The sequence below is a fragment of the Medicago sativa genome, chromosome 1 (assembly GCF_051527215.1).
Source record: "Medicago sativa cultivar Bolivia chromosome 1, Bolivia_mono, whole genome shotgun sequence".
Taxonomy (NCBI): Eukaryota; Viridiplantae; Streptophyta; class Magnoliopsida; order Fabales; family Fabaceae; genus Medicago; species Medicago sativa.
In genome coordinates this window covers 79,086,987-79,231,165 of record NC_140749.1, presented here as the reverse complement: position 1 = coordinate 79,231,165, position 144,179 = coordinate 79,086,987, and the positions used below count along the sequence as shown (strand labels likewise).

Sequence of the window (144,179 nt, the reverse complement as noted above, 5' to 3'; positions counted from 1 at the left end):
CAATCTCGTTAAAATTTCATTCTTTAATATCAACTATAAAATATATGATAATAAAACATTACATTACACGATTATACAAGCAATATAATAATACAATATAATTGGTCTTCAAAAAAAACAATATAATTGATACACATGGTTCAATATAATAATTAGAAAAAATGATTTTTTTTCTTTCCGAAAATAAAGATTGAACAATTCAACGAAATTTATTCAAAAAAAATTCAGTTTAATATCAACTATAAAATATATGATAATAAAACATTACATTACACGATTATACAAACAATATAATAATACAATAAAATTGGTCTTCCAAAAAAAAAACAATATAATTGATACACATGATTCAATCAATATAATAATACAATAAAATTGGTCTTCAAAAAAAAAAAAAACAATATAATTGATACACATGGTTCAATATAATATATGATAAAAAAACATTACATTACATGATTATACAAACAATATAATAATACAATATAATTGGTCTTCCCGATTATACAAACAATATAATAATACAATATAATTGGTCTTCCAAAAAAACAATATAATTGATACACATGGTTCAATATAATAATTAGAAAAAATTAATTAGAAAAGTTAATACACAAAGTTACAATAATGCAAATGCTTGAGAATAAAACAATCTTAGAGTGCCACATGTCGTGACTTGAAAGAAATTCTAAAACATTAAAATATAGTGACACGTGTCAAGAAGAGAAGAGAAGAAAAATGGAATAGGTCCTAAATTTATATAATATAGATATAGATTTTCGGTGATTACTGTGATCAATTTTTGCTCATAGATAACACTAAATTTTTTTAGGCGATTAATATAACTCAAGTTTTTTTCCTACATTTCTTTCACAATAAATTTTCAACTATTGAATAAATTATATAACTAATTTTAATCACTAAATTTATTGTTTTTTTAAAGCCTACACAAATCAATAACTTTAATCACAATAATCGAGTAATAAAATGAATCAGTTTACTGTACCAAAAAAAAACAAAAAATTATTGATAAAAAAAAGAACTATAAAAACTAAAAACAAATGGAATCAAACTACCTTATTGTCCATTAGAACCATTTCCAAGGAGTAAGGAAGTTGATCCTTTTTCATGTCCCTCACAAACCATAGGCGAACGACTCGAACCCTGATATTCCAGTTTTCTTTCGAAGGGGATATATCAGAAATCAAGTCGATCTTTGGTGCCATTTCAGCTTAACAAACTAATACGAAAATCACGCAAAGAAAAAGAGAGGAATATGAAAGACAACTACAAAACAGAAGTTGTGGTGTGAAGAATGTGTTGGCCAAAAGGTCTAATTTATAATAGCTTTTAGAGGACAATTACGTAAAACAACAACATGTAACTTAACCAATCAAATCATATCTTAGCTATTAAGTAAAATATAATTTTTTTTACACGATTTGCATATGAAAAAAACTAAATAGGACTATGAATTTTACGGCATTTGATCTGTTTAATTATTATTTTAAATGCAAAAGTAAATAGGACTTAAATAGGACTAATTATTTTACGGCATGTACTAAATGTCTTAATATTTTTTTTTAAGGAGCGTAATCAACTTTTTTAATCAGCCAATGGTTTAAGGTTTATTTTAGCACATGTTTAAATTTATATCTCAGTCATTAAGTAATACATAATTTTTTTTTGTTAAGGAGCATATATAATTAACCTTTTCAATCAGCCCATAATTAACGTTTTTTTTAGGGAAGGTTTAAGTTTTTTTTAGGGAAGGTTTATTTTTCTTTTGTTAAGGAGCATATATAATTAACCTTTTCAATCAGCCCAATGGTTTAACGTTTTTTTTAAGGTTTAACGTTTATAAGGAAGGTTTACTATAAAATATCTGTTATAATTGCTTATAAAAATATCCTGCCTCCCTTTGATCCTGAAATTTGTTGATTTGTTATGTTTGGAGTTATACTTATTATTGAACATTATTTCATTCATTTATCACCAATGATACGTTTTTAACTCCAATTAAATACATCCAATTCCTATTTTTTATTTTGGTTTAAGGATTATTTTTTTAGGGAAGGTTTAACGTTTATTTTAGCAAGTCCATCAAATACAATTAACTGAAATCAATTCTGATTTTTTTTTTGTCCTGAAACAAAATATCCGATTTTTTTTCTTTCCCAAAATAAAGATTGAATAATTCTTACTATGTTACTATACAATATATATTTTGAAAATAGAATCAAAAGAATATAAACTTAAATTATATAAAAAATTAATGGTTACTACCAAATCTAATTAAATTATTTTAAAAAGTTTCACTTTTATCAAATCATATTTTTTTTGACAAATCAAATCATATTTTTATTATTTGACATATATCAATTATTTGATCTCTTTGATATTTAAATATCTGAATTCAAATATTTTAATTTAAATATCTGAATTCAAATATTTTAATTTAAATCGTATTACTTGTTTTATTTTAATATCCGAATTCAAATATTTTAATTTAAATTATCTGATTATTCAATAATAAAAAAAGCATATTTTATTAAAGTTTGTATTTTTTGAATACGAAATGTTTGATTTCTAATTTAATTTCAAATATTAGAATTTGAAATTGTAAAACTTCCTTTTATACATAAACATTAAATACAAATTTGTGAGGATGAATGTGGTGAGAGTATTTTGTGAGGATGAATGTGGTGAGAGCATTTGTAAAAAGAAGAGAATGAGAATGCCACTTGTCATAAGAATAAGAGAAGGGCTATGGAATCGGCCGTAAATTTATATTATATAGATTATAAATACAAAAAGCAAGATACAATATACTCCCTTAAAACCAGATTCATCAAACCAAATCTTTATTAAGTTTAAAATATAAAATACATTGATCTGGTTTTTTAATACTTAATACTCCCTCCGTCCCGGAATAACTGACCCATTTTCTAAAAAAAAGTGTCCCAAAATAACTGACCCATTTCAATTTTCAATACAACTTTCATCATTCCCAATACAATATAACACTAAATAATACTACTTTTATCATTCCTAATACAATATATTCCACTTTCCCCTTCATTTATACACTTTTCTTAATCTGTGTGAAAAACCAAAGTAGGTCAATTATACCGGGACGGAGGGAGTATTGTTTAATACATCTGGAATAGCTCTTAGGGGATTGTCCAAGTTCATGTCCTTTGCTTCCATACCATTTTCAAGCTTCCAATCAAAGTTGTCTTAAGAGTATAATTGAAAGGAGAAAAAATCAATCCAAAACGATTTACTTTTATTATATATGGTACAGAATAGATTCCATTGAACAAAATATTTTTTTTTAAAACATCACATTAAGATATTTAAGTATATCAACACAACAGAAAAATATGTAATTAGAGAAACAATGAAATTTTATTCGTTAAGCCATACATATTTTACATCCCCATACTCAAACAACAAACTAAATAGACTTAGAGGAAATTAAATCACGAAAGATAAATGCACCCCTTAAGGTAGAAGGTGTTACACAAAGAGATTATTCAACAAGGTTAATAACTTAATATACTTTGTTTAGGGCAACTGGAATAGCTCTTAGTTGTTTGTCCAAGTTCATGTCCTTTGGTTCCATATTATTTTCAAGTTTCCAATCAAAGGAGTTGATCAATGATCCCAACATCAAATGCAACATCCTAACAGCAAGTGGTGAGCCAGGACATATACGTCTTCCACTACCGAACGGTGTAAGCTTAAAATGACGACCTTTGACATCAATTTCAGAACCCAAAAATCTTTCTGGTGAAAACAAATGAGCATCATCCCATATGTCTGTTCTACCAATAGCCCATTCATTGATCAGAACTTGTGCACCTTTTGGAATTGTGTAACCTGCTATTTCCACATCTACCCTTGCTTTCCTAGGAAGCAACATTGGAGCTGGAGGGTGTAAACGTAAACTCTCTTTAATCACTGCATTCAAGTATGGAAGCCTATCAATATCTGATTCCTCAATTGGTTTGCCTAATCCAATGGTTTCCTCTAGTTCTTTCTTTGCTTTTGACATAACCTCCGGATGGCGTACTACTTCACTCATTGCCCTTTCTAATCCATATGCCGATGTTTCCGTTCCCGCCACAAGCAGATCCTATTAAAATTACAATAGTCACATGTTAAGTAAAATTATCAAGTATGATTGCACAAATATAGAGAATTTTTTTTTGAAAATGACGTGTGAAATTCTTGCACGTTTAATTGGTAGAATGTATTGTTCTCAACAAAAAGTTAATTAAAGAGAGAGAGAGAGATAGGAAAGAACATACAAGTATTAGATGTTTAATCTGCCTTTTATCCATCTTTTGGCTATCTTCTTTGGAAATGTCCAACAAGGTGTCCAGCATGTCATTTTTTGAGACATATTGTTCACTTTGTCTCATCTTCATTCGTTTGTCAATTATGATATCCAAAGCATAGAACACTTTTGAAACATAAAGAGTAGTGTGTCTTCTAATGCCTTGTGGGTCAAAAATCTTCAACACTGGGAAATGATCAGCAATGTTTGGTGTTCCAACAGCACTTAATAGAGTTGACACTATATTTTTATATTCATCATCTAAATTCTCAACAAAATCTTGAGACACAAAAGTGTATGACAAAAAATTAATGCAAGCCTTGAAAGCAGCTCTTCCAACATCAACAGCTTCAGCGGTTTTGCTACTTTTATGCATATCATTGAGAAGATCTTTGAGTTTCATACGTCTAAGTTCTTGACTTCCATCAAGAGTCTTGGTAGAGAATAAATTATTATGACATATTTTCCTAAGATGTTGCCAAAGAGGTGAAAATGGGAGGAAAACTAAGCTAAAATTGTTGTGATTGTGAGTTGTAGTGTTATCAGGAACGGATCTATCAGTGAACAATGAATCATTAGTAAAAAGAATCTCTTTGGCCATATGTGATGATGAGATGATTATGGTAGTTTCTGTGCATAACTTAATGCGCATAATAGGACCATAGACCTTAGCAAATTTTGCAAGTGTTTGTTGTGGCTTGTTGTACAATTCAACAACATGTGACATGATAGTGAAAAAAGAAGGTCCTGGTGGAAGCTTGTAGTTCGATTTTTTGTTTCTTGCATGTAGTAAACCAATGAAGAACATGACAATGCATGTCAACAAAAGGAGCATAACACTACCAACATAATCCATATCTGAAATCATCGGAGGAACAAGTTCTTTATTAATTTGATACATGCAGCATTAACATATATAAAGGTGGAGGAAATATTGATTATAAAGCTTGAAATAATAATTAAGAAAGAATAGATAATTAAAAATAGGACTTACTTATGTACTAAAAGTGAACCAAAGATATCAAGACTTCTTTAAAAGACTCCTTGTTCTTGCCACTTACTTTCTTGTTCACCCCATTTTATAGGAGGATGAAGTTTAATTATGCTCCTTTCATTCAAATAAAAAAAATACATCAATGAAAGTGAAAAACGTGTGCATAAAATATCAAAAAGAACAACACAATATTAAATGGATTTTTGTTGAATATAAATCTTATTGTAATTATTAAGTACTTTTCGTATCTTTTTACAATGACAAGTGTAGTGACAAGAAGCATCTTGGGTTCTTCCCTTCCAAACTAGGTGTTATGTTGCACTAGTCTGAACAGATATTAAAAATAGAGCATAAGGGGTTGTCACGTGACAGATCAACATACACGTTGCTGTGTACTAACATGAATCAAATCATATTATATATAGAGTTAGAGTTTGGTCATGTACGTATAAACAAACAACAGAGTGAAACTGGGCATGCCCATGTGAGATTCCAATTTGGATGATTATACTTTTCAAAAAATTAGATAATGTATTAAATTTATTTATTTTGCATTTTTTTTATAAAAATATTTTGCTGAGATCTTGACAAAAAAGAAATGTATGTTGAGATAATGAATTTAAACCTGCAATATGTGTATTTAAGGTATATCTTATCTTTACATGACAAGACCAAACCAACGAAGTTATTAATTTTGTACATTGATGTTCTAAAATTACTCTTTCATTTTATTTTTAAGTTAAACAATGATATCAAAAGGGTATGTCTCTTTATAGAATAAAAAAAGAGTATGTCCTACATAGTTTGCAATAATTCTGGACTATTATTTTGAAATCTTATTTTTTATATTGGTACAAGTTTGACTCTTTGAATCCTCCTAACAACCGTTTATATTCAAAATTTAAGTTTAATGAGTATATATACAATTTGTCAAAAAAAGAAAGTTTAATGAGTATATATACTATGTAAATTAATTTCACACTAATTCTTATTTTTTATATTGGTACAAGTTTGACTCTTTGAATCCTTCTAACAACCGTTTATAGTCAAAATTTAAGTTTAATGAGTATATATATACAATTTGTCAAAAAAAGAAAGTTTAATGAGTGATGTAAATTAATTTCACACTAATATTTGATAGAAACACTCTATTTGTATGTACCAAACAAACATTTTATCTGCTTTGTGACATATTATTCATTTTAAAATCCATTTATCAAATGAGTGATGTAGCAAAATAGTTATATTTTTTTTTATATTGAATGTTTAATTTTACACTAAAATCCATTTATCTATCTATCTATATAAAAAAGTATGTAAATAAAAAACTATGTAAAATAAAATAAATAAAGTATATGTGAGTACCAACCATAGATTGGTTCAATTGTTAAGGGATTTGAGCACCTTAAAAATATGGTTAGAGGTTTGATTCCTAAATGTGTATGAAAAAATCTGATTGAGAAGGGAGTTTATCTTGTGTGCCTCATAGATTCTCCAATGGAGATTAGTCACTTTAAATGACGGTAAAAATTTTGTATCAATACCATGATAAAAAATATACGAGTTTACCTAATAAGTAATATTTAAAACATACATAATCAAATTTTGTACTCTTACATGAGACAATACAAAATATAATATAAATATTGTCTTTATCCAAAAGATCAAACTTTTGAGATGTGAATAGGAGAATATTTGGATATATAAACAATAAAGGAATGACATTGGAGGGTTCACATTTACGGTCATGTATATAAACAAATGAAAAGTAGGGATGACATGTTATCTAACTACCATTTGCATTACCTATTCTCATAGGTGTCATGCTTATTAGTATCCAAAATGAACAAAGTGATTAACCAAGTGTCTTATTAAACCGTATACTCAATGAATAAAGTTTTTTTTTTGAACAAACTCAATGAATAAAGTTAAAATACAATAATGATTAACTTAATATAAACCCCAAGTGTCTTAGTATCCAAACAAGAATGAATAAGTGATGTTCCACCGGTTGGAGTAGAGTTAAAATAATATTTGAAATTCATAGATTTTCTCTGTAACAACTATTTTATATACAGAATGAATAATATTTTTCCATTGTTTTTAATATACCAATGATATATTTTGCAAAAAATAAATAATGATATATATATATATATATATATATATATTTATTCCATGTTGTTTTTTTATATATTTATAAGTAACGAAATGACAAATATTTGTCCTGTATTTTATTTTACATTTAGATGTGAAAAATATTATTCCGGTGTTTATTTTTATTTGTTTATATCTATTACTGATAAAAGTTTGTTCCGTATTTTTATATTTAGGTTATGAACAAATTAATGAAAAAGATGATATTAAAAATAAAAAGATCGAAACAGTTCTTCATATTAAGTTTTAAAAAGAACGCATTAAAAGGAAAAAAATACAATCTAACTAATTAATTAGGGTCTATTTGTTGCCTCGTGTATGAATATGTACGCTCAAACAACATTGTTTATTGACTCATTTCTAGAAAAATAAGTTGAAAACATTGAATTGTGAAATATATGTGTACCATGTTTCCTTTTAACATTTATCAGTAAAAAAATGTTTTTCCCATGTTTCAAAACTTATATTTACAAACTACTTCATTTGTTTCATTTGGTATTAACATGTTTCCTTCTCCCTTTCTTTCAGTCATATTATATTTGTTTACATTGTTTAAAAAAGAACATAACCGATGGTAACCGCAAGAGACAATATAATAAAAAAATGAAAAAGTTAAAATAAAAATCTTTAACGAATGCAAAATGAGATATAAAGAAAAGGAAAGAAGCATATATGAAATATATGGGTGAATGAATGATTTGAAATAATGGGAAAAAAGAAAGAAGTAGATGAAGGTGGATAATAAAAGATGATTGTTGCTTTGGAAGGAGGGTAGAAAAGATGAGATTATGATATGTTTTAGAAATCTAGGTAGTTGAAGAAGCATATCTGAAAAATATGGGTGAATGAATGATTTCGAAATAATGAATGAGAGAAACTGAGAAAAAGTGACAACTGTTTAAAAATGAGTGTTGATAAATGAACACCCTTTATTTGCAAACCCCTATTGACACCACCCACTTGGCCTTTTCTGTGTGTCTCACCAAGAAAAAGATTAACAAAAAACCAGTGAAACCAGTCTCCTCTCTTCCTCGCCGCTAGTCTTCACTCATCGACACCCTTTAATCACCTCTGCCTTTTTTCCTCAGTCTTTGCTGCTCCCTCCTCCTCGTATGCACTGTATCGACGCCCCTCTCTCCTCCACCTTCTCTATTTCTATCTGACCACTCTCCGTCACTCCTCTCGCCGAATCAAGATTAACAAAAAAGAATATGTTCCATAATGATGGTATACATTGGAACCCAAATTTGAACTTCAAAATATTATTAAACCAATTAAGATACAAACTAGCCCTGCAAAAATAAAATAAACTAAGACACAAAGCTGAAATAAATTAATGGCGGTGCCCTAAAATCTTGGTAGTCAAGATATGCAACTAATAAGCTGTGGAAAGCCTATCTCTTCCTATGCGGTTCTATATTTAATATATTTTCTTAGCTTAATTAATTCTTACACTATATAATATGATACGTCTTTTTGGGAGTTTGTCATTCGTCTTGAATCTTGATTGATACCTAGTGCTTTAGAAATGTAATTTCTTACATTATTAGCTCTCATTACTCTTTCTATTTTCTGATGATAGTATTTCCAATGCCATTAATTTATATTGTTACAATGTAGTACATGTAATTAATTAAGCCTAACCTTGTGATATATTATGTGTAGAATGTACTACTATAGATGTTTGAATTATTATTTTTTTGTGAAAGTCATGCTCTCGCTATCAAGAGTATCATTTTGTTTCTTGCTTTTTGAATAGAATTCTTTGATTTGCTGTTAAAAAAAATATTCAATAGTATCAAGCATTTCCTATTAACTAATGCAACACAATAACAGATTCTGTCCTCTTAGTGCTAACACATTTTTTATTTTCCCTGTTTATCTCAGACATGGATTCTGCTACCAGTGCACTTCTCTTTTTGCTGACATGCATTGTCACGTACTTTTTTGGTTCCAAATTACATGCAAGAATCAGAAAACAAAATTACAAGCTTCCACCAGTTCTGGTGGTTATGCTATCCCTTGAATATAATATTTAGTCTCCTATAACTAGTGGAACAAGTTCATTAGTCCATTTTGGACAACGGGAGCTGGGTTTATTATGTTATTTATGTTTAAATGTAGGAGGCACTTGTGAACTTTCTGACTGACCCACTAGATAGAAGATCGACACTTCGGCCTGCGGATGTTATGGTGTACAGATGGGTTGGAGGAAAACATGCATGTGTGGACTTGACTGGGGTTTCACCACTTGTGGGTTTAGGGGTCGCGGCTTTTACGGTAGGACAGACAGCCCTAAAAGCTGCGTCAAGCAAAGTGGCCAAACATGAGAAAGCGTGTTCTGACAATCAACATGTTTTTATACCATTTGCTTTTGACACTTTCGACTTCCTAGCATCAAAGGGTTGACCTTCTACATAGAGTCCAAAGGGTTATGTATAGGAATGTTATGTCTCCTAAGTACATGAATGTTGTGTTTACGAGGATTGATTTTGCCATCCAAAAAGGTCTGGCAGCGCAGCTTGTTCCCCGCTTGTCTCCTATTCATGGGTAAGTAATATTGATACTGTAAATGGAATTTGGTCTTTTATTTTGATCAAACTGTAATTTTAGTCTCCCATTTTCCCTTGTGCAATTTTGGTATTCTATTTTACAAATTTTTATCAACTCATATTTTTGATTATCCAATTTGACGACATGATAATACATTGTTTTTTTAATTTATTATCACATTATTAAATTAGATGATCAAAATTATTAGTTGGTAATTTTTTTAAAAATGGGAATCAAAATTTAAGTAATTGAAAATGGAGGACGAAAATAAAGATACCAAAACTGCCATTAAGTCTTTGATTTAACATTTCCAAGTATCTACAATAATCATAGTGTTTTTCAGCAATGCAGATTTACAACATAAGATTTAGACGACGAGTTTTTCAAAAATAATTTACAATGAAAATGTAACATAAGTCAATTATTGATTAATTTGACCAAGAATTGTGGAGCCCCCTTTAATTTCTTAGTGCCTTAAGTTATATTTTGTATTTATGAAAAAGTCATTCTGAATGTTATATTACTTTTTTTTTTTTACGACTTATGAATGTTATGTTATTATATTGATGATTAACGGTATATTAACTTTTTATTTTTTTTCTTCAAAAAAAGATATTGATTTAGTCTTCCGTTTTGGCCCATCAAAACTAAAATAATGCTAGTTGCTGTAAAAACGCTAAGCTAGTTTTGTCGTTGCTTACCATCTATAACCAAACCATACTGTAGTTTGATTTATGGTACGTGTACGAGTCATCATATAAACTGAAAATGAAAGTCTGCCCTATATAGATACGCCATCTATCATTCTCATTCTAATTAATTGCTTACTCTAGAACTCTATCATATTTTGAACTGCATCTTGATTTCAATAACCTAATTTTCAACTCTTATTTGAACACTCTAACCTTTACTTTATTTCAAGTGGACTTGAATTATAACTGGTTAGGTATTATTACGATTCATCCGTCATGAGTTACACATCATCTTCTACAATTTGGATCTTTGAGTGGTTTCTCAAAAACTATCCATTCATATCTTCACATGATTTGGCTAGCTTGTGTCTCGGTAATTTGACGTGAAAGAAATGATCGAGTTTTCCAGCCAAAGGGGATACTATTCAACATCTTTTATGAACAGGTCCATTTTTTATTTTTGAGGGATTTGAATGTTTGCATACGGCTAGGGGTGTATTGATTTTTTTGGCAGCATTGCTATTTAGTGCGAGGTGTTTTTTTTTTTTGTCGAACTAACGAATGCTGACGTGCATCAAATTAAATGGATGTAATTTACGGTTTTGGTGGAATAAAACCATTGTGGTTGTATATAAGTTGGTCAACATAATAGGCCACGTCCATCGTCATTTTTCGTTTCGCACCAACAAGCATTAATCTTTTTTTGGTGTACACTTCCGAAAATAGGCTGTCTGGATAGTACATTCCATTGCTGCTACCCTATGAATTATGCAGAGTAAACCATCAGTTTAATCTTGAAATTATTTTTTTTTTTGAAAAGAATCTTGAAATTAATTATCACATTAACTTCAACTGAGTCCCCAAAATATATATGTAAATATATTAAGTAGTCTTTAAAATATTTAAAATCTATTAACATTGTTTCTTTTATTAAAATGTTAGAACTAAATTGACAAATTTTTATACACGTTAGAGATTAAGTTGAAGAGTTTAATATAGATTAGAGACTAAATATAGAACAAGATAATAAATTAGAGACTAAATTGACAATTTATTCGAATTATATAAGTTGTTTGTACTTGGTTGACCTTGTATGCCTATTTTGCTTCTTAAAAAAATTCTAGTGGGAATTATGTTTTTTTTTACCATAACTTCTAGTGGCAACTAGCAAATTATATTAGTAGTAGTTACTTGATTGGAAGTTATATATGTAGTAGTCGTTGCACGGCGTGAATAACTTTTGTTCTTGACCCAACTATTTTAGAGGAAGGAGTTTCACTAATTGGTAAACAATGGTGGTGGACATATTAGATTAGTGTTATAATAAATAATAAATACTATATATTTGTAAAACCTAAAAAATATAGTGGAAACACATGCCCATACACAATCTATATATCTCATCATCGTAACAAGTCAAATGGCATTTGAAAATAAACACAAATGAAAACTAATAACTTGAAGTTCTGAAAAATAAATTGAAGAAACTACAAAATGAAACTCTAAAAAGTTAAAAGAAAACAATTAAGTACTCAAACTAGGAAATTTGATTATACCAATTATTTACAACATTTTTTAGTACATCTCCATATAAACTTGAAAGTTGAAACTTGAAAGGGTACAAGACATTCAAACCGACTCAACTATAATATAAAATTATAAGACTAAATGGTCACTTTGGTTCCTGACTCTGCACCTCGCTGTCACAAAGGTCCTGACTCAGGATTAAAGACAAAGTAGTCTCTGAATGTGTACTTCCGTTATCACTTTAGTCCCTGGCGTTAAATAATTATGTTAACTGGTGACATGGCAAAGATTTTATGCTGACAAGGAGTATGAGGTGTCACAAAGACTAAAGTGAAAGTAGAAAATTGTCACTTTGGTCCCTGAACCGAAAATCAATATCCCTGAACCGAAAATCAATATCCCCAAACTCGTCCCAATGAAGTGTTGCTCTTCGACAATAACTGGGTCATCTTCCTCAATGAAGTTGTTCTGTGGTTGCTTGTAAGTGTTTACTGTTAGGGGACCTTAGTGACAGTAAGTGTTTACTGCCAGGGACTTAACTGATGGTAAGTATGCACAGTCAGAAACCTAACAACAAGTCTCCCGCAACCACTGATTCATCAAACCAAATCTTTATTAAATTTAAGGTATATAATACATTGATCTGGTTGTTTAATACATCTGGAAATAGCTCTTAGGGGATTGTCCAAGTTCATGTCCTTTGCTTCCATACCATTTTCAAGCTTCCAATCAAAGTTGTCTTAATTTTACTATATATAGTATAGAATAGATTCCGTTGAACACAATATTTTTTTTAAAACATGACATTAAGATATTTAAGTATATCAACACAACAGAAAAATAAATGAATAGACAAACAATGAAATTTTCAATTTCTTAAGCCAACCATATTTTACATCCCCATACAAAGGCTTGAAAACTCTGGGAGGCACTTAAGCCGACTCAAACAACGAACTAAATAGACTTAGAGCAAATTAAATCACGAAAGATAAATGCACCCCTTAAGGTAGAAGGTGTTACACAGAGATTATTCAACAAGGTTAATAACTTAATATACTTTGTTTAGGGCAACTGGAATAGCTCTTAGTTGTTTGTCCAAGTTCATGTCCTTTGGTTCCATACCATTTTCAAGTTTCCAATCAAAGGAGTTGATCAATGATCCCAACATCAAATGCAACATCCTGACAGCAAGTGGTGAGCCAGGACATATACGTCTTCCACTTCCGAACGGTGTAAGCTTAAAATGTCGACCTTTGACATCAATTTCAGAACCCAAAAATCTTTCTGGTGAAAACAAATGAGCATCATCCCATATGTCTGTTCTACCAATAGCCCATTCATTGATCAGAACTTGTGCACCTTTTGGAATTGTGTAACCTGCTATTTCCACATCTACCCTTGCTTTCCTAGGAAGCAACATTGGAGCTGGAGGGTGTAAACGTAAACTCTCTTTTATCACTGCATTCAAGTATGGAAGCCTATCAATATCTGATTCCTCAATTGCTTTGCCTAATCCAATGGTTTCCTCTAGTTCTTTCTTTGCTTTTGACATAACCTCTGGATGGCGTACTACTTCGCTCATTGCCCTTTCTAATCCATATGCCGATGTCTCCGTTCCCGCCACAAGAAGATCCTATTAAAAATACAACAATGACATGTTAAGTAAAGATCTCATGCGAGCAATTATTGTGTGGACACATTATATATTTGGTCACACACATCATAAAAATACATATTCTTAAATTATTATATATTTGGTCCAAAAGACGTGTCCAAATATATGTGTCCATATAAAATTATTCATCTTGTGTATCATTGCACAAATATAAGGAAAAAAATGTTGAAAAATATATGCGAAATTGTGATATGTTTCGTTAGGGAAATGTATTTTTCTTTATAAAAAAATAGTTAAGAGAGATGAAAGAACATACAAGTAGTACTCCCTCCGTCTTTTTTTATAAGCAAAAAACACTAATTCACACTTATTAAGAAAACCAATACTTAGTGATTTGATGTATAATTTTTTGTGTTCTCCTTGAAATAAGTTTCATGGAAAGATGTAAAAATAATTCTCATTGGTTAAAAATTATGGAGAAAATAAAAAGAGAAACAAATTGAATGCAACATGCATTTAATTTTATATTGGAAAAGATGATTTGTTTGAAAAAACACAATAATAACATAAAAGTTGGTGTTTTTTGCTTATATTTTGATACAAAGAAAATGAGATTTTTTTGCTTATATTTTAGGACGGAGGGAGTAGATGCTTAATCTGTCTTTTATCCATCTTTTGGTTATCTTCCTTGGAAATGTCCAACAAGGTGTCTAGCATGTCATTTTTTGAGACATATTGTTCACTTTGTCTCATTTTCATTCGTTGGTCAATTATGATATCCAAAGCATAGAACACTTTTGAAACATAAAGAGTAGTGTGTCTTCTAATGCCTTGTGGGTCAAAAATCTTCAACACTGGGAAATGATCAGCAATGTTTGGTGTTCCAACAGCACTTAATAGAGTTGACACTATATTTTTATATTCATCATCTAAATTCTCAACAAAATCTTGAGACACAAAAGTATATGACAGAAAATTAATGCAAGCCTTGAAAGCAGCTCTTCCAACATCGACAGCTTCACCGGTTAAGCTGCTTTTATGCATATCATTGAGAAGATCTTTTAATTTCATACGTCTAAGTTCTTGACTTCCATCAAGAGTCTTGGTAGAGAATAAATTATTATGACATATTTTCCTAAGATGTTGCCAAAGAGGTGAAAATGGGAGGAAAACTAAGCTAAAATTGTTGTGATTGTGAGTAGTTGTGTTATCAGGAACAGATCTATCAGTGAACAATGAATCATTAGTAAAAAGAATCTCTTTGGCCATATGTGATGATGAGATGATTATGGTAGTTTCTGTGCATAACTTAATACGCATAATAGGACCATATAACTTAGCAAGTTTTGCAAGTGTTTGTTGTGGCTTGTTGTACAATTCAACAACATGTGACATGATGGTGAAAAAGGATGGTCCTGGTGGAAGCTTGTAGTTTGATTTTCTGCTTCTTGCATGCAATGAACCAATGAAGAATGTGACAATGCATGTCACCAAAAAGAGCATAGCACTAGTCATATAATCCATATCTGTAATCAATTGAGGAACAAGGTCTATATTAATTTCATATATGGCCAGCATTACTAATTAACATATATTAAGGCAGGGGAAATATTGATTAAAGCTTGAAATAATCAGAAAGCGTAACTAATTATAAAAATGACTTACTTAAGTAATAAAAGTGAACCAAAGAATTTAAGACTTCTTCGAAGGATTTCTTGGCTTCTTGCTACTTACTTTCTTGGTTACCCCAATTTAAAGGAGGATATGAAGGTTAATTATGTCAATTTGAAACAAAAAAAATACTACTTTGTTGTCCTTAAAAAAAAATTGTGTCAACCTTTCGGGGCTCAAAGGAAGGAGGTTTTGTAATGTGAAGTTTGGGTAGTAGGTAAGTCTAGCTAAGAATTGTTCTACGTAGAAATCAATTGTTATTGGGAAAGCTCTCCACTTCTTCACATTTAAATGTGTGAGCTATTTGACAAAAAAAAAATGATTTCAAGAATTATAAAGTATGTAATTAGTGTTTTATAAATCTATCCTTAACTTTCTTTAAAAAAAATAAATTCCTACCATTTTATGTAGAAAAAAAACTAAACCCTAGAACTTGTCTTCTTATTATAATTATTAACTACTTTTCTTATTACATTATTAAAAGGATCTTGCACTAGTCTGAACAAGTATTTTTTTTATTACATTATTAAAAGCAAGTATTTTTTTTATTACATTATTAAAAGGAGTAGTATTAAGAATAAAGTATAAGGTGGTGCACTATGTGATGTCACGTAAGAAGAAATGGGAAGCACTTGGGTGACATATAATGTCACCGTGACATTAAATCTGGGCCACACAACACACATTGCCACACATCATTTGGGCCACACAACACATACAACACATCTGGGCAACACAACACAACACCTTTGTGTGACCCATATTTAATGTCACGGTGACATTATGTCACCCAAGTATTTTCCAAGAAGAAATATACGCGTTGCTGTGTTCTGGCATAAATTCTACTTGCATAAACAGTCAAATGTATGGTCGTGTAAACAAACAAATGAATTTGTCTTCACAGAAAAGATCAATTTGTCAAAAAATATAAAAATGAAAGAGGAAAAATACTTGAGTGGTCACAAAATTTTGATTACAAGATGTTTAATTTTTTATTTTTATTTTATTGTCATTTGTTAGTTATTTGTATATTTGTTAGTTATTCACAACAAGTATCGAACTGTAGATCTCCTTCATAAACTCTTTGATCGTCCCAATCTTTATCCAATTACTATTTTTATTGTTGGGGTCAAAATTGCTACTTTTATTGTTGGAGGGACAAAATTGCAAGTTTTTAAAAGTTAGAGGGTCAAAAGTGCATTTACTTTAATTTTTTTCTCTTTCGATTTTTTATTTTATTTTTGTGATTATACTTAAATCCATAATCTTATCAAGAGGTGAAAAAAACGACAACTGTGGAATCTCAACTTTTTGGTGTTTTCGTTTTTTTATTTAAATTTGTTAGGGTTTATCATGCGTGGAATTTGACAAAGAGATCTCTAAAATTAATGTAGCAACTGATTGGACATCCGTTTACTTATTTGGTGTCTTTACTGTTACATCCACGTGCAATTAACGCTTTTTATGGGAGGAGTTCAAATAAAAATGGAAAATCTCATGATGTGTCCTCTCACATGAATGAATATTTGGATTTTCCCCCTCAATTTTAAATCTGTTTTTCTTCTCCTTTACAGCCGCCAACTTCTATAAATCCCCCCTCGCTTCATCTGTTTCTCACATCCTTCTCATCCTTATCTGACTCATAAAATCGCTTCTTAAAGTTTTATTTTTTCAAAAACTCATTTGCAATGGTGAAAGGTGCTAACGATAATGACAGCTTCGATCTACTCTCTGATGTTGTTCCTGGTAGGGAATCTTGGAGGTTCATTGTTCGTGTTGTTCGTTTGTGGGAGGTCCCAGCCTTTCTTCATCCAGAACAGATAAACTCTGTTGAAATGGTTTTGGTTGACAGGAAGGTATGAATTACTTTCACTTTGATTCAAGTTCTTTTTCATTCGTCGTGAAATCTTATATGTCTTTCGTTAAACTTTTTGAAGGGTTGCAAGATTCATGCCACGGTTAGAAAACAACTGCTCTATCTCTTTCAGAAGAAGCTGGTTGAGGGAGAGGTGTATGAGCTGTCTTATTTTTTTGTCGCTCCCAGCACTGGTCATTACAGGACAACTTCTCATACCTACAAGTTGTTTTTCCAAATGAAGACCAAGGTCAATGCTGCTGATGAACCCTTGCTTCCCAGGTTTGGATTGGCCCTGACCAACATTACTGAGGTTAACCGCCAGACTGTGGACAATGATTTTCTGATTGGTATGTGGTTAGAGATCAGTTGTTTGTTTTAATTATATTGTTTTGGTTTTTTCATTTTCTTATTGATTTTTTTTTCAGATGTCATTGGGTTGATGACTGGAATATCAGATGAAAAGGAATACATCAAGGATGGGAAAATTACAAAGATGATCTTGCTTCAGTTGACCGATCGTAGGTAGGTTTTTTTGTTTCATTATGCAAATTATATGAAGGCTCTTTGTATTTTGTAATATTTGGAGTTTAATGCTGAGTTTTATTTTATTTTTTTATTTTTTTTTGTAAGTGGGAAATGTGAGATGGCTCTCTTTGGTGATTATGTGGATCACTTGAAACAGCTCATGGCCAAGACTGAGGGAGGCTTGCCCGTGTTGGTGGTGCAATTCGCAAAAGTGAAGATCTTCAGAGGTTGTTTGCATTTTCTAATTTCATAATTTTGTAATTTTTTGGACATTAGTTTCTACATTTTGCTAATGAATGAGTATAATTTCATCAATTGGCAGATAAAAATTTAATTGTAGTCACTTGCATTTGCTGGTTTTTTAATTCTTTTTTGCCTTGAATTTAATATTTTATCTAGGGTGAAAATGATGGATTTTATCATGCTGAAATGGATAAGTTAAAGGGGCTCAGGATGTTGTTCAAGATTCAGGCAATTGTTGGAGAAAATGCCGCGTATGATGGTTCTTTTAGGGTGAGAAGGGTTTGTATGGATGAGGCTATCATTGAGTTGTTTCTTTCTGATGCTGAGATATACTCTCCCACTAAGGTGATCTTGATTCAACATATTCTGGCAGTCTTTATGATTTATAATTGTATGTTTATAACCATTATTGGTTGTTTTTTTAGGGGGCGACCCTTTCACCCTCTGATGCTGCAGAATCTGGAGAGATAGTTGGCTCTGATGAGGCTTCCCAGGATGCTGATTTCAATTCCAATCCAATTCCCACCCCTGATTTGAATGATTCAGAGACTCCAGAGTTTACTCCTTCCACTCAATATGCCAAGAGGAGTCTGATGAAAGATTTTAATGAGGTTTCTGGCAAGAGGTTAAGGAAAACTACCAAGTATGCCAGAGCTGTCAAGGATTGAAGTTTGGTGTCTGTGTTTGTGTGTTGATCTTTATTGTTGTTGTTTGGTCTTCCTACTGTTTCTTCATTCCCTAATTTCATCTCATGGAATTACTTCTGTGATGATTTTTTGTAATGTACTGTATTGGATAACTTTATCAGAATGTTGGTTAATTCCCTAAAGTGGTCGCAGCAGATTTGTGCTGTATTGCTGTAGTTTGCTGCTGAACCTTCTAATGTATGCATTTTGGGCCTATGTTGCACCCAGAAATCAAATAATATTGGTTGTTAATTAACTGTCTATTATTTATCTGAATTTTTATCCTTTTATTTGAGTTATTTATATCCATCATTATTGCTAGCAACTATAGACCAAAGTTTTCTCAGGCACTGGTGTTCCATCATTATCTCTAGCAACATACACCCAATAATCATCAAAGGGACCAAACCACTAATGGAATTTCATTTCATACAGGATTGCTTTAGTTTGTTGTTTGTTTTGTATTCAATCCATCTCTAAAAGCCTAAATAAAAGGGACCTCATAGATTAAAGTTCAAATCCATCTCTTGCTCATCTACCTTGAGATTCCACTAGATGCAATATTAATTGAATTGATGTTATCGTGTGTAATACAGTTTGTAATAAAAAGTTTGTAATATTAATGTTGCCAGATTAATATATTACTATATCCCATTGTCATTTTCTTTTGTTGGATTTAATTTTTCATTTGTTTGATAGAGAACGTGGTTGCCATACAAGTTCATTGTACCAGTTGTTTCTCTCTCAAACAGTTTTCTTTTTTTTAAAATTTTATGGCATTTATTTGCATGGAAAAATAATATGGAATTAATTTTTGTTTTGAAGGGAAGAGTGTCCATTTTTATTGTTTTGGATTCATAGCTATTGCTATAAGATATGCACGTTATCATTTACATCATTGTCAATGGAAACTATTTCAAATTCTTTTCTATTTTATTCATTGTTTCATTGACATTATGAAAATGACAAAAAGTTGCATTTCAACTATTGAGGTTGTCCTTTTGTCAAAAAAAAACTATTGAGGTTGTCCTTGGAAGCTATTTGCTTTTCTACCTCAAATTAATTTTTGTTTGTCTTGGTATTCATTTCCCTATAGTCATGTCCATTTTTCTTGCTTTGACTAACTCGGCTGAATTTGGTATACATCACATTTAATTTTCTTGCGTTTAGTTTTGAGGAAACGGATGGTCATTCCATAATATATTTATCTATAAAAAAAATAGTTTGCTTACTATATATTAATGATTATAGTATTATTTTATGATTTGAATTTGATTGTATGAATATAATGTTGTCATAGAAGATATTTATCTATTTGTTATAAATAGATTTGGCACATTTTTTTGTTTAATTTTTTTTAATATAATGGTCGTGGAGTTTATCCATATAATCAATAATATTTTTTTGTTGCTTTTTTTTATGTAGATTTATTATTTATTATTTATATTTATATTTATATTTATATTTATTTTAGTACTCAATCCTTAATTGTCAATGTTCTGTCACATCATTGTTTGTAACTCTATTCACTTCAATCTCACTTACTATTAGAGGAAACTTCTCATTTATTTTTAGTATGAATTTCTGTTCATTGTCTTCAAAATACTGTTTACCAACGTGCTATCACATATTCTAAACTTTTTGGTTATTGTTTTGATTTAAATTAAAATTAAAATATTGGAGATCATATAAATGTGACTTATTGGTATTTGCCGAGGTGGATGAGTACACAAGATAATATGCAATAAATACTTAATTATATATCAATGTAATGTATTTGCATAAATAAATTTAATGTTAAATTTTTATTTTCCAGATGGACACTTTTTCATCCCATGCATTGATTAATTCACGTCTATATAGATTAGTGGTGCACATATGTTTTATGTCTTTCTCTCATTGATTAACTCGGTGATTATATTGATTACATTTGACCAATGTCATTTCCATATGAAAAACAAATTCTTTTCACGTCACAAAGTTTAGAAGGTACACCCTCCGGTCACTATTATAAGCAAAAATTCATTTTTTAGGTTCATTCAATAAATGATGTATGTAGTCTATATGAAGACCACATACATCATTTATTGAATGTATCTAAAAAGTGGATTTTTGCTTATAATAGTGACCGGAGGGTGTAGTTCGTTTGAGTTACCTATTGTGCTTAGTCACTCTCCTGATCGTTCTCATAATAATGAAGAGTCGCTTGGTGTTCTTGATATTCCAAAAACTGGTCTATTGCCGTCGAATTGTAATGAGAATATTAGAGTTGTCAATGATGACATTTTTACCTGGGAGTCCATGGTTGAAGATTCTTCCAATCTTCTTTTAAATACTTTGGCGAGTCAATCTTCTATGTACAATATATACCCTCATGCCACATTGATTGTTTACGGCATATTATTAGTAATCTGTGCTTCAATGGTTTATTTACCTTAATTATGTCTCTTAATTTTTTTTTAATAGGTTTTTCCAAAAGGGATTGCTGTTGAGTTGCATAAACGCAAGAGGGAGGACATTATTCTGATGGATCTTGACACAATGGAGGAGTATAGATGTGACATATCTATAGCAATTGGTGGTGAAGGAGACATGTCCATAGACTCCGGTTGGCAAGAGCTTCTTGCGGCCACTTCTATTGAAGGATATAATAAAATTCTGTTCACTCTTGACTTTGTCTTTGATAGATTGTTTGTTGAGTTAGTTAACTCAATAAAATAAGTTTTAGGTTAGTTTGTGTTTAACGTCTTTATGCTTCAACCAAATGGGTAATGGATTGAAGTGTTGTAGTGCTATGTACCTGCTTTGGAACTCATAGTAATTGTATTTGAATAATGCTTTGATAGTGGGCATGGTATTTAAAAAATATATTAAGTATGGTATGCATTGTTATTGTAATGTAATATTGTAATATCCTAATATCTTAATGATTAAACCCCACCTGCGTTTTGGATATATTAGGTAACCTCAATTTGTTTGATTTTTTTTTATTTTTTTGTTTATAAGTATCATAATTGAGATCAAACTTTATATATATATATATATATATATATATATATATATATATATATATATATATATATATATATATATATAAAAGACAAAAGTTTACTATTATTCAACATGAACAAATATATCAACGTGTTGTCACCTCGGACTTTATTTCTTACTAGGTTGTCTTCCCTTTTTTCCTCATGCCACCCACATGTTTTCGGAAACATTTTTACACTATTATAGAATTGATGGGAAGATTGAATGGGAGGATTGAATTGAATAAATTAAAGCCAAAATATACATTTTTTTTTTCTATATATATGTGGATAGTTTGATGAGTATGCACACAACTTAAGTTCCTGCGCCAATGCTCATGGAGAATTACTGGACTTACCTTGAACAACAGCCATTTGGTGGTTTTACTACTCTTTTTCTTGGTAGCAAGGTCGGTGTTTTTTGCACTTTATAATTTGCACTTAATAATTATTCGTTTTGCTTTATGTTATCTTATCCATTTAAAACTTTGGTTTAGGAATTTGGTGAGGTCAATCCTAAGTTTTTTGAAGATCACAAGGATCATCTTGGTGAAGAATGGACAATAATGAACTATTCAGATAAAACCCACAAGGTTGCCTTTAACAAGGATTGCATTCATCCTCTCCTTACTCGTGGATGGAAAGAAATGGGTGATGTATTTGGTTTTCATGTGAACGAGGAGGTTATACTTTTTTACTATGGTGATAATCTTTTTGGGATATATCATAGCAAGAAACTTGAAAACCCTGACCAGATTCCAACTTATCATAGCCGAGGCATGCGTGTTGGGCGCACAATGCACTTTTATCTTCAGCTGAATGCATTGAGTGCCGTTAGTTCTCACTTGGTTGGTACATTTGTTTTTTTTTTTTTTGTTGATTTACATTTCAAGGTATTAATCTATTCTGATATCTTTTCATTTTGTTTTCTTTATTCAGATGATACATAGGGAATTCGAGGACTTTGTTAGGGCATGCTCATTCCGCAATTTGACTCTTTGCTGTGACAATGGTGCCAAAAAGACATTTGAATTGTTTTACGTGGATGCACCTTCCAGGAAAACTGCACTTGGAATGGGTTGGAAGGAATTTTGTGATGCTAATGGGTTCAAGGTTCGTGACATTCTCTGTTTCAAGTTTGAGATTGATAACCCCAAAAGAAGGGCTCATGTTTTTAAAGTTCGGATGTGAACCAGATGTCTCATGTCTCTCATGCCAAAAGTTAATGTAGTATGTACTTGCCTGATTGTTTGTTTAGAAGATTGTGTTCACAGCTTGCATTTGTATTGACCGTTTTTAATTATATGTTGCCTTTTGTATTGTTTTCAGTGTTGATTATATATATGTATGTTTTGGAATTTATATCGTTTTTGTGTGTGTTTTTATAATTTTGTTTTTGCTATTTATATAAAGTGTTGTTGTTTAGTTCCGTAAGAGTTATATTCCTTTTGCCGTATTTTCATCCTTGGTGCTATATTCCTGCTTGCAAGTTAGCTTTATTGCACAAGATGACTAAATCCTATTTTGTGGGTCACACTACATTTAATTCAAATTATCCAACCGTAACAGTAACGTTAACCTTAACTGTAAGTTAAATAGTAACGACAACGGTAACTTAAACAGTGACGGTAACGGTAACATCAACGGTAACTGTACGGACACATTACAAAATTTAATCTATAAATACTCAACCTTCAATCATAATTTTTATATTATACTCGGAATATTTTTCAATATGTCCAAAATGGCGAAATGTTTTCTTATATTCATCACTCTACTGGTTGTGTTTCTCGTGGTTATCTCTATTATTAACATTGAAGAGTTAGGTATGGTTTACCTTGGATTAATTGTGTTTAATGTATTTCCATTGTTGGCTTTGGCTTGGGCTATTACCTTTTGTTCAGGCAGACGAAGGGACAGGGATTAAATTGCTCTCGTGTACCTTTTTTATAATTAATTATGTAGTTTTTGTTGTTTTTGTCATTGTCGTAACGTGATTGTAACATAAGGAAGGTGCACTTGGATTTGGCTTTAATTTGTTTTCATTTCCATTGTATTTCCTCCTCTCCCTGCATGTATTTAAATGTATTGTGTATTTAAAGTTTTGTGATGCATATTAGTATTATAATTTGTAATAAATGGGATGTATAAGAAAGAGCTCATGCTAATCCTTGCACTCCATCTATATGTTTGCTGGGCAACTTCACCTGATATCAGCTATGGAGGGTCATTGGAAACTCCTCAACGAACAGCCGTGCTGAGCCTTTGGATCCTGGACTTCTGTTTGTGTTGTACCTCTACTTTCTTTATGTATTCTGTGGACATGTTATAAATATGTTGTTGTTTTGTTTTAATATTCGTCATTTTTTTGCCCTTTTTTACTTTATCTTATCCTGAAGTTTTTAATTATTTAAATCCTTCAACTCAACACTGCCAAAAAATAAAAAATATTTGAACTCATGGCCTAAGTTTATGTTGTTGTCTGCTAATTTCTTATTTTGGCAACAACATTTTCCATCGATAATCATTTTTGCTAATCAAGGAGAAATCCACCCGTGCGTCCGCACGGGTTGAATACTAGTCTTGCATACAAACTCCTAAAACGACGTAAGAATTTATCATGAAAGAGTGCATTAGGCATGCATGCCATCTGATGGGATATTCGGATTGACTACTATGCAAATATATATATTGTTCATTAAGTACATTTTGATGATGTTAAACACATATTAAAAGTGTATTAATTTTTGGTTTTGGTGGTAGTTTTGGGTGTTTGCCTAGTAGTGGTTGTTGGGGGTGCTTTGGTGTGCTTTTTGGGGTGGTTGTTGTTTTTGTTTTTGAATGTTGTCTGTGCCTGAGTTTTTCCTCTCCTTGTATTCGTTCGATTCTTGCACCCCTTAAAAAAAGATGGATATTGCGAGTTCGAATGCGCGATCTGATATATCAAATGTCGCTAGGGCTTTTTAATTATCTTTTAAAAACACTCTTTCAATAAATTTTAGTTAAACAATTTTGTCAATTTTTTTTTTAGTTAAACAATGATGATACTAAAACCTACGTAGTCAAATAATTAGAGATAGTTTTTTTAAAAAAAAAATAATGAATGCAACTACTAGGAATTTGTTGAAAGTCTTATATTTTAGAGACTATTTTTTTTAATAGTATATAAGCCACATTTTTATAAATAGAAAATACACAAGCAACCTTTAAAAAAAATAGTTTTTAAAAAAATAGAAAAAATAGTCTCTAAAAAAAAATACACAAGCAACCTTTAAAAGTCTTATTCCTACGTAGTTGCAATAATTCTATTTTTTTTAAAAGGTAGTTGCAGTAATTCTAGTTTCTAGACATTTATACATTTATATTCTGGTTATAAAGACTTAGTTTATGTTTTCAACATGTTATTTATCGTTGTTTGAAGAAAAAAAAAGTATAATAAATAGGGGTGTGTAGGTAAAGAAATAATTAATGTAGTTGGAAATAGCAAATTAGTATAATTGTTGATGTCATGTCAGCTAGTGTCCTGCTGGTGGACCACTCTAAGACTAAACTTTACCTTATTACAAATCAGTCCTCATACAAAATATTTATTTTGTAGAAGGGGATTTCTCGAACCTAAATTATTCATTTTTTTCTTCATCTTCATTTGCATAAGGGGGTTTCTCTAACCTAAATTATTCATTTCGTTCGTGTTCCTCTTCTATTCCTATTCATATGTAGAACGAAAAATCTCTTTTGACTCATACATGTTCGTTTGCATTTTTCATCTATTCATATTCAACAGGGACAAAGAAAGGGATTTGATTAAGCGGATGAATTTTTGAGAGAAATGGTTTTAGGATACGAGAATGTGAATTTTGGAGAAGATAAATTTTGATTAAGCAAGACGGTATGGTTGGTGTTGGAGCAAATGAGTTTTGGAGAAAAAGGGATGAACAAAATCGATCTAGAAAAAAAAGATGATATGGATAATGAAAGTTGGAAAGTTTTACCCAATTTTGATGGATAAGATTTATGGTTTACAAAATAATGTAATAATAAAAATGTTTAATTTTGATTTAATCAGGAACTCAATTGCAATAAGTAAAGATACAATGACACACACACACACACACACACACATCTTATGATCAAACGTGCAATACACCATATAATCTGACGTGGCATGAGATTAGATACACAAATACTTTATGATTGGTCAGAGGGTTAACTTAATCAGAAAGTCATTCTCATCACTTCACCATAAAATTTTCCATTTTTTAATGGTAGTTGCAATAACTCTTGTTTCTAGACATTTATATTTCCGTGTGTTTTTCCGCTTAAAAAAAAAAAAAAAACTCCTTGTGCTCTTCCACACAACTGGTTATATACAAAACCGTGAATTTAATGAACATATATATTTTTTTACTGTAAATTTAATGAGAATATGTAAATTGGTTTTACATCAGAGGTGTTCGCGATGCGGTTTGGTTCGGTTTTGAGACTAAAAGTCATCTGAACCGCAAGATAAATAAGTATGCGCTTTGGTTTGGTTCGGTTGACTTTTAAAATAAAATTCAAACCAAACCAAACCAAACCAATGCGGTTTGGACCACGTAGACCAAATTAAAACATGGACAAAAAGTAATCATATTTTGTAAGAAATACAAAAGACTAAAATTTTAATCATTCTCCAAGAGTTCAAGTAGCACATAAATACATTTATGATAGAAAAAGCAAAGAAGAAACTTAACTAGAGAAAAAAAAAATGTCATTTTATTTAAGTTTTCATTGAATTTCTATGAGTATTGGTCTAAATGATATATATTTAATTAGTGTTTTTCTTATATTGCGGTTTGGTTTGGTTGGTAAAATCTAAACCGCAAACCGAACCAAACCAAACCATGAAGTTGAGTAAAAAATGATTCGAATACATCCGAACCAAATGCGGTTTTTTGCGGTTTCAGTTTGAATTGGTTCGATTTACAGTTTTTCTTCTGGATTGGTTCGATTTTGAACACCCCTATTTTACACTATATTATTTAATCGAATTTTATGATGTGCTAGTTCAGTGATTAGAGTTTATTCTTATAACTATGGGTGGACTCAAACTTTTTGGTATCTGCATGCAGGGGTTGAGATTTAATAACAAAAACTTGACTAAAATATATAAAGTTTTTTATGAAGAAAATAAAAAACATCATGTACATATATGATACATTTTCAAATATAGGTACTGTTAGATTCGAAAATATTTCAAACTCGACAGATCAATGTTGGAGTTGTGCTTAATCATTAAGAGGATTCTTAGTTGATAAGTTCAAAGTAACAAACAAGTAATTATGGATTGGAGGAGAAACATATGAATTTTCAGTTAACGGGGGCAAAATTATATATCACAAATATTTGTGTAAAATTTGTATCAGCATATGAACAATAAATTGATGACAACATTTTCATTATGGAAAGAACTCAAAATTATAAAATTATACCATTGTATACCTAACATATTGAACTTATCTCCATAGGCAAAAGTTATGGTGCATAAGGAGATTCTTATGCACCGTGCATAATTGCTTTCTACACCCAACATAATTGCTTTCTACACCCTAAGTAAGTCCACTATAAAATCTATTTATTTGTGGGCCTAATAAAGCTCCATTTATAATTTTTTTCTTAACAATTTATTTATGCAAAATAACTTATTCGAAATAGTTTATTTATGCAAAACAACTTATTAGAATGATTTTTTAAAAACCGCTTATTCAAAACAACTTATTTATGTAAAACAGCTTATTCCGATCTCATTTTAAAAAACAACTTATTAAAAATAACTTATTTATGCAAAACAGCTTATTCGAAACAACTTATTAGGATCACTTTTTTTAAAACCGCTTATTCAAAACAGCTTATTTATGCAAAACAACTTATTTGTGCAAAAGAACTTATTCAAAACAGCTTATTTATACAAAACAGCTTATTCCGATTTCATTTTAAAAAACAACTTATTCAAAACAACTTATTTATGCAAAACAACATATTTATGCAAAACAACTTATTCAAAACAGCTTATTTATGCAAAACAACTTATTCGAAACAACTTATCTATACAAAATAGCTTATTTGTGCAAAACAGCTTATTCAAAACAACTTATTTATACAAAACAACTTATTTGTGCAAAACAGCTTATTCAAAACAGCTTATTTATACAAAACAGCTTATTCAAAACAACTTATTTATACAAAATAGCTTATTTGTGCAAAACAGCTTATTCAAAACAGCTTATTTATACAAAACAACTTATTCCGATTTCATTTTAAAAAACAACTTATTCAAAACAACTTATTTATGCAAAACAACATATTTATTCAAAACAACTTATTCAAAACAACTTATTTATGCAAAACAACATATTTATGCAAAACAACTTATTCAAAACAGTTTATTTATGCAAAACAGCTTATTCGAAACAGCTTATTTATACAAAATAGCTTATTTGTGCAAAACAACTTATTCAAAACAACTTATTTATACAAAACAACTTATTTATACAAAACAACTTATTCCGATTTCATTTTAAAAAACAACTTATTCAAAACAACTTATTTATGCAAAACAACATATTTATGCAAAACAACTTATTCAAAACATCTTATTTATGCAAAACAGCTTATTCGAAACAACTTATTTATACAAAATAGCTTATTTGCGCAAAACAACTTATTTAAAACAACTTATTTATACAAAACAGCTTATTTGTGCAAAACAACTTATTTATACAAAACAGCTTATTCAGATTTCATTTTAAAAAACAACTTATTCAAAACAACTTATTTATGCAAAACAACATATTTATGCAAAACAACGTAATCAAAACAGTTTATTTATGCAAAACAGCTTATTCGAAACAACTTATTTATACAAAATAGCTTATTTGTGCAAAACAGCTTATTCAAAACAACTTATTTATACAAAACAGCTTATTTATACAAAACAACTTATTCAAAACAGCTTATTTATACAAAACAGTTTATTCAAAACAACTTATTTATACAAAACAACTTATTTGTGCAAAACAGCTTATTCAAAACAGCTTATTTATACAAAACAACTTATTCCGATTTCATTTTAAAAAACAACTTATTCAAAACAATTTATTTATGCAAAACAACATATTTATGCAAAACAACTTATTCAAAACAGCTTATTTATGCAAAACAGCTTATTCGAAACAACTTATTTATACAAATTAGCTTATTTGTGCAAAACAACTTATACCAAAATAGCTTATTTATACAAAACAGCTTATTTGTGCAAAACGGCTTATTTATACAAAACAACTTATTCCGATTTCATTTTAAAAAACAACTTATTCAAAACAACTTATTTATGCAAAATAACATATTTATGCAAAACAACTTATTCAAAACAGCTTATTTATGCAAAACAGCTTATTCGAAACAACTTATTTATACAAAATAGCTTATTTGTGCAAAACAACTTATTCAAAACAACTTATTTATACAAAACAGGTTATTTATGCAAAACAGCTTATTTATACAAAACAGCTTATTCCGATTTCATTTTAAAAAACAACTTATTCAAAACAACTTATTTATGCAAAACAACTTATTTATGTAAAACAGCTTATTCCGATCTCATTTTAAAAAACAACTTATTAAAAATAACTTATTTATGCAAAACAGCTTATTCGAAACAACTTATTAGGATCACTTTTTTTAAAACCGCTTATTCAAAACAGCTTATTTATGCAAAACAACTTATTTGTGCAAAAGAACTTATTCAAAACAGCTTATTTATACAAAACAGCTTATTCCGATTTCATTTTAAAAAACAACTTATTCAAAACAACTTATTTATGCAAAACAACATATTTATGCAAAACAACTTATTCAAAACAGCTTATTTATGCAAAACAACTTATTCGAAACAACTTATCTATACAAAATAGCTTATTTGTGCAAAACAGCTTATTCAAAACAACTTATTTATACAAAACAACTTATTTGTGCAAAACAGCTTATTCAAAACAGCTTATTTATACAAAACAGCTTATTCAAAACAACTTATTTATACAAAACAGATTATTTATGCAAAACAGCTTATTTATACAAAACAGCTTATTCCGATTTCATTTTAAAAAACAACTTATTCAAAACAACTTATTTATGCAAAACAACTTATTTATGCAAAACAACGTAATCAAAACAGTTTATTTATGCAAAACAGCTTATTCGAAACAACTTATTTATACAAAATAGCTTATTTGTGCAAAACAGCTTATTCAAAACAACTTATTTATACAAAACAGCTTATTTATACAAAACAACTTATTCAAAACAGCTTATTTATACAAAACAGTTTATTCAAAACAACTTATTTATACAAACCAACTTATTTGTGCAAAACAGCTTATTCAAAACAGCTTATTTATACAAAACAACTTATTCCGATTTCATTTTAAAAAACAACTTATTCAAAACAATTTATTTATGCAAAACAACTTATTCAAAACAGCTTATTTATGCAAAACAGCTTATTCGAAACAACTTATTTATACAAATTAGCTTATTTGTGCAAAACAACTTATACCAAAATAGCTTATTTATACAAAACAGCTTATTTGTGCAAAACGGCTTATTTATACAAAACAACTTATTCCGATTTCATTTTAAAAAACAACTTATTCAAAACAACTTATTTATGCAAAATAACATATTTATGCAAAACAACTTATTCAAAACAGCTTATTTATGCAAAACAGCTTATTCGAAACAATTTATTTATACAAAATAGCTTATTTGTGCAAAACAACTTATTCAAAACAACTTATTTATACAAAACAGGTTATTTATGCAAAACAGCTTATTTATACAAAACAGCTTATTCCGATTTCATTTTAAAAAACAACTTATTCAAAACAACTTATTTATGCAAAACAACTTATTTATGTAAAACAGCTTATTCCGATCTCATTTTAAAAAACAACTTATTAAAAATAACTTATTTATGCAAAACAGCTTATTCGAAACAACTTATTAGGATCACTTTTTTTAAAACCGCTTATTCAAAACAGCTTATTTATGCAAAACAACTTATTTGTGCAAAAGAACTTATTCAAAACAGCTTATTTATACAAAACAACTTATTCCGATTTCATTTTAAAAAACAACTTATTCAAAACAACTTATTTATGCAAAATAACATATTTATGCAAAACAACTTATTCAAAACAGCTTATTTATGCAAAACAGCTTATTCGAAACAACTTATTTATACAAAATAGCTTATTTGTGCAAAACAACTTATTCAAAACAACTTATTTATACAAAACAGGTTATTTATGCAAAACAGCTTATTTATACAAAACAGCTTATTCCGATTTCATTTTAAAAAACAACTTATTCAAAACAACTTATTTATGCAAAACAACTTATTTATGTAAAACAGCTTATTCCGATCTCATTTTAAAAAACAACTTATTAAAAATAACTTATTTATGCAAAACAGCTTATTCGAAACAACTTATTAGGATCACTTTTTTTAAAACCGCTTATTCAAAACAGCTTATTTATGCAAAACAACTTATTTGTGCAAAAGAACTTATTCAAAACAGCTTATTTATACAAAACAGCTTATTCCGATTTCATTTTAAAAAACAACTTATTCAAAACAACTTATTTATGCAAAACAACATATTTATGCAAAACAACTTATTCAAAACAGCTTATTTATGCAAAACAACTTATTCGAAACAACTTATCTATACAAAATAGCTTATTTGTGCAAAACAGCTTATTCAAAACAACTTATTTATACAAAACAACTTATTTGTGCAAAACAGCTTATTCAAAACAGCTTATTTATACAAAACAGCTTATTCAAAACAACTTATTTATACAAAACAGATTATTTATGCAAAACAGCTTATTTATACAAAACAGCTTATTCCGATTTCATTTTAAAAAACAACTTATTCAAAACAACTTATTTATGCAAAACAACTTATTTATGCAAAACAACGTAATCAAAACAGTTTATTTATGCAAAACAGCTTATTCGAAACAACTTATTTATACAAAATAGCTTATTTGTGCAAAACAGCTTATTCAAAACAACTTATTTATACAAAACAGCTTATTTATACAAAACAACTTATTCAAAACAGCTTATTTATACAAAACAGTTTATTCAAAACAACTTATTTATACAAACCAACTTATTTGTGCAAAACAGCTTATTCAAAACAGCTTATTTATACAAAACAACTTATTCCGATTTCATTTTAAAAAACAACTTATTCAAAACAATTTATTTATGCAAAACAACATATTTATGCAAAACAACTTATTCAAAACAGCTTATTTATGCAAAACAGCTTATTCGAAACAACTTATTTATACAAATTAGCTTATTTGTGCAAAACAACTTATACCAAAATAGCTTATTTATACAAAACAGCTTATTTGTGCAAAACGGCTTATTTATACAAAACAACTTATTCCGATTTCATTTTAAAATACAACTTATTCAAAACAACTTATTTATGCAAAAGAACATATTTATGCAAAACAACTTATTCAAAACAGCTTATTTATGCAAAACAGCTTATTCGAAACAACTTATTTATACAAAATAGCTTATTTGTGCAAAACAACTTATTCAAAACAACTTATTTATACAAAACAGGTTATTTATGCAAAACAGCTTATTTATACAAAACAGCTTATTCCGATTTCATTTTAAAAAACAACTTATTCAAAACAACTTATTTATGCAAAACAACTTATTTATGTAAAACAGCTTATTCCGATCTCATTTTAAAAAACAACTTATTAAAAATAACTTATTTATGCAAAACAGCTTATTCGAAACAACTTATTAGGATCACTTTTTTTAAAACAGCTTATTTATGCAAAACAACTTATTTGTGCAAAAGAACTTATTCAAAACAGCTTATTTATACAAAACAGCTTATTCCGATTTCATTTTAAAAAACAACTTATTCAAAACAACGTATTTATGCAAAACAACATATTTATGCAAAACAACTTATTCAAAACAGCTTATTTATGCAAAACAACTTATTCGAAACAACTTATCTATACAAAATAGCTTATTTGTGCAAAACAGCTTATTCAAAACAACTTATTTATACAAAACAACTTATTTGTGCAAAACAGCTTATTCAAAACAGCTTATTTATACAAAACAGCTTATTCAAAACAACTTATTTATACAAAACAGGTTATTTATGCAAAACAGCTTATTTATACAAAACAGCTTATTCCGATTTCATTTTAAAAAACAACTTATTCAAAACAACTTATTTATGCAAAACAACTTATTTATGTAAAACAGCTTATTCCGATCTCATTTTAAAAAACAACTTATTAAAAATAACTTATTTATGCAAAACAGCTTATTCGAAACAACTTATTAGGATCACTTTTTTTAAAACCGCTTATTCAAAACAGCTTATTTATGCAAAACAACTTATTTGTGCAAAAGAACTTATTCAAAACAGCTTATTTATACAAAACAGCTTATTCCGATTTCATTTTAAAAAACAACTTATTCAAAACAACTTATTTATGCAAAACAACATATTTATGCAAAACAACTTATTCAAAACAGCTTATTTATGCAAAACAACTTATTCGAAACAACTTATCTATACAAAATAGCTTATTTGTGCAAAACAGCTTATTCAAAACAACTTATTTATACAAAACAACTTATTTGTGCAAAGAAGCTTATTCAAAACAGCTTATTTATACAAAACAGCTTATTCAAAACAACTTATTTATACAAAACAGGTTATTTATGCAAAACAGCTTATTTATACAAAACAGCTTATTCCGATTTCATTTTAAAAAACAACTTATTCAAAACAACTTATTTATGCAAAACAACTTATTTATGTAAAACAGCTTATTCCGATCTCATTTTAAAAAACAACTTATTAAAAATAACTTATTTATGCAAAACAGCTTATTCGAAACAACTTATTAGGATCACTTTTTTTAAAACCGCTTATTCAAAACAGCTTATTTATGCAAAACAACTTATTTGTGCAAAAGAACTTATTCAAAACAGCTTATTTATACAAAACAGCTTATTCCGATTTCATTTTAAAAAACAACTTATTCAAAACAACTTATTTATGCAAAACAACATATTTATGCAAAACAACTTATTCAAAACAGCTTATTTATGCAAAACAACTTATTCGAAACAACTTATCTATACAAAATAGCTTATTTGTGCAAAACAGCTTATTCAAAACAACTTATTTATACAAAACAACTTATTTGTGCAAAACAGCTTATTCAAAACAGCTTATTTATACAAAACAGCTTATTCAAAACAACTTATTTATACAAAATAGCTTATTTGTGCAAAACAGCTTATTCAAAACAGCTTATTTATACAAAACAACTTATTCCGATTTCATTTTAAAAAACAACTTATTCAAAACAACTTATTTATGCAAAACAACATATTTATTCAAAACAACTTATTCAAAACAACTTATTTATGCAAAACAACATATTTATGCAAAACAACTTATTCAAAACAGTTTATTTATGCAAAACAGCTTATTCGAAACAGCTTATTTATACAAAATAGCTTATTTGTGCAAAACAACTTATTCAAAACAACTTATTTATACAAAACAACTTATTTATACAAAACAACTTATTCCGATTTCATTTTAAAAAACAACTTATTCAAAACAACTTATTTATGCAAAACAACATATTTATGCAAAACAACTTATTCAAAACATCTTATTTATGCAAAACAGCTTATTCGAAACAACTTATTTATACAAAATAGCTTATTTGCGCAAAACAACTTATTTAAAATAACTTATTTATACAAAACAGCTTATTTGTGCAAAACAACTTATTTATACAAAACAGCTTATTCAGATTTCATTTTAAAAAACAACTTATTCAAAACAACTTATTTATGCAAAACAACATATTTATGCAAAACAACGTAATCAAAACAGTTTATTTATGCAAAACAGCTTATTCGAAACAACTTATTTATACAAAATAGCTTATTTGTGCAAAACAGCTTATTCAAAACAACTTATTTATACAAAACAGCTTATTTATACAAAACAACTTATTCAAAACAGCTTATTTATACAAAACAGTTTATTCAAAACAACTTATTTATACAAAACAACTTATTTGTGCAAAACAGCTTATTCAAAACAGCTTATTTATACAAAACAACTTATTCCGATTTCATTTTAAAAAACAACTTATTCAAAACAATTTATTTATGCAAAACAACATATTTATGCAAAACAACTTATTCAAAACAGCTTATTTATGCAAAACAGCTTATTCGAAACAACTTATTTATACAAATTAGCTTATTTGTGCAAAACAACTTATACCAAAATAGCTTATTTATACAAAACAGCTTATTTGTGCAAAACGGCTTATTTATACAAAACAACTTATTCCGATTTCATTTTAAAAAACAACTTATTCAAAACAACTTATTTATGCAAAATAACATATTTATGCAAAACAACTTATTGAAAACAGCTTATTTATGCAAAACAGCTTATTCGAAACAACTTATTTATACAAAATAGCTTATTTGTGCAAAACAACTTATTCAAAACAACTTATTTATACAAAACAGGTTATTTATGCAAAACAGCTTATTTATACAAAACAGCTTATTCCGATTTCATTTTAAAAAACAACTTATTCAAAACAACTTATTTATGCAAAACAACTTATTTATGTAAAACAGCTTATTCCGATCTCATTTTAAAAAAGAACTTATTAAAAATAACTTATTTATGCAAAACAGCTTATTCGAAACAACTTATTAGGATCACTTTTTTTAAAACCGCTTATTCAAAACAGCTTATTTATGCAAAACAACTTATTTGTGCAAAAGAACTTATTCAAAACAGCTTATTTATACAAAACAGCTTATTCCGATTTCATTTTAAAAAACAACTTATTCAAAACAACTTATTTATGCAAAACAACATATTTATGCAAAACAACTTATTCAAAACAGCTTATTTATGCAAAACAACTTATTCGAAACAACTTATCTATACAAAATAGCTTATTTGTGCAAAACAGCTTATTCAAAACAACTTATTTATACAAAACAACTTATTTGTACAAAACAGCTTATTCAAAACAGCTTATTTCTACAAAACAGCTTATTCAAAACAACTTATTTATACAAAACAGATTATTTATGCAAAACAGCTTATTTATACAAAACAGCTTATTCCGATTTCATTTTAAAAAACAACTTATTCAAAACAACTTATTTATGCAAAACAACATATTTATGCAAAACAACGTAATCAAAACAGTTTATTTATGCAAAACAGCTTATTCGAAACAACTTATTTATACAAAATAGCTTATTTGTGCAAAACAGCTTATTCAAAACAACTTATTTATACAAAACAGCTTATTTATACAAAACAACTTATTCAAAACAGCTTATTTATACAAAACAGTTTATTCAAAACAACTTATTTATACAAAACAACTTATTTGTGCAAAACAGCTTATTCAAAACAGCTTATTTATACAAAACAACTTATTCCGATTTCATTTTAAAAAACAACTTATTCAAAACAATTTATTTATGCAAAACAACATATTTATGCAAAACAACTTATTCAAAACAGCTTATTTATGCAAAACAGCTTATTCGAAACAACTTATTTATACAAATTAGCTTATTTGTGCAAAACAACTTATACCAAAATAGCTTATTTATACAAAACAGCTTATTTGTGCAAAACGGCTTATTTATACAAAACAACTTATTCCGATTTCATTTTAAAAAACAACTTATTCAAAACAACTTATTTATGCAAAATAACATATTTATGCAAAACAACTTATTCAAAACAGCTTATTTATGCAAAACAGCTTATTCGAAACAACTTATTTATACAAAATAGCTTATTTGTGCAAAACAACTTATTCAAAACAACTTATTTATACAAAACAGGTTATTTATGCAAAACAGCTTATTTATACAAAACAGCTTATTCCGATTTCATTTTAAAAAACAACTTATTCAAAACAACTTATTTATGCAAAACAACTTATTTATGTAAAACAGCTTATTCCGATCTCATTTTAAAAAAGAACTTATTAAAAATAACTTATTTATGCAAAACAGCTTATTCGAAACAACTTATTAGGATCACTTTTTTTAAAACCGCTTATTCAAAACAGCTTATTTATGCAAAACAACTTATTTGTGCAAAAGAACTTATTCAAAACAGCTTATTTATACAAAACAGCTTATTCCGATTTCATTTTAAAAAACAACTTATTCAAAACAACTTATTTATGCAAAACAACATATTTATGCAAAACAACTTATTCAAAACAGCTTATTTATGCAAAACAACTTATTCGAAACAACTTATCTATACAAAATAGCTTATTTGTGCAAAACAGCTTATTCAAAACAACTTATTTATACAAAACAACTTATTTGTGCAAAACAGCTTATTCAAAACAGCTTATTTATACAAAACAGCTTATTCAAAACAACTTATTTATACAAAACAGATTATTTATGCAAAACAGCTTATTTATACAAAACAGCTTATTCCGATTTCATTTTAAAAAACAACTTATTCAAAACAACTTATTTATGCAAAACAACTTATTTATGCAAAACAACGTAATCAAAACAGTTTATTTATGCAAAACAGCTTATTCGAAACAACTTATTTATACAAAATAGCTTATTTGTGCAAAACAGCTTATTCAAAACAACTTATTTATACAAAACAGCTTATTTATACAAAACAACTTATTCAAAACAGCTTATTTATACAAAACAGTTTATTCAAAACAACTTATTTATACAAACCAACTTATTTGTGCAAAACAGCTTATTCAAAACAGCTTATTTATACAAAACAACTTATTCCGATTTCATTTTAAAAAACAACTTATTCAAAACAATTTATTTATGCAAAACAACATATTTATGCAAAACAACTTATTCAAAACCGCTTATTTATGCAAAACAGCTTATTCGAAACAACTTATTTATACAAATTAGCTTATTTGTGCAAAACAACTTATACCAAAATAGCTTATTTATACAAAACAGCTTATTTGTGCAAAACGGCTTATTTATACAAAACAACTTATTCCGATTTCATTTTAAAAAACAACTTATTCAAAACAACTTATTTATGCAAAATAACATATTTATGCAAAACAACTTATTCAAAACAGCTTATTTATGCAAAACAGCTTATTCGAAACAACTTATTTATACAAAATAGCTTATTTGTGCAAAACAACTTATTCAAAACAACTTATTTATACAAAACAGGTTATTTATGCAAAACAGCTTATTTATACAAAACAGCTTATTCCGATTTCATTTTAAAAAACAACTTATTCAAAACAACTTATTTATGCAAAACAACTTATTTATGTAAAACAGCTTATTCCGATCTCATTTTAAAAAACAACTTATTAAAAATAACTTATTTATGCAAAACAGCTTATTCGAAACAACTTATTAGGATCACTTTTTTTAAAACAGCTTATTTATGCAAAACAACTTATTTGTGCAAAAGAACTTATTCAAAACAGCTTATTTATACAAAACAGCTTATTCCGATTTCATTTTAAAAAACAACTTATTCAAAACAACTTATTTATGCAAAACAACATATTTATGCAAAACAACTTATTCAAAACAGCTTATTTATGCAAAACAACTTATTCGAAACAACTTATCTATACAAAATAGCTTATTTGTGCAAAACAGCTTATTCAAAACAACTTATTTATACAAAACAACTTATTTGTGCAAAACAGCTTATTCAAAACAGCTTATTTATACAAAACAGCTTATTCAAAACAACTTATTTATACAAAACAGATTATTTATGCAAAACAGCTTATTTATACAAAACAGCTTATTCCGATTTCATTTTAAAAAACAACTTATTCAAAACAACTTATTTATGCAAAACAACTTATTTATGTAAAACAGCTTATTCCGATCTCATTTTAAAAAACAACTTATTAAAAATAACTTATTTATGCAAAACAGCTTATTCGAAACAACTTATTAGGATCACTTTTTTTAAAACCGCTTATTCAAAACAGCTTATTTATGCAAAACAACTTATTTGTGCAAAAGAACTTATTCAAAACAGCTTATTTATACAAAACAGCTTATTCCGATTTCATTTTAAAAAACAACTTATTCAAAACAACTTATTTATGCAAAACAACATATTTATGCAAAACAACTTATTCAAAACAGCTTATTTATGCAAAACAACTTATTCGAAACAACTTATCTATACAAAATAGCTTATTTGTGCAAAACAGCTTATTCAAAACAACTTATTTATACAAAACAACTTATTTGTGCAAAGAAGCTTATTCAAAACAGCTTATTTATACAAAACAGCTTATTCAAAACAACTTATTTATACAAAACAGGTTATTTATGCAAAACAGCTTATTTATACAAAACAGCTTATTCCGATTTCATTTTAAAAAACAACTTATTCAAAACAACTTATTTATGCAAAACAACTTATTTATGTAAAACAGCTTATTCCGATCTCATTTTAAAAAACAACTTATTAAAAATAACTTATTTATGCAAAACAGCTTATTCGAAACAACTTATTAGGATCACTTTTTTTAAAACCGCTTATTCAAAACAGCTTATTTATGCAAAACAACTTATTTGTGCAAAAGAACTTATTCAAAACAGCTTATTTATACAAAACAGCTTATTCCGATTTCATTTTAAAAACAACTTATTCAAAACAACTTATTTATGCAAAACAACATATTTATGCAAAACAACTTATTCAAAACAGCTTATTTATGCAAAACAACTTATTCGAAACAACTTATCTATACAAAATAGCTTATTTGTGCAAAACAGCTTATTCAAAACAACTTATTTATACAAAACAACTTATTTGTGCAAAACAGCTTATTCAAAACAGCTTATTCAAAACAACTTATTTATACAAAATAGCTTATTTGTGCAAAACAGCTTATTCAAAACAGCTTATTTATACAAAACAACTTATTCCGATTTCATTTTAAAAAACAACTTATTCAAAACAACTTATTTATGCAAAACAACATATTTATTCAAAACAACTTATTCAAAACAACTTATTTATGCAAAACAACATATTTATGCAAAACAACTTATTCAAAACAGTTTATTTATGCAAAACAGCTTATTCGAAACAGCTTATTTATACAAAATAGCTTATTTGTGCAAAACAACTTATTCAAAACAACTTATTTATACAAAACAACTTATTTATACAAAACAACTTATTCCGATTTCATTTTAAAAAACAACTTATTCAAAACAACTTATTTATGCAAAACAACATATTTATGCAAAACAACTTATTCAAAACATCTTATTTATGCAAAACAGCTTATTCGAAACAACTTATTTATACAAAATAGCTTATTTGCGCAAAACAACTTATTTAAAATAACTTATTTATACAAAACAGCTTATTTGTGCAAAACAACTTATTTATACAAAACAGCTTATTCAGATTTCATTTTAAAAAACAACTTATTCAAAACAACTTATTTATGCAAAACAACATATTTATGCAAAACAACGTAATCAAAACAGTTTATTTATGCAAAACAGCTTATTCGAAACAACTTATTTATACAAAATAGCTTATTTGTGCAAAACAGCTTATTCAAAACATCTTATTTATACAAAACAGCTTATTTATACAAAACAACTTATTCAAAACAGCTTATTTATACAAAACAGTTTATTCAAAACAACTTATTTATACAAAACAACTTATTTGTGCAAAACAGCTTATTCAAAACAGCTTATTTATACAAAACAACTTATTCCGATTTCATTTTAAAAAACAACTTATTCAAAACAATTTATTTATGCAAAACAACATATTTATGCAAAACAACTTATTCAAAACAGCTTATTTATGCAAAACAGCTTATTCGAAACAACTTATTTATACAAATTAGCTTATTTGTGCAAAACAACTTATACCAAAATAGCTTATTTATACAAAACAGCTTATTTGTGCAAAACGGCTTATTTATACAAAACAACTTATTCCGATTTTATTTTAAAAAACAACTTATTCAAAACAACTTATTTATGCAAAATAACATATTTATGCAAAACAACTTATTCAAAACAGCTTATTTATGCAAAACAGCTTATTCGAAACAACTTATTTATACAAAATAGCTTATTTGTGCAAAACAACTTATTCAAAACAACTTATTTATACAAAACAGGTTATTTATGCAAAACAGCTTATTTATACAAAACAGCTTATTCTGATTTCATTTTAAAAAACAACTTATTCAAAACAACTTATTTATGCAAAACAACTTATTTATGTAAAACAGCTTATTCCGATTTCATTTTAAAAAACAACTTATTAAAAATAACTTATTTATGCAAAACAGCTTATTCGAAACAACTTATTAGGATCACTTTTTTTAAAACCGCTTATTCAAAACAGCTTATTTATGCAAAACAACTTATTTGTGCAAAAGAACTTATTCAAAACAGCTTATTTATACAAAACAGCTTATTCCGATTTCATTTTAAAAAACAACTTATTCAAAACAACTTATTTATGCAAAACAACTTATTTATGCAAAACAGCTTATTCAAAACAGCTTATTTATACAAAACAGCTTATTCCGATTTCATTTTAAAAAACAACTTATTCAAAACAATTTATTTATGCAAAACAACTTATTTATGCAAAACAGCTTATTCAAAACAGCTTATTTATACAAAACAACTTATTCCGATTTCATTTTAAAAAACAACTTATTCAAAACAATTTATTTATGCAAAACAACATATTTATGCAAAACAGCTTATTTATGCAAAACAACTTATTCGAAACAACTTATTTATACAAAATAGCTTATTTATGCAAAACAACGTATTCAAAACAGTTTATTTATGCAAAACAGCTTATTCGAAACAACTTATTTATACAAAACAACTTATTTGTGCAAAACAGCTTATTCAAAACAGCTTATTTATACAAAACAGCTTATTCAAAACAACTTATTTATACAAAATAGCTTATTTGTGCAAAACAGCTTATTCAAAACAGCTTATTTATACAAAACAACTTATTCCGATTTCATTTTAAAAAACAACTTATTCAAAACAACTTATTTATGCAAAACAACATATTTATTCAAAACAACTTATTCAAAACAACTTATTTATGCAAAACAACATATTTATGCAAAACAACTTATTCAAAACAGTTTATTTATGCAAAACAGCTTATTCGAAACAGCTTATTTATACAAAATAGCTTATTTGTGCAAAACAACTTATTCAAAACAACTTATTTATACAAAACAACTTATTTATACAAAACAACTTATTCCGATTTCATTTTAAAAAACAACTTATTCAAAACAACTTATTTATGCAAAACAACATATTTATGCAAAACAACTTATTCAAAACATCTTATTTATGCAAAACAGCTTATTCGAAACAACTTATTTATACAAAATAGCTTGTTTGCGCAAAACAACTTATTTAAAATAACTTATTTATACAAAACAGCTTATTTGTGCAAAACAACTTATTTATACAAAACAGCTTATTCAGATTTCATTTTAAAAAACAACTTATTCAAAACAACTTATTTATGCAAAACAACATATTTATGCAAAATAACGTAATCAAAACAGTTTATTTATGCAAAACAGCTTATTCGAAACAACTTATATATACAAAATAGCTTATTTGTGCAAAACAGCTTATTCAAAACAACTTATTTATACAAAACAGCTTATTTATACAAAACAACTTATTCAAAACAGCTTATTTATACAAAACAGTTTATTCAAAACAATTTATTTATACAAAACAACTTATTTGTGCAAAACAGCTTATTCAAAACAGCTTATTTATACAAAACAACTTATTCCGATTTCATTTTAAAAAACAACTTATTCAAAACAATTTATTTATGCAAAACAACATATTTATGCAAAACAACTTATTCAAAACAGCTTATTTATGCAAAACAGCTTATTCGAATCAACTTATTTATACAAATTAGCTTATTTGTGCAAAACAACTTATACCAAAATAGCTTATTTATACAAAACAGCTTATTTGTGCAAAACGGCTTATTTATACAAAACAACTTATTCCGATTTCATTTTAAAAAACAACTTATTCAAAACAACTTATTTATGCAAAATAACATATTTATGCAAAACAACTTATTCAAAACAGCTTATTTATGCAAAACAGCTTATTCGAAACAACTTATTTATACAAAATAGCTTATTTGTGCAAAACAACTTATTCAAAACAACTTATTTATACAAAACAGGTTATTTATGCAAAACAGCTTATTTATACAAAACAGCTTATTCCGATTTCATTTTAAAAAACAACTTATTCAAAACAACTTATTTATGCAAAACAACATATTTATGCAAAACAACTTATTCAAAACAGTTTATTTATACAAAACAGCTTATTCGAAAAACTTATTTATACAAAATAGCTTATTTGTGCAAAACAGCTTATTCAAAACAACTTATTTATACAAAACAACTTATTTGTGCAAAACAACTATTTTGCACAAAATAAGCTGTTTTGAATAAGATTTTTATGAGTTAGAGAGAGAAATGAGTATGGATTATGAATTTCTTTACTGGAACGTTGTTTAACATGTTATACACTGAAATTATTACTGAAACCATAATTATGGATTAATGGTTTTGATAATCATGTATGTGAAACCAAGATAATTGTGTAATGGTTTTTAATGAAATTATTATTGTTAGATGGTTTTGAATAATGATTAAGATGTTATACACTGAAATTATTACTGAAACCATAATTATGGTTTAATGGTTTTGATAGTCTTCTATGAGAAACCAAAATAATTGTCTAATGGTTTTGCTATGGCTATGGTTTCTGTGAGTTGGTTTCAAAACCATTTTGAAACCATAATTATGGTTTAATGGTTTTGATAATCATGTATGTGAAACCAAGATAATTGTGTAATGGTTTTTAATGAAATTATTACTGTTAGATGGTTTTGAATAATGATTAAGATGTTATACACTGAAATTATTACTGAAACCATAATTATGGTTTAATGGTTTTGATAGTCTTCTATGAGAAACCAAAATAATTGTCTAATGGTTTTGCTATGACTATGTGTTATACCCTAATTTTGGACCTAAAAACACTTGTTCAATTCTTCTTTTCTTGCATTTTAAGTCATTTGAACTGTCTCTGATCAATTGCATCTTTCTCTGCATTTTATTTCAATATTGTTTGCAAAATTCACATGAAAGGGTATTTTAGTCATTTCCTGCATTCAATTCATTTTAATCCTTGAAAATTGTTTGAGTCTTTTAAATTGGTTCGAGTCCCTGTTTCAATCTCATGTCAAAATTCATTTCAAAAAATATCAGTTGAGTCATTTTCTAGTTAGTTTAGCCCCTAGGGGCATTTTAGTCATTTCCCATGTTAAAATTTCTTTCAGTCTTTGAAAGATTGTTTGAGTCTTTTCAAATAGTTTGAATAAGTCTTCATTTCAATTCTATGTCAAAATCCATTTTTAAAATTGCATTTGAGGTCATTTTGAGTCAGTTTTGCCCCTAGGGGCATTTTAGTCTTTTCATGTGTTAAAGCCTTGTTTAAATTCTAAAAATTGTCTCTGAGTCTTGTATAAGTGCTTGCTTCAAATCCCTGTTAAAAATCCATTTTAAAATTTGTATCTGAGTCATTTTTAGTCGTTTTTAGCCCTAGGGGCATTTTGGTCATTTCACACGAAATTTCGGCAGAGAGAGGTTACTTTAAAGTACCTCATTTAGGCCATTGGTTCGTTTTAGTCCGTTTTGTCAATTTTAATCGTTTCACTTTACGTTTATTTCCAAATTACGTTTTTACCAATTTTATTATTAATTACTTTTTAAGTCCTTTTTTTTAGTTTAATTGCAGATTAGTCCATGTGTGTCCAAGTCATCTGTGTTGTACACGTGTCAGTCTTTTACTGGTCCAGAAAGTTTGTTAAGGGTCCTAGTCCACATGGCAGCTCCTGATTGGCCCAGCACTTACACTTGTCACTATAAAATCCAGTCATCACAGACCCAGTCAACACACTTTTTCATTTTCCACTTTCCCCATTTAGCTTCTGCCACATCACCACCTCTAACAGCTTTCTCTCTCTCTTTTTTTTCCTCTCCACCGTAACCATACTAAACCACCACCACAACCAATTTCTCCGACCACCGCATCTCCGCCGCAACAAACCACTCTAACCTCCCACAAAAACTTCCTCCACCACTCAAAATCACCGTACATCATCACCCTTTCCACCAATTCGCCACCAAAAACGCAACAGAGTCACAATGCATCAACTCTGAATTCACGCACAACACCAATCAACACAACGGAACCGAATCCATAGCGTTTGGTGGTGGCGTTTTCAGAGGAAGAAGAGGAGCAACCGAACTGGGAGGTACATCAACGGATCCAGAAACGGAACAAAGGAAAGCAAACCAGAAACAGGATTCTGCAACTACAACCACTGAAGACGATTTGAAGCTCTCCGCCGCTGCTTCTTCGATCTATAACCTCCGGTAACGTTTCTGTACGAGTTAGTCCTTGCTTTCTGAGTTCGTTTTGAATTTCGATTTGTGATAAAGAAAGTGTAGATCTATTTCGTTCCGTTAAGTTTTTGAGGAAACAGCTTTCGTATTCGAAAAGAGGAAGAAACGAGCGTTTCGGATCTAAGTTTTGTTTCGAAAAAGAGGTAAAAAAAATTCCGGCCACCGCGTCGGAGACGTCGGTTGGCCGGAGAAGATGACCGGAAAGCTAGTTTCTTCGTCGGAAAAGGAGACCTAATTGCAGACTCTCTCTCTCTAAAACATCTTAGAGAGAGAGTCGTTTTAGTGTGTTATGAGTTTTTCATTCGTATGTTGCTTATATGCTATGCTCTGATCCTATGCGCGCGTGCCTTTGTTTCATACTGTGTTCCCTCATGTTTTGGCCGTTGGATACGTTGATGTGCCACGTGTACACACATGACCTGATCTGTTTATCTGCTTGGGCCTTTCCTTGCAGATTCTGTGATTTTCCTTTTTTTTGCTATTCTACGCGCTACTCTTTGCTATTTGCACTCTTTCATGCTCAAAAACTTTGTTAAAAATTCCAATTAATTTTTCATGTGTCTTTAACTAGTTTCTTGACTTTCTTGTGATGCTGTTATGTGTTGAATTTGGATAAAAAATAAATAACATTTTTTTCAATTGTTTATTACATTTGTTAAATCTTGTGAAATTTTATGTGTTTTTGTGTTTAAAAATTCTCTAAAAATTCTAAAAATTTTCATACACATTTCTTGATAATTTTGTGGTGTTCTTGTGATAATTTTGCATAACAAAAATTGGTAAAAAATAATGTGGTTAATTTTCTTACTATTTTGTGATATTTTGTGCTAAAAATTGGTGAAAATTTGCTTGATTCCAATTCCAATCCTTGATAAATGTTTGTGGTTCATGATGGATGATTTTGTGAGGTTTTTACTACTGTTTGAATGTGTTTTTTACTGGACATGTGCATGTGATGATTGGTTGCTTGCTTGGCAAGTTTTTGTTTTGTGAATAAATGGTGCAAATAGGTCTAAATTCACATAAAAAAATGCAAGGTTTACAATGACACTTGGATCCTCATTTTAAAACCTGGATTTTTATGCCTTGAAAGTATGTTGAATTGTGAGGATCATAGGTCATACTCAAGCCTTGCATTGGTGATGAGATTTTAGGCCTATTTCACATTGTTTTTGCTTGTTTTTTATGTTAATTTTCATTACTTTTGTTATGATAGCTTTGACTTGCTTTCTATCTTGTGCTACTAACCATTTGTTCATTGTCTCATACATCATGAGCATTCCCATATCTCATCTCTTTCTCCCCTTTAATTTCTTGCACTTTAAGTTTCAATTTCATGCAAAGATTAGAATGTAAAGATTTAGGAGTTTTTGTAATGTTTTACTTTTATGCAATTTTAATTTCTTGGCAAAGAGGCCATAGAATGTATCTAGGGTATGATGTAAAGGACAATGGACTCTAATAATGTACACCGACACAAGCACCGACACATGCACACACATCACTTTAGATATAGCTAGAATATGCATGTTTAGATGTATGTCTAGGATTGTATGTTTAGATGAATGTTTAGGCTTTATACTTAGAAAAATCAATTTTCCAAAAAATGTGAACAACATCACCCAAAATATTTTCTAAATAAACCTTGGGATCAGAATCCCATTGTATTTTCCTTTTTCATTTTCTTAATCAAATTTCAATAAACTTTAATCATACTTTGACTTGTTTTTGCAAATAGCTAATCAAACCTCACTCTTTTCTTAAATTCTCATGCCTTCAAGGCCTCTCAATCTCCATTCCTCAAAACTCCAATTTTCAAACTTAAAATCAACCAACAAAAACAAAAACATTTTTGAAGAGAACTACGGTGGATTTGATCCCTTAAACGGGTACGTAGGCAAGGAACAAAATTCCTTCAATTCAATTAAAATAAAAATCCAAAAACATTCTTCTCCCTCCAATTTTTCACTTAGAAACTCTTAGGCTTAATAAACACTTTCAAATAGCATTTAAAAATAAAGCGCGCGCGTAGAAATTAAAGACGGTTCCTATAGGATACTATAGTCGTTATGGGTGCCTAACACCTTCCCGTAGCGAAAACAACTCCCGGACCTCGATTCTCAAGGGTTTTGCTTATTTTTTCCCTTCCCAAGAAAAAATGAGATATCACCGGTTAAAAGGTTCAAACGTAATCAATGTTTGACACCCGAAAACCAAGATAAAACAGCTGGCGACTTCACTGGGGAGATTCGAGAGTTACGCCTAGTCTTTATTTCCACGCTTGCGCTTGTATTTTTACTTGCTTCTTTTACTTGCTTTCCTATGTGAATAAATGTTTAATTTCTTGCAAACGTGTGGGGTGAGAATATCAAAAGTCCTGTACCCGGGCTGAGTGAACTTAGGATTTAGGAGGGATATAATCGACAATTCATTCCGGGGGTTGCCTCGTGTTTTGGATTATGCGATCAATCCCACATAGTTGAGGCATTTTAGGGGTGATGTTGTCGGCGCGTGTTGTCGCGTTTAGGCACTTTACTTCTAATTGTTCTATGACGCTATGAACCGTAGATAACCAAACCCATCCATGGCCATTTTCTAGGACGTAGTGCGGAGGCTAAACCGAGTGTTGTCTCGAGTTTTAGTCGTCACGCGATACTACACTCAAGTTAGACCTTCTTACGGATAATCGTGGAGCGAGTGTTGTCTCGTGACACCATGATATACGTCAGAGAGGTTGCAACTTGGGAACCTTTTTAGAACCCGGTTACTATTTCCTAAAGCCCTAGGTTCACCGGACACCGTGTCCACCCATGATTCCTCGACTTTGAACTTCAACCCACCATGTTTTCTCCGAACTTGAACATAATCATGCATTCATGCATACATGCATACATGCATAAACTTTTCCATGCATTGTTATCGAAGGGCTTAGACAAGTTGAATTTGTAAACATTGTAGGGATGAAGATGACTAAGTCCTACAAGTTCAAGGAGGTGGATTTGGCTAGTTTGAGAGATTTGGCACTCAAGATTGAGGATCCGACTGGTTTCCGACGTCGTTACGGGGCTTTACTTTCTATTCTCCAGACTAAAGTGGATGAGAAGCTTGTGCACACTCTAGTGCAATTCTATGATCGGGGGTATCGGTGCTTCACTTTCCCAGACTTTCAGTTGGTGCCTACTCTAGAGGCTTATTCTTCCTTGATGGATTTATCTATTGCTAAGGGGATACCTTTCTCAGGACCGGAAAATCCTCCTACTCCATTGGTTATTGCTAAAGATCTCTATCTCAGGACCACCGATGTCTCCAAGAATCTTATCACTAAGGCACGCATCCGAGGGTTCACTTCAGAGTATCTTCTTGGGAAAGCCAACCTCAATACTACTTGTCAGGACACTCTTGAGGCTATTCTTGCACTTCTCATCTATGGGCTTATTCTCTTTCCGAATCTTGATGGCTTCGTGGACATGAATGCTATTATGATCTTCCACTCCAAGAATCCAGTTCCTACTTTGCTAGCTGACACATACCATGCTATTCACGATCGTTCCGACAAAGGTCGTGGATACATTCTTTGTTGTGTGCCTCTCCTCTATAGGTGGTTTATTTCGCACCTTCCGCAGTCTTTCCACGACAATCCGAGGAATTGGTCTATTTCACAGAGGATTATGGCTCTCACTCCTAATGAAGTGGTTTGGCTCACTCCCGCTTCAAGAGTTAAGGAAATCATCTTTGGCGGTGGGAAGTTTCTTAATGTACCTCTTCTTGGCACCCGGGGTGGAATCAACTACAACCCGGAGCTTGCTTTGCGACAATTTGGTTTCCCGATGAAAGATAAACCCATCAATCTTGCTACGGCTCCTTACTTCTTTCACTACTCCAATGCTCCCACCGGAATTAGAGAAGATTTCATGCAAGCTTGGACTAAGCTTCGGAAGAAGGAGGTGAAGCATATGGGTGTAAGGTCCGGGGTTGCTCACGAGGCCTATACACAGTGGGTGATAAACCAAGCTGAGGAGATTGGTATGCCTTACCCTCCTATGAGATATGTGTCTGCATCTATTCCTACCATGCTGTTGCCTCTACTCCCACCTACCCAGGAGATGTATCAGGAGCATAGCTATGGAGAGTCGGGAGAAGCATCAGTGGAGAGCTAGATACTATGAGGCTGAGAACTTGATCATGACTTTGGATGGAAAGGATGAGCAGCAGACTCACGAGGTCTTGACACTGAAGAAAGAGTTAGCTAAGGCTAAGAGAGAGATTGAAGAGAAAGATAGGTTGCTCATGAGGGACTCCAAGAGGGCTAGGGGTGCCCGTGACTTCTATGCACGATACTGCAGCTATGAGTCTGAGTCTGAGGATGATGCTTCCACTTCCTATGCTTGAGGATCTCCATTTCCTGTTGTTATTTCCATTTTGTGTTGATTTACATTTTAAAGTCTATCCCTTGGCTTAGCATTTCAAAGGGAATCGTCTTGTAAAACTATATGTTGGTTATTTGTTTCCCGTTCATGTTAATCGTTGTTTAGTAATGTTTACAAGTTTCTAATTTGTCTAAAAACCCTTCGATAACACATAAAAAGAATCTTTTTGCATATGCATTTACACATTTCATGCATCATATGCATTCATTGGTCACAAAAAGCTTCTCTCGTGCTTATTGCCTCCTGGTTTTGTCCGCCGCAGTCTGAAAAGTGGCTCGTGCTCGCAAAGTCTACCAACCAGATAGAATTCATCACACAAGATTTCACAAGAGAAGGATCATGGCTAACATTGAAGAAGAAAATGCTCAGCTCCGTGCCGAACTGGTTGCTATGAGAGAAGACTTGGCTAAGGCTCATGATGTTATGTCCACTATGATGGCTGCACAGGAACAACCAGCCACTTCTGTTCCAGTTACTGCTGAGGTGATTCCCTCTATCCCACTGTCTACTGTGGCTACTGATGCTCGGTTTGTTATGCCCAACGGCCGTCCTTATGGACTCCCACCTTTCTATTCTCCTAATGCTGCTGCTGGTGTCTCTGGTTTTGCTGGTCAAGGACAGATTCCTGTGTCCATTGCTATGCCTCAGGTGACTACCGTTGTTACCGACCCCATTGTACACACTGTGCAACAGGTGATTGATGTTGATACTCCGCGTGGACAAGATCCCGCAATGGAAGCTATGAAGAGACAGTTAAGGGAGTTGGCTGGAGAGCTCCGTGAGGTCAAGGCTAGCCGGGGAAACAATGGTGCTCCTGCTAAAGCTCGTGATCTATGCTTGGTATCCCGATTCGAGGTTCCTAAGAAATTCAAAGAGCCAGAGTTTGACAAATACAATGGGACTTCTTGTCCGCACAACCATGTTATCCGGTATGTCCGAAAGATGGCTAACTACGCCGATAATGATGCACTGATGATCCATTGCTTCCAGAGTAGCTTGACAGATGATGCAGCAGATTGGTATACTAGTTTGAGCAAAGACAACATCCATACTTTTGAGGAACTCGCTGCTGCTTTTGAGAGTCAATATGAATTCAATACCCGTCTGAGGCCAAATAGAGACTCTCTTAAGGCCTTGTCTCAGAAATCAGATGAGACCTTCCGTGAATATGCTCAGAGGTGGAGAGGGGCAGCTGCCCGTGTTTCTCCTCGACTTGATGAGGAAGAGTTAACACAGACATTCCTGAAGACTCTGAAGAAGGAATATAAAGAGAGAATGATAGTCTCTGCCCCAAACAACTTCTCTGATATGGTTACCATGGGAACTCGCCTAGAGGAGGCCGTCCGGGATGGTATTATTGTCCTTGAGAAAGGTGAATCTTCAACCAGTGCACCAAAGACGTATGGTAATGGTCATCATAAGAAGAAAGAATCTGATGTAGGGATGGTGTCTGGTAACCCATCTGCAGCTGCTACACAATTACCTCTGCCCTACCACTACATGCAACACTCTCAGCATCCTTTCTTCCCACCATTCTACCAGCAATATCCTCTGCCACCGGGCCAACCACCAGTGCCCGTCAATGCCATCGCCCAGCAAGTACAACAACAGCCTCCTGCTCAACAGCAGCAGCAACAACAGGGTCCCCGACCCAGACCTTCTTTTCCACCAATACCAATGCAGTATGGTGAGCTGCTCCCAACTCTACTGGCCAAGGGACACTGTGTCACTAGACCAGGCAAGCCTCCGCCTAATCCATTGCCTCCCAGGTTCCGACAGGATCTAACATGTGCATTCCATCAGGGTGCTCAGGGCCATGATGTTGAGGGTTGCCTTGCTCTGAAATATATTGTGAAAGACCTAATAGAAAAGGGACGGTTGACTTTTGAGAATAGTGTTCCTCATGTTCTTGATAATCCACTCCCAAACCATGCTGCTGTTAATATGATTGAGGCTTTTGAAAGGGTCCCTGTTCCTCAAGAGGATCCCGTGCTGGATGTCCGCAATGTTGTTACTCCCTTGGTACCGTTACATGTCAAGCTCTGCCAGGCTTCTTTGTTCAAACATGATCATGATTCTTGTTCAGAATGTCTGCAAAATCCCATGGGCTGTTGTGTGGTGCAAGGTGATATCCAGAGCCTGATGGATGACAAGCACTTGATTGCCAGTGATGTATGTGTGATCGTGCCAGTGTTCCATGACTCCCCTGCTGAAAACGTATCCCATACAAGGAATGTTGAGCCCTTGGTGATCAGGTTACCTGGTCCGATATCATATACCTCTACCAAAGCAATCCCTTACAAATACAATGCAACCATGATCGAGAATGGAGTGGAAGTGCCTCTGGTATCCCCAGCTACAGTTGATAATGTTGCTAGTGAAGTCACAGCTCTCAGAAGCGGGAAAGTTCGTCCACCCTTGTTTCAAAAGCAGGTGGTCACACCCATTGCCACAATAACTCCGCCAGTTACTCCCCCTATTGATAAGAACCCCGGCCCATCAGGCCAATCTATTGAAGAGTCTAATTTGGACGAAATTCTGAGACTTATTAAGAAGAGTGACTACAAGATTGTTGACCAGCTGCTGCAAACCCCGTCAAAGATATCCATCCTGTCTCTGCTCATGAGCTCAGAGGCTCATAGGAAAGTGTTAATGAAGATACTAGAGCAAGCTTATGTTGACCACGAAGTCTCTGTGGATCAGTTTGATGGGATAGTGAGTAATATTACTGCCTGCAACAACTTGGGGTTTGGTGACGATGAGCTTCCCGAAGCGGGAAAACACCACAACTTGGCTCTACACATCTCGGTGCACTGCAAGTCTGATATGATATCCAACGTGTTGGTGGACACTGGATCATCATTGAATGTGATGCCTGAGTCCACACTAAGGCAATTAAGTCATCATGGGATCTCCCTGAGGGGTAGCAGCTATCTGGTTAAGGCTTTCGATGGATCCCGCAAAGATGTTCTCGGGGAAGTGGACTTGCCAATTACCATTGGTCCTGAGACGTTTCAGATTACTTTCCAAGTTATGGACATCAATGCTTCCTACAGTTGTCTCCTCGGAAGACCATGGATCCATGACGCTGGAGCGGTAACTTCCACTTTGCATCAGAAGCTCAAGTTCATGAGGAACGGTAAGATCGTCACTGTGCATGGTGAAGAAGCATATCTAGTTAGCCAAGTATCATCTTTCTCTTGTGTTGAAGCAGGGTCCGCTGAAGGGACGTCGTTTCAAGGATTGACTGTTGAGGGTACAGAACCCCGGAGGGCTGGTGCTAGCATGGCTTCATTGAAGGATGCCCAGAAGGCTGTTCAAGAAGGGCAAGCTGCCGGCTGGGGCAAAGTAATTCAAATTCTGGAAAACAAGCGTAAAGAGGGCCTTGGATTCTCCCCGACCTCTGGTGTTTCAAAGGGAACCTTCTACAGTGCTGGGTTCATCAATGCTATTACTGAGGATGCTACTGAAGGTGGTTACGTGCCTGCATTTGTTATACCAGGAGGCACTGTGAGAAATTGGGAGGCCATTGATGTTCCCTTAGTCATGCATGCTTCCATGTAATGTGTCGTGTTGCTCATGTTTTTCTTTGTTTTCAAAATAACAATCCTTTCGCTCTGCCCAAGGCAAAAGTGATATCATTGTAAGGGCGTGTTTGTTTCGGCATTGCCGTTATCAATAAAAGTTGTCGTCTTTCTCACGACTCTTTGCTTTTTACTTTTTAGTGCCTTTTTCTTGGAAATAATGGTAATGCCAGAAAAAACCAAAACATCTGTATTTTTCTTATTAATTTCAAAAATCTGCATGAAAAACTTTTTCCTAAAAAATCATTCCAATCATATTATGCAGATTGAACCACAATAAACCCGTTGAACACAGTGACCCTATGGTTCCTCCAAATTTTGAATTCCCCGTATATGAAGCTGAAGATGAGGATGATGATGAAGAGATACCGTATGAGATCACTCGACTGCTTGAGCAAGAAAGAAGAGCCATTCAGCCTCACCAGGAAGAAATTGAGTTTATCAACCTGGGTACTGAAGAGAACAAGCGAGAGATCAAGACTGGTGCTGCACTAGAGCCAGAAGTGAAAAGGAAGATTATTCAGCTTCTCCATGATTATCCAGATGTCTTTGCATGGTCCTATAAAGATATGCCGGGTCTAGATCCCAAGATTGTGGAACATCGAATACCGACAAGACCTGAATGTCCTCCTGTCAAACAGAAATTGAGAAGGTCTCGTCCAGACATGGCTCTTAAGATCAAGGCTGAAGTACAAAAGCAAATTGATGCGGGTTTCCTCATGACAGCTGAATATCCTGAGTGGATTGCCAACATCGTACCAGTACCAAAGAAAGATGGGAAAGTTCGAATGTGTGTTGATTACAGAGACCTGAATAAAGCCAGTCCGAAAGATAACTTCCCATTGCCTCATATTGATGTGCTTGTTGACAGTACTGCTCAATCCAAAGTGTTCTCTTTTATGGATGGTTTCTCTGGTTACAACCAGATACGGATGTCACCTGAAGATAGAGAAAAGACGTCCTTCATCACTCCATGGGGAACGTTCTGTTATAAAGTGATGCCGTTTGGCTTGATAAATGCAGGTGCTACCTATCAAAGAGGTATGACGACTCTGTTTCATGATATGATTCACAAAGAGATTGAAGTATATGTTGATGATATGATTGTGAAGTCAAGTGATGAAGAGCAGCATGTGGTGTATCTGAAAAAGATGTTTGAAAGATTGAGAAAGTACAAGCTGCGGTTGAATCCTAACAAATGCACATTCGGTGTACGATCTGGAAAGTTGCTTGGCTTCATTGTCAGTCAAAGAGGCATTGAAGTTGATCCTAATAAAGTCCAAGCCATCAGAGAAATGCTGGCCCCTCAAACTGAGAAGCAAGTCAGAGGTTTCCTCGGACGTCTGAACTATATTTCAAGATTCATATCTCACATGACTACCACTTGTGGACCAATTTTCAAATTGCTCAGAAAGAATCAGCCTGTTGTTTGGAATGACGAATGCCAGGAAGCTTTTGATAGCATTAAAGAATACCTGTTGGAACCACCTATCCTTGTCCCGCCAGTGGAAGGAAGGCCTTTGATTATGTATCTGTCAGTGTTAGATGATTCAGTGGGCTGTGTTCTCGGTCAGCAAGATGAGACTGGTAAGAAAGAGCATGCTATCTACTATCTGAGCAAGAAGTTCACCGACTGTGAGACTCGGTATACAATGCTTGAAAAGACTTGTTGCGCTTTAGCATGGGCTGCCAAACGCATGCGTCATTATATGGTGAATCATACAACCTGGTTGATATCCAGAATGGATCCAATCAAGTATATCTTTGAAAAGCCTGCTGTTACTGGGAAAATTGCACGTTGGCAAATGTTGTTGTCTGAATATGATATTGTGTACAAAGCTCAGAAAGCAATCAAAGGAAGTGTCCTTGCTGAGCATCTTGCTTGTCAGCCTCTTGATGATTACCAGCCAATTAAGTTTGATTTCCCTGATGAAGAAGTTATGTATCTGAAGGCAAAAGACTGTGAGGAACCACTGATCAATGAAGGGCCGGATCCCAATAGCAAATGGGGATTGGTGTTTGATGGTGCTGTTAATGCCTATGGTAAAGGAATTGGGGCCATCATTGTATCTCCGCAGGGGCACCACATTCCTTTCACTGCTCGAATAACTTTTGAATGCACAAACAACATAGCTGAGTATGAAGCATGCATCTTGGGCATTGAAGAAGCTCTTGATCTGAGGATTAAGCACCTTGACATCTATGGAGATTCTGCACTTGTTATTAATCAGATAAAAGGTGAATGGGAGACTCACCATGAGAAGCTGATCCTTTACCGTGACTATGCAAGACGTCTACTGACATATTTTACCAAAGTCGAACTGCACCACATCCCTCGGGATGAAAATCAAATGGCTGACGCTCTTGCTACTCTGTCTTCCATGTTTCGTGTCAATCACTGGAACGACGTTCCCATAATCAAAGTGCAGCGTCTTGATAGACCCGCTCATGTGTTTACTGTTGAAAATGTGCCAGATCAGGCTGATGAAGATGTGAATGATAAAAAGCCTTGGTATTACAACATCAAACAATTCTTGCGGAATCATGAATATCCAACTGGTGCTTCCAACAGAGATAAAAAGACATTGAGACGATGGGCTAGTAAATTCCTTCTGGACGGAGAAATCCTATACAAGAGGAACTATGACATGGTCTTGTTAAGATGTGTTGACAAGCAAGAAGCTGAGAAATTGATGCATGATGTACATGATGGTACTTTTGGGACCCATGCTTCGGGTCACACCATGTCAAGAAAACTGTTAAGAGCCGGCTACTACTGGATAACTATGGAGCGTGACTGCCACAAACATGCCAAGAGATGCCACAAATGTCAAATTTATGCTGACAAGATTCATGTGCCTCCACACGCTCTCAATGTTATATCGTCCCCATGGCCTTTCTCTATGTGGGGCATTGACATGATCGGAAGAATTGAACCGAAGGCTTCCAATGGACATCGTTTCATTCTAGTGGCAATTGACTATTTCACCAAGTGGGTCGAAGCTGCTTCCTATGCAAATGTGACCAAGCAAGTGGTTGTCAGGTTTATCAAGAATAACATCATCTGTCGATATGGTGTTCCCAACAAGATCATCACTGACAATGGTTCCAATCTGAACAATAGCATGATGCAAGCTTTATGTGAAGAATTCAAGATTGAACATCACAACTCTTCTCCTTATAGACCTCAGATGAATGGTGCAGTTGAGGCCGCTAACAAGAACATCAAGAAGATTGTTCAGAAGATGGTCACTACTTACAAAGACTGGCATGAAATGCTACCTTTTGCCTTGCATGGTTACCGTACTACAGTGCGCAGTCCAACCGGGGCAACTCCTTTCTCTTTGGTATATGGTATGGAAGCAGTTCTCCCTCTGGAAGTGGAGATTCCATCTCTTCGAGTAATCATGGAAGCAAAGTTAACTGAGGCTGAATGGTGTCAAAGTCGGTACGATCAATTGAATCTGATTGAAGAGAAACGTATGGATGCTATGACTCATGGACAGTTGTATCAAGTGCGAATGAAGAATGCTTTTGACAAGAAAGTCCGACCTCGAGAATTCAAGGAAGGTGAACTTGTACTGAAAAGAAGGATAAGTCAGCAACCTGACCCAAGGGGCAAGTGGACACCTAACTATGAAGGTCCTTATGTTGTCAAGAAGGCTTTCTCTGGTGGTGCTTTGATTCTTACACACATGGATGGTGTTGAACTCCCAAGTCCTGTCAATGCCGATATAGTCAAGAAATACTTTGTCTAGAAAGAAAAGAACAGCGTGGTAGGTCGAAAACCCGAAAGGGCGGCCTAGGCAAAAATGCGCTTCCCGGTGGGTCGAAAACCCGAAAGGGCGATCCAGGCAAAAGTTAGGGACAAAAAAAATGAATATGAAAAAGCTCGCTGAGATTGTACGCAACTCAGGCAAGAATGAGCGCCTCGATGAGCCGAAAACCCGAAAGGGCGGTTCATGCAAAAATGAGGTTGATAAAAGACAAGTAACTATATCTGGCAAATCACCATCACCCCTTGGGGCATCTGCAACTGTCAATGATCATCTTCATCAGAAGCTGCTGTACTTGAGAATTCAAAATTTCTATGAAATGTAGCGGTCATCGTGTTCAATGTATCACCAACCAATAAAATTACCATTTTCCAAGCCTTGTAAATCCATGAAGTCAGGCCTTTGGCTGACTCTCACTCTTTTACATCAATTTGAGCCTTTCTATTGTTTGAAACTCTACTTTTCTTGCTACTTTCAATGCTAAATACAAAATATTTTCTTTCTATTTGATAATGTCAATGTCTGAAACAAACACCTTTGAAAATTGAAAAATCTTTTCCTGTCTATTTTTGAAAGCAAACCTGAGCAATAGGGTACATTTCAATGAAACATGCATGAATAAATGAATGTCAATGTCTATTTCAATACATGTTACAAGCAGGTTACTCCCCAGGATGATCTGTGGTCAATGGCAAGAATGAAAAACAGAATGAAAAGAAAAATGAAAAATGCAAATGAAAAGCTCGCTAAGTTGAAAACCCGAAAGGGCGGCTTAGGCAAAAATGAGCACCCCGCTGATTGACAACCTATGAAGGCAATTCAGGCAAAAATGGGGCAATGAAAAGAATCTTTACTCCCCGGTGAATCGAAAACCCGAAAGGGCGGTTCAGGCAAAAATGGGGTTTGAAAATGAAGGAATGAAAGAATGAAATATTGAAAAGCATTGACCACAGATGCGAACATCCAATGTTTACCCAGCACTGACACGCCTAGCAACGGCGACCTGTATCCAAGAACCTTCCAAAGGTCCTCCTTTACAAGTTTTATTGCCCTCAGCCATGGTTTCGATACGTCTCTCAACGACGGTCTCTCCAAAGAGGTTTTCCCCTGTGAATATGTTGCAGCACGAGCCACTACGTGCCCAATCTTCCAATGTCTTGTCTGCCTTTGTGAAACTTCTCTGCCAAGTTACAAACCAATCATGCATTTCAAGCATTCATACATGCATAATCATGCATTTTATGTGCTCATACATCCAAAAATCTTGCTATACCATACATACATGTTGCATATCCAACTGTCAACTGTCAAATTCAATGCCAATTTAAATTTCAATGTCAATGTCAATGTTAATGTCAAATGCCAATGTCAATGTCAATGTTAATGTCAAATGCCAATGTCAATGTCAATGTTAATGTCAATATCCAATGTCAATGTCAATGTCAATGTCAATGTCAATGTCAATGTTAAATGCCAATGTCAATGTCAATGTCAATGTTAATATCTAATGTTAATGTCAATATCCAATGTCAATGTCAATGTCAATGTCAATGTCAATGTCAATGTTAATGTCAAATGCCAATGTCAATGTCAATGTCAATGTTAATATCTAATGTCAATGTCAATGCCAATTTCAATGTCAATGTCAATGCCAATGTCTATGTCCATATCCAATGTCAATGCCAATCCAATGTCAATGTCAATGTCAATTTCAATTTCCAAGCCAATGTCAATGTCAATGTCAAATTCAACTTTCAATTCAATTCAAATCAATGTCAATTTACTTTTGGGCCAACAAAAATGGTCATGTCTATTTTCAAATCAAGTCAATGACAATTTACCCTCAATTGGTATCTTGTTAAACCAGACTTTCAATTTGTATCTTGTTACTGGTCAAGTGCAAGGTTCAATCCAAAAAGAACCACTTGTACCTGCTTATATGTCTATGTTTCCGGTCAAACGGCAAGTTCGATCCAAAGAACAGTTTGTACCCTTTGCTTATGTTTTGTTATCGGTCAAACGGCAAGTTCAATCCAAAGAACAGTTTGCACCTACTTACATGTTGTGGTATTGATCAAGTGGCAGGTTCGATCAGAACAGCTTGTATCTACCCTTTGTTTGTATCTCCGATCAAGTGGCAAGTTCGATCCAAAGAACAGCTTGTATCCGCCTATATGGCTATGTTTTCAATCAAGTGGCAAGTTCGATCCAAAGAACAGCTTGTACCCGTCTCGTGTTTGTATTTCCTCGGTCAAGTGGCAAGTTCGATCCAAAGAACAGCTTGTACCCGTCTCTTGTTTGTATCTCTCGGTCAAGTGGCAAGTTCGATCCAAAGAACAGCTTGTACCTGTCTATTTGTTGCCCGTTCTTTCTACCTTGATGTCTATAAATCCCTTGGTGGTGTGACACAGCCCGTAGATTCCGGTTCGATTGTCTTGCATTCATAAATGAAATGTTGCATGACATTCATGTCTTTGAAAATCTGAAAACGTATTTTTATGTCCAAAAGCAGTGCAAATGTTAATATTTAAGTATCTTCGTCCCGTCAATTCTAAGACTTCGTCTCTTGACTCCCCGGACGAAGAAACTTAAATAGGGGCAGCTGTTATACCCTAATTTTGGACCTAAAAATACTTGTTCAATTCTTCTTTTCTTGCATTTTAAGTCATTTGAACTGTCTCTGATCAATTGCATCTTTCTCTGCATTTTATTTCAATATTGTTTGCAAAATTCACATGAAAGGGTATTTTAGTCATTTCCTGCATTCAATTCATTTTAATCCTTGAAAATTGTTTGAGTCTTTTAAATTGGTTCGAGTCCCTGTTTCAATCTCATGTCAAAATTCATTTCAAAAAATATCAGTTGAGTCATTTTCTAGTTAGTTTAGCCCCTAGGGGCATTTTAGTCATTTCCCATGTTAAAATTTCTTTCAGTCTTTGAAAGATTGTTTGAGTCTTTTCAAATAGTTTGAATAAGTCTTCATTTCAATTCTATGTCAAAATCCATTTTTAAAATTGCATTTGAGGTCATTTTGAGTCAGTTTTGCCCCTAGGGGCATTTTAGTCTTTTCATGTGTTAAAGCCTTGTTTAAATTCTAAAAATTGTCTCTGAGTCTTGTATAAGTGCTTGCTTCAAATCCCTGTTAAAAATCCATTTTAAAATTTGTATCTGAGTCATTTTTAGTCGTTTTTAGCCCTAGGGGCATTTTGGTCATTTCACACGAAATTTCGGCAGAGAGAGGTTACTTTAAAGTACCTCATTTAGGCCATTGGTTCGTTTTAGTCCGTTTTGTCAATTTTAATCGTTTCACTTTACGTTTATTTCCAAATTACGTTTTTACCAATTTTATTATTAATTACTTTTTAAGTCCTTTTTTTTAGTTTAATTGCAGATTAGTCCATGTGTGTCCAAGTCATCTGTGTTGTACACGTGTCAGTCTTTTACTGGTCCAGAAAGTTTGTTAAGGGTCCTAGTCCACATGGCAGCTCCTGATTGGCCCAGCACTTACACTTGTCACTATAAAATCCAGTCATCACAGACCCAGTCAACACACTTTTTCATTTTCCACTTTCCCCATTTAGCTTCTGCCACATCACCACCTCTAACAGCTTTCTCTCTCTCTTTTTTTTCCTCTCCACCGTAACCATACTAAACCACCGCCACAACCAATTTCTCCGACCACCGCATCTCCGCCGCAACAAACCACTCTAACCTCCCACAAAAACTTCCTCCACCACTCAAAATCACCGTACATCATCACCCTTTCCACCAATTCGCCACCAAAAACGCAACAGAGTCACAATGCATCAACTCTGAATTCACGCACAACACCAATCAACACAACGGAACCGAATCCATAGCGTTTGGTGGTGGCGTTTTCAGAGGAAGAAGAGGAGCAACCGAACTGGGAGGTACATCAACGGATCCAGAAACGGAACAAAGGAAAGCAAACCAGAAACAGGATTCTGCAACTACAACCACTGAAGACGATTTGAAGCTCTCCGCCGCTGCTTCTTCGATCTATAACCTCCGGTAACGTTTCTGTACGAGTTAGTCCTTGCTTTCTGAGTTCGTTTTGAATTTCGATTTGTGATAAAGAAAGTGTAGATCTATTTCGTTCCGTTAAGTTTTTGAGGAAACAGCTTTCGTATTCGAAAAGAGGAAGAAACGAGCGTTTTGGATCTAAGTTTTGTTTCGAAAAAGAGGTAAAAAAAATTCCGGCCACCGCGTCGGAGACGTCGGTTGGCCGGAGAAGATGACCGGAAAGCTAGTTTCTTCGTCGGAAAAGGAGACCTAATTGCAGACTCTCTCTCTCTAAAACATCTTAGAGAGAGAGTCGTTTTAGTGTGTTATGAGTTTTTCATTCGTATGTTGCTTATATGCTATGCTCTGATCCTATGCGCGCGTGCCTTTGTTTCATACTGTGTTCCCTCATGTTTTGGCCGTTGGATACGTTGATGTGCCACGTGTACACACATGACCTGATCTGTTTATCTGCTTGGGCCTTTCCTTGCAGATTCTGTGATTTTCCTTTTTTTTGCTATTCTACGCGCTACTCTTTGCTATTTGCACTCTTTCATGCTCAAAAACTTTGTTAAAAATTCCAATTAATTTTTCATGTGTCTTTAACTAGTTTCTTGACTTTCTTGTGATGCTGTTATGTGTTGAATTTGGATAAAAAATAAGTAACATTTTTTTCAATTGTTTATTACATTTGTTAAATCTTGTGAAATTTTATGTGTTTTTGTGTTTAAAAATTCTCTAAAAATTCTAAAAATTTTCATACACATTTCTTGATAATTTTGTGGTGTTCTTGTGATAATTTTGCATAACAAAAATTGGTAAAAAATAATGTGGTTAATTTTCTTACTATTTTGTGATATTTTGTGCTAAAAATTGGTGAAAATTTGCTTGATTCCAATTCCAATCCTTGATAAATGTTTGTGGTTCATGATGGATGATTTTGTGAGGTTTTTACTACTGTTTGAATGTGTTTTTTACTGGACATGTGCATGTGATGATTGGTTGCTTGCTTGGCAAGTTTTTGTTTTGTGAATAAATGGTGCAAATAGGTCTAAATTCACATAAAAAATGCAAGGTTTACAATGACACTTGGATCCTCATTTTAAAACCTGGATTTTTATGCCTTGAAAGTATGTTGAATTGTGAGGATCATAGGTCATACTCAAGCCTTGCATTGGTGATGAGATTTTAGGCCTATTTCACATTGTTTTTGCTTGTTTTTTATGTTAATTTTCATTACTTTTGTTATGATAGCTTTGACTTGCTTTCTATCTTGTGCTACTAACCATTTGTTCATTGTCTCATACATCATGAGCATTCCCATATCTCATCTCTTTCTCCCCTTTAATTTCTTGCACTTTAAGTTTCAATTTCATGCAAAGATTAGAATGTAAAGATTTAGGAGTTTTTGTAATGTTTTACTTTTATGCAATTTTAATTTCTTGGCAAAGAGGCCATAGAATGTATCTAGGGTATGATGTAAAGGACAATGGACTCTAATAATGTACACCGACACAAGCACTGACACATGCACACACATCACTTTAGATATAGCTAGAATATGCATGTTTAGATGTATGTCTAGGATTGTATGTTTAGATGAATGTTTAGGCTTTATACTTAGAAAAATCAATTTTCCAAAAAATGTGAACAACATCACCCAAAATATTTTCTAAATAAACCTTGGGATCAGAATCCCATTGTATTTTCCTTTTTCATTTTCTTAATCAAATTTCAATAAACTTTAATCATACTTTGACTTGTTTTTGCAAATAGCTAATCAAACCTCACTCTTTTCTTAAATTCTCATGCCTTCAAGGCCTCTCAATCTCCATTCCTCAAAACTCCAATTTTCAAACTTAAAATCAACCAACAAAAACAAAAACATTTTTGAAGAGAACTACCCTTAAACGGGTACGTAGGCAAGGAACAAAATTCCTTCAATTCAATTAAAATAAAAATCCAAAAACATTCTTCTCCCTCCAATTTTTCACTTAGAAACTCTTAGGCTTAATAAACACTTTCAAATAGCATTTAAAAATAAAGCGCGCGCGTAGAAATTAAAGACGGTTCCTATAGGATACTATAGTCGTTATGGGTGCCTAACACCTTCCCGTAGCGAAAACAACTCCCGGACCTCGATTCTCAAGGGTTTTGCTTATTTTTTCCCTTCCCAAGAAAAAATGAGATATCACCGGTTAAAAGGTTCAAACGTAATCAATGTTTGACACCCGAAAACCAAGATAAAACACTATGGTTTCTGTGAGTTGGTTTCAAAACCATTTTGCTGTGGAAATGGTTTATGTGAGTTGTACTCCAAAACCATTTTGCAGTGAAAATGGTTTCTGTGAGTTGTACTACAAAACCATTTTGCAGTGAAAATGGTTTCCGTTAGTTAGACTCCAAAACCATTTTGCAGTGAAAATGGTTTCCGTGAGTAATGCTATCATAAACAACACAATTCATCACAACATTCTCAATAATACTAGTTGTTTATAGTATCTATCATATTATACTATTCATCTTATTTAATTTTTGGCCCAATAATGTTCAATTTAATTTAATTTTACTAAAATTAGGGGTATGGAATACTGAAACCATAAGTACGGTTAAATGGTTTTGATAGTGTTCTATGTGAAACCAAAATAACTGCCTAATGATTTTAAATGAAATTATTAATTTGTTTTAAACAATTTATCTTCAAGAAAAAGAAATCATACTTTTGCTTGAAATTCAAAACAGCTTATTCAAAAAAGCTTATTCAAAACCATAAAAAGCTTATTCAAAACAGCTTATTTTGTGCAAAATAGTTGTTTTGCACAAATAAGCTGTTTTGTATAAATAAGTTGTTTTGAATAAGATGTTTTGCACAAATAAGCTATTTTGTATAAATAAGTTGTTTCGAATAAGCTGTTTTGTATAAATAAGCTGTTTTGAATAAGTTGTTTTGCACAAATAAGCTGTTTTGTATAAATAAGTTGTTTTGAATAAGCTGTTTTGCACAAATAAGCTATTTTGTATAAATAAGTTGTTTCGAATAAGCTGTTTTGCATAAATAAACTGTTTTGAATAAGTTGTTTTGCATAAATATGTTGTTTTGCATAAATAAGTTGTTTTTTAAAATGAAATCGGAATAAGCTGTTTTGTATAAATAAGCTGTTTTGAATAAGCTGTTTTGCACAAATAAGCTGTTTTGTATAAATAAGTTGTTTTGAATAAGCTGTTTTGCATAAATATGTTGTTTTGCATAAATAAGTTGTTTTGGATAAGTTGTTTTTTAAAATGAAATCGGAATAAGTTGTTTTGTATAAATAAGCTGTTTTGAATAAGCTGTTTTGCACAAATAAGTTGTTTTGTATAAATAAGTTGTTTTGAATAAGCTGTTTTGTATAAATAAGCTGTTTTGAATAAGTTGTTTTGCACAAATAAGCTGTTTTGTATAAATAAGTTGTTTTGAATAAGCTGTTTTGTATAAATAAGTTGTTTTGAATAGGTTGTTTTACACAAATAAGCTGTTTTGTATAAATAAGTTGTTTTGAATAAGCTGTTTTGCACAAATAAGCTATTTTGTATAAATAAGTTGTTTCGAATAAATTGTTTTCCATAAATAAGCTGTTTTGAATAAGTTGTTTTGCATAAATATGTTGTTTTGCATAAATAAATTGTTTTGAATAAGTTGTTTTGAATAAGCTGTTTTGCACAAATAAGTTGTTTTGTATAAATAAGTTGTTTTGAATATTTTGTTTTGTATAAATAAGCTGTTTTGAATAAGCTGTTTTGCACAAATAAGCTGTTTTGTATAAATAAGCTGTTTTGAATAAGCTGTTTTGCACAAATAAGCTGTTTTGTATAAATAAGTTGTTTTGAATAAGCTGTTTTGTATAAATAAGCTGTTTTGAATAAGCTGTTTTGCACAAATAAGCTATTTTGTATAAATAAGTTGTTTCGCATAAGCTGTTTTGCATAAATAAACTGTTTTGAATACGATGTTTTGCATAAATATGTTGTTTTGCATAAATAAGTTGTTTTGAATAAGTTGTTTTGTAAAATGAAATCGGAATAAGTTGTTTTGTATAAATAAGCTGTTTTGAATAAGCTGTTTTGCACAAATAAGTTGTTTTGTATAAATAAGTTGTTTTGAATAAGCTGTTTTGCACAAATAAGCTATTTTTTATAGATAAGTTGTTTCGAATAAGTTGTTTTGCATAAATAAGCTGTTTTGAATAAGTTGTTTTGCATAAATATGTTGTTTTGCATAAATAAGTTGTTTTGAATAAGTTGTTTTTTAAAATGAAATCGGAATAAGTTGTTTTGTATAAATAAGCTGTTTTGAATAAGCTGTTTTGCACAAATAAGTTGTTTTGTATAAATAAGTTGTTTTGAATAAGCTGTTTTGTATAAATAAGTTGTTTTGAATAAGCTGTTTTGTATAAATAAGTTGTTTTGAATAAGTTGTTTTGCACAAATAAGCTGTTTTGTATAAATAAGTTGTTTTGAATAAGCTGTTTTGCACAAATAAGCTATTTTGTATAAATAAGTTGTTTCGAATAAGTTGTTTTGCATAAATAAGCTGTTTTGAATAAGTTGTTTTGCATAAATATGTTCTTTTGCATAAATAAGTTGTTTTGAATAAGTTGTATTTTAAAATGAAATCGGAATAAGTTGTTTTGTATAAATAAGCCGTTTTGCACAAATAAGCTGTTTTGTATAAATAAGCTATTTTGGTATAAGTTGTTTTGCACAAATAAGCTAATTTGTATAAATAAGTTGTTTCGAATAAGCTGTTTTGCATAAATAAGCTGTTTTGAATAAGTTGTTTTGCATAAATATGTTGTTTTGCATAAATAAATTGTTTTGAATAAGTTGTTTTTTAAAATGAAATCAGAATAAGTTGTTTTGTATAAATAAGCTGTTTTGAATAAGCTGTTTTGCACAAATAAGTTGTTTTGTATAAATAAGTTGTTTTGAATAAGTTGTTTTGTATAAATAAGCTGTTTTGAATAAGTTGTTTTGCACAAATAAGCTGTTTTGTCTAAATAAGCTGTTTTGCACAAATAATCTGTTTTGTATAAATAAGTTGTTTAGAATAAGCTGTTTTGTATAAATAAGCTGTTTTGAATAAGCTGTTTTGCACAAATAAGCTATTTTGTATAAATAAGTTGTTTCGAATAAGCTGTTTTGCATAAATAAACTGTTTTGAATACGTTGTTTTGCATAAATAAGCTATTTTGTATAAATAAGTTGTTTCGAATAAGTTGTTTTGCATAAATAAGCTGTTTTGCATAAATATGTTGTTTTGCATAAATAAATTGTTTTGAATAAGTTGTTTTTTAAAATGAAATCGGAATAAGTTGTTTTGTATAAATAAGCTGTTTTGAATAAGCTGTTTTGCACAAATAAGCTATTTTGTATAAATAAGTTGTTTCGAATAAGCTGTTTTGCATAAATAAGCTGTTTTGAATAAGTTGTTTTGCATAAATATGTTGTTTTGCATAAATAAGTTGTTTTGAATAAGTTGTTTTTTAAAATGAAATCGGAATAAGCTGTTTTGTATAAATAAGCTGTTTTGAATATGCTGTTTTGAACAAATAAGTTGTTTTGCGTAAATAAGCTGTTTTGAATAAGCGGTTTTAAAAAAGTGATGCTAATAAGTTGGGTGTAGAAAGCGGTTTTAAAAAATTATAATATGGGGCTTTATTAGGCCAACAAATAAATAGATTTTATGGTGGGCTTGACCCCAAATAATTCTTTTCACTTGGGGTGTAGAAAGCAATTATGTTGGGTGTAGAAAGCAATTATGCGCGGTGCGTAAGGATCTCCTTATGCACCATAACCACACCCATCTCCATATGTACGAAATATAATTGTTTCCGCGTGTCTTTAATTTTATTAATGTTTAGAATTTTTTTTTTCATTTTCAACACCGTTAAAACATTTCTCTTTGTAATTGACAAAAAAAATAATTCAAAATACTAATAAGTGCTTTTACGACATTGTTTAAACAACTATAGCAAGTAACTTTTGTAATTATTACTTTGAGACTACTTTGACTTGTATTTACAAGATAAAATTTATTTTTGTGAATTCCTTAAACAATATGTTAAAAACACTTATTAGCATGACAAAAAAATATTAAAGAATTTATCTCTCACATTATTGTATGTTTAATTATGCACAACTCTTGTACCAAAAAAAAATTATGCACAACTTACATTATTCAATAATTTTTTGTGGGGGCAACACTTAATTTTACCTAAGAAAAAATTAGATTTATTCAAAGGCTCGTGAAGAATTTATAGTGTTAGTGGGGTCAGCTGCCCCCAATTTCATCAACATGTATCCCTGGGAACAGTGAAGAAAAACAAAACACAAGTGTGCGAAAATGGGCGTGTGTATATAAGATTCATAAATTGTTATTTCAACGCCTGTGACAAAAGTGTTATCTTGGGGCAGGGATCCTCTCCAGTGAGGAATCCACTGCAGGATGTCCAGTGATAATCTTCACCGTTCACTTTTCTTTAATAATTGAACCTGCATTTAATAAACATAACATGAGTGGAGCAGATTCCATTGGATGGAAATCTCACAGGAGACAATCTCCTCCCGTTATCTTGTGATGGTAGATGTCTTTCTAGTCGTTGTGATGGTAGATGTCATAAATTTAATAGAGAGGAATGCATTATTTTCTTTTTCCTTTAAGCCGAACACCATTTATGTTATGTGGTGACAAAAGTCTTGCATTTTGGTAGAAATCTCGGTGTCGATGGCATTAAACACCATATTTGGACCATAATTATTAACTACATAAAAAACATCGTACTTCATACATTAAACACCCGTTTCTGAGATTTTGGTGGTCTTGGAAGAACTTACAATTTGGACCATAATTAATAACTACATAAAAAACATCATACTTAATACAAAAAAGATTGAATTTTTTATATAATATCTAAATGCTCATATAAGACAGTTCATTCGAGTATTTCTAGATGCAAAGTCACTCGCTAATAATTGTGTCTACACCATTATGTTCTATCATATATTTCTCTATATAAATTGGAAACAATATATGATAAAATAATGAAACAAAACAAATAAAATAATAGCACTTGAATCGTGCTCGTCAACTAAGTTGTCGCCAGAATCCTCTTCTTCTTTCTCTTTAGATTGCCGCTGCAATTTTGTATTTCTCTTGTGTGTCTTTCTATTTTGTTATACGCTTCTATAGTGTTGTTGCAAATTAGGGGTTTGAACCCTCTGTAATAACATGATGTGATAAATTCTAAATACATCAACAAAGAACTAAATACAACCAAATCTTCCTTTAGAATTTAAGTATATTTTTAAGCTTAATAAACCCTATTTATTTTTATTATTTTTGGGCTTCAATTTTTATACTTATTTTTTAGGCCTAGGACGTCGCATCAACCCTGCATTTGAACCGCCAATATTTCTACTTACAATTGTCGCAATCTATTGTTTTTTCTTTAGTAAGGATTCAAGTATTCAACCAAAGCCATGATTCATCATAGCAAGTTCACATTCACATGCTCAATTTATGTACTGTTTTCCTTATGCAATAATTGTTATTATTTATCATTCAAACTATGTGTAACACCCAAGACTGACGAGGATGGAGAGTGGTCGCCGGTGCACAAGGCACGACAATGAGCGGCTCCTAACAGCCTCTAGAGAAACCGAATCACACCGGAATGAGAGGGATCCCGAGGCCGTGCAGAGATGGGACTTCATGGTTGAAGGAATGCTTATAAGAATCGTTTGGTACTACCTATATCAACAAGATGCATCTTATTTTTGGTAGCCCATTCCATAAGAACTCCATAGTTAAGCGTGCTTGACTTGGAGTAGTCTTGGATGGGTGACCTACTAGGAAGTTTTTCAATAAGCGTGCGAGTGAGGACAAAACACGCTGAAAAAACTCGTGTTGGTTTGTAGGGTCAGTCGGTAATGCTTAAAGTCATATGGGATATGGGATGTTATAAATGGTATCAGAGAAGACCTCTCCTAGTACGGTGTGGTTTGGGGACGAACCAAGCGGAAGCTGGTGGACATGTATCACCCAAGACTGACGAGGGCGGGGAGTGGTCTCTGGTGCACAAGGTACGACAATGAGCGGCTCCTGACAGCTTCTAGAGAAACCGAATCACATCGGAATGAGAGGGATCACGAGGCCGTGCAGGTATGAGACTGCATGGTTGAAGGAAAGCTTATAAGAATTGTTTGGTACTTTCTATATCATCAAGATGCATATTCTTTTTGGTAGCCTATTCCATAAGAACTCCATAGTTAAGCGTGCTTGACTTGGAGTAGTTTTGGATGGGTGACTTACCGGAAAGTTTCTTGATAAACGTGCGAGTGAGTACAAAACACGCTGAAAAAGACTCGTGTTGATTTGTAGGGTCAGTCGGCAATGTTTAAAGTCGTCTGGTATGTCACACTATGTATATAAAACCGACCTATTTTACTTTTTCCTCTCCATTTTCTTTTCATTCAAACTATATATAAAATCAACCTTTTTTATTTTATTTTAAAGTTATTATATTTTTATCTCAAATTATCCAAGAAAAGAAGAAGAGCGTGGTAGGTATATTCTTGTTTTAAGGTATGATAGGTACGATTTCAGCAAGTTTAGATCAACTGATAGGTACATTTTATTATATATGCAGTGATTTCGGTTTGAATCACATACTTCTCACTTATATTCATCGTTAAAATGTGAATTTCTAACCATTAGATTATTTTAAAAAAAAAACATGGTAGGTACAAATAATTTTGAAAGTCCAAGCGAAACTTTATGTTTTTTATCTAATAATGTAATGACAAGAATCTCATGCATTAAATATAATGAAGTAGAAAATTGTAGATACACGTTGACCAATAAATTAAATGTCTTTGCAGGTATCATTTGAATGGTACTTACGTAACATTTTAAATACCATAAATATGGCTCCTACGAAAATATGACATGCAAGTGGTAGTTTCATATTAAATGTCTTTGCAGGTATCATTTGAATGGTACTTACGTAACATTTTAAATACCATAAATATGGCTCCTACGAGAATATGACATGCAAGTGGTAGTTTCATATGAGTATAAGACATGCAAATGGTAGTTAGATAACATGTTTTTAAATACCATAATATGACTTCTGTGAGAATAAGACAATCAAATGGTAGTTAGATATTGTGTAGTTGTTTACCTTCATTTGCCGTAAATGTGAACCCTCCAATGTCATTCTTTTTATATCTTACTAACATTTAGACGCGTACGGACTATGTTCACTCTATCTATTACGTTAATACGTATAAATTAGGAAAAATTTTGTTTTTGAAATTTTGATTAAAATGATTTTGATTAAAATTATAGGTATAAATATTTTGTCATTTTATATTGTAACAAATTATATCTATCTTGTTCAATGACATCAACAATATGGAAAAGCGAAATGTTGTTTACAGCAAGGATTAGTCACACAAAATTATATCTATCTTGTTCAATGACATCAACAATATGGAAAAGCGAAATGTTGTTTACAGCAAGGATTAGTCACACAAAATTGTCCCGACTGTATTCCACCCAAGTTTGTATTATTGACTTTATCCTTTTATTCAACAACATGTTGTGAATTCCGCATATATCTGTTTTGTTATTTGTTATTTTATCTTTTGCTATTCTTTGAGGATAACTTCTTTCGCTGGATATAGCAATTCTCTATGGAAAATATAATATTACTTCTTATCTTTTTGAATGACATCAATAATGTAATAATCTTATAGGAAAATTTGTTTAAGGTTATAATTGGAAGTAAAAAAACAACCCTAAAATCATGTATTCCCTTTTTATATAGTATAGATTAGCGTCAATATTAACACTAACATGTTTGTTTTTCTGCTTTTGTCAATATAAACATTAGAAATTGTAAATTTTATTCAATTATTTAAAAATTAATTCATTTGATTGGTAAGGAAGGATAAAATGGTAAAAAAGGGATAAAATTAGAAAAATAATACTACACCAAAACTTAGTAAATTTTTATATGAAAGTATGAATATTTGAAAATTTGATCACTAAATTAAAGGTTAAATAAGTTTTTTATCCCTATAACTATATCAAATTTTACTTTTAGTCCTCATAAAAAAATGGTATGTTTATGTTCCTATAAAAAAATTCACCATGAAGTTTTAGTCCCTGTTAAATTTAAACTTGGTTAATCATCCTTAAAGTTTAAATTTTTGAATGACTTTTATTAGGCGCATCTTTACAACCTAATAAAAAGTTCTTTCACAAAAAAAGAAAACATTGTAATTGGGATATGTCTACTTTGTTAAACGTCGTGAACATAAACCTCAAGTTGTAATTAAACTAGGAACTTGTATTTACCAAACAAGGAGATATAGGTGATTCAAAGAATCTTAATCGTTTGTCATTATTCCGTTTGAATCCTATTTTATTTTCTTACAAACAACAAATCTTATGCAATCCTCCCAATTTACTGTTTTTGTTTAATTAATTAAGTATTGTTAAAATTGCCAAGTAGAAAAATAATAATAATCCTCATGGAATGAATCCTTATAGATGTTATTTAATGGCACGTTTGGTAAACTTGTCAAAAGTATCATTAAGTTTTTTGCGCGTCGTTAGGGATTGTTGATCTCCTTCAAGAAAATTTCACTTTACTTAATTGCAACTTATTTTATTTTTCTGTAAAAAAAAATTAAAAATACCCAAAAAAAAAATGTTTACCTTTCATCTACTGAAAGGTTATTGAGTTTTTTTTATGTGAAGTGAAAATTGAGGTGTCTTGCAGTTTGACTTAGAGATCAAAATAACCGTCAGGTCATCCAGAAAGCTACTCGGTTATCCAAAGAGTAGAAAGAAGCAACAAGATAGTGATTTCTCATTCGAGGAAGCATAGATAAGAGACATTCATCGCACCACCTTAGGCAATTGCGAAAGACTCAACAACTTGGAGGAGGTATCTTTTGGATTCCAACTGGCGAATCCAGTCACGCTCAACATCAAAAAATATGTTCTCACTTTTTTGAGGGACGATAAATTTTCTAGGAAAGACTCTACGCATCTGACACATTTCATGGAAGTTTGCGGCACTTCAATCCTTCTAGAGCATCTGGATAGACAAGAGGCTAAGATTTTTTGGTTACTCGCTCACAACACGCGCAAAGGATTGGCTTAACTCACTTCCAAATGGAACTATTGCTAATTGGGAGAAACTGAAGACACAATTTCTCGGCTGCTTCTTTCCAATAACTAAATACTTTGATATGAAGAAAGAGATTGCAAGTTGTGGGCAACAAGATGGTGAATCTCTCTATGAAGCTTGAAATAGTTTCAAACTACTTCTCAAGAGGTGTCCTAGCCACAAGTTCGACGAGATGCAAACTGTGCAGATGTTCAGAACAGGTTTGGAGGCGCAAATGTGCGCGCTCTTACATGTCTCAGCTGGAAGTATTATGAAAAATAAGACTGGTGCAGACGTGAGGGACTTGACTGATAACATGGACCTAAATGAAGGCGTGATGTACAGAATTTAATAAAGGATGCCTATTTCCTACTTTACAAGTAGATATGAATGCATACGGGTTACGGGTAAAAGTTCTATTTCAAAACCTCTATATTGACCTTTCAAGCATGCCTTGCACTGAAATACTGGGTTACGGGTTTCATACCGCCATTTTGACACACACAAGAGGCTTTTCGCACATCATATGGAGTCATTTGAGCAAAGACTTGAAAAATGTATTCAATAAATCTCTCTGTTACGGATTGGATCTGATTTCCCTTTATTTTGATTCTTTCAACTCAATCAAAAAACAAATAGAAAAAGCTATTCAGAATATATCCACCATTGGAAAAAATAGGGTCCAGAAGTGGAACACAGAAAGAAAATCAGTGGAATGTGAAGCTTTTCTCAACGTTCAAAACCATGGAGCAGAATTCTTAAGGGAAGATGATTTACATTCATGTCAAGAGGATTTTCAGTACTCAAATTTCTACCGGCTATTTCTTGAACTGATGAATATGCATTAAAATCTTCCAATTATGTTTAATAATACACAAGATATTTGATTTAGAAAACTTAATGTCATTTTATCCATCTTCGAAAAAAGACTTGGACACATAAAATGATTTAGCAGCTATGCGATTTAAAGGTCCTATAGGATAAAGAGAAATTTTCCACTATTTGCTTTGGGGTTGAAGTTCCACGTTCACTAGGAAAACAAGTTAAAATATAAAGTTGGAGAAACTAACAAGAGTTTGATGAAATATAATATGATTTGAAACATTAGTAGCAAGTAGCAACCAAAAATAGTATGTTTATAGCAACAAAAGGAATATGATTTGAGTGTTATCTGCCTCTAAATACATGCTACCAATCCAAGTCAAAGAAATTCTTGAAACTAACAAGTTCAAATAAGCACGCACATAATATTGATTAATCAAATGCTTCAAAGTTAAACCCGATATACGAATGAGAACAATTAAAACTCTAAAGTAGATGAGGGAAAGAGAATAACCTCACGGCCAACTTGATGAACAGAGGAGGAATACGGAGATGGCTTGCTTTCGAAGCATTGGTGTAGTGGTCGGAATCAGCGACAGGGATGAGAAGCTCTGATCCAAAATATTGCACAACAAGATCAGTGTAGTAACTCAATTCACAGCCTATATTTCAAGAACTTATGTTTGCAAGAGCCTATAACAGAAAACAGAGAGACGAAATAAGAGATTGAGATAGCAAGCATGAGTTCCCAACACACTGAACAGCGTTTTCAAACCATTTGTCAATGAAATCATCACCATTGGTAGTTGGAGACACATAGTTTATGAAGCATTGGTGTTGTCTTTGTTGCTGATTACTATAGAAGATGATTTTTTGTGGACCATCACCGGAGGAACAACTATTAGCGATGCAGTTTTAGAATTCACAAAAGAGGGAACTCCTAACATATAACTAATTTTCACATTAGTAAATGCATCACTTACTTATATACCATGAAAGAGTTGGCAGTTTCGGGGTCACTACAACAAGACTGGGATCTAATAACTATTGAAAATTATTACTAAATCAAGAAAATTGTTACTAATTAAATTTAGTAACATTTGAACAATTGTTAGGTAAAGTCCGTGTTACTAAAGAGCTTCAGGAACATTTTGTAGTATTATCAATAACAATTGTTAGGTAAAGTCCGTGTTATGTATTTATATTTTTGTAACACCGGTGACATTAAAAAAATGTCACATATTTATAATTTTTGAGTAGTTGTAAAAAATGTCGCAAAATTGTCTAGACTAAAAAAAAAAGTGACTCTACCAAAAATTCAAACTGATTGAAATAGATTAGAAAAAGTAAATTATCTATAGGAGAGTTTTTGTAGTCTATCCACTACATTGAATCTAGAAATCACATAACAAATATTTTTACACAAACCAAACAAATCACAATACTACATTTGGATCAACAATTTTAGATAACAAGACAATGAAATAAGATATCCTAACTAAAGCTACTAATTAATCACTTTTTCCACTAATTTTTTTTCATATAAAAAAAACTAGCCATGAGGGGATCTAAGCAAACTAATGCAACAAAAATCTTCTTAGTTGTAGTTTTAATTATTTGACAAGTTTGCAACACCATCTTTAATATCTTCACTTGAAGCAACAAAAATATCCTAGCTACAAGTATTTAGAAGGAATGTGAAAACAAAAACAAAATAAAAGTAAATTTGAGGTATAAATGACTGAAACAAATCCAATAATCACTAAAAAATGGAGATATAAGGATGGAACCAATTTACCCTTATAGAAAGGATAGAAAGGATAGGATATGGATAGAAAGGATAGGATAGAAAGGATATTATATTGTTACGCAGCGAACGACGGTTCAGATATTGTTACGCGCAGCGAACGGCGGTTCAGATATTATTATATTGTTACGCAGCGAACGACGGTTCAGAGCAAACCGAAGGTTCAGAGCAAATCGAATCGAGTTAGGGCCATCGGAGGAAGAAGGTTGGCGCCGGTTGTTGAAATTGGACGTAACTCATCCTTACAAAACCAACTTGTAAGGTGAGGAGTGACTCCTCTTTATAAACTCTTATCAAGAGTCCTATCTATCCGATGTGGGACTTGAGTTTTTCCCAATACACCCCCTCATGCCCAACGCTATTGAGCTTGTTGTGTGTCTATAAATGGTGGGTGGCTCGATCAATATGCTTTGATATACCATATTGACAAAGAGTCTTATCTATCCGTCTTATCTATCCGATGTGGGACATGAGTTTTTCCCAATACACCCCTCACGTCCAACACTATTGGGCTTGTTACGTGTCTATAAATGGTGGATGACCCGATCGATAGGTTTTGATACCATGTTGACATTGGGCCTAACTCATCCTTACAAAATCGCCTTGTAAGGTCAGGAGTGTCTCCTCGTTATAAATCCGATGTGGGACTTGGGTTTTCTCAACACCCATGAGGGATTACATGTGGATGAGGAAGAAGACAGTGGTGGATGAATGAGAAATCGAATATGAGGATGACTAAGATGTGTCGGAGAAAGCTTAGAGACAAAGCCTAGATCAGAGATGATGATCAGAGAGGGCGAACACATATTTCAATTTGGTGGGAGGGGGTAGCAGATTGGGGGTAGCTTTAGGAGTTTTCTTAACCGTAAATTCATCTCTTCTCCTTATCCATTGAAGAATCCATCCCTGGGAAAGATCTTGGAGCTTCAATGAACCATCATCCTAGTTCCATCTCTATACTTTTTCATGTGATTTTATAGTTTCCCTTTCTTTTATAGTTTTCCTTTTGATTAGACAATAGGCACATGGTGAACTAGTTCTATTTTTGTTTATTGAGCAATGACGTCTATGTTTAATGTTTTTAATTGATTGGTAATTTTTTTAATTGATTTTAGATTCAAACTCACAATTAGAAAATTGAATTTTTAATTGGAATATGAAATTTTGTTTGTGTTTGAAAAGATTTGGAACATATTAGTACAAAACATTGTCCAAGTTTTTCAATTGTTTTTGAAAAGATTTGGAACAGATTTAGAAAATTGACTTCTTAGTTTTAAGGGTCATGTTAACCAGTGCCCCTGGGGCACTGATTAAGGAAGCCAAAAATGGAAAATTTAAGTTAAAAAGAACACTTTTTAAGCTTTTAATGCAATGACGTCACAACTTTCAATGCAAGATACTACTATATTTAACTCCTTAACCAGTGTCGGGCACTGGTTAACATTTCCCTAGTTTTAAATATGAAGATTTTAGATTTGTGTTACACGTGATATTCGAGAAAAAAGGGATTCAATTCTCAACTATTTATATCACTTTCTTTTGTGCAAATCAAGTGTTTGACACATATTTTAAATTAATTAAGTAAAAAAGAAAAATAATGTCCCTTGGTTTCTTCAATTTTATTTGATCAACAATCATATTTGTTTCTCGGTCAAATAGTAATTGATTTTTTTTTGACAAGAAATAGTAATTGATTTGTTTGTAGATAATTGACATTCAATCCTTGAGAACGATATTTTGGTACTAAAAACCATTTTATTACTTAGAACAATCTAATGTTTTAGATTTATTGAATAACTGATGCATTTGATTTATATATTATTGACCAAATACGTCAATTATTCAATGGAAATAAAAATGTGTTTTTTGCTTATAATAGTCTTTATATAGAGTGTATAAGTTCAGTTTTCAACTATCCGACAAGAGTTTTTCCTGAAGAAATCCAACTACAAACTCAAACATGATCTTTATTTAGAAATATAAATCATCATTAGGGGTATAAGCGGTTCGGACTAAACCAACGAAATCGAAAGTCCAAACCGAACCAAACCGAAAAAATATCCGACCTTGTTTGGTTCAGTTTGAAACCGATCCGAACCAATCAAAACCGATCTAGTTTGGTTTGGTTCATGGTTTTTCATTTCGAGATCCGTGAAACCGATGAACCAATCCGATGATAACCCCACTCCTTATTTTACTAATATTATCATACCTCACACAAACTTATGGTTAATCCCAAAATTAAAGTCCAACATAAAATACTTTTTAATCCATTCACTTTCTCTCATCATTATCTTCATCTCATCTCATCAGTCAGACTCTTTCATTTCTACTAAAAAATAAACCCTAGCCATCAACCACACCAAACCAATTGTTCATCACCACCGGCCACCGCTGCGATCATTTATCTCTTAATTGGTTAGTTTTATCATGTTTATACCATTGATTTTTTATTTTGACTATGTTTTAATTTTAGGATGTGCTTTTTGGAATTTTTGTGTTTGTTGATGAATGATGCATGTATGTATCATGGATGATTGAAATATTTAAGTTTGATGAAGTTGTTTTTAAAGAATGATGGATGAATGAATTTTGGATCATATGTATGAAATATTGAGTAAGGTTAGTTATGAAAAGTTGTTTGAAAAATAGAGAACATGAAAAAACAAAATATGAAGTACAATTATACAAAGTTCTATGAAATATTTTTGTGAGAATATGAATTTTTTTATAATTGTATTATTAAACAAACCGATCAACCGAACCAATCCAAACTGAACCAAACCGATTAGTTTGGTTCGGTTTCTTTTTTGAAAAACAATGAAAACCGAACCAATCCGAACCGATGAAGATTTCATCGGTTCGGACATTTTTTTGACCGAAAACCAATCCAAACCGAACCGTTACACCCCTAATCATCATAAGGGGATCCATATGAATACAATACAATAAATTACTAAATAAGTCATTAATAGCTTGCAGTAATATTATTGATGTTGTTTGAGCTGCTGCTCCTTGTAGTTGTGTTCAAGACTGAACTGAAAGACCATGAAAAGATGTCATTCATTTGAGATATCCCTGCAGCTCCAGATATACCAACCATAGCCATCTCTGGTAGCAACCATTTCAAATCAAGCATTTGAGAAAGTGTGGAAACTTGACCATCTTCGTCGGTGACAACAACAGTCAAGGTACTAGAGGGAGAATCATATATGATTTTTACTTTCACATATGTCACAGTCCCATAGACCCATCTCCATTTCATTACTTTGGCTGAATATAATGAGTTTAGATTAATTCCAACATGTGCATAGTTGGGATCTCATGGATTGGAATAAGTATCAAACTCTACACCAACAAATCTATTGAAAGCATCCTTTGCATTAGCTACTCCAAGAAGTCCTTGACCTGAGTTGTCGGGAATGTTCTTGGCGCTTGTTGGGTCCGTAAGAAAGAAGACCACTCCATCACCTGGTGGAGAAAATGTATCCTTCAATACTTCAAAAGTAAATGAAGTTTCAAAATTGGCAACGTTGCCGGTGGTACTGTCCCAAATGGGCACTTGCTTTGAATACAAGACACGACCTACCGTCGGACCAATAGGACCAGGCAATGCCAAGGCACCATTAAGGAAAGAACCACCGCCACCACCATAAATATAGGTACTCCCTTGGAAAATTAGATCAGATTGACTATAGCTGAATTTGCCATGAAGTTGAAGGAAACTTTTTTTTGTGAATTCGCTTTTGTTGCTAAACAAGAGAAAGAAAGTTGTGAAGATGACTAAAACAATGGATGAAATATTAATTGACCTGGAGAAAGCCATGGTAGCTGATCTGGAAGCTGTGTTACTGAATTGTGAATTAACAAGGATAGTAGATTTGTGATAATTAAGATGTATTTATAATTTTATATATACACTAGGACTGGGCTTGGTTGTCAATTTGTCATTTTATATATTTATTAGTTCGATAATGATAAATAAAGCGACTGAGTTTTCGCGATTGGTTTCACGAATGATGTGGCATGTTAATGTCTCTTGAATTTCAATTTTTTTCACAGCGGTGCTATATATCTCGAGGGGAATTATCCAGAAATCATCCCGAATTACCAATCAGCCAATCACAATTCAGAGTTGGGCGGAATTCATGGGTGGAAGGCGAAAAACATGGAAATGCAACAAATTAACTGTACAATGAAAAAATGCCACGTTTGTCGGGAACCTCTCGGGATTATATATGTCGGGACGTTTAGCAATTTTCTTTTTTTTTCACCACTACTTCATTAATAAAAAATAGGGTTAATTAAGTTTTTAGTCCCTACAAAATAAAATCGCACTTTTTAGTCCCTATAAAATTTTCCATCAACATTTTTAGTCCCTATAAAATTTTTCCATCAGCATTATAGTCCCTGTAAAAAAATTCCATAAACATTTTTGGTCCCTAAAATGCTTAAGGAAAATGTCACAGGGACTAAAAAGTGTGATTTTATTTTGTACGGACTAAAAACAAAACTCTGAATATTTATAGGGACTAAAAACTTAATTAACCCTAAAAAATATATAAAACCAGCATGCCATGATTTCCTGCCGAACAAAACTGTGATTGGCCAATATACAATTTGGGATCATATCATGATAAAACTATTCTAGATATACAACACCGCTCTTAAGATTTTGGCCTTTCATAATTTTCTTACAATCAATTTAGTCATGGACAAAAATAAAATCTAAAGTTTCTTTTTCATTTTCATACTTTGGATAAATTAGTGGTTGGTTATACTAAGGATCCGTTTGTTATAGCTTTTTTTAAAATAGATTTTTGTAGTGTAATATGTTTTTGTTACAAATTTTTTAACAAAGAAATTTTTAAGGAAAACTTCAAATGAAAAATTCGTTTGAATAACTTAACTTAAAATGTCATTTTAAGTATTTCATCATTTGGTTATAATTTTTTTGGGACACTAAAATTTTGACAAAATCTCTAAAAAAGAGCTATTTCAAATAGATTTTCATAAAAATCATTTTTAAAAGATGTCATTTTGAGAAAATATGAGATTTTTACTATGTAAAATCTCGAACAATGAATATTTAAGTTAGTGAATGTCAAAATCTCTTTTTTAACTCATATCAAATAAGTTTGAAATAACTTTTACTATTTTTCAGTAAATTTTTAAAAAATCCATTTTTAAAAATACAAAGAAAAATCCATTTTTTTTAAATCTAAAACAAACGGGCCCTAAACCAATGACTTATTTATCTCTAGTATAAAAATGTCAGATAGTCATATTACTTTGAGTTTTTTTTTTGTCGAACACTAAATTCTTTGCTTCGGGTGAGTCTCACATTCTCACCTTAGAGAGAGAAAGAGGGAGGGAGTAAATTCTCTCCCGTGTAAAGTTTTTACGGTAAAATCAAAGTCATTAATTTAACACTATCATATATAATCAACACCAGTAAGCTACTTTGTTGGTGAAGATATTTGGTTTAAAGGAACATATTCCTAGCATTTCTTTTCAGCATGTGCTTAAAGAGGGAAATTGTTGCGCAGATTTTTTGACCAAACTCGATCGTTCATCAATGTTAGGTGTGACATTTTGGCAGACTCCTCCTTCAAAGTTGGAGTCAGTGTTGAGGTTTAATGCCCCAGGCTAAGCCATGTTCGTAGTTTTTTTCTTTCTTTGTCATTCTACCAAAAAAAAAAGCACCAGTAAAAAGGTTGGGATACACATCGGACATCCTCCAGTGAAAAATCCACTAGAGAGGATCCTAGTCCGAAGAAGAGAGCGAATATACATAATATTTTCCTCTATAATTAATTAAGGTGCAATTACATGATAGAAAATTTTACAACTTGGAAATGATACACGTGTTACACGAGATATTCCAAATTGAAGCAGACAAATATTATTATTTTTTAATTCTGAAGCAGACAAATACATTATATATAGTTTATTATTTTATTTTTTTGAACAAGCCAAAATGGAATAATATATTTACCAAAGGTGTTTCAAAACGCACAAGGCGTGCCGTAAAGAAACATCGAAACTGTTACACAGTCAAGTTTGCGGTAATAATAACAACACCAAGATGAAAAGGAAAAAGCAACAAAATAAATAAGAAGATTACAGAAGAATACCCATACAAGGTAAAGGGTGCCGCCACCAGTCATGGTAACTAACGGCGAAAGTGGGCATATTAGATTTCAGCCAAAAGAAAGAGAGCCTTTTAACTTTGTATGATATACTCCGAGGATCCATAATCTTCTATTGAAAAATTATGCAATTCCGCTCTTTCCAAATAGTCCATACACAAGCTAACCAAATTAGTTGTAAGAACGAGTAAACCGAACGCGGTAACCCCGAAAGGTGCCCAAACTGATAAAAATGCTCACGAGCTGTTAAAGGAACAACAAAAGAAATACCAAGCCATTGGAAAATGTAGAACCAAGTGGTACTGAATGTGTGACAACCGAAGAGCAAGTGATTGGCGGTCTCTTGTGACCCACAACCACCTACGCATACGTTGTCAATAGAATGAAGCACATGTCGTCGCACCAAGTTATCTTTAGTTGGAAGCCTATTACGGAACAGCCGCCACGCAAACAAAGAAACCTTCAGCGGAACTCTTTTATGCCAGACATCGACATGCAAATTCCTATCAGCAGGTGCCTCTGTCGTTGTGAGATAATGATAGGTGCCTTTGACTGTATAACCTTTAACCAGATCAATAAGCCACCTCCACCTGTCAGAAATATTGTCCTGCAAAATAATGTTATGCAAAATAGCAGCACACTCCACCACACTCTCCTCCTCCCAAGCCAAGAGACGACGCCTCCACACCCACGCCCCACCTACAACCGTCCTGCAAAATAGTTTATTATTAAAAGTTGTTTCATTCAAGAAATCAAGATTTTTGTCCCCGTGAGCATAGCTCAGGAGGGACAATGCATTGTTATATGTAGGGGTCGGAGTTCGAACTCTGGACACCCCACTTATTCACCTTATAAGGTGAATTTTAGCCACTAAGCTACTTGACCAAGTTTTATTTTAAAGAGCAATTTTGTTGGCATCGATGTAAGAGAAGAAAAAAAATTACTAGATGCCATTACTTGAAGATAAGACATTATTCATTAAAAGATAATGTTATTTTATTTATAATAATAAAATAATTTTATATTTCCTTAAAAAAAAATTATATTAGTGAACGTTAACCTTAATCTCTTCATTGCTGCTTAACAAGGTTCCAATTCTTTCAAAACAAAAAAACAAGATTCCAATTGTTTTGTAATTTGTAGCATAAACACGTGAACGTACCAACCAAAAAACTGATAAGGACACCGCTTTACATTTGTTTAGAAAGTGTGATTTTTTTTTTAATTTAATTAGGAGACCAATAAGAGCATTCAAAAAGTGAGTGTTTTAGTTACTTAACACCAAACTAAATAAACATCTTCATTGTGGAATGCAATATTTAGATGTTTGTAGAAAACGATGACTATGAGATCATATTCTCTCTTAACTTTTTTTTTTTTGAATGACGAGTCATTTTTATGTGTTTTTTTGTTTCATTTATGTAGATCTATGTATAAGAGGCAAACTAAGTTATTTCAGATGATATTTTGCGTACTTCGAAAGAGGTGTTGTTTGGGTCTATTTGAAAAAGTTCGATATCGTCTAATCTTTTTCTTAAAAATTACTCTTTGACCGTATTTCCACAAAACTCAACCTAGTTCGGAGAAATGTTTTGTCTTTGGAAGAAACCTTAAATTGTATTCTTTGTGAGCATGGGGTGGAAACTTATATCCATCTCTTCTTGCATCAACATGTGGTGATTAAGGTTTGAGAAAAGGTGTTTCGTTGACTTGATATCAATTTCATTATTTCTCAAAATTTGTTTGTGCACTTTGAATGTTGGAAGGGGGAAGTTTGGAACAAGAAGCTTTGTAAGGGATTTAGGTTAATTTGGCATGCCTCTTTATGGATGATTTAGATAACAAGAAACGATAAAATCTTCAAAGAAGACCATTGTTAAGTTGGTGTATTGGCATCATTAGTAACTTAACATTTTATATGAGTTCACATGGAAATGCTTTTGTTGTGACACAAATTGAACATGTGGAAATAAGATATATAGATTCTGTAGTAAGAAGAAGAAGAATATATCATATGGAGGATAGTCAGAAGGCTAAAAGCAAAGAAATACCTAGAAAGCTATTAAGAAAAATTTAAAAACTAACGAGTTAGATCTATATATAGTTTATGATAGAACATCATGATGTAATTTAATCCATGTAGCTGACAAACCACACAAAAATGATGGTGCTAGAGCAATGATCTGCATCAATCACTACTACGTAAATGGCTCTTCACTTCGGTTGGAAAACGCTTTTCACATCGGGTAGAAGTAAGGTGATGTGGTCTGTCCACATCTTTTCACATTGGGCCTAAAAGCGTTATGATAGATAATTTTTCACATCGGACCTCTATCCCACTGATGTAATACGTGTTCTTCAAAATGTAACATCAGGGTTTTCACATCCGCTGTATCGTAGACACTGATATTAAATATGTCTATTTCACATCTTTCCTTTACCCCGTCGATGTAAAATCTTTTTTTGTAATTTACTATTTTCATATCGGCTCTTATTTCCACCGATGTGAAATCTATATTTTTAAAATAAAAACTTGTGATTTTTTTGCTGATGTTGTCTTAATCAACTTGAGACCAGGTTGTTTTCTTTTATATTAAAAATAAGAAAATAATATGCATATTTGAATGGTTAAAGGAAGTAATACTAATCAATCTAATTGATATTTTTACACATCAATCTTCAAACTAAAGAAGTCTAGAGTGCGTATGCGTCAAATGCATATATATATATATATAATGTCATACATTGTCATATTGTGACTCAAATATTGAAACACAAATACAGTTTCCATATTTTACTTACAATTTTCTCAACAACAACTCTTGCCTCTTAATGGGTTATAGACACCGTTCATCTTCAATTACCTACATTAGGGTTCTCAACTTATACTAAGTTTACACGAATTTAAAAAATTGTGCTTTTTTATATATAAAATTAATTTATAGATTAAATAGTTTAATTTATGAATGTAGTAAAGGAAGAGAAGGTAACCAACCCATGACAATGGGCAGTGAGGACGAATCATTAATGAACAAAAATCACTCACAAATTCACACAAGACATAAAAAGTAAAGAAAATAATAATTAGGGTTAATAGTGCTTTACCTCCCTGTAATATAGCGACTTTTGGTTTTGCCCCCTTTAAAAAAAAGTTTTGGATTCCATCCTTGTAAAATAAAGATTCTTCATAAATAGACCCTGACCCATCTGACTAATCAAATTCGCTGACGTGGCAACGCTGAGTCAACAACTTTTGCTTACGTGCCACAGTGACTGTATAATTAATGTTTTTTTCATTTTTTTTTGGTACACTAGGCTTTTTCCCCATTTTTTTTAAAATAATAATTAAATTCATTAAAACAAAATTATTTTAAAAAAATAAATAAAGATTAAAAAAAAATCTTCTCTCCATCATTCCTCTTCTTCTTTTCTCTCTCTCGTCTGTCTTCTCTTCCTCATCTCATATCTTCATCTTCTTTTCCTCTTCTCTTCCTCTCAATGATTAATAACAACTACCAAACATGGTTTATGCTTCTTTGACTTTGAGATTAAAAAATGGGTAAAATTTGGTGTATGCTTCGTTAATTTTGAGAATGGGTCAGATTTGTTTTCCATAATTTGCTGATGGAATTTGTTGTCATTGTTGTTGGTGTTTGATGGAAAAGGGGATAGATGTTGTTGTTCTTCCATATTTGGTTTCCAGAATTATATTTTTCCAAAATTTGTTGTTGTTCATGTTGTTGTTGGCTTCCAAAATTAAATTCAAGGGATTAACTTTTGTTGTTCATGTTGTTGAATTTGCAGAATTTTTCTTAGCTTTCAATTTGGTCTGAAGTTTATTGTTGTTCATGGGATTAAATTTTTCCAGAATTTGGTCTGAACTTTTGTTGTTCATTGGATTAAATTTTTCCAGAATTTGTTGTTGTTCATGCTTTACAAAGGCTTTTTCTTAGCTTACAATTTGATCTGATGTTTATTGTTGGTCTGAAGAAAATGCTCAAATTAATTTATGAGAGTTTTTAATTTAAGTAAGCTCTCTTATTTAGTGATAGATTGGAAGGGATAACAAGATTTAGTGAAGAGATTGAATGGGAGATGAAACAATAATGGGGAAGATGAGAGGAGAAAGAGATGAAGATGTATAATTATGTTTTGGATTTTTTATAAAAGAAAGTTTAGAATAGATGGATTTTTTGGGTTTGAAGGTCATGAAGAAGATAAAGGTTGATGAAGAACATCTAAAAGGAGAAGAAGAAGATGTGGAGGAAGATAAAGAAGAGAAGAATCCGATTTTTTTTTTGTTTTTTTTAAATACATAATTACATGGCAATGAATTATACACATGGAAGGTAAAAAAAATGAAAAAGTTAATAATATACACAGTCATGTGCCACGTCAGCACCACATAGGGGAATCTGGTGAGTTAGATGGCCTAGGGGGCATTTTTGAAGAATCTTACTTTTACAAGGATGGAATCCAAAACTTTTTTTTTTACAGGGGCAAAAACCAAAAGTCACCTATATTACAGGGGGGCTAAAACAATATTAACCCTAATAATTAATTAATAAGAATTGAGTGAGAACGACAACAATTAAGTTAGGGTTCATGTGAGATCAGGAGAGGGAAAATGATTGATTGAGTGAGAGTTAGGGTTTGTGTGAGAAGGAAAACAAATATGTTTTTTTAGAGAAGAGGAAAAACAAAAAATTTGTGAAAGCGTGAAAAGCTTTTCCCGAGATATATTGTGTGACTGGTGTGAAATATAGTTCATCAAAATTTCAAAAACGGGTATTATTTCCAGTTTTCCACTGATATGAAAACTTTTTAGTAACTATTTTATTCCCTTAGGCATTTCAACAATCGATGTGAAAACCTTTCACGTCAAGTATTTGATCCACCGATGTCAAAACCCTATTGTGAAATGTTTACTTTCCACTAGTGAATAGTCGAAGTAAATATGCACACATTAGTGGCAACAAGTTATCACATGCTTTATTGCAGAATAGAAATTTAAGTTAATAATAATTAATAAAATAATGCAGCATTGATTAAAGTCTAAACATTACCTTCTTACTTGCAAACTAAACAGTTTATTAGTTTGGTCATCAGTTCACATGAATCCAAATCACTTGCTCTGTAACCTGTATGAAAATAAAATAAAATCAAGACATATATAACCATATTTCAGTAATTGAAACAAGATAGAGCAACTTCCTCACATGTTTTTTTCGCAAACTTGCGAAACTGAATTTCAACTTCTTCAGGGGCGGAGCCAGGTTTTAAACATCAGGGGGACCAAGTCTTAGTAGGTATAATTTAACAAAGACACACTAAATCTTCAAATGCTATATATATATATATATATATATATATATATATATATATATATATATATATATATATATATATATAAGTTTTCAATTTTTAAATTAAATTTAGAGAAAGTAGAATATTTCACAGAGTTTTCAATTTAAAATAGTGCAAATAAATATAAATATATCAATCCAAAAGGAAAATTCTTTAAAGAAATCAATAAATGGATAATGGTTGTTTTTAACCAAAAAAAATATATATATTGTACTGGATTAATGGTGCTACTATTAAATAGAGCAAGCACAACACTACACATCACGGACAGAATCATGAAACAAGAAAGTTTGTAAGTTTGTTTGACATTGCTGATACTAGTATTAGTCTAATAGTATGGATTAAATAAAGAAAGAAAGAGAGAGCTAAGCTAACATGCAGATGATGATTTGTGCATATAGGTAAGTAACAGGGAACAAGAAGAAGAAACAATATTAAGGGGGGCCATATTCTTGACTATGTAAAAATAGAATCAAAAATAATAATGTATCTTAGCAGTATAATATTTTTTTAAAAAAAAGTGGGGGGGCCATGGCCACCCCTGGCCCCCCTTGTGCCTCCGCCACTGAACTTCTTGATACTTTACTAATATGTCCCTATCAACATGCAAGTGCAGCTCTTGGTCGTGACTACCAACTGAAAGAGATTCAAAAGCAATGCAAAATCACTGCCTAATCCCCTAAATTAGGGGTTCTTGGTTTAGCCTAGTGTTTTTGCTCAATTGTTTGAATTTAAGATTAGTCTAATCGATTGACTTTGAACTTCAATTGCATGAATTTGGCTGGTATTGAATATATGTATAATCAAATAAGAAGAGGGAAACAAGTAAATGCAAATTTTGACCACTTACATGCATCTCTTTCGTTTTGCGCTATTGAGTTTATATTTGATTGTATAAGAAGAGAGATAAAAAAAGAGATTCAAATCCTTGACTACGTATATCACTTTTTTTTTTGTCAAAAAATAAAATATCACTTGTTTCTTTGTGAACATCAAATGTTTGGTAAATTTTGAGTATAATAAAAAGCCAAAAATATTGCATCTTACTATATCTTAAATTTTATTTGCTCAACAATTATACATTTGATTAATTAGTAATTAACCAATTTTATTACTTGCAACAATCGTACATATTCAAGTAGCATTTGTCGAGATCTTATCACATATATAGTTCAATTTTAAGAAAAACAATTAGAAACATGATCTTTATTTAGAAACATGATCTTCATGAATCCTAAATCTTAAAGGTACACAAATTCTTCTTCCTTCTTCGATACTGATATGCTATAACTTGTTAGGAGCTGCAGAAATTGGATAGGGAAGCATTTGTCAGAAGCTGGAAATGTAGTTACGCATTGGTAGCTAAATATAATCGAAGCTTGAAGTAAAATATTTCAAATCAAGAACTTGAGCAAGTGAGATTTCAAATCAAGTATATTAGTGTACAATCAGTTTTTAATCAATCAATAATGTCATATCCTCTCTTTGAGTGTACTTGCTGTTGGTTCAATCAAGAATGCCATAAATTTGGACTAATTTAGCATTTCCCTTATTTATGCCAAACGTATAGAAACACATTAAATCTACAATTACAAATCACATTTTCCTCTCGTGTTATAGAGCATGTGGTATCACTACATATCACTACAGTTACAAATCACATTTTCCTCATGGTGATATTTTGAGTGGTCCTGTAAGCAAACCTACACGTCATGTTGCCTCTTATAGAATCAAGGAGGTTGTATTTAAGGTAAGGGAATTTGACACCTCTATTTGTCAGTTTTTGCACATTTGTGTTTTTCAAGTATAACATGTTTATGCCACGTGATGTACAAATGGAGAAAATCTTATCTTATATACTTTTTGGGTAATGTTAACCCCTGCCCCCGGGGCACTGGTTAAGGAAGCAAATATAGTAACATCGCATTGAAATTTATGCAGTCAAGTCATTAAAAGTCTAAAAAGTATTTCTTTTAATTTAAAACTTTCTTTTTTTGGTTTCCTTAACTAGTGCCCCGGGGCACCGGTTAACATAACCCATACTTTTTTTATTTTGAAAAATTGATATCCAATTTATGTATCTATGTAATTTGAGAGGTTAATCTCATCGTCCATAAAAGAAAGTTCGATTAAAATCATAGCAAAGTCCGCATAGATTGAATCAACACAAATTATTAGTATTTGAATTTGAATCAGACTTACAGATGAACAAACTCTTAAGTCTCAAATCTTACACCATTAGTCCAATGTTTGGGGTTTAAAACTTATCTTATAAATAATTATTGGATATCATGAGGGCAAAATAGATAAAGTTGTAATTCTGTGTATGTCATCAAATATTCTTAATTCCCCCTAAAGTTCTTATTTAATTATGTGTGTGTCATCAAGTTCTCTTAGTTAATTGTGTGTGGCTATAGTTTATTTATTATACAGGCGGCTTTTGTGTTCCTGGATCTTGTGGAATGAAAAAAATAATCGGTTGTTTAAAAATCAGGAATGCAATAGTTATTAGCTACTTGAAAAAGTAAAATATTTCTTTGTGGTGGCTGAAAGCTAAGCAGGTGACTTTTGTTTTTGGTACCCAAATGTGGTGGTCGAACCCCCTAATGTGTTTGGGTATCGGTTAGCACTGTTTTGTTGTTACTCATTGGACTGATTGTATTTTTAGTAGTCTCTTTGGTACGTCTTGTGCTGAAGGAATTACTATGGTTTTGTTAATATAATTCATTTTGTCTTGTTAAAAAAAAAATAGTAACATGTGATTCTTTTTTTGACAGAAGTAACATGTGATTCTTAAAGCAGTACACATTAGATCGTACTGCATTTGCACTTTATAAGCATATATGAGGATGACTGCATTTGTAAAGTAAGAAAAATGTGTTGTTTAATTAACTTGTTTTGTATGTATCATTTCAAATGTAGCGACTCTTATAGCATTTAGTGGGTAAATAATAGTAATATTGAAATTGAATTTCCAATTTTTATATAGTAGTACATTAGTTATATTGATTAGGTAGTCTGATGCATTGGACTTTCGATTTTTAGCCACATGTAAAGCAACTTCAACCACCACCATCTCAACAATTTTCTTACACCGTAGTAGTGTTGGCCTTGCCGGCGCTAAGGTATTTGGACCATAAAATTAAAAGGATTATTTTTGTCTCCAATCGGACTGATGCTAAAGTTAATGCCATAGATTTTTAAACCTAATGTCAGTTTAGCATCATATTGGCCGACGCTACATCAATTGATCCAAAAAATATTAAAATATGAAATTGTCATTAGCCTCGGCCTAGTCAACATATATGCGACACTATTAGCATTGGAGTTGTGGTGGACCATATTTGAAACTAAATCACATTTTTGTTGTAATGTTTGTTTCACTTGCCGAATGGTGCTGGTAATTTCCTATCATCCGAAAAAACAAAGAGGGTGTGTATTTTTTTTACCGTCTTTGCCAGGGCCGACCCTGTGCAAGTGCATCAAGGCCCTTGGTACAGGGTCTCAAACTTGAAGGGGCTTCAAAATATGAGAAAAAGGAAGAAAAAACTTGTACCTACGGACATAAGTTGTCGCTAAATGTCATTTTTTGGTAGATAAAAGTTCAGAATTCAACTATTTTACTGTTAATTATACATTGTCCGTGGGTACATGTTTATTTGTCTGTGAGTAAAAGTCATGTTTGAATCATTGTTCGTATATTTAACTAAAACGTAGATGTTTGTCACTTTAAGTAGTGTTCAATTTTTTTTCAATACTTTTTAAATTAAAATTGTCAAGAATACAACTGAACCTCCGAATTGTTGGAGTTGGCCCTGGTCTTTGCTCTTGTGGATTAGTGGCTATATATACACTTGACTTTTTCAATTGCATGTCGTAAAATAAACGGTATCAGTTGCTATATATCTTTAAATTATGGTGCTTAGTCGTTTAGAAGACCATCAATTGTAATTGATCATGATTTCCTTTTCACGTTGAAACTTGGGAGATTCTTTTCACATGCATTTTCATGTAAGAGTATAACACTTTATTTTATTTTATTTTTCCTAAAAGAATATAACACTTTATTGTCATCACTCACATTAGATGGAGTGGATGAACATTATTATAAGAGCAATGATATTTGAACAACCATTTGCTAACAACTTTTATGACAATCTCTTTTCTCTCTCTTTTTATTGGTCAAAAACAATGGAGAGAGAAAAAGGAAGAGAGAGTAAGAATATGATGTGAATTTGAGAGAGAAAGTTGTCACAAAATAGTTATACAAATATCATTTCTCTTATTATAAAGGAGAAATGTTGGTGGCAATTGAGGTTGATAAGCTAATTAATCATAGTTCTTAATTAGTTCTCTATTTTGAAAAGGATATAAACATTTTTCTATAATAAAAAGATAAAAAAAAAATGGGCTTTGGCCCTCTTATGTACCAAAAAAAAAGATAAAAAAATAAAAATAAAAATCTTAGACACCTAAATGTTATTTTGTACCTTAAGAAGATATAAAATAAATAAAATAAAAAAAAGAGGGAGGAGTGTTGGATAGATATGGCTAGATGATGCAGAGAGATGGAGAGAACAACAGGGTATTATATTTGTGTTGATTTTTGTAAGGGTGTTAAAAAATCACAACTCTAAAAGATATATACATCATATGACAACGACGATAATTGGTTTGTTGAGACAGAGAGATCATTTGTCGCTTTACCTCTTTAGCATATGTGCAAAGAGGCTTTTTATCCTTCTAAAAAGACTGGAAGCTCATGGAGATATTCATGGTGTCAAAGTGTGTCGAGGAGCACCACTCCTGACACACTTTTACTTGATGACGATTGTTTCTTGTTTTGCATGGCAGAGAAGAGAGAAGAAGAGTCCTCCATAATACTTTAAAAACCATGAGGAAGCATTTGGTCAAACCATTAATTTGCAAAAGTCTGAAAAAATATTAAGCAAGAAGAACATGGTGTTTGGTCATAAAGTGTTTGTGTTTTTACTTTTTTTCCTATTGCTTTGTATCAATATTTACATTTCTTTATATATTTTTATTGTCTCATAAATTATCTATAAAGATGGTTGTTTGGATTACCAGCCAAAGAATTTTTGTCATTGTGTGCCCCTTACACGGTTGAACTAAAGACTTTGAAGTCAAGAAGCGCCCTCTTCCATTGAAATATGAAATGAATGAGAATGAGTTGCCATAAAATATGGTTCAAAGCAATATCTCTCCATCATACATAGGATATTTCATTGAGCAAGGAGAGCAGTTACTTTCATTGCGAAGCTTCGAATTATCCATGGGCTGTTACAAGCTGGTCCCCCACGAAGCTTCTAGTGTAATTGATGATTAAGATATTACGAATAGCGACAGGGCTGAAAATAAGTTAGAAAATTTTGCACCACAACACAACCTTTCCAATTATCCCTTAGCTACTACAAAGTACAAATTCTGGAATCAAGTTCATTCACCTTTCATAAGTTTCCCATAAATTAATAGACCAGAAACAGAAAATTTAAGGAAAGTTTTCTTTAGCCCAAAATCAAATCGGAAAACTAGGGAATTTTTTTTTTTTTGGCGTTTAGTCACGGTCCGTAGCTAACATATAGATTAGATTTCTTAAAACTAACAATGGCCAAAGTTGATCGTATGCTAGCCACGGTTTAACCTTGACACTCATTTAAATTATTTTATCTATAAACTTATTGTTTTATAAATAATTTATTTTGAAATGAAAAATTGGTTGAATCTCATTGCAATAAGAATAATCTCTCTGCAATAGAAAAAATATCAAGAGTTAATTTTAGTTCCCCTTCTAGTTGTAATTGAAATACTAAAATTTTTGTTTTAAGAAACCAAACTAACCTATCAAAGTTTTTTTTTTGACAATCAATAACTCATATTTTCATTCAATAAAATAGAGTGAATACAAGATGGAATCGAATCAAAAACATGGTGACGAGCGTACAATTTTGACTCCCTAGCTAAGCCATGGGCGACATAATTTGCTTGTCTCCTAACAAAACTTATCTTAAAGTTTGAAAATTGTTGTAATAGAGACCTACACATGTTAATAATAGTGCCAAACTCAGATTGACTATTAGTTCTAACAAGTATGCTTTCAACCACTAGCTTACACTCTAGTTCAATTTGCACCTTTGATAGTCCCAATTGACCAAGCCAAAGAATTGCATCTTTTAGACCCATAGCCTCTGCCTCTGATGGGGGAGGAACACCATCATACCATTTTGTTGATGCTTTTATAAAATTACCATGAGAGTCCCGAATGCACATATTTGTGCCAAAGCTCCTTTGCTCCTCAAAAATGGCCGCATCAACGTTACATTTTAGATAGTCCGCGTCAGGTGGCTGCCACCGTGTCTGTTGTTGCTGCAGACGTTGTGCAGGTGATGTTGCCGCCATTACATCAGCAGGTGCTGCTGCTGCCATTGCATCAGCAGGTGTTGTTGCTGCTATTACGTCAACAGGTGCTGCTGGTGTACAATTTGCTGCCTGCCATTGAGCAAGTACTTCCCTCGCTAGCTGAACCGCCATCACAATTGGTTTTACATCACCTTCCCACACTTTGTCATTGCGACGACGCCATAAACACCACAACATCATTGCCATGTCATTCCTCATGTTACTTGTCAACCTGCATAATAAGGAAAAAATACAATCCGCAAAGCTCGCGGCTGAACCTGCAACCTCCTCAATTTTCCCCCATAAACCGGCAGCTTGCCACACTTTCTTTGCCTCTTCGCACCCTATAAATACATGTCAATCATTATCATAGTTCGTCTCACAATTGTTGGAACAAAATGTGTTTAACAATGAACCTTAAAGAGTTTTGATGATAACAAGGTATTAAAAATTGTAAATTGGACTAGCTAATATTTGTTCAAGTGTACAGGACCATAGTTAAAAATGTACATCATATAAAGGTTCTGAAGAACAAAAAGAGAGCTATGGACTAAAGAAAAGGAAGCTTGAAAGCATCTGAAAAGAAGTGCATCTGAAGTCATAAGTGCTACTGAAGAATGATGACGTCATCAGAAGCTGAAGATCGTCAGAAGCTGAAGATCATCAGAAGCTGAAAGTCATCAGAAGCTGAAGGTCATCAGAAGTTGAAGGTCAACAGAAGAGGATAGCCTTCAGAAGCGGATAGTCATCAGAAGCGGATAGTTCAGAAGCAACTTCATCAGAAACTGAAGCTCATCAGAAGCTGATTATCACCACAAGCTGAAGATTCAAAGATCAACACTTCAAAAGTTGTCTATTGGATTCAAAAACACTGCAGAAGACTAGTGGATGGTTGCAACGGTCATTTTGGTGAAGATTTGAAGGCTTTGGAACCTTATCTTCAAAAAGCGTTGACATTGTACTTTGTACGAACTGTACAACCACCTTCTCCACTACTATGTTTTGTGTCCACGCTACAGGACAAGAAAACAGCTCCAGAATAACAGCTTGCCTGCAAAGATGTTCCTTCACAATGGGAATGGATTTCAAATTGGTTCTTCATATGACAACAACCAAATCAGGCAAAAGATCATTGGTGAAAGATCAAGCTTCAACAATGACTCTTTGATGTGCTGGCAATTTCACAACGTCTCTTTCACACCTCTATATAAAGGAGTGAAGACTTAGAGATTTGGTAATGCTGAACGAAAGACTCACTGAAGGTGAGAAAAACACAAGAAGGGGGGTTGAATTGTGTTTTAGAAAAATTCTTCGTTTCTCCTAAAAACTGAACACACTGATCAGAAGCTAAGTGAGACAGCTTCTGAAGTGATAATCAGAATCTAAATGCAGCGGAATAAATTAGAGAGAGAGAGAAGAAGAACGACACAAAGCAATTATACTGGTTCCTTCCACAATCCGGAAGTAGTCCAGTCCCCCTTGCACTTCCAAGGAGATTTCACTATGAGTAATATCTGATTACAAATGCTCAAGCACACAAGCAAGAGACTTCCAATGCTCAAGCACACAAGCAAGAGACTTCCTTTGCTCAAGAACACAATCAAGAGACTTCCTGCTCAAGCACAACTGCAAGAGACTTCCTAACTAAACAAAATTACACAGAAAATTGTTTAAGGTTGAACACTTGATATACAATCAGAGGTGCTCACAATACAAATCAGATACAGACTCAATGGACTTAAGAATTTCTAAGATATGACTTTGAGACACAGAAATTCTAAGTGAATGCAGAACAATTTCAGCAGAGGTTTGGTACTTGTGAAAATCTTTGTGAGTCTTTCGTTCAGCGTTCTTGCATTACCAATTCTCTAGGTCTTCACTCCTTTATATAGAGGTGTGAAAGAGACGTTGTGAAATTGCCAGCACACCAAAGAGTCGTTGTTGAAGCTTGATCTTTCACCAATGATCTTTTGCCTGATTTGGTTGTTGTCCTATGAAGAACAAATTTGAAATCCATTCCTTATCCAAAGGAACATCTATGCAGGCAAGACCGTATTCTGGAGCTGTTTTCTTGTCTTGAAGTGCAGACACAAAACAGAGTAGTGGAGAACGTGGTTGTACAATTCGTACAAAGTACAATGTCAACGCTTTCGTCCAAATTGCAAACACACACCTTCAAACACCTTTGAAATGACCGTTGCAAGCTCCACTAATCCTTTGTTTGTGTTTTCGAATCCAATAGACAGCTTTTGCATTGATGATTCTTCAATTCTTGATTCTTTGCAAATCCAGTTGATATTCAGCTTCTGGTGAAATGGCTTCTGATGAGGCAGCTTCTGATGATGCAGCTTCTGATGATGCAGCTTCTGATGAGATGACTTCTGCAGCTTCTGATGATGCAGCTTTTGATGATGTGACTTCTGGACCTCTTGTCTTCAGGAGCACTATTCTTCAGGAGCAGCTTACTTCAGGAGCGCTATTTCTTCAGGAGCAGCTTGACTTCAGGAGCGCTTTTTCTTCAGGAGCAAGTTGCCTTCAGGAGCGTCCAAGCTTCAAATTTTTGTTGTTTCCATAGCTCTTTATTTGCTCATTCAGAACCAATGATGATGTAACTTTATAATTATGGTCCTGTACACTTGAACAAATATTAGCTAATCCAATTTACAATTTTTAATACCTTGTTATCATCAAAACTCTTTAAGGTTTATTGTTAAACACATTTTGTTCCAACAATCTCCCCCTTTTTGATGATGACAAACAAAAGTATTTAAAATTGATCAATTGTTGTTAATCTAATTAACAAGTTGACTTTGGGGTTCTGAGGTTTGTAAGCTCAGAATCTGAGGTTTGTAAGCTCAAACTCCCCCTGAGTCTGATAGTCTTTAAGGTGAGGTTTGTAAGCTCCCCCTAAGTTCTATCCAGGTTAATTAAATTCATTTTGCGCGCAATAATTATTATCAGAGCTTAAAAGCAAAATTGAATCATTGAAAGAATTAACTTATAGATAAGAAGAATGGTTCAATTAACTTTACTTGAATTTTGATACTCCTTCGTTCATTCATAGCTTATACCAATAAGGTAAAAAGATAGAAGTTTTTCAAAAATTTCAAATGCCATTAATGGGGCTCAGAGCCTTTAAATACTTGTCACATATACTCCCCCTTTTGTCATTATCAAAAAAAATTAAAATAAATCTAAGCACAAAAGACAAAAAGATATGAGAAAAACTCAAACGTGAGAGAGTATACTAAGCAATGAACTAAATAAATCAGAGCAAAAAATCATGTATATTCAATTGTCAGAAGCAGCTAAACAGTCAGAATCAGTAAGCATTCAGAAGCAAAAGAAATAAGACAAGATGATTTCAGAAGCAAGGACTAAGAAAATAAAACAAACAACAAACAAAGAAAAACACAAGGGTGTGCAACTAAGGGTTGGTTTGTTGTTGTTTCTTCATCTCTTCCATTTCTTCAATCTTCTTCTTCAACAATTCTTCAAGTTGTTGTTGCCTCTGAAGAAGAGCTTGTTCCCTTTCTTTAGCTTCTTGCTGCTGCTGTGCCATCTGTTTCTTCAGAAGCTTACACAGCCTTGCTTCTCTGGTCAAGTAATCTGTTTCAAAGAAGAAAGGCTGGTTTGCCAAGAGCAGTGTAGAGCTTCTTACTCTCAGACTCTGATTCACATGCTCCATTACCCTTCTGACTGAAGCTTGCTTGACTCTGATGCATTTGGCCTTGATTTCTTCAATAACCCCAGCTGCCCGGTTCTGAAGAGATACCCAGGAGTCTTCATATGCACCTGTGAGATCAATCGTCCTTCTTTGATCCACCAGATTGTGCATCTGACTCAAGATTGTCAGAAGCTCAGAATTGATATATCCAGATTCCAGGATGTTTGTGGGTGGATGTTCAAGGATTTCAAGATCAGAATCACTGATTTCTAAATCTTGAATAGGGTTAGGAACTGGAATGGTAAGGTGTGTTTGTGTGTTAGAAGATGAGGGCTGGTCAGAATCAATGTGTGTGGTGGAGGTTGAGGCTTGAACATAGACTAGAGAGATGTCAACATCCATGGGAGTTGGTTCAGGAGAGTGTTCAGGTAAAGGTTGAAATTCAGTTTCAGATGGTGGTTGTTGTGGTGAAGTTGTTGTTTGAGTGTTGAGTTGGGGGTCAGTGATGGCTATTGGTGATTGTGGGGGTGTTGTGGGTTTTTGTGGTTCAGGTGTTTGTTGATGAGGGTTTTCTGAAACAACATTTTCAGAAGCAGCTGCTTCTGGAGTTGTTTCAGAGGCTTTTTCTGAGGCTTTGTCTATGGGTAACTCACCTGAGTAGTGGAGAGCAAGATTGTCTAAGACAGAAGTGTCTTCTATTGGTTCAGGTGCTGATGGTGAAGAGGGTGAAGTGGGGATAGAGGTGACTGGAATCTGGATTACCTGATCTGCAGGGCCAGCTTCAGAAGTGATAGTACTAGGTGCTTTCAGAACCGCTTCTGAAGCTTTAACAGCCACTTCCTTGACTTCTTCAGACTTCTTCTTGAAAAATTCATCACAATTCTCCAGACCTGAAGCCTTGAGCCTTTGATCCCTCTCCAAATTGTATTGAGCTTCTTTCCTTTTTAATTCAGCTAGCATCTGAACAGCTTGCCCATCAGCTTCTTTCTCCATATCAGAAGTTACTTCAACCATTGGAGTGAAGGTTAGTTCAGATGCCTTCTTCTTGTGCTCATTTGCCTTTATCCCATCAAGAGCTTTATTCAGATGCTCTTCTGTGATGACTGACTCTGATCTGTCCTTGCTTCTTTTTATGGGAATAGAAGCAGCCCTAATTTTCTTCTTCTCCATTCTATCTGCTAACTTATCAGCAGCGTATTCCTTAGCCATCCTTTCCATGACTGGAGTTACTTCAAACATAGAGTTTTTCAACTCAAGAGGAGCTTTCTTCTTCTTCAACTTGGGATCAGCTTCTTCTTTCTCTAACTCGTCCAGAGCTTCATCCAACTTCTCTTTATGGTAGACAGTTTCAGTCTTTCCTCTCTTTCTCTTAACAACTTTCAGTTGCTTGACCTTATCAGCAGCAGCTCCAGGAGCACTTTTAACTTTCTTCACTTTAACAGGAGCAGCTTCATCCTGAGTGCTTGCATCTTCCTCCAAGATGTACTCAGCTACTAAATTGGCTAAGATTTCAGGGTTGCTTTCTTTAAAGATGGGAGGAAAGTCCCTGATTATCTCAGTCTCAGCAGTTGTCATCTCTAACCACTTCTCATCTTTAGGGGCTTCTTTGAAGAACTTCATAGAGTGTAAGCTCCTGCTACTGATAGTCCTTTCAGCAGTAGAGACTTTGAAACATTTATCAGAAGCACTCCTTGTCCTTTTTAAGAACTCCAGCACCCTTCCTTGATGAAAGATTTCAGACAGCAATCTTCCATAGGGTACTTGTTTTCTTTCTCTTGTAATGCTTTCGTTTATGGCCCAGCAGAGATGATCCATTACATATCTTGGGAAGTTTATCTTTTCCAAAATAGCCATGAAGTAAATTGCTAGCTTCTGTTGATTGTTGGGTTGGTCAGATCCTCCTGCTCTTTGAAAGAAGCAATCATTACTGAACTTCACCAACATCCTGTTGTGAATCTCCATTTCAGAAGGCTTTGCATCTTTCTTCCCACCCAAAAGAGTGTTGTAGTAACCTTGTAGCAGGACATCTTCCTTCCTGACTATTTCTTGGAATCTTCCCTCTGCATGACTTCTACAAGCTTTAGCTATAACTTCCTCAGTGATGGTTATAGGAATGCCCATCACTTCAGACCTTATTTCTAAGCTGTCAAATGATGTAGGATTCATATCCATGACCATTTTCCCTTTCTTTGACCCAGCTTGTTTGCTTACAACTTTTGCAGGCTTTTCATTGTACACTTCAGCTTTTAACCAAAAGTCCTTGACCAAATTCACATATGTTGGCCCATTTAGCATTCTGAAATACTCAGACAGCTCCTGTGTTTCTATTAAACCTTCCATGTTTACTTCGTACTTCTTGAGTGAAGTAAAATCCACTGGTGACTCTATTTGGACTATCAAGGATTCCCATGGAATATCCATAGTCTTTTCTTTGTAGATGGACCCAGATTCTGATACGCTTTGCTTGTTTGATGTAGATTCTGAAACTTTTGAGCTTGATGATGCCATTTGATGATTGACGAAGATTTGAAGAAGATGAAGATTTTTAGGGTTCTAAGGTTGAGAGAATGCGCTTACTTCGCAAACGGTTTGAGAGCAAATGTGTTTGTTGTGAGTGAGTAGTGTGTGAATTGACAAAGTGTTAAAAGTAAAACGATTGCAATTCAAAAGAGACAAACAAACATAACATTAATGACAAAATTGGGGGCGCGTGAAAAGTACTTTCATAGCTATTAAATCATCATTGCCCTTGTTAGTTATACACCAACACATACAGGCCACGTAAGAAGTTCACAGAGTAACTACCAAGTTAGTGGGCCAGAAGTTACTTTAACAAGTAACTCCCAACGTTTCCACTAATTCAACTATTCAGAAGCAACAAATCCAGCTTCTGGACTTCAGATGCTGATGTCATCATCAGAAGCGAGTTTTCCTCAGAACCTCAATAAAGAGCTTCTGATGGACTACCGCTTCTGAACTAACTTCAGAACCTAAAATCCTATTCAGGAGCAAGCAAACATTTAATCAGACACAAAGTGCATGTTCAAATTTTTCTTTATAAAATCAAATCTTTCAACAGTTAAAGGCTTAGTAAATATATCAGCCCATTGATTTTCAGTATCAATGAATTGTATATCTAAAATTCCTTTTTGAACATAATCTCTGATAAAGTGGTGTTTGATTTCAATGTGCTTAGCTCTTGAATGCAAAATTGGATTTTTAGACAAACAAATAGCAGCAGTATTATCACAATAAATGGGAATACTGTTAGCAGTTATCTGATAATCTTCCAACTGATGTTTCATCCAAAGTAGTTGTGTACAACAACTTGCAGCTGAAATGTATTCTGCTTCTGCTGTAGACATAGCAATAGTTGTTTGTCTTTTGCTAGCCCAGGATATAAGATTATCACCCAGAAATTGACAATTGCCACTGGTTGATTTTCTTTCAATCCTATCACCAGCATAATCAGCATCACAGAATCCAATTAGCTTATAATCTAAGGATTTCCTATAAAGGAGTCCAAGATTAGTTGTTCCCTTCAAATACCTGAAGATTCTCTTGACAGCAGTCATATGAGATTCTCTAGGATCTGATTGGAATCTTGCACACAAGCATACACTGAATAAAATATCTGGCCTAGATGCAGTGAGGTATAACAAAGAACCAATCATACCTCTATACAGCTTCTGATCTACTTTAGCTCCTTCATCTTCTTTGCTCAGGTTGCACGTAGGATGCATTGGAGTGTTCATCACTTTACAATCTTCAAGTTTGAACTTCTTCAGAAGCTCCTTTGTGTACTTTGATTGATGAACATAGACTCCATCTTTGCATTGATTGATTTGAATGCCAAGGAAGAACTTCAGCTCTCCCATCATGCTCATTTCAAATTCATCCTGCATTAACTCAGAAAATTCCTTGCAAAGAGATGCACTAGTAGAACCAAATATTATATCATCAACATATATTTGCACAACAAGAATATCTTTCCCAAGGGTCCTTCTGAAGAGTGTAGTGTCAACCTGTCCTCTCTTAAAATCATTTTTGATTAAGAAATTACTTAGTCTATCATACCAAGCTCTGGGAGCTTGTTTCAAGCCATATAGTGATTTCTTCAGTTTAAAAACATGGTCAGGATATTTAATATCCTCAAATCCAGGAGGTTGCTTAACATACACTTCTTCTTCTATGACACCATTGAGAAATGCACTCTTGACATCCATCTGATATAATATTATGCCATGATTAACTGCATAGGAAAGAAGTAACCTGATTGCTTCCAATCTTGCAACTGGAGCAAACGTTTCAGTGTAATCAATGCCTTCTTGTTGACTATACCCTTGTGCAACAAGCCTTGCTTTGTTTCTTGTTACTTCACCTTGCTCATTCAGCTTGTTTCTGAATACCCATTTTGTTCCAATAATGTTCTTGTGCTGAGGTTTGGGTACCAGATCCCACACATCATTTCTTTGAAATTGATTCAACTCTTCTTGCATAGCTAGGATCCATCCATCATCTGAAAGTGCTTCATCAACTGTTGTAGGTTCAATCATTGAGATTAGTCCAATCATTGACTCTTCTTGTCTGAAATGTGATCTTGTTCTTCTTGGACTATCTTTGTTTCCAATGATTAGCTCCTCAGGATGTGAAGACTTGTGTTTGAATGTGTTTCTGGGAGGATCTTCTTGATGTGAGCCATCTTGTGCTTCATCAGAAGCAGTTTCACCTTGCGCTTCTGATGTGGGTTCAGCTTCTGGACTATCTTCAGACTCAGCTATCTGATCAGGTTCTGGAGTAGCTTCAGGAACCTGTATCTCTGCAAAACTTTCACCTTGCTTTGAAGTTTTATCTTCAAGCTCCTTGTCATCAAATTTAACGTGCATAGATTCTTCAACACAGAGTGTTTCTGAATTATACACTCTGTATGCCTTTGACCTTTCAGAGTAACCTAAAAAGATTCCTCTTTGGGCCTTGGCATCAAATTTCTTTAGGTAGAGCTTGTTGTTCAGAATGTAACAAGTACATCCAAATTGATGAAAGTAAGAGATATTGGGTTTTCTTCCTTTAAAGAGTTCATATGCTGTTTTCTCCAAAATAGGTCTAATATAGATCCTGTTTTGAACATAGCATGCTGTATTCACTGCTTCTGCCCAAAAATGTTTTGGTAAATTGTTTTCATGAATCATGGTTCTGGCCATTTCTTGTAAAGTTCTATTCTTTCTCTCTACAACTCCATTTTGTTGTGGTGTTCTAGGAGAAGAGAATTCATGGAAAATTCCATGTTTTTCACAAAAAGCTTCAAATGGCTCATTTTCAAATTCTCCACCATGATCACTTCTGACTTTCAAAATTTTTGATTCTTTTTCAGATTGAATTTGAGTGCAGAAGCTACTGAATACATCACACGCAACATCTTTACTCTTTATGAATTTCACCCAAGTCCATCTGCTGTAATCATCAACAATGACTAATCCATATCTACTTCCATATAAGGATGCAGTACTCACTGGTCCAAATAAATCAATATGGAGTAATTCTAAAGGTCTTGAGGTTGAGACAATGTCTTTGGTTTTAAAAGATGATTTCACAATTTTCCCTCTCTGACATGCACCACAAAGTGCATCTGAATGATAGTCAATGTCTGGTAGCCCTTTCACAAGTTGTAACTTACTAAGCTTAGAGATTAACCTCCAGTTAGCATGTCCCAACCTTCTGTGCCACATCCATTTCTTATCATTCACTGATAGTAGGCAAATCACCTTCTGATCAGCCAGTTCAGAAAAATTGATTTTATAGACATTGTCAACTCTCTTTCCCTTGAACACAATGGATTTGTCTTCCTTGTTGATTACTGTACAGTTGGGTTTTTCAAAAAGCACATCATAACCATTATCACAAAATTGACTAATGCTCAAAAGGTTATGTTCAAGACCATCTACCAACCATACATTATTAATTGAGGTAGAGGAATTACCAATAGTTCCTGTACCTATGATCCTGCCTGACTGGTTGCCTCCAAATTTCACATTTCCTCCCTCTTTCATTGTTAGGCTGAGGAACATGGACTTGTCTCCTGTCATGTGTCTTGAGCAACCGCTGTCTAGGTACCATGATCTTTGCTTTGGCACTGCTCTTAGACATACCTGCATCATTGACATTTTTAGATTTAGGTACCCATTGTTCTATGGGTCCTGGAAGGTTAGTACTTAAGGCTTTACTCTTCACTTCTTGTACCTTGTGCTGTGAGTTGGGTTGCTTCTGATTAACCATCACCTTAGGTTTTGGTACTTCAGAAGCAGTAACTGTCTTCTTCTGAAACTTAGACTTCAGAACCCCAGATTTTGGTTTCACCAGACTCTGAGGAATAGGTTCTGATCTTTTCAGGATCCTAACCTTTGAAGTTTTGGAATCAGATTTGATCATAGCCTTTGACTTAGAGTTCTTTGGCTTTGAAGTAATCTTAGCCTTAGAACTAGAAGCTTCAGGTTCTGATTGAACAACAGTTTCCAACTCAGCCCCTTCTGGTACAAAGAATGTTTTCAGACCTTCCTTGATGCATTCACAACAAGACTTTAGATTGGTTTTCTCCAGTTTCACTTCTGGAAAACCAATTCCTCTGCCATTGTTCTTGTAAATGCTATAAATCATAGAAGCCACTCTGCTTCTGTCAATGCCAGATATAATGAAGTCTTCAAGAGCAATTTCATGATTACTTAAAGGTTTTTCATTACACTTTTCTTGTAGCTTCTGACATAAGAACCTGAGCTGGTCTTCATATGTTTTACACATGAAGTCAAAGCCCCTAAGTCCTTGTTCAGAAGCTTTCAGATCCAATAAAGTTGATTTTTGCTGTTGTACCAAATCAGCATATTTTTCTTTTAAATCCTTCAACTCATTGGTTCTTACTTCAAAATGTGTAAGAAGTTCTTTAAGTGACTCAACAAGTTCATCTCTGGGAATTTTGGAATATACCTCATTTTCATCTTCTGAGTCTGAATCTGACCCAGCTTCTGAAGTTGCTGTTGCTACCAACCCAACAGCTACCTTTGCATCTTCATCAGCTTCCTCTTTATCAGATCCAGATTCACTACCCAAATCATCCCAGGTTGCCATTAAACTCTGCTTAATCTGCTTCTTGAATTTGCTTGGTTTGAATGTAGACCTCTTTGACTTGTCCTTTGACTTTTCTCTTTGAAGATCAGGGCATTCAGCAATGAAGTGACCTGGCTTCTTACAGTTGAAGCATCCCTTCTGATCTTCTTTCCTTGAGCTTCTGGAGTTACCCCTTCTGGAGAGAAACTTTCTGTTCTTCTTGGCCAGATATTGAAGTCTGTTTGAGAGCATGGCCATTTCTGCAGCATCTGGTTCAGAATCTGAACTTGACTGTTCTTCCTCTTCAGATTCAACCACTTTGAGAGCTTTTGATGACTTGCCTTTGGATGGAAGAGCTATTGATTTACTCTTCTTAGTAGACTCATGTTCATTAAGACTTAACTCGTGAACTTTGAGAGAACTAACAAGATCTTCGACACTTAAAGTGTTTAAATCTTTAGCTTCCTCAATGGCAGTCACCTTCGGTCTCCATCTGGCAGGTAGGCTTCTGAGAATCTTGCTTACATGATCAGAAGCAACATAGCTCTTCTTTAGAATCTGTAGACCAGAAACTAAGGTTTGAAACCTTGAGTACATCTCCTCAATAGTTTCATCATCCTTCATTTTGAATAACTCATACTGATGTACAAGCAGGAGAGCCTTTGCTTCTTTGACCTTCTTGCTCCCTTCATAATTTGAACAGAGAGAAGCAAACATAGCTTTAGCAGTGGATTTGTCACTCATCTTCATGTATTCTGCTTTGGGTATGGCAGTGACAAGAGCTCCTCTGATAATATGATGCTTCTTGTAAAGTTTCCTCAGTTCTGGAGTATGTTTCTTTCTATCCACAGCAGCTCCTTCTTCATCAAGGACTAAACCACCAACGCCGTCTTCCAGAATATCCCACAATTCTTCATCTAGGCTCATGATGTAACTGTAAAAATTGGTCTTCCACCAAGAGAACTCTTCAGCATCTCCATTGAACTTTGGAACTTTTCCAACACTGGTTTTCTTACTATCACTATAATCATGTGAGACATGTTTATAGCTAGTATCACCAGGACCAGTAGGAGTAGGAGTAGACATGTTTTTCTCAGATCTTTGACTGTTGCACGGTTAAGTGATACACAACAGACCAAGGCTCTAGATACCAATTGAAGGTGAGAAAAACACAAGAAGGGGGGTTGAATTGTGTTTTAGAAAAATTCTTCGTTTCTCCTAAAAACTGAACACACTGATCAGAAGCTAAGTGAGACAGCTTCTGAAGTGATAATCAGAATCTAAATGCAGCGGAATAAATTAGAGAGAGAGAGAAGAAGAACGACACAAAGCAATTATACTGGTTCCTTCAACAATCCGGAAGTAGTCCAGTCCCCCTTGCACTTCCAAGGAGATTTCACTATGAGTAATATCTGATTACAAATGCTCAAGCACACAAGCAAGAGACTTCCAATGCTCAAGCACACAAGCAAGAGACTTCCTTTGCTCAAGAACACAATCAAGAGACTTCCTGCTCAAGCACAACTGCAAGAGACTTCCTAACTAAACAAAATTACACAGAAAATTGTTTAAGGTTGAACACTTGATATACAATCAGAGGTGCTCACAATACAAATCAGATACAGACTCAATGGACTTAAGAATTTCTAAGATATGACTTTGAGACACAGAAATTCTAAGTGAATGCAGAACAATTTCAGCAGAGGTTTGGTACTTGTGAAAATCTTTGTGAGTCTTTCGTTCAGCGTTCTTGCATTACCAATTCTCTAGGTCTTCACTCCTTTATATAGAGGTGTGAAAGAGACGTTGTGAAATTGCCAGCACACCAAAGAGTCGTTGTTGAAGCTTGATCTTTCACCAATGATCTTTTGCCTGATTTGGTTGTTGTCCTATGAAGAACAAATTTGAAATCCATTCCTTATCCAAAGGAACATCTATGCAGGCGAGACCGTATTCTGGAGCTGTTTTCTTGTCTTGAAGTGCAGACACAAAACAGAGTAGTGGAGAACGTGGTTGTACAATTCGTACAAAGTACAATGTCAACGCTTTCGTCCAAATTGCAAACACACACCTTCAAACACCTTTGAAATGACCGTTGCAAGCTCCACTAATCCTTTGTTTGTGTTTTCGAATCCAATAGACAGCTTTTGCATTGATGATTCTTCAATTCTTGATTCTTTGCAAATCCAGTTGATATTCAGCTTCTGGTGAAATGGCTTCTGATGAGGCAGCTTCTGATGATGCAGCTTCTGATGATGCAGCTTCTGATGAGATGACTTCTGCAGCTTCTGATGATGCAGCTTCTGATGATGTGACTTCTGGACCTCTTGTCTTCAGGAGCACTATTCTTCAGGAGCAGCTTACTTCAGGAGCGCTATTTCTTCAGGAGCAGCTTGACTTCAGGAGCGCTTTTTCTTCAGGAGCAAGTTGCCTTCAGGAGCGTCCAAGCTTCAAATTTTTGTTGTTTCCATAGCTCTTTATTTGCTCATTCAGAACCAATGATGATGTAACTTTATAATTATGGTCCTGTACACTTGAACAAATATTAGCTAATCCAATTTACAATTTTTAATACCTTGTTATCATCAAAACTCTTTAAGGTTTATTGTTAAACACATTTTGTTCCAACACTCACAACATTTTTACAAGTGCCAAACCTCTGCTGAAATTGTTCTGCATTCACTTAGAATTTTTGTGTCTCAAAGTCATATCTTAGAAATTCTTAAGTTATTGAGTTTGTATCTGATTTGTATTGTGAGCACCTCTGATTGTATATCAAGTGTTCAACCTTAAACAATTTTCTGTGTAATTTTGTTTAGTTAGAAGTCTCTTGCAGTTGTGCTTGAGCAGGGAAGTCTCTTGATTGTGTTCTTGAGCATAGGAAGACTCTTGCAAAGTGTGCTTGAGCAAAGGAAGTCTCTTGCAGGTGTGCTTGAGCAATTGTAATCAGATATTACTCTTAGTGAAATCTCCTTGGAAGTGCAAGGGGGACTGGACTACTTCCGGTTTGTGGAAGGAACCAGTATAATTGCTTTGTGTCTTTCTTCTTCTCTCTCTCTGTTTCATTCCGCTGCGTTCAGATTCAAATTATCACTTCAGAAGTTGTTTCACTTAGCTTCTGATCAGTGTGTTCAGTTTTAGGAGAAACGAAGAATTTTTTAAAACACAATTCAACCCCCCTTCTTGTGTTTTTCTCACCTTCAACAATGAGGACAACTATCCGTGCACGGAACACCTTTGTCTTGAAGTCTCATCCGGGTAGGAAGAACACCTCTTAATGCCCTCCATAAAAACACTTTTACCCTTTGCGGTAACTTCAATTTCCAGACGATATTCCAATCCCCTGGTATCCTATACTCCTCGTTATCAACAAGAGTTTCCATTGCATACCTATATGCCGACTTCACCGTGTAATGTCCTTGTTGGCTGAATTTCCATATACGTTTATCTTCCCCTTCCATATTCACCAGCACCATTTTTGCAATTGCTTCTCTATCATGATTATTGAACAGCCCATTAATCACATTCCAATTCCAACTTACACCATTCGGCTCTATCAAATCTGACACCTTCAGATTTTCCATTCCTTGAACTATAGCGCTTGAAACATACGAACTGCCATCTGTCCTCAACCACGGATCTTTCCAAACTGCAATATTCTCACCATTTCCAATGTGCCACCTTTGACCGCTTCTAACTAATACCTATGAAGCAAAAATACTACGCCAAATATAGCTTGGGTTATGGCCTAGACGGGCCCCTAAATAATCAGTCTTTGGAAAATATTTAGCTTTGTAGATGCGAGTAACAATAGTATCTTGGTTAGTTAAGAGTTTCCAACCTTGCTTCCCTAGCATAGCCAAGTTAAAGCCAAATAAGTGTCTGAACCCCATACCTCTGTACTCCTTTCGCATTGTGAGTTTGTCCCAACCGAGCCAATTAATCCCTCTACCTTGCCGTCTATTCGAACCCCACCAAAAAGAATTAATCTTCCTCTGGATCTCTTCTCCCAAAGTTGTTAGTAGCAGAAAAGTGCTCATACAATATGTAGGAATTGATTGTGCTACCGATTTTATTAAAACCTCTCTCCCCGTTTTTGATAAGTGCTTGCCAGACCATTGTTGTATTTTCCTCCAAACTCTATCCCTTAAGTAGCTGAACATTGCCTTTTTATTGCGACCAACCATCGATGGCATTCCAAGATACTTCCCGTTTCCCAAATTTGCTGAAACTTGCAATAAATTCTTTATGGCTTCTCTATCTGCTTCTGAGGTGTTTTTACTGAAAAATATCTCTGATTTTTGAAAATTGATAGCTTGCCCTGATACTGATTCATACACCTGCAATACTTCCTTTATTTTTGTACATTCCCTGATGCTTGCCCTGCAAAATAAGAAACAGTCGTCAACAAATAAAAGGTGTGTCAGAAGTGGAGCTCCCCGACACACCTTCACACCATGAATATCACCTCTCGCTTCTGCTCGTCGTAGTAAAGCCGACAATCCCTCCGCACACAATATAAAAAGATAAGGTGACAAAGGATCACCCTGCCTCAGACCTCTCTTTGGGTTAATTGGTCCCACACTCTCTCCATTAACAAGCACTTGATAATTAACACTTTCCATACACATAGACATCCAATTTATCCATTTATCATGAAAACCCATTTTACTCATCACCTTCTTCACATAATCCCACGCAACTCTATCATACGCCTTACTAATATCAATCTTCAACGCTACTAACCTATCAAAGTTGACAATGAGAAAAATTGAACCTTAATATTTGAGAGGAGGAACCCACTAAACTTTGTGATTATTAATTCATCTTCGAGAAACCAAACCTACAAATCTCAGGGACGATTCTTGTGTACCCAATAATTAGGTCCACCTTTCATTTCTTTTCTTTTTCTTTTTTGTCAAGTAGTCTAGTTGTTAGAAATTCACTTCTTAAGGTGAAAGTAAGGTGTCCGGGTTCGAACTTCAACCCTTGCGCCACAAGGACTCATTTCTTTCTTAATTATCTATGAGATATAAATAAGTGGCCAACAAATTCATATCAATAAAAAAAACTCAATAAAATCTGAATCAAAGTGTTCAACAACAATAAAGGTAATATAGATAAATTGTTCTCGTAAACATTAAGGGTGGCGATGAGCTAGTCGGCAAGTGTAACAAATGTGTAATCAGGTAAGAATATTTATAAAGATTCATCTCCATAAGGATTGTTGTTTCTATTCGACAATTGATCAATAGTTAATCTAAAAAGTAAATTGGGGGGATTTCAAGAGTTGTTTTGCAAAAAAAATAAAATAAGACTTAGATCATAATGAGGATAGACGATTAGGTTTTCGGAATCCCGCTATGTTCTTTTTTTGGTGATACTTTTTCCTCAATAATAACAATTTGACACCTATGTTCATGGGAGTTTAATACAAAAATAGACCAAGACCAACTTCTTTGCTCAAGGTTTTGTTTATCTAAAGAGCAATGTTATTTCTTCTGATAGATATTGTCCTGAATGGCTAGAGATAATCAATTGTCCAATGAAATTTCTTTCTGACAACAATTCAAGGGAGATGGTGGGGTATAATTTAGAGAAAATATTGAGTACATGTTATCTCGTGAATCTATCGGGTTACATAGCAATAGTCTTATCTAAAATAGAACACTAATTTCTTATGTGACACTATTTTAGCAAAAGTTTTATTGATTGTTAAACTATCCGCCACATTAATTAATTTGCTATGGCCAAATAAATTAGAGATAAAATAATCATATTTAAAAAACGTCTTGACCAAGATGAGTTTAAATGCAAATCCTCTCTACTTAGAGTTATTAGATTTTGTTCTAAATCAACCAATTGCATAAATTTATTCTCTAAATGAGAGTTATAAAATTGGATGTGGAGACTTTGAATTGACATGATGGCCAAGAATGATAACCGTAGAAATGTCTCATTGGCCTATGCTTATGTCCCCGTCCTTGTCAAGCATAACAGTAATTACCTTGACTAAACGTTTCTAGCTTGATGGGGAAGTTTTGACCAAGAGTTGATGTTAAGTGGGTTGAAGATTTTATCTAATGAAAATCTCAAATCCTTCCTCCTCGTGTAGAGCTTGTGTTAAGAAGGGTAACAAGAAAACACAGGTTGGAATTTCTTACAGCTCAAAATTATATTCCGTGACCGTGACATAGGACAAAACGGAAATGGTCAAATCAAACATACATTGTTTGTGTTAGCCGTCTCTCTTGTTGGTTCAAACTATGAACGATCTTAGTATCCATGAAAAGGCATTTGGTGATAATATTTATTCTATACTCGTTATAAAAGCCAAAAGGTTATAGAAGGCTTTCTCTTTTCCAATTTGTCATTTCATATGTGAATTTTTGTACTAGTATTTAATTAGTTGACAGTGGGCCAGGACAAGCGTGTGCAGTCAAGCTTGGTCAGCCGTCTTTGGTCCAATGTTGAATCATACCAAGCTGCCCTAATAATGGCTGCCACCACGAATTCAACATTCTTGAGAAAACATAAAATATTAACGAGATAAAATGCTGATTGTGTTTTTTAAACTATCCAGATAGAATTAAACAAACTTAACATGTTAGAATATCAAAAGATCAATGTTTTTTTCTTTAAGGGTGTGTTTGGTTTAAAAGAGAAATTGTGAAGAGAGAAATAGGTGAGAGAGAAGTTGTGAAGAGAGAAATAGGTGAGAGAGAAATAGAGTAGATTTGATGTATTATTTGGTAGAAGAGAAAAACAGGAGAAATGGAGAAGAGAGAAGTACTTACTATTATTGAAAGGACTAAAACATCCCTACAAAAATCTCATCAAATTTAATTTGTTTCATAATTCAATTTTTTTTTGTTACATTCAATTAATTAATTTAATTTAACTAATTAATGAAATTTTTGATCAAATAAATTAATGTTTTTAGTCAAATTAATGATTTTTTTTGTTACAAATAAATTAATGAATTTAATTTTTAGAAATCAATTAAATTCCGTTTAATTGAAGCTGAGAGTTGTTCTTTGCTGCGATCTCTCGCTACTGGATGAGAATAATTTTTGAAGCTTTAAAAAAATTCCTTTGAAGTTTAATTGAGGCTTTAAAAAAATTCCTTTGAAGTTTAATTGAAGCTTTAAAAAAATTCGTTTTAGAATATCATCAATTGCTTCATGTTCACAAGTACAGTTGCCTCAATTAAATTCATCCACGTGAAGTAACAATTGAAGGAAAGGGTAAAATTGGAACAACAAAGATTAGAAACTTCTCTCTCCCCTTTCTTTTCTATTTTGGAGAGAAGATAAAAAGTGGTGGGCCCCACTGTTTTTTAATCTCTCTTCTCTATTTCTCCTCATTCCAAACAAGAGAAAACTACTATCTCTTCTTTATTTCTCTCTTCTTTCTTTCTCTCTTCCTTATTTCTCTTCAACCAAACACAGTATAAAGGAATTAAAAGATCAATGTTGTTGACGTAACATGAAGAACATTTGAAGCCAAGTTACGGTAGACTATAAAAGTCATATACACTATATATAAAATTTCTAGTTTGTACCTGTGGTATTAGTACTTTTATTTGAGTATAATATACTTTTACTATATATGCACATTGTCGTAATATCCTCCCTCCTTCCTTTCCATTTCCATTGTTGGAAAATTAAAGCAAGTGGACCCAAAATCTACCTTGTTTGCATCTTCAAATTTGAAACCTAGCCTCCTTCATAAATTAATCGATCCAAACACTGACTTCAAATTACGACGGCCAAGAGTTGCTCTAAATGTCAGTTCCATGACCCTTTCAAAAATAATGCTTACCAATTTGCCGTGTGTATAAAACTCAATTTGAAATTTTGATTATTTTTTTTAATCTAAAATGTATTGTCATGCAGGATGTACTGCTTTTTATATTATAAAAAAAAAAACAGGTTACAATGTTACATTATACTAATGTAAAAAAAAAAAAAACTTAATATATTATGTAGTAAACAGAAATTAACTTATAAATACAATGTCAAAAACCTAAATTTAAGAAAAAAAAACCTAAAAAAAAACTTATAAATACAATGTCAGTGATAAATTATTTTATACATGTATCTACACATAATTTAATAAACATGATAAATCACATAGTTTTTTGACACACTAGTCGGACGGATAAAAAAGACTTACATTTAGTTTTCATTGATTTGGAGAAGGAGTATGATAGAGTTTCTAGAGAGATTTTGTGGAAAGCCCTAGAGAAGAAAGGGGTTAGGATTGCCTATATCAAAGCTATCAAGGATATGTATGTGGGGCTGCCGAAGATTTTCCCATAACAATAGGATTGCACCAAGGGTCAACCTTAAGTCCTCATCTTTTTACTTTAGTTTTGGATGTACTGACGGAACACATCCAAGAGTTAGCACCGAGATGTATGCTTTTTGCAAATGATGTAGTCTTGCTTAGTGAGTCGAGGGAGCAATTGAATGGGAGGCTAGAAACCTGGAGGTAAGTCTTAGAAAAGCGTATGGTTTCCACTTGAGTAGAAGCAAAACGGAGTATATAAATAGTAACTTCAACAAAAGGAGAAGTAGGTCTACCTTGGAGGTGAAAGTTGGAGATCATATCATACCCCAAGTTACACGATTTAAATAACTTGGGTCGATAGTACAAAATGGCGGAGAGATAGAAGTAGATGTAAGCCATCATATTCAAGTTGGGTGGTTGAAATGGAGAAGCGCCTCGGGTATTTTGTGCAATAAGAAAATACCACTTAAGTTGAAAGGAAATTTCTATCGGACAGCAGTCAGACCGTCTATGTTGTATGGTACGGAGTGCTGGGCGGTTAAGAGTCAACACGAGAATCAAGTAAGTGTAGCAGAGATGAGGATGTTGCGCTGAATGAGTGGTAATACTAGACATGATAGGATTAGGAATGACACCAGTAGAGAGAGAGAGAGAGAGAGAGTGGGGGTAGCACCTATAGTATAAAATTTGTAGAGAGAAGATATGTAGATGTTGTCGTAAGAGTATATCAAATGGAGGAGAGTCAAGTTAAAAGAGGTAGAGGAAGACAACAGAAAACTATTAGAGAAAATATTAGAAAAGATTTAGAGGTCAATGAGTTTGATCCAAATTTGGTTTATGATAGAACACTATGGCGTAATTTGATCCATGTAGTCTGCCCCACTTAGTGGGATAAGGCTTGGTTTTTGTTGTTGTTGATTATAAAATTGATTTTCACACACAAATTTATAGTTAAGCTCAATTTTACAATAATATATTCAAGCACAAATTACTATACTTTCAACTCACTTTTTGTATGAATCAAACTTTAAATAATCAATTCATTCAAAATCAATTTTTATCACCACAAAACCAAACAACTGCTCCTAATTATTTAAGGAATCATCATGTGTAGTTTATGTTGGTCGGGACGTCGTAGAAATGTGCTAGACACTCTCTCATCGAAGGTGACGTTTGTTGCATTATTTGAGTCAATGAGGATAGTCTATAGTAAAGGCTTTGACTGTGCTGTGTTTGAGAGTGATTCTCAAATTTTAGTGAATGTTGTTTACATTAATAATTGAGGCTCGCTGTAATGCTATTGTTTATAGTATTGTTTCTAATAGGGTAAAATATGCTTTTCGTCCCTGTAATTATAGGGCATTTGAATTTTCGTCCCTGAGCTTACTAATCCTCCCATCTTGTCCCTGTAATTATTAATCATTTGAATTTTCGTCCTAATCTCATTTGATTACTGACGTGGCATGTCATTAGTGGATGAATCAACAAATATCATGTAAATTGACCTTTTTGCCCTTATTGTTTCCAAACATGTGCAAATTACCAACTTACCCCCATCTTCTTCCCTCATTCTCCTTCTCTTCTTCCTCTCCCCTTCCCTTTCCCTTTCCCTTTCCTTCCGTTTCACAACTACCACCACCCACCCACCCACCCACACCCATTTCCACCTCACTGTTACGATTTTTTCTTCTTCCCTTCTTCTTCATCATTGCGACTTCTTCCAAATTTCCTTCATGCTTCATAACAACAAACCCAAAATCCTTCATTCATTCTTTTAACCCAAATCCTATTTCCATTATTCCTTCATTCTTTCAATCCAAATTCGAAGGCGACAGAATCGAATCAAATCGAATTTGCGATAACGATGGCATTGAACAGCGGTCTCAGATCTGCTGCGAAGCTAATTGCTTCTTCTGAATCCTCCATCTCCAAATCAGTGAGTAGAGGATTTCATTCAACTGGTGTGAAGAGGATGGGAGGCGGACATGGCCATAGCGAGCCAGAGTATATGCATGCATATCACATGTACAACTTGGACAAAATGAAGTATCAGGGTTTGAAAATGTCTCTTGCTGTGTTCACAGCTTTCAGCATTGGTGTTGCAGTTCCTGTGTATGCAGTCATTTTCCAGCAAAAGAAGACAACATCTGGCTGATTCATCTTATACTCCATTTGTAACAATAATCAGGTGGATTTGGGGATCCTAGACTAGCATATTGGTTTTGGTTATTATTGTCGTATTACTTTGAACTTTGTTCATGTTTAATTTTCATATGGATTTTCCATATATCTCTTGTAATAATCAATTTCTCTGTATTGCCAAATATTTGTGCTTGGACATTTTTATGTATTGAAAGGAAATATAGACTTGGAATGTCCTGTTTTTCAGGTGGTGGTTCTTCAGTAGTTTGATGAAGCTGGTTATTGCAGGTTTGCAATCAACCCCTCATTTGTTTCATTCCATGCAATTTGATTCCAAAGAGTACCAAAAAAAAAAAATCATTCTTTCAATCCAACCTGATGGTTTTTGCTGCTGCTGTGTGGTCTTCGTTACACTCCTTCTCCTCCTCCACCATTGTCGACCACGGATTCCGGCGGATTCGAATTTGTGCGAATTTAATTCTGGAAACATGGGATTTAATTCGATTTTGTGCGAACTAGAGCTTCACCGCACGAAAAATTGCTCCGGCAGCCGTACCGGTGACCAAGCTTCATTAAGGGTATTGCTTTGTGAAGATGAAAGAAGAGGGAAGATGAAGACAGGGGTAGTTTGGTCTTTTTGCACATGTCCAGATTCATTAAGGGTAAAAATGTATTTGCAACTGTGTCTTGCTGACGTGTCCTGACACAAACCCAATCACTACTTGCCACATAGGCGTCACATTGCTAATCTGTGTCCACCTCATCAAAAAAATCTAATTAGGACTGATTCTCAAATGATTAATAATTACAGGGACAAGATGGGAGGATCAGTAAGCTCAGGGACGAAAATTCAAATGCCCTATAATTACAGGGACGAAAAACATATTTTACCCTTTCTAATATGTTGACACATTTAAGTTTTGAAGTTAAATTAATTAGACGACATATAAATATGATTGTTCTTTTTTTTTTTTGAATAATATAAATATGATTGTTCATAACATTTCGATAGTGGTAATTTTTTGAACTAGTTTATGTACTATAAACGGATATTAAAAGCCAAACAATGAAATGGTTCTCAACAAAACAATGAAATGGTTGTGATAGTCGAAATCAAAAGATGGTATGCCGCTTTCAACTACCAAAACACTTAGGCTCTGTTTGGTAAAAATAAGCTATAAGCTAGCTGATAGCTGATAAGCTAGCTGATAGCTGAAAAGCTAGCTTATAGCTGATGACTAATAGCTGATAGCTTATAGCTGAAAAGCTCGCTTATTAAAAATAATGTGTTTGGTAAAATTAGCTGTTGACGTGACTGATAAATATAAAATGACATAAATGGACAAGTATTTTTTTATTTTTTTATAAATTATATACACATTTTGTTTACTTATTTATTTAATTTTAAATATTTGAATTTATTTTAAATTACTTTCATTTCCAAAGTGATAAATGTTTTTTATGAATTCAATTAATATTTTTTATTTAACTAAAATGGTTTTACTATTCGTTGTAGATTTTATTTAAAACTATATATTATATTATATTATATGAATTGAAAGCAAGTTAAAAGAACAAAGAAAATATATGGTAGTAACGTGCAAGTGGCTTTGCACCAAAAAATTGGTAGTTTCTTTTTTTTAAAGATATAAAAAGTGGGTAGTTACATATGAATATGGGTAGTTTTTTCTTATTAAAAAAATAATAAATAAAATTAATAAGGTTAAAATTGGAAGATAATATAAAAAGCTATCAGTTATAAGTTCAAAAGCTACTTGAAATAGCTTCTCAAAAAAAGCTATAAGCTCGTGAGAAAAGCTTGTTACCAAACACATCATGTTTTCATCCAACAAGCTTATAAGCTAATCCAACAAGCTATAAGCTAGCTTCTCGTAGTTACCAAACACAGCCTTAAGCTTAATTCTATCGCATAAAATTTATAAGTTTTTCTCTGTGGCGAATAAATTTTATTTATGAAATGAATTAAGTTTGACTTTTTTTTTAGAATTAAGTTTGACTTGTTAAAAAAAGAATTCATCTTGCGCTATAGATTTCCTCATCACGACGTCATTCTGTAGGAAGGAAGGACCACTCATCGACATCGTTCCGTTCCGTGTTGAAGAGTTTGTCATGAAATCACTGTTCATTTTCTTTAGTATGCGATGGCTATACGCGCAATAAACGTTAGACAGAATTAATAATTCCATAAATTAACACACTAAACAAAATCATCTCTTATCCCCTCCCTAAGAAAAATATCGTAAGAGATTAAATTATTATTTATACTTGTTTATCGAAGTAAAATACAATTTTGGTTTCTATATTTTATAACATTAACGAATTTGGTTCTAATTTCAAAATGTTAAGCAACTTCTTATTTGCATCTAGAGTTGATTTACATTGTGACAAATGAGATATTTTTTTTAATAAATTAAACTAATCCAATAAAATTGACATTTGAATGAATTAAATTTAAGGTCTCAAATCAATACCAACAGACTGATCTATGTGGGTCGACAGATAAAATGTTTATACAACAAAAGTTAAATGCAAAGCCGAAATCACTATCCGAGTTGTTTTCTTTTTCTTTTAGTTAAATAATTGATTTTCACACATTTTTAATTTTTTTTTGTTTGTTTTATGACTTTGTCATCTTAGCACGATTCTGCTTGTTTTGATTTGTCGTTTTGTGTGGTGTGTTTATTAGATTCAGGTTGAAAGATTAGTTTTGATCAAGTGTAGATCTAATCAATGACTTTGACGTTGTCAACGTTGCAGATCCGAAGATAGGAGTATTTAGAAGGTTTGAATATAGTCATATTTGTAAGCATGTGTACTCTATTGTTGTATGTTATCAATAAGGATGTTGTGAATTTGTTCAAAGATTCATCTATTTTGTTTTTAGCAACTTTAAATTTATATGGTATCGATGTATTCTATCAATTTGAATGAATAAATAACCTTAGTTTTTGTCAAACAAATAAAAAATAAGATTATCTCAAGACGATTGCACTTATATGGAGAAGCAAGAAAAACTAAAAATAGGATTTGAATCCAATTATGAAAAGAAAAAAAAAAGAAGATTATACAATTGATTTTTTTTTTAAAGAAGATTATTTGATTGATCTCACTCTCCATTTAAATGCACTAGATTCTCTTCTAATTAAATAAGTGAAGATTATATGATTGATCTCACTCTCCATTAAAGAAAATTATACCACAATTTTTTTATCAATATACTACAATCTCCTATCAACTGAGCTATATTCGGGACACATACGATTGTCAACTCTCTACATATTTTTTTTTGTGGTGGTCAGACTTTGAACTCTAGACCTTACATATATTATGCATTGTCTCTAACAACTGGGGAACAACTCTGTACATTTTTTTTGGTGGTGGTAACTCTCTACATCCTTAGACCATCCACAATGGTGGTGTTTAACCTACTTTGCACCATATTAAATAGGCACATAATAAAAAGTATTCCAAGACACATCCACTTTTCTTGAAGGATTCTACATGAAAAACTACCAGTAAAAAATGATATGTTTAAAAAAGGAATAAGTAGTAATTCATTGTGTGTTCTTTGTGGGGAACATAATGAGACAATTTCACACCTCTTTATGAAGTGTTATTAGTCAAAGCAGATATGGTTTGCTTCCTCTTTAGGTGTTGTATTTGATTCGCATGATTCCAGGTATGTTCCTTTTCATAAGTGGTTAGAGGAAAATATTATTGATGTCGATGAGGATATTATAGTCCATGTTCTGGCATTGTGTTATGAGATATGGTGTGCTAGAAATAAGAAATTGTTTTGAGGGGACTGATGTTGATGTGGCTACCACTATTCAAAAGGCATAAAGATCTATTGTGAATTTTAAGAGTGCTAGTACGGTGTTGGTGGAGACACTAAGTGGAGGTCCAACTTTGCCAATATCTGATGTTCATTGGACACCTCCTTTTAGTGGTTTCTATAAGCTTAATGTTCATGCAGCAGGTCCGATAGAGGGTGATAAGTGGGGTATTGGTGTTGTGGTGAGAGATAACGAAGGTGTTGTCGTTGGTGCTAGTTCTTGGCAAGTATTTTCATTACCAGATTCAGAGGTTGCAGAAGCCTTAGCTATGCGGAAGGGTTTGGAATTTGCAAAAGACATGTCTTTTCTGAATCTTATAGCAGAATCAGATGCTTCTAATGTGGTTTCAGAGTTGAATGTTCACCAACAATCTCCCGACTATGTTGGCTCTATTATTCGAGATTGCATTAGTTTTAAGGGTAGTTTTCGTAGTTTAAATTTTTTGCATGTTAGGCGTGAAACCAACCAAGCTGCTCATTATTTAGCTAAATATGCTCTTAAGAATTTAGATTCTATATGGGTCGAAGAAACTCCACCTTGTATTTCTGCAGTCTTGACATTTGATTTATTGCCAGACTTTCGTTAATGAAATTGTCTTTAACATCAAAAAAAAATAGGCACCCTCATTGTGGAGTAAAATATATGGATGCCTAGAAGAAGGGTGGCTATAGAAGCACTCTCTCCCTCTTCTTTTTTGCGGGTCCTATTTTGGGTGCTTGTAGCATATGGTCTTAACAACATATGCAAGTCTTTGACGAAATTTATATTTAAATTAAAATGAATAAAAAATTTAATGTTAATGATGGCTTCGAAAAATGTATATATAGAGACACCAAGTTAAGGAAGATGTTCGAGTCACACACATATTAATTCTTCAAAATTACGACTTTATCCTTTGTCAAAATTCCTAGAGAGAGAGAGACTCAAAAACCAAAAACAACAAAAAAGCGAAACACCGGTTGTATTTACTGTCAAATGCTGGCGACCCATTTGTAAAGCGGTGGCTCTGTCCCAAACCACCTTTCAAAAAATGGGTTCCGGTCAGATTAACGGCGGGGTAGGCGGCGGTTCTCATACTAACAACGGTGGTGGTAGTAACAGTTGTTGTGATATGAGTATGAAGTGTTGGTGTAGGTGGAGATTAGAAAATCAACACTACTATAACCGTTTTTTCTCTTCTGGTTTCGTTTTCTTCTTTGCTTGTTTCCTTTTCTTTGGATCCATTGCTAGCTTCTATGGTTGGCTTTCTTTTTCTCCTTCTGTTCATGAATCTCTTTCCCCTTTTGGTTGTCATGATGACAATGAGGGTTCTTGGTCTATTGGAATTTTCTATGGTGATTCTCCTTTTTCTCTTAAACCCATTGAATTTGTAAGTTTCTCTCTCTAAGTTTCTGTTCATATGTATGATTCTGTTTATTTTTTCTGTTAAAGTTGTCATTTTTAAAAATATTTAAAAAAAAAAGATGTTTTTTGTGTTTTATCATATGAGCTGTAATAATGACTAATTTCAGTTTATTTTTAAATTACCCTTGTTATGTGTTGTGAATTTTGGTGTTGGGAGTGTTGGTTTTGTGCTGATGAAGTGATAAATGAGTTTTTTTTTTTGAACTGGGTGTTTGTTTTTATGATTTTGGTTTGAGGGATGGATTTTGTGTTTGTTACATGGAAGTGATGATGGTGTTGATTGTGTGCAGTCCAATGTATCGAACGATGATAGCGCGGCTTGGCCGGTAGCGAATCCTGTGGTGACTTGTGCATCTGTTTCTGATGCTGGTTTTCCAAGTAATTTTGTTGCTGACCCTTTTCTTTTTATTCAGGTAAGTAATTGATTCTTGTTATTCTTTATTCCTTTGTATATCTGGTGTGCTTTGGATTCTATGAATTAGTTTAATGTATTTTTTTGTTCCTTGTGTACCTTTTTGGCTGGCCAGAAATTCTCACCTTTTTTATATACATATTGTTATTTTCATTGCCAAGTCAATGTTTGGATACAACCACTAATCCCTCAATTAATTGAAGCTTGATATGAGAATGTTACATGACATAATAAAAGATAAACAATTGTGTTATAATTATTATTTGTCATCATTAATTTGTCTGATTATGACATCATATATGGATAAATGAGATGAAAGTTTATGGTGGGTGGGGTTAGTGAGGCATTATGTTGTTCTTATCTACAAGGTTTTATTCTTAACTACAAGGTGTTAAGAATATCAGTTTTAGATAAGATCTTATAGCAAAATCATCAATTGGTTTTACTGCCAAGGAGCTAATATCAGTTTGATAAAGATTCTTAATTTTAGGTTTAATACTCACTCACGTATATCTATCTATGTATTGAAGGCATTTTCCAAAAAATTTAGTTGCAATAGGGTATTTATAAAACCCTTCGAAGTTTTAGCGCCATCACTCGGTTGATAAATAACTGGCTACTTTTTTCTGTATACAGAGAAACAGTAGACCACTTGGTTGTTTGTGTTGTAAAAGTAAAACTAAATAATACAGGGAGTGTCTAAAACAGTTGCATATAAACTTTATTTTGTCAATTTATATCTTAAATTTACATTTCGATCAAACATGTAGCAACATACTTGACCTATTGAGCACTGCAGTCTGATTTTTCTTCCTTTGGACCATCCTATTTTGTTTGAGAAAGGAAATAAACTGTGTGATGACTAGAAATGAAACTTCTCTTTGAAATTCTTTTCCAAATTTAGGAACAAAGGTGAATCAGTATTCATAAGGTAACATGAAAATTGCACTGTTTTTCTAGAAGGATTAACAGTTATGTACAGTGGTCATTTAAAGTGTTTAGGATCTGTATTGGAGAATAAGGCAAAGTTCCTGCAAACATGTTCTGATAAAATGAAAATGTCTTTCAAAGTATTCATGCTAATTTACTCTTTGAACAGTATAATTTAAAATTGATGCAGTTTATTTTTACCTCTTTTGCTTCATTGTTTTCTCATTTTTTTGGGTTGTTTCTAGAAAATAGTATGCCAAACTAAGTCAAAACATCAGTAGCTCTTAGCATCACTAAGGCTGAAAAGGTAGAATTATTTAAAAAGCCTATAGATGTTCATGTTCATGTGTACACAAACATGAACATGCGTGACTATATTTTAGATGACGCATGAATGATGTGAAATATAAACGAAAACTCGTTAATCACATTATTGAGGTGTCTTGAGTTCCTAGGTATTTTATTTTTTATATTAATTATCAGTATCGACCTGTTCACTCATATTGACATTACAATCCAGGGAGATACTCTTTACCTGTTCTATGAGACAAAGAATTCAATCACCATGCAAGGTGATATTGGAGTTTCAAAGAGTACGGATAAGGGAGCAACATGGCAGCAACTAGGAATTGCCTTGAATGAGGATTGGCATCTTTCTTATCCTTATGTATTTGAGCATAATGGCCAGGTATTGTTTCCGTGAAAAATAAAGTAAATTTACTTAAACTAATCATTACTGTTGTAATCTTCATTTGATTGTTTCAATTGTAATCACAGATATATATGATGCCGGAAGGGAGTAAAAGAGGAGATCTTCGTCTGTACAGAGCATTGCACTTTCCTTTGCAGTGGAAATTGGAAAAAGTTCTCATAGAAAAGCCCCTTATTGATTCCTTTATCATTGACTATGATGGGAAGTATTGGCTTTTTGGCTCGGATCATAGTGGTTTTGGCACCAAGAAAAACGGGCAGTTGGAGATTTGGTACAGCAATTCACCTCTCGGTCCATGGAAACCTCACAAGAAAAACCCTATTTATAACATTGACAAGAGCTTGGGAGCTCGCAATGGAGGCAGGCCATTTAAATACGAAGGAAATCTTTACCGTATGGGTCAGGACTGTGGTGATACGTATGGGAGACGGGTGCGTGCTTTTCAGATAGAAACCCTTACAGCTGATGAATACAAAGAAATTGAAGTACCATTGGGCTTTGTTGAGTCAAACAAGAGCCGAAATGCGTGGAATGGTGCTAGATACCATCACTTAGATGCCCAACATCTTCCGTCTGGTGGTTGGATTGGTGTTATGGATGGGGATCGTGTTCCTTCTGGAGACTCAATCCGGCGGTTCATGGTTGGTTGTGCTTCTGTTGCAGTCGCTGCTATACTCATTGTGCTATTGGGTGTGTTGCTCGGTTTTGTGAATTGTATTGTCCCTCTCAATTGGTTCATTCATAACTCTGGGAAGAGGAATCTAACTTCCTTGTCTTGGGAAAGACCAAATGCGTTCTCTTCAAAAGTAAGACGGTTCTGCACCCGCGTGAACCGAGTCCCAACATTTCTCCGAGGTAAGATAAAGCATAATGCTTGTGCTAGGAGGGTTATTCTTACTATAATCTTTGTAGCTGGAGTTGGATTGATGTGCGTAGGATTTAAAAATATTTATGGTGGTAATGGTTCAGAAGAACCTTATCCATTGAAAGGTCAATACTCGCAGTTCACGTTATTGACAATGACCTACGATGCTCGCCTGTGGAACTTGAAGATGTATGTGAAACATTACTCGAGATGCTCTTCTGTGTCTGAGATCGTTGTGGTGTGGAACAAGGGAATCCCTCCGGAAGTTAGTGATCTAGATTCAGCAGTACCGGTAAGGATCAGGGTAGAGGAGAAAAACTCTCTAAATAATCGATTCAAGGAAGACCCGTTGATAAAAACTCGAGCAGTCCTTGAGCTCGATGACGACATTATGATGACATGTGATGATGTTGAGCGAGGTTTTAATGTCTGGCGTCAACATCCTGACCGGATTGTTGGATTCTATCCTCGGCTTATTGCCGGGAGCCCATTAAAGTACAGAGGAGAAAAATATGCACGGACACATAAAGGCTACAACATGATACTTACCGGTGCAGCATTTATTGATTCAAAACTAGCTTTCAAGAGGTACTGGGGAGAGGAAGCTAAGCAAGGGAGGGAAGTGGTGGACAAGTTATTTAACTGTGAAGATGTGCTTTTGAATTACTTGTATGCAAATGCTAGTTCATCGTCAAGGACAGTTGATTATGTGAAACCGGCTTGGGCTATCGACACTTCAAAGTTTTCCGGTGCAGCGATTAGCCGCAACACGAAGGTGCATTATCAATTGAGAAGCAATTGTCTAATGAAATTTTCGGAGATGTATGGAAGTTTAGCCGATCGAAAATGGGGATTCGACAGTAGGAGAGATGGTTGGGATGTATAGTATTAGTATGGACTAATGGAGTGTTTTTTTTAGTTAGGTCTTTGGTGGCAACTTTTGTATTTTGTTACATCTTTTGTGGGTATAAAGTCTTGTTTATACTTGTATCCCATTTGTGATTTTTTTATTTTAGAGGGTTTTCTAAATAGTATGTCTGCAACATGTAAATTTGGTTCTATAATGGTCTTTTTATGTTTTTTCTTTAAAAAATTATGCCTCAAAACCCTTGGGGGATGGTTTGTGATGATGTTGGGATGCAATTGGAAGCATTAGGAATAGAAGGATGGTCAAATGGAAAATAGAAGTATACAAGTGTTTCCTGAAGACATTCCTCAGAAACTGTAATTCTGATTCTGGGGCTTTCAATTCTTGCTTTTTTACTTGGATGTAAGTGTGTGTTTAGTTCTAGTCTTAGAAATTGATTTTGACTTGGTTGGTATTGTAAAAGTTATTTTGGTTAAAAGTAAGTTGAATACAAATTTTGGTTACAAATGAGTTGTGCAATAAATTTGAGACTACAAATCAATTTTGGAGACATAAAGTTCAGAACTTCAGCTTCAAGTTAGACTTAACTTTGGAGCAAAATGAATGCTACTTAAGAAAATTTCCAAAATCACTTTCATCTCTTAAATTTTAATGCATTACGCACCAAGTCTTTAAATGTAGCTTTCTCTTGTTTACCATAGAGAATACTAGGTTTGAACCAATTCCACTAGACCACAAATGAAAATAAGAAAAAGATAATAAAAGCATCAAGTTGGGCCAAGTTGGCAGAAATTAGGCGATGGATTAATAGCAAGAATATAAATTGCTTAGATAATAAGAACAATAGATTAAGAAAAAGGAAAATTGATAACGAGTGCTTGGAGCACTCTTTAAGCATCTAAAGTAGTAAATTTTTACGAAAAGTTATGTATTCAATGCATTGAAAATTGAAGTATTTAACATTTTGAAATAGTAATTTTTTAATTTGAAATCCTTAAAAAATGTTCTCGGAACACTTGTTAACAAAACCCTAAAATATATACTCACACGATTCTCATTTTTGTTGAAAAAACACATTACTTTCATACTTTAAAGAGTGGAAAATTCAAAGATTTCACTCAAGCATAAATCTGAATTATGCATCATAATGAAATAGATTTTCTAAAAATTGTCTAAAATTTTGAATAGAGATTCTAAAACAAATGTGGTCAAAATTGGAACACAGAGTAATCAAGGAAACTCTGTTCTCTTGTCAAACAAGAAAAGAAAAGGAAATTCTGCCTAAAAAAAAAAGAAATCGATGAAATTTTTGTTCTAGTTCAACTTTTTCAATTGAATATAAAAATAATCCACAACACTGCATACTCCTACATGTACATAATTGCATTCTACGTGTATGGATTGTAAGTATTTTATGTTATATATCTTGGTTGTTGGGATAAGGCTGCTGCACTTAAAACCTGAAAAGTTTAATGGTTATGCATGGAAAACTCAAAGCGTATGGGGTTGTCACACTAACCTTTAGGTTCGATTCGCCCCCACCAATAACTGCATATTGGATGCAATAGGAATGACCAGCGAATCCCTTCATGATACTATGAGTTCCTTGATGTGTATTGTACAACCATACCAACCGTATCTCCTAACAGTATGGTTCCAGCAATTCACCCATGCATTAGAGATTGATGGATGATTTAGAGTAAGAGAATGAGGGAGAATTATGTTGTTAATGTAACAAAATTCCTTTTTGTTTTTGTTTGTGTTGTTGTGCCAAATTAATGCCCAAATATCAAGCATTTATAGTGCATTATATGACCCTTCACATGTGAGAGAAAACACCCCTTTGACTTGAATTAATGTTATGGTTCATTATGCACCCATTTGCCAAAGGTTATGATCATTACACTTGAATCAATGATAAGATTCATTAAACACTCTTTTGCCAAAGGTTCTAATATATATGAAAGATTCTCATGAAGAGTTACAACTCTTGGTAAAGAGTTACAACATTTGGTTCTAAAGTGATTCCATTATTTTGAAAATCACCAACATTTTATATCTCCACTAAATAAAATTTCTTTTTCCCTTTCATAAAAACATCTTTTAACTAAAATAATACCCCCTCACTTCTGCAATATACACAAACAATTGCATGTATTTAATGATATCAAGTAGTATTAACAAATGAGAAATTCTAACTCAAATAATTGATCTCAAGTGGTTAATGAGTTCCACTAAAAGACGAATCGTTCGGGAGAACTGAGTCGATTTCTGAGTGGAACAATTCTTGTTCAGACTTTAATTACTGCTTGATCGAACTTTAGATTATCAAGGCCTCATTCCCGTGAAAATTGAAGGGTTAACAGAAAAGAAAAGAAAAAAAAAGAGAGAAATACCAACAAATATCCCAAAGACACATGTTAAGGAGTCAAAATTAGGAAGAAAAAAAATGCTTATAAGATCGGAGGAGGTACTGAAGGAACGCTAAGAGATCAAGACATCATACTTTCATTCAACATTAAAGTATTTATATAAGCCTTATCTCTCTAATAGATCCTAGAGTAAGCGTGTGTTTGGTTGTACGGTGGGAAAAAAAATTGATTTGGATGGAATTGATTCTGTAGAATTGATTTTGGTTAAAATTGTGTCTCATTAAAAGCGATACGTGTTTGGATACATTTATGTAAAAGTAAGTTGAACTATAAATTTGTGTCAAAATCAATTTCAAAATCAAAAGCTACAAATCATAACTTCAAATATAATCAATTTTAGAGCCAGAATCAATTTTACTCGACAACAACCAAATATATTAGAATTAATTCTACATCTCCAAAAACAATTATAGTCCCTCTAAATCCAAACATAATATTTTTGTTCGAGAATGAAGGGAGCATGTTCCATATAAGAGCGAACTATATCATTTAAGTTTAAGGATTTAACTCAACTAATATTATCGTCAAATAATTACTTGTGTTTTAACGCTCTCTTTTATGGACCATCACCTAAAATCCTATTTTCTTCTCTTTCATCCACTAAAGAGGGATGATTTACGGTGACGGGGCAAGAAATAATACTCTAGGTGGGCCAATTCTTTTAAGATATATAATACTTTAAAGCAATACTTAGAGATAGAAGGTTGTTAGAGCACAAATATCGCGGGGTGCTTAAGTTGCTTTTTCAACCATGCCACAGTGCTTGTCAGTAAAGACACCACTATTTGATGTGGTAAGAGTGGTATAAAATGGATACGTGGTATACTTTGGCAACGGTAGCAATTCAGAATTCACACACCTCTAAATAATATTATAATGAATTGAGAATTGATTTGGTTAGTAATATTTTGGCTTAATTGCATGTTTGGTCCCTTATGTTTATTTTAGTTTTCAAGTTGGTCCCTTATGTTTTGAAAGTTTCAAGTTGGTCTCATACGTTTATTTTAGTTTTCAAGTTGGTCCCTTACGTTTTGAAAGTTTCAAGTTAGTCCCTTATGTTTATTTTAGTTTTCAAGTTGGTCCCTTATGTTTATTTTAGTTTTCAAGTTGGTCCCTTATGTTTATTTTAGTTTTCAAGTTGGTTCCTTATGTTTTGGACCGACTTGAAAACTAAAATAAACATAAGGGACCAACTTGAAAACTAAAATAAACATAAGGGACCAACTTGAAACTTTCAAAACGTAAGGGACCAACTTGAAAACTTTTAAAACGTAAGGGACCAACTTGAAACTTTCAAAACGTAAGGGACCAACTTGAAAACTAAAATAAACATAAGGGACCAAACATGCAATTAAGCCTAATATTTTCTTACCTTGCTTTTCAAAACTGAAGCCTAAATATTTTTACCGTTGAACAACGGCTAAATTGCAACGGCAATAGCAATAAATTTTCTTGTTTTTACTTCTAATAAAATGCATCATAGTCTAAATTTCAATTTATTATAATTTCACATCTACATATATTCTAAATTTGAACTATTAATTTTATCTCTTTAATTTTTTTCTTCTACACATTTTATTTGCCAATGAACCCCAACCACAATAATTCTTGGTCCAACTATTTGCAAAATGGTGGCATTCCTCCATGCATCCAAAATCAACAAAATGTCTCCTACTTTGAAAATGCATCCAATAACCCAAACTCACATCTTAACCCAAATTTTCAAAATCATGCTTTTATCCCAAATCCACACATTGAAAATTATCCATATCATACACCACCTTACCCATACCACTATCAACATTTTTCATCTCAATCAACTAGTCCCACCATGTCTCATGAAGTTCAAATGAATAATAGTGGTGTCCAATTAAATGATCAAGATTGAAACACCACAACCTTGCACTCAAGATGGCTTGGAAACAATTAATCTTGGTGAAGAAGTCGGAGCTACATCGGTTGCGAATACTTCGAAAACAAGATTTCAACCAAAGGAGGCGAAAATAAGATTTAAACCAAAGGAGGACGAACTTCTCATTCAATCATGGCTCAATATTTCAAAGGATCCAATTGTTGGGAATGATCAAAGAGGAGATAGTTTTTGGAAGAGGATTGGTGAAGCTTACAACAACCATCGCGACAAGAATTTTCAAGAGAGAAAACCAAAGGCACTTAAAGGTCGATGGCACAAAAAAATCAATCCATCTATTTCAAAGTTTGTTGGGTGCTACAAAGATGTTGTCGCTCTAAAGAAAAGTGGTGCATCCGAGAGCGACAACATTTCGGCTGCAAAAGATATTTATTACCAAGATGTACGTGAACCATTCACACTTGAGAATGCATGGAAATTATTGAGAGATGAACCGAAATGGCTTGCAGGTTGTGTATTGGAACCGTCCGCAAAAAGAACAAAGAATTCAGCTTCTGGAGCATATTCGGCATCTTCTAACCCACCAACACCAACAAGTGAATACAATCCACCACAACGTCCAATCGGTCAAAAGGCGGCAAAAAGGAAGGGAAAAGAAAAGCTTGTGGAAATTTCTACTCCGAAATTTGATGCTTTGAAAGATGACTTCAACAAAAAATTTGAATTAATGTCAGAGTTTGCACGTGATTATACACGTTTTGAGAGTGAAAAAATGGAGATAGAGAGAAAAAAGGTTGATGCCGAGTTGCAAAGAGTTGAAAATGATAGGGAAAGGTCGAAGATCAATGATTTAGAAATACTCACAAAGGATACATCAAATATGAATCCAAGACAACTACAAGATTATGAATTTCTGTGTGGCGTGATTAGAGATAAATATGGACTTAATTGATATTATTATATATGTTTAACTTATTTGATATTATTATATATGTTTAACTTATTTAATTTTTTCAGGGATGTTCGTTGGATTTAATTATTATGTATTTTGGAATTATTTGACATTATTATGTAAACTATATATGTATATGCGACATGCATTATTATCAAAAAATATAATATAGTGGAAACTAGCCGTTATTCACATATTGATTTTACTTTCAATTTTTTATTTATTTTCAATTGATTTTATTTATTTTTTTTGGATATTTTAATTTATTTTGAGTATATTGTGAGATACATTTTATATATTTTGATTATACATTTTATATATTAATGTAAAATATAATTTAAAATATATTGTAAGATTAGTGGGATCCATTGTAAGTTTTGTAAGAGTGGTATGGATATTTAGAAAATGTAGTTGAGTGGTTTAAATAATTGGAAAGTGTGAAGTAATATAAAGTATTGCGTGGGATCCATTTATACCACCCATGTAGAGTAGCATTGATGTGGGTGCTCTTACATGTTGGCAAAGAAATCTTTTTGTCTACCGGCGTGCGCCGGTTCAAACCCTGACGAGGGTTTGCTTTTTTGATAATTTTTAAAAAAAAAAACACATAAGAAATCACAAACTGTCCACGCGGGAGTCAATAATTTTTTTAAAAAAAAACACATAAGAAATCACAAACTGTCCACGCGGGAGTCAAACTTGAATCACAAAGGCTTGATAGACCTATGCCTAACCGCTGGAGCACGCAATACAACTGTGAACTATAGCGCAACATGTTACATATAATATAACTTAATATTTTAATATGTGAATATATACCAATAAAAAATTATTTTTTTTAGGGTTTGGGTGGGCCATGACCCACCCTGGCCCATGACTGGCTCCGCCACTGATGATTTATTATTTATTTTTACCCCAAATCACCACTCTAAATCGTTTTTCTCCTTCCATTTTATTTAAATAAGGATATTCATTTAGTTTTTTCTTTTTTGATTTCATCGTCTCACTGCGTCGTTGTTTGTTCGTCGTCTTTGTGATGCTTTTTTTTGTCTTTCTTGTCTTCTTCAAATGTTTGTTCGATTCAAATTATTAGATCAACTTCGATTTAGTGCAGATCCAATATTCTGGTGTCGCCAACGTTGCAGATTCAGATGCATGTGTATTTCGGAGACTTGAATATAGTCATATTTATAAGTCTATGTACGTTAGCGTTTTATGCTATTAATATGAATGTTGTGTGTTTGTTCACATATTATTTTTTTATTTTTAACGAATTTGTATTGTATTGATATATCTTATCTTTTACTCTATTTTTATTTTTAATAAAAGAACAGAATCGTCGAATTATTTAAAATATTTCACTTTAATTAACTTATTTTAAGTCATACTACTAACTATTGATTAACCGTGACTTATTGATGTTTTTTTTTTTTTTGAGCAAAGGCAAACTTACTGCATTTCATTCATAAACAGAGAGTACAAGCTAGTAGGAACATCATAAAAGACATGGGGGCTAGGATTAGATAGAGCAGCTCTAGCAATGTTATGAGCCACACTATTTGCTTGCCTCCTAACAAACGACACTACATAGTCGGGGTTACTTATCAAGAGAGTTTTACATTCCGAAACTAAATCACCAATTTCATTGAGTGGATGATTAGTATTTCCTAGTAAATCAACCAAAAGTTTGCTATCTGTTTCAAAAGCAACATTGCGTAGGTCTTTGGAGATTGCCATTCTGAGGGATTCCAAAAAACCTATAGCCTCAGCTTCTAGGACGGTGGTCGACAAGAGTTTGAAATCAAACTTACCAAAGAGAAGATGGCCGGAAGAGTCTCGAAAGCAAAAACCATAACACATTACCGAGTTGCCATTGAGAAGAGCCGCATCAACATTACACTTGATTGAGCCATGGGGAGGCTTTTCCCATGTAGGGGGTTGATCATCATGATGCGCCAGGTGCTTTGCTTTTTGAACACAACTCCATTCATGAAGAGCGTCCTGGGCACGAGTGACTTATTGATGTTGTAATTATTAAACTCCAAATTTTAATAACTCACACTTTCCTTCAAAAATAACTCACACTTGGTAAATTTGAACCCCCACTAGATTTTTTGAGTCAAAACGGTCAAAAGCATTGGACTATGACATTTTACATTCCATGGGAACGAAAACATGAAATTTCACAAAAGCTTTTAATCATCATTTCCATTATTTGTTCATTCATTCAAACACTCTTTCTCTCCACGACATGTGGTTTGTGTTCCCAATTTAGGCATAACATCAAAGAGAGAGAAACAAACCATTCTAATCTCATCCAACATCATTGTTTTCTTCTCTTTCTCTCTCTATTTCCAAGATAGGGTTTCCAATTTCCAATTCCAAAGCTTTCACCTTTCCCATTCCAATCTCAAATTCCCTTCGACCCTTTTCAATTCGTCCAAAAGGGTGTCACGGGATTCGCTTCTTTCAGCTATTCTTTTCCTCTAGAGAGAGAAAATTATGATGGGAATGTAGGGTGTTTGTTTTATTGGTAACCGAGCAATGTTGGAAATGGAGAAGGATTTTGATTCCAAGCTAAAGATTCAAAGGAGTTCTTCCTCTTCCAATGGTGGTGGTGGTGGTGCTGGGAGTGTTCAGAGATCCAAAAGCTTTGCTTTTAGAGCTCCTCAGGAGAATTATACAATTCAGGACTTTGAATTGGGCAAGATCTATGGTGTTGGCTCTTATTCTAAGGTTCTCAAACATAACCAAACTTGTTTCTTTTTTGTGTTGTGGATTAGTGTTTACTTATAGTTTTATATATATGTTTTTTTCTCCTGTAATGTTTGGGTGGGGATGCATGAATCCTGTGGATAATGTTGACATGGTGGTTTCTTTACATAATGTATAATATACGACGCACATGATAACAAACGTTGACACGTCGACCATGATAATAATTTGAGAATATGACATAATTCAATGTGATTATATATGTTGGTGTCGGGTACTGACATGTGTTGGACATCGGAAACGCCTTCATTCATTAAGTGTCGGTGCTACATAGAGAATACATGTACTTTTTTTTTTGTTCATGGATGGGAGATCATTATGGTTTATGATAGAACATTATAGCGTAATTTGGTCGATGTAGCCGACTCCACTTAGTGGGATAAGACTTGTTTGTTGTTGTTGGGAGACCATTGACCATTATTGTTGCTACTGTTGAATTGAAGCACCAGTTGGTAGTAACTTCTATTTGGGAATTTTTGATTTGTAAGGGAGATTCTTCTTTGATGCTCTGGCATCAATGGTTGCGAACTTAAAATATTTTCATGAAAACTGCTTGTATTTCCACTCTTTAAAGAATCTTTTCCTATTCATTTCATCGAGCAGGAAAGCATCCTGCATTTCATGAGTGTGAGATATATTGTTTCTTGATAGCTTTTGTGGTATTGTGGTGAACTGATTTTTAGGATTTACTTTTTGGATATTCAACTAATTTTGTCATCAAATGAATCCTCAAGGTTATATATGTAGTAGCAGTAATTAATGAGAGAGATATAAGTCACAGAGCCGGAAGTAAAGCTAATTGTAGGCAGTAGAAAAAGAAGCAAACTGAAGTAATAATGGACTTGTATGTATGGGGTTTATCCGGCTGGAATTGATATGAAACTACTAGTGCATGAAATTGACATCATATTCTTCATTTGAGTGCAGTATGTGGTACCTAATTCCTTTTGCGGGGAATTTTACCCTTCATGTGGCTTTCCATTAGTGCGTACTAATTTAAAATGCATATCTATTGAATGCAAGTATCTGATGTCTTACTGAACATGGTCCTGGCTACTTGTTTTATTAACTGAACATTTTCTTTGCTTCACTTTCTCAACTGATTCCCCCCTTTCTACCGACTTCTTTTGGCTTGCTATTGTCGTTTTGAAATGCATCAATAGTTCTATTTGTTTGAATAAAAATTGTCTTATTCTTTCAACCCTTCGAGGCACTTCATTTTTCCTGAATAAAAATTGTCTTATCATCTAATATCGTTCATTTGTGTCTAAAGGTTGTGAGGGCAAAGAAGAAGGACACAGGAGTTGTGTATGCAATGAAGATCATGGACAAAAAATTTATTACCAAAGAGAACAAAACTGCATATGTGAAGTTGGAACGCATAGTGCTTGATCAATTGGATCATCCTGGCATTGTGCGGCTATATTTCACTTTTCAAGACACATTTTCTCTGTGTAAGTAATAATGGGTGTATATTCTGTTTATTTTCCGTGCTGTGGTTTACTCCTCTTAGCAATATTTGAAATTATCTTTTTTTCCTTTGTTCTTTTTGCATCGGAGAAGACATGGCACTTGAATCATGTGAAGGTGGAGAGCTTTTTGATCAAATTACCAGGGTAAGCTAACATAAAAGTTAATTTCACATATTCTGTATGCGTATAAGTTTTTTTATGACATATGGTGTAGGTGTGTAATGTGTTAATCCAATAGAACTGGTGTTTAGTCCTATTTCAGGTCTTATTGTAACACAATAAAACTGTAACATGTGCTTTGATTTTGTTATGAACTCCAATAAGAGGAATTATATACTGTATCAGAAAGGTTTTTTCTTAGTATAGGGTTTTCCAAGGTTTAGGTCCTTTATGATAAATTAGTATTTCCTTTTTCTTTAACAATTCTTTGTATATGCTGAAGTGCACATTTATAAACGAAAGGTAACCTACAATTCACTCATTGAAATTTCTTCACATCATCAAACTTATTTTTTGCTTAAACTCGACAATACCGCGTTGAAGGAAATTGATTAGCCTCCATTCTAAAGCTTTTCTTTTGTACCGTCAATTTTCTTAATCATTGTTCAGCAACTCTGTCAGGGAACTTCGCATTTGTTTTAAGTCCTAGGATATCTTTTTATGGAAAAGCTGAGTGAGCTATATAATTTAACTCAAGTTGAATTCATGCACCCCAATCCACTTATTCGTTATCAGTTGATTATTTTAAGGGAATAAAATTTTAGTTTTAATTCCTGCTACTCTTACTAATATAATTCCCATTTTTCAGTAGGAACTCAAGTTTGTGATCTTATCAAGTCTGTTACAATTAATGGCTTCTCATAAGAAAATTTTGTACTTCTAAAGTTGTTGGAATTTGGACGTTCTTTTATATGTTAGCTTGTATCCTTCTAATGCTCGTTACTGAATAATAATAACTCGTACCAAACTTTTGATTTCCTGTGTGCAGAAAAGTCGTCTAACTCAGGACGAGGCACGATTTTATGCAGCTGAAGTTGTCGATGCTCTTGAATACATACACAGTTTGGGAGTGATACATCGTGATATTAAGGTAGCTCTATGGGATGATTATACTGCATTATTTCCATATATGGCTATGTGTGAAAATTAAATTTCTTCAATTGCAGCCAGAGAACTTGTTACTCACAACTGAAGGACATATTAAAATAGCTGATTTTGGGAGTGTGAAGCCTATGCAGGATAGCCAAATTACTGTCCTTCCAAATGCAGCATCAGGTAAGATAGGAGCAAAATTTTTATTTTTTTTTACTTTATATTGTTCTTTTCTATCATCTTATTCATTTGTTTAAAAATTTTAGATGACAAAGCCTGCACATTCGTGGGAACTGCTGCTTATGTCCCTCCAGAGGTTCTTAATTCCTCCCCAGCAACCTTTGGGTAACTGTTAACCATTAGATTATTTGCGTGTATGTAGATTATTTTTAACTAGTTTGAGTTTTGTTTTTGCTGAATCGGGGATTATTTTTCAAAATTCAGATTTCAAGTTTGATTGTTCTGAGTTTCCTTATTGTTGTTGTTTTGTGCCAGGTCATTATGTAATAACCTTTTATATTTTTTGTTTTCTTCCTCAATATATTACCACAGAAATGACCTTTGGGCACTTGGCTGCACATTATACCAAATGCTTTCTGGAACTTCCCCTTTTAAAGATGCAAGTGAATGGCTTATTTTCCAAAGAATTATAGCAAGAGAAATTCGATTTCCTGATTACTTTTCAGACGAAGCAAGAGACCTTATTGACCGGCTATTGGTTAGTACATTATGACTGGACACAAATATATCATCACTGGTGTGCTTTCTAATTTTCACACATTTTCAACAAATTTTCTCCTTTGCATCTCACTTGCATAGAGAAGTAGATTTATAGGTAAAATAAAACTCACAATAAAATAGGGGGTATAGTTGGAATTTAATTAATTATTGCACTTAAAAGGTGCACTATGTTTCGTTTTGATAGAATTAGTCGCATGCTATTATTCCTTAGCTGCACAGCATCATGATTAGGATTAGACTGAGCAATTGTATCAATTAGCATTTATTGCTACGTGTTATATTATATCCCAGTACGATCTGATTTAGACACGCAGAAATTCAAACTTCAACATGGTATTAGAGCCTTTTCTGATTATGTGACCAGTGGTGTTCACTGCTGCCACCAAAAAAGTTTCCTGGCAAGTTTCCATACTTTTTCCAGCACTTCTTCATCTCTTCGTGAGCCTCCAAAACGGTTAATCTTTTGTTACCAATGCGTCCACTTCCTCTTCCGTCCTCCTGTGTCAGACCACTTTGTGGCGATGTTTTCCAAAACCACCATGCGACATCTCTCCGCGAGCCTCCAAAATGGTTAATCTTTTGTTACCAATGTGTCCACATCCTCTTCCGTCCTCCTGTGTCAGACCACTTTGTGGCGATGTTTTCGAAAACCACCATACGCCATTCTTTGTCCTCCCCAAACCCTAGGCCGAACAGCCTTTTAAGGCGCTCACTCATGTCACTTTGCCTTCTTTCTGGCCACTGTTTCTTGCGTCAGCGTTGCCTCCATGTTCTCTACTAGGATCTGCTCTCCTTGTCTTGCGCATGCTGGTTCTGTTATTTTGTTATGATTCATTTCTCTGTAATGGGTTATATTGTGGTGACTTCTCTTCTGATCGATGGTGACTCTTTTCGCACGGATAAAATCATATTACTGGTGTTTGCTTACCTACTGACGATCATACCGGTGATAACTCTTATCCCATACAACAACAACCATGTCTTATCCCATAGATGTATCAAAGTACTAGCACCTTCTCTTCCTGTTGACGAATATCCCGACGGTGACTTATGTTGGTTGTGACTTATGGCTGGCTTAGATCAAACCATTCACAGCCCTTTGCAAAAACAATGAAGAATCATAAAGTAATAGGAAGTTAGATGTATAGGTGTAGACTATTAGATAGATAATAGATATATCGGTTTATATTTATTGTATGTAAATACCATTACTCAGACCAGTAAAATTTTTCAGACAAGATATTACCTGAAAATTTGTATGTCGTACTTATTTAATTACATACCTATATATTAAGGTATGATAATATGCGTTATAGTAAATGAAAAAGTAATACACTAACAATATTAAATTCCATCTTTTGATGATACATGCAACAAATTGTTTAGCATGCTTTAAGTTGCAATATAATTATGATGCAGGATTTAGACCCCAGCAGGAGACCAGGTGCAGGACCCGATGGTTATGCTATTTTGAAAAGCCACCCCTTTTTCAAGGGGGTTGACTGGAATAACTTAAGGGCACAAACTCCTCCGAAACTTGCTCTGGAACCTGGGGCAGGGGTATGACTTCCATTGCTTTGCTCTCTGAAATATTTTCCATGCAAAATAAGAAAATGGACTTTTGTTTCTTGTCCACTTTCTCTGTTTAAGAACACAGTTCCTAATTCATAATTTGCATTTTTAGACTCAATCGCCTGCTGATGATTCTCATGAGTCGTCATGGAGTCCTGCTCACACTGGCGATGGTTCTGCAGCTTCTGCTAGACAGCCTGATGGTGCTACATCGTCTTCAGAGGGAACTGGTTCCATAACCAGGCTAGCTTCAATTGATTCCTTTGATTCAAAATGGTATGCAGAAAAAGCATTCCTAATTGTTGTTTCATTGCATGCATCCAATCAGATTCGCATAACATGCAATTGCTATGATGCATTCACATTAAAAGTGTAGATTTTATGGAGACCATTAATCCCTTGTCAATCATGCCACCTTGAAAAGATAAAAAAATTAGAATAAATCACATGAGCCGCAAACTTTTTCAGATAAACGAGAAACTTCAAAATATGTACCCAAAGGAAATCTTTTGAAGCAATTTCCTCTGCATTTTAAATATTTTATCAAATGATGCATGATATACTTCAATTCTAGTATGTTTTTCATGATTTAGAGCCTTTCACTTCGTAGAAAACTGTATATTATCTTTTGAAGTACATAAATAGGGTAGAACCATGTTAGTTTTGGTATTTGGTTGCTTTATCGTAAAGACTAAAATAACAAGTTGAGGAAACATAAGAGTTCATTTTGAAAAAATACATCATCTATCACATCAATCCTACTTTTTAGAGTAAAAAGAAAACAAGGGCAAGGGTTTTGTGAAAAGTCTATGTTTAGCATGCCTGTAAACTAATATTCAATTTTTGTGCACATCTGACAGGCAACAATTTTTGGAGCCTGGGGAATCTGTTCTTATGATCTCCATGGTGAAGAAATTACAAAAGCTAACAAGCAAGAAGGTGCAGCTCATCCTTACCAACAAACCGAAGTTGATCTATGTTGACCCTTCAAAATTAATTGTAAAGGGAAATATAATATGGTCTGATAATCCAAATGATTTAAGCATTCAAGTGACTAGTCCCTCAAATTTCAAGATTTGCACAGTAAGCTTTCTCATCTCTTCAGTATCTTGTAATACAATTTCAATATAGCATGCACCATCTTAGAGTACGGAAAACAGCACCTATGAGTATTGGAAGGCTGGCCCGACTCTATGGTGGCCATGCTAATAGTTAAACCATTTAAAGGGATCTAGTTACTGTTAAAGGGATCCAAGAGTAACTGTTGAGTTGCTCTGCTTTATAATTCATTACATATACTCCATTTTGTTTTCTGGGACGTTTCTTCACATTTTTGTTATCAAATGTAATGATGCAGCCGAAAAAGGTAATGTCGTTTGAGGATGCAAAGCAAAGAGCATCTCAGTGGAAAAAGGCAATTGAAGGACTTCAAAACCGGTGAACGCATTCTGGCTTTGAGAGCATATTCTTTTAGACACCTTCGTCTTGTTCGGTAGGAAGGGATGAAACGTTTGGACTCCTGAACAATCAATTTTTCATTAAAAGAAAGTGAATTTACAGATTTAGCTTTGCTGAAGCTAAGTTCAAGCTAAATCCTCACCACAGCTTAATTGAATTTGTGATGAGTATTTCCATCCTCTTTTACGCTTCCATGGAATGTATGATGAAATGTGGAAGTTCTAATTGTAGCTACGTTGAGAGGTTGGAACCAATACTTTGTAAGAAAAATATCAATTATTTTTTTATATTATATAATTAGCTGGAAGATGATGGCATTTTAGTTAATCATAATTTATGAATCATTGAATTGTTCAATTTATTGTTTCTTTAGCCCTACGTCTAAAGGTGAAGCCACCCTGAACTTTCAAAGTAAATGACTTGTCCCTTGGCATTTTGTAAATATCATGGCTGCAATCCCCAATTCCATATGGTATTTTGATACAACGAGGGACTATTATAACTACTTATTACATATTTAAGGATCAAAATGACTAAGTAAGTTACTCTACTGAATATCTATCAAATAAGAATTAGTAGTACTTATTAAACCATTATTGGAAATGATTTTATATTGTGAAGTTTCAAAATTGTTACGAATCATGACCTATTTACAGTGTACCACTGCTGTTAATTTCACAGTGCTACAAGCAGTGTTTGGCATCACGTTTTTTTTCACGGTGCACGCTTCCCAATTCCAGCTTTTGCCTAAACGTGCTTTTTTTAGCTTTGCACCGGTATTCCAAACACATACTAAGAGTAAGAATAATTCAAAAAACAGTGGTGGGAAGAAATTGATGAAAGGTATATAGGCTCTCCAAAGTTATTAATGATGGAAAGTTAAAAAAGTCACTGCCATAGTTACTAGTGGAACAGAAATGTTGTCATCGACCACCTCAGTAATGGGTAGGGACTCCACCACTGTTGCCACAAAAGACACAAAAGCAACTCTTGGCACAATGTTCCACAAATCAAACTGCACATGTCCTAGAGCAGAATAGTAGTACAGCATCCTGCATGCAATAAATATCAGCAGTTTCAGTGTGAAAATCTATCTACTTGGAGTAAAATATATGAAATACATTTAATTCTCTGAGCTTAGTCAATTTCGTAATGAGTAAAAAAAAAAAAAAGTACTGTTGAAAAAGTGGATGAATATGTGATGTAACACACCCAATTGAAACCAAGAATCCAAATATAAGCATTGCTATGCTACCAGCCCAACTCTTTTTTTGGTTGTAAGGAATCTTCATTGACCCATATCTTCTACCAATGATATCAGCTACACCTAGTAACCATCAAATTCAATGTTGATTAAAAAAATTGCAAAGCTTCTAGGGAAATCCCTAGGAAAGGTTTAAGAAATAAAGCAATGTGTAAAGAAAGGTGTATTACCATCCCCTCCACACATCATTGCCAAGGCAACAACCCCAATTGGAGATTCACGCCAGAACACAATAGCACTTAACATTAATATCCCAACATAATAAAGGGGACCTCTTAGCAATTCTCTGTAGGGTATGTAAACAGTACAAGGTTAGTACATTTATCCTTCCATGACCAAATAATGCCAAAAAAATGAATAAAGACATTTGATACTTACTTTGGATCTCCTTTCCTAGTCACAGATTTGATGAGTCCTTGATCAGTAACCAAGGAGAGACCATTCACCAAAAGCCTCAAAAAATTCACAAGAGGAACAAAAGCAGCAAAGTAACGAGCTTCAAGGGAGTTGCTATCCTAACATTAACACCAAAACATTCAAACAAAGCAATCCAATGCCTTAAATTTTCCTTATAAGGAATAAAGCAAAGACATTTATAAAAAAGAATCAAAATTTATCTAAATCACAGAAATGGGGTACCTGAAAATTGGCCATGAAACCAGAAAAAGCAATCCTGATAATATATGGACCAGTTTTCTGCTCAGACCCTGCCATCACCATGTGACACCAATTTCAAAGCAAACACAGATTTTTCCATTAAAAAAAAAAAATAAACAAAACTCAAAATTTAAATTGAACCAAAACAAGTAAAAAATGGATCAATGTCAATTCATATATTTTTCTTGGAAATTGTGTGCATATATGCATGCAAATTGCAAAGTAAGGAAATGAATTGAAGAAAACAAAACAAACCAAACCATTACTTGATCAATGATGTTTCTTCTAGTTAGATCATCAAAAGAAAAAACAAGAGCATAAGCGCCGCCAAGAACACCAACAGTGGCACCAACATTGTGGATTAGATCTTGAGCATTTGCAGGGACAATAAATCTTGTTACAAATCTTTCATCTAAACGGACACTACGATGTACTGAAGGAGAATACAAAAACTTGACAGTGTCGTTTGTTGTTGTGGGTTTGTTCCAAGGAAAAGGGTTGGAGGTGGTGGTGGTTGTTGCCGGTGAACGGCGGTGCACGGAGGAGAATGGAAAGAGGTGAGAGGATAAGAGAGTCATGACTCAAGACTGAGAGAGTGACAAGAGTTGGATCAAAAACCAACCCTTATAGGATTTTTTTTTTGTTTATTTAAGGATAATAAGTTCTCTCCAATCAGGTGAGGTTATTTGTTTCCTTTGTTTTATTGTCTGGATTTATTTATGCCAAAATAATGTTCTATTTTTATCTACTACTCAATTGAAAGAAGAAAAAAAATGTTTGAACCGGGTTGAGTCGTAATGAGTGACAAATCTCTCTCATGGTTAACTATTGTTTTTTTTTTTTGAACAAGTCATGGTTAACTATTGTTATAGTTTTAGAACGGAATTATAACCTAAAATCTTTAGGTAAGTTAGAAAAGATTATCTAACATTTTATTCAAGTGCTCTTGGTTATTTGTCTTAACTCTTTCAAGTGAAAGGTATTTATAGTAATAAAATTAAAAAGTAAAGATGAAATTTCTCTCTTCTTAAATATAAGAAAAAATTTCGGTGTTGCCTTGAGACTTTGAGGTGTGCTTAAGGTTTCATGTTCGATTTTTTTTTTGTGTGCTAATTTTGATGGATTAGTTTGCACTTTAAAAAAAACAAATATTTTGTTTCAAAAAAAAAACAAATATTTTTTCAGACTAATAGAATTACCTTGGTCTATAATATCAATTACATATCAGTTAATACATAAATCTAAATAATCAATCTTTTCTTATATATATATATATATATATATATATATATATATATATATATTTTATCATGGAGTCTAATGAATAGAAATTCATTTTTAAAGTGAATTAGTGGAGAATCTACCGTTCGAACGTCAACTTCTGAATATACACTCTCCAGTTACTATTATAAGCAAAATTCAACATTTTAGATTCATTCATTAAGTGATGTATGTGACCTATAATAAAGAGCACATACATTATTTAATGAATGAATCTAAAATGGTGATTTTTGCTTATAATAATAACCGAAAGATATATTATACAATGTCCCTATCAACTAAATTATATGTTCATTGGGATCAATCTTTTCTTATATTAAATAGTGAGGCAGCGTAATTTTATTCAAATTAGAAAATTATATATATATATATATATATATATATATATATATATATATATATATATATAGAGAGAGAGAGGGAGAGAGAGAGAGAGAGAGAGAGATTTGCTAGAACACACCCACTAGTTTTTATGTGGGGGTGTTTTAGCAAGCTACACGTTAGGGTGTATTTAACTTGATTACTTTTTAGTTATAACGTGCTAAAACACACATTCTAAAAAATAAGTGGGTGTATGTTAGGTGTATTCCAACAAATGTCTATAGGAGTTGCTAACATACACCCACTTATTTTTTAAAAAGAGTGTTTTAACAACATTCATATTAAGGTGTATTTAACAATTTTTTAGTTATATCTTTGCTAAAACACACTTTAATAAAAGAGCAATGCTATATCTCTAGAAAAATAACATCAAGAATTCTTCAAGAATAAAGAGTAGCCAATCACAATGCACTATTTGCCACAATTCAAGGAGGTGTGGCTGAAAAATAGGAAGTGGACAAATAAATCATCCAATTAAAATTTGCCAACTGTGTCTTGAAAAATTCTTGATGCTATTTTTCTAGAGAAGTAGCATTTTCCTTAATATAGGTGTCTATTAGCAAACCCCATGTATATATTGTTAGTTCAGAAGGTTTGAATTCAAAGTTAGTAAAGGGCCACTCTATCTTGAAATTTAAGGGTGCAGATAATCAAAATGCTATTTCAGAAGTAATTTTAGCTAACGTACATTTTTGGCTTATCATATATTATGTTTTAAATAATAGTTTCTCCTGTTAAATGAAAATTACCAGTCTCTCCTCCACTTTTACTAACTGGTAGTTAATTTTGGGGGGTATATGCGTATACTTTTTTGATAGATTTTTTTGGGGGATATGTATGTATGGATTCCCATGCTTGTTATCATGTTATGGACTGCTTGTCTGAGAGAAGATGGAGAACCGGCTTCCCAAAATAAGCCAATTGTCATATCTCCTTGAAAGCTACTTCCTGATAGTGATGTAGATGTTATATCCGTTGCCAAATTTTTTTCCCTATTTTTTATTGGCTAAAATGCACTTTTGGCCCCCTATGTTTTGCCCCGTAGCAATTTTGGCCCCCTATTAAAAAAACCACTTTCCAGCCTCCAACTTTACCCTCTTTTGCAACTATAGGCCCCCCTCTGATTTTGACTCAGTCAAAGCACAGGTGGCCAATAGATGGACGCCACGTGGGCATTTAATTAATTAAAAAAAATAAAAAAACAGAAAAGAATTAAAAATGAATTTTGGTCAAAAAAAAAAAAAGGAAGGAGGAAGGGGCACATGATCTTCAACCCTTCTCTCTTCCTTCTCATCAAACCCAGACAACCTCCCTCCCCACAACCTCATAATCTCTCTACCTCCTCCCTCTGTCTCTTTTCAACAACGACAACCTCCCTCCCCACAAACCCAAAACCCACCACAACTTTAAGCACCCCTCTTGTATTCATCTTGTTCATTTAGGTCCATATCAAAAGCATTGTTAATAGTTGGCCACCATTTGGGCAATTTCCTTTCAGACACAACACAACCTTATTATTATTATTCTTCTTCAAAGACCGCTTAATTGACGGCGCAGAGGTGGTACTGTGAATGGGACTCAATCCAACAACCACCTCTTTTCCACCAAGACTCCTGTCTCTCCGCATCATAATACCCTTATTGTTATTGTAGGTAGATGCGTTTCGACGCCACGTTGCAAACCTAGAAACCAATTCAAACAATACCCTAAAAACAGAAAAGGCAATGATGGTTAAAACAGCTGAAGTTCCTAGGAAGTGCAAGGTGGAAGGACGACATGAAATGATGACTCTTCGGTTATGGTCAAGAGCGAATAGGGTCTGTAAATCGCAGTATGCCTCTTTACCGGATGAAACGAATTGACGAATATTGGAATGAAAGGAAGGGAAGATTGTGAGGTCTATGACGGTTTCAAGCTTGGGTTCAGAGAAGGTGGTGATGATGGTGGTGGAAGGGACAGAGAGTTTGAGTTTATTGTGGCGTTTGGTGCGGCGGCGACTGCGACGTACAAAGGAAGAAGCGGAGACGAGGCGGGATAAGCATGGTTGTCTCATGATCTCCCCTTGGGCAGCTGTGTTTGTGCTTGTTTTTCTCCCACTCTTGAACACTTTGCTTGACGAAGCTGCTGGGTTTGGATGGAAGATGATGAATGGTGTTGGTGATGAATCACGTGTTCCATCTTTTTCCATTTTTTTTAATTAAAGATATTCCTTTTCTATTTTTTTTCTTTTTTTATTTATTTAATTATGTAAATAATTAGTTGGCTTTTTTTTAATTTTAATTAATTAAATGTCACGTGGCGTCCATCTATTGGCCACCTGTGCTTTGACTGAGTCAAAATCCGAGGGGGGCCTATGAGTTGCAAAAGGGGGTAAAGTTGGGGGGCTGGAAAGTGATTTTTTTTAATAGGGGGCCAAAATTGCTACGGGGCAAAACATAGGGGACCAAAAATGCATTTTAGCCTTTTTTATTTTACCCCTTTAGTTTTTAGATGAATGAGTCTTAAAAATATGAAGTTCAAGAAAGAGGTAAATAATTCATAAAAAAATAGAGGTAAATAAAATTTGATTAATAATCGTCTATTTATGATTTAAATTCCCATTCTTCCAAATATCTCATTTTAATTAAAATTCATTAACCACTTAAATTTAATCACATGTTTTTTGCCTACTTTTTATTTTTCACGTTGTCTCTAGAATAAATGCGCCATAAATTTTATTAATCTAAAAAAATTAAAAAATTTGATAAGTAGTGT

At 33.1% G+C, this 144,179-nt stretch overlaps 9 protein-coding genes and 3 pseudogenes across 10 annotated transcripts; 5 read left to right on the top strand and 7 right to left on the bottom strand.

Moving 5' to 3' along the window:
• Nucleotides 1–3,389: 3,389 nt before the first annotated feature.
• Nucleotides 3,390–5,397, bottom strand: LOC146957853 (geraniol 8-hydroxylase-like). Of its 2 annotated transcripts, XM_085739502.1 has the most exons (3): nt 5,340–5,397; nt 4,317–5,203; nt 3,390–4,141 (listed from the first exon to the last, which is right to left on the bottom strand). In XM_085739502.1, exons 2-3 carry the CDS (start codon nt 5,199–5,201, stop codon nt 3,557–3,559), a joined length of 1,470 nt encoding a protein of 489 aa, XP_085595628.1. In that variant the 5' UTR covers nt 5,202–5,203; nt 5,340–5,397; the 3' UTR covers nt 3,390–3,556. The 2 variants fall into 2 exon arrangements, with proteins under 2 accessions (XP_085595628.1, XP_085595623.1); XM_085739497.1 differs by having other exon boundaries at nt 4,317–5,397.
• Nucleotides 5,398–13,113: 7,716 nt separating this feature from the next.
• On the bottom strand, nt 13,114–15,679 carry LOC146957852 (geraniol 8-hydroxylase-like). The gene is made up of 3 exons (XM_085739490.1): nt 15,549–15,679; nt 14,525–15,409; nt 13,114–13,903 (listed from the first exon to the last, which is right to left on the bottom strand). The coding sequence occupies exons 2-3, from the start codon at nt 15,405–15,407 to the stop codon at nt 13,317–13,319; spliced, it is 1,470 nt and encodes a 489-aa protein (XP_085595616.1). The 5' UTR covers nt 15,408–15,409; nt 15,549–15,679; the 3' UTR covers nt 13,114–13,316.
• A 1,403-nt stretch (nt 15,680–17,082) lies between these two features.
• LOC146957851 (replication protein A 70 kDa DNA-binding subunit C-like) lies at nt 17,083–19,127 on the top strand. Its single transcript, XM_085728581.1, has 6 exons — nt 17,083–17,410; nt 17,492–17,759; nt 17,838–17,934; nt 18,043–18,164; nt 18,337–18,525; nt 18,606–19,127. Exons 1-5 carry the CDS (start codon nt 17,243–17,245, stop codon nt 18,339–18,341), a joined length of 660 nt encoding a protein of 219 aa, XP_085584707.1. The 5' UTR covers nt 17,083–17,242; the 3' UTR covers nt 18,342–18,525; nt 18,606–19,127.
• Nucleotides 19,128–78,000: 58,873 nt separating this feature from the next.
• On the bottom strand, nt 78,001–79,151 carry LOC146957850 (non-seed lectin pseudogene; annotated as a pseudogene).
• Nucleotides 79,152–92,697: 13,546 nt separating this feature from the next.
• Nucleotides 92,698–114,054, bottom strand: LOC146957849 (uncharacterized). The gene is made up of 5 exons (XM_085751245.1): nt 113,840–114,054; nt 107,803–108,739; nt 107,222–107,697; nt 98,007–98,444; nt 92,698–93,463 (listed from the first exon to the last, which is right to left on the bottom strand). The coding sequence occupies exons 1-5, from the start codon at nt 114,052–114,054 to the stop codon at nt 92,698–92,700; spliced, it is 2,832 nt and encodes a 943-aa protein (XP_085607371.1).
• Nucleotides 114,055–114,091: 37 nt separating this feature from the next.
• Nucleotides 114,092–114,676, top strand: LOC146957848 (uncharacterized). Its single transcript, XM_085739425.1, has one exon. It carries the CDS (start codon nt 114,153–114,155, stop codon nt 114,441–114,443), a length of 291 nt encoding a protein of 96 aa, XP_085595551.1. The 5' UTR covers nt 114,092–114,152; the 3' UTR covers nt 114,444–114,676.
• Nucleotides 114,677–119,135: 4,459 nt separating this feature from the next.
• On the top strand, nt 119,136–123,985 carry LOC146957847 (glycosyltransferase family protein 47). The gene is made up of 4 exons (XM_085739478.1): nt 119,136–119,656; nt 119,982–120,104; nt 121,554–121,721; nt 121,811–123,985. The coding sequence occupies exons 1-4, from the start codon at nt 119,318–119,320 to the stop codon at nt 123,494–123,496; spliced, it is 2,316 nt and encodes a 771-aa protein (XP_085595604.1). The 5' UTR covers nt 119,136–119,317; the 3' UTR covers nt 123,497–123,985.
• Nucleotides 123,986–127,495: 3,510 nt separating this feature from the next.
• On the top strand, nt 127,496–128,842 carry LOC146957846 (uncharacterized; annotated as a pseudogene).
• Nucleotides 128,843–130,181: 1,339 nt separating this feature from the next.
• Nucleotides 130,182–130,592, bottom strand: LOC146957845 (uncharacterized). The gene has a single exon (XM_085751234.1). The coding sequence runs from the start codon at nt 130,590–130,592 to the stop codon at nt 130,182–130,184; it is 411 nt and encodes a 136-aa protein (XP_085607360.1).
• A 337-nt stretch (nt 130,593–130,929) lies between these two features.
• PDK1 (3'-phosphoinositide-dependent protein kinase 1) lies at nt 130,930–138,169 on the top strand. The gene is made up of 11 exons (XM_085739457.1): nt 130,930–131,468; nt 132,781–132,961; nt 133,071–133,123; nt 133,968–134,069; nt 134,146–134,254; nt 134,338–134,416; nt 134,624–134,789; nt 136,232–136,372; nt 136,497–136,660; nt 137,245–137,467; nt 137,742–138,169. The coding sequence occupies exons 1-11, from the start codon at nt 131,277–131,279 to the stop codon at nt 137,823–137,825; spliced, it is 1,494 nt and encodes a 497-aa protein (XP_085595583.1). The 5' UTR covers nt 130,930–131,276; the 3' UTR covers nt 137,826–138,169.
• A 230-nt stretch (nt 138,170–138,399) lies between these two features.
• Nucleotides 138,400–140,360, bottom strand: VTE5 (phytol kinase 1 VTE5). The gene is made up of 6 exons (XM_085739469.1): nt 140,030–140,360; nt 139,746–139,813; nt 139,485–139,616; nt 139,277–139,392; nt 139,055–139,169; nt 138,400–138,894 (listed from the first exon to the last, which is right to left on the bottom strand). Exons 1-6 carry the CDS (start codon nt 140,339–140,341, stop codon nt 138,708–138,710), a joined length of 930 nt encoding a protein of 309 aa, XP_085595595.1. The 5' UTR covers nt 140,342–140,360; the 3' UTR covers nt 138,400–138,707.
• Nucleotides 140,361–142,494: 2,134 nt separating this feature from the next.
• On the bottom strand, nt 142,495–143,613 carry LOC146957842 (uncharacterized; annotated as a pseudogene).
• Nucleotides 143,614–144,179: the final 566 nt, after the last annotated feature.

Bases quoted from the DNA above. Each gene is read 5' to 3' on its own strand.
- LOC146957853 (XM_085739497.1), bottom strand. From the start codon at position 5,246: ATGTATCAAATTAATAAAGAACTTGTTCCTCCGATGATTTCAGATATG. The intron at 4,142-4,316 runs GTATGTTCTTTC...TAATTTTAATAG, and splicing joins AGATTAAACATCTAATACTT to GATCTGCTTGTGGCGGGAAC.
- LOC146957852 (XM_085739490.1), bottom strand. From the start codon at position 15,407: ATGGATTATATGACTAGTGCTATGCTCTTTTTGGTGACATGCATTGTC. The intron at 13,904-14,524 runs CTCCGTCCTAAA...TGTATTTTTAAT, and splicing joins ACAGATTAAGCATCTACTCC to AGGATCTTCTTGTGGCGGGA.
- LOC146957851 (XM_085728581.1), top strand. From the start codon at position 17,243: ATGGTGAAAGGTGCTAACGATAATGACAGCTTCGATCTACTCTCTGAT. The intron at 17,411-17,491 runs GTATGAATTACT...AACTTTTTGAAG, and splicing joins TGGTTTTGGTTGACAGGAAG to GGTTGCAAGATTCATGCCAC. The intron at 17,760-17,837 runs GTATGTGGTTAG...TTTTTTTTTCAG, and splicing joins GGACAATGATTTTCTGATTG to ATGTCATTGGGTTGATGACT.
- LOC146957849 (XM_085751245.1), bottom strand. From the start codon at position 114,054: ATGAAGGATTTTGGGTTTGTTGTTATGAAGCATGAAGGAAATTTGGAA. The intron at 107,698-107,802 runs GTTACTCGCATC...TTTGCTTCATAG, and splicing joins TAACTAACCAAGATACTATT to GTATTAGTTAGAAGCGGTCA. The intron at 98,445-107,221 runs GTGCACGGATAG...TGAGATAATCAG, and splicing joins CTTCAAGACAAAGGTGTTCC to GGACTTTCCTCCCATCTTTA.
- LOC146957848 (XM_085739425.1), top strand. From the start codon at position 114,153: ATGGCATTGAACAGCGGTCTCAGATCTGCTGCGAAGCTAATTGCTTCT.
- LOC146957847 (XM_085739478.1), top strand. From the start codon at position 119,318: ATGGGTTCCGGTCAGATTAACGGCGGGGTAGGCGGCGGTTCTCATACT. The intron at 119,657-119,981 runs GTAAGTTTCTCT...GATTGTGTGCAG, and splicing joins CTCTTAAACCCATTGAATTT to TCCAATGTATCGAACGATGA. The intron at 121,722-121,810 runs GTATTGTTTCCG...TTGTAATCACAG, and splicing joins TATTTGAGCATAATGGCCAG to ATATATATGATGCCGGAAGG.
- LOC146957845 (XM_085751234.1), bottom strand. From the start codon at position 130,592: ATGTGTTATGGTTTTTGCTTTCGAGACTCTTCCGGCCATCTTCTCTTT.
- PDK1 (XM_085739457.1), top strand. From the start codon at position 131,277: ATGTTGGAAATGGAGAAGGATTTTGATTCCAAGCTAAAGATTCAAAGG. The intron at 132,962-133,070 runs GTAAGTAATAAT...GCATCGGAGAAG, and splicing joins TCAAGACACATTTTCTCTGT to ACATGGCACTTGAATCATGT. The intron at 134,790-136,231 runs GTTAGTACATTA...ATTATGATGCAG, and splicing joins ACCTTATTGACCGGCTATTG to GATTTAGACCCCAGCAGGAG.
- VTE5 (XM_085739469.1), bottom strand. From the start codon at position 140,341: ATGACTCTCTTATCCTCTCACCTCTTTCCATTCTCCTCCGTGCACCGC. The intron at 139,617-139,745 runs GTACCCCATTTC...ATGTTAGGATAG, and splicing joins GTTTCATGGCCAATTTTCAG to CAACTCCCTTGAAGCTCGTT. The intron at 138,895-139,054 runs GTGTGTTACATC...TATTGCATGCAG, and splicing joins GGATTCTTGGTTTCAATTGG to GATGCTGTACTACTATTCTG.